The 142615-nt window shown below is 42.2% G+C and overlaps 17 protein-coding genes and 1 pseudogene across 24 annotated transcripts in view; 10 read left to right on the forward strand and 8 right to left on the reverse strand.

Moving 5' to 3' along the window:
- Positions 1-19123: 19123 nt before the first annotated feature.
- Positions 19124-31346, forward strand: TRIM38 (tripartite motif containing 38; the record flags this gene model as incomplete). The annotated part of the gene is made up of 6 exons (XM_082663740.1): positions 19124-19522; positions 22049-22144; positions 23920-24150; positions 25154-25176; positions 25272-25384; positions 30482-31346. The coding sequence occupies 6 exons, from the start codon at positions 19124-19126 to the stop codon at positions 31003-31005; spliced, it is 1386 nt and encodes a 461-aa protein (XP_082519866.1). The 3' UTR covers positions 31006-31346.
- A 12378-nt stretch (positions 31347-43724) lies between these two features.
- On the reverse strand, positions 43725-44381 carry H1-1 (H1.1 linker histone, cluster member; the record flags this gene model as incomplete). The annotated part of the gene is made up of 1 exon (XM_082662618.1): positions 43725-44381. One exon carries the CDS (start codon positions 44379-44381, stop codon positions 43725-43727), a length of 657 nt encoding a protein of 218 aa, XP_082518744.1.
- A 2587-nt stretch (positions 44382-46968) lies between these two features.
- On the forward strand, positions 46969-47379 carry H3C1 (H3 clustered histone 1; the record flags this gene model as incomplete). Its single annotated transcript, XM_082662622.1, has 1 exon — positions 46969-47379. The coding sequence occupies one exon, from the start codon at positions 46969-46971 to the stop codon at positions 47377-47379; it is 411 nt and encodes a 136-aa protein (XP_082518748.1).
- A 773-nt stretch (positions 47380-48152) lies between these two features.
- On the forward strand, positions 48153-48464 carry H4C1 (H4 clustered histone 1; the record flags this gene model as incomplete). The annotated part of the gene is made up of 1 exon (XM_082662625.1): positions 48153-48464. One exon carries the CDS (start codon positions 48153-48155, stop codon positions 48462-48464), a length of 312 nt encoding a protein of 103 aa, XP_082518751.1.
- Positions 48465-52305: 3841 nt separating this feature from the next.
- On the reverse strand, positions 52306-52617 carry H4C2 (H4 clustered histone 2; the record flags this gene model as incomplete). Its single annotated transcript, XM_082662626.1, has 1 exon — positions 52306-52617. The coding sequence occupies one exon, from the start codon at positions 52615-52617 to the stop codon at positions 52306-52308; it is 312 nt and encodes a 103-aa protein (XP_082518752.1).
- A 4417-nt stretch (positions 52618-57034) lies between these two features.
- Positions 57035-57445, reverse strand: H3C2 (H3 clustered histone 2; the record flags this gene model as incomplete). The annotated part of the gene is made up of 1 exon (XM_082662621.1): positions 57035-57445. The coding sequence occupies one exon, from the start codon at positions 57443-57445 to the stop codon at positions 57035-57037; it is 411 nt and encodes a 136-aa protein (XP_082518747.1).
- A 1188-nt stretch (positions 57446-58633) lies between these two features.
- Positions 58634-59026, reverse strand: H2AC4 (H2A clustered histone 4; the record flags this gene model as incomplete). The annotated part of the gene is made up of 1 exon (XM_082662623.1): positions 58634-59026. One exon carries the CDS (start codon positions 59024-59026, stop codon positions 58634-58636), a length of 393 nt encoding a protein of 130 aa, XP_082518749.1.
- Positions 59027-63618: 4592 nt separating this feature from the next.
- Positions 63619-64029, reverse strand: LOC309827801 (histone H2B type 1-B-like; the record flags this gene model as incomplete). The annotated part of the gene is made up of 1 exon (XM_082662624.1): positions 63619-64029. Exon 1 carries the CDS (start codon positions 63997-63999, stop codon positions 63619-63621), a length of 381 nt encoding a protein of 126 aa, XP_082518750.1. The 5' UTR covers positions 64000-64029.
- A 298-nt stretch (positions 64030-64327) lies between these two features.
- Positions 64328-64723, forward strand: LOC309829105 (histone H2A type 1-D-like; annotated as a pseudogene). Its single transcript has one exon. The product of its transcript is annotated as a histone H2A type 1-D-like (transcript).
- A 962-nt stretch (positions 64724-65685) lies between these two features.
- Positions 65686-66096, forward strand: H3C3 (H3 clustered histone 3; the record flags this gene model as incomplete). The annotated part of the gene is made up of 1 exon (XM_082662620.1): positions 65686-66096. The coding sequence occupies one exon, from the start codon at positions 65686-65688 to the stop codon at positions 66094-66096; it is 411 nt and encodes a 136-aa protein (XP_082518746.1).
- A 3727-nt stretch (positions 66097-69823) lies between these two features.
- LOC309827796 (histone H1.2-like) lies at positions 69824-71584 on the reverse strand. Its single transcript, XM_082662619.1, has one exon. The coding sequence runs from the start codon at positions 71547-71549 to the stop codon at positions 70908-70910; it is 642 nt and encodes a 213-aa protein (XP_082518745.1). The 5' UTR covers positions 71550-71584; the 3' UTR covers positions 69824-70907.
- A 10116-nt stretch (positions 71585-81700) lies between these two features.
- On the forward strand, positions 81701-88441 carry HFE (homeostatic iron regulator; the record flags this gene model as incomplete). 7 transcript variants are annotated; one of them, XM_082664022.1, is made up of 6 exons in its annotated part: positions 81701-81804; positions 85227-85490; positions 85675-85974; positions 86814-87089; positions 87222-87335; positions 88299-88441. In XM_082664022.1, 6 exons carry the CDS (start codon positions 81729-81731, stop codon positions 88337-88339), a joined length of 1071 nt encoding a protein of 356 aa, XP_082520148.1. In that variant the 3' UTR covers positions 88340-88441. The 7 variants fall into 7 exon arrangements, with proteins under 7 accessions (XP_082520148.1, XP_082520149.1, XP_082520150.1 ...); XM_082664023.1 differs by lacking the exon at positions 88299-88441 and having other exon boundaries at positions 85699-85974; positions 86856-87089; positions 87222-87369; XM_082664024.1 differs by lacking the exons at positions 85675-85974; positions 88299-88441 and having other exon boundaries at positions 87222-87369.
- A 7472-nt stretch (positions 88442-95913) lies between these two features.
- On the forward strand, positions 95914-96225 carry LOC309828616 (histone H4; the record flags this gene model as incomplete). The annotated part of the gene is made up of 1 exon (XM_082664064.1): positions 95914-96225. One exon carries the CDS (start codon positions 95914-95916, stop codon positions 96223-96225), a length of 312 nt encoding a protein of 103 aa, XP_082520190.1.
- A 2033-nt stretch (positions 96226-98258) lies between these two features.
- H1-6 (H1.6 linker histone, cluster member) lies at positions 98259-98939 on the reverse strand (the record flags this gene model as incomplete). The annotated part of the gene is made up of 1 exon (XM_082664175.1): positions 98259-98939. One exon carries the CDS (start codon positions 98937-98939, stop codon positions 98259-98261), a length of 681 nt encoding a protein of 226 aa, XP_082520301.1.
- Positions 98940-102591: 3652 nt separating this feature from the next.
- LOC309828934 (histone H2B type 1-C/E/F/G/I-like) lies at positions 102592-113321 on the reverse strand (the record flags this gene model as incomplete). The annotated part of the gene is made up of 2 exons (XM_082664604.1): positions 102592-102780; positions 112932-113321. The coding sequence occupies one exon, from the start codon at positions 113319-113321 to the stop codon at positions 112941-112943; it is 381 nt and encodes a 126-aa protein (XP_082520730.1). The 3' UTR covers positions 102592-102780; positions 112932-112940.
- Positions 113322-113616: 295 nt separating this feature from the next.
- LOC309828093 (histone H2A type 1-C) lies at positions 113617-121607 on the forward strand. The gene is made up of 2 exons (XM_082663175.1): positions 113617-114164; positions 121476-121607. The coding sequence occupies exon 1, from the start codon at positions 113657-113659 to the stop codon at positions 114047-114049; it is 393 nt and encodes a 130-aa protein (XP_082519301.1). The 5' UTR covers positions 113617-113656; the 3' UTR covers positions 114050-114164; positions 121476-121607.
- Positions 121608-139651: 18044 nt separating this feature from the next.
- H1-4 (H1.4 linker histone, cluster member) lies at positions 139652-140344 on the forward strand (the record flags this gene model as incomplete). Its single annotated transcript, XM_082664225.1, has 1 exon — positions 139652-140344. The coding sequence occupies one exon, from the start codon at positions 139652-139654 to the stop codon at positions 140309-140311; it is 660 nt and encodes a 219-aa protein (XP_082520351.1). The 3' UTR covers positions 140312-140344.
- A 1080-nt stretch (positions 140345-141424) lies between these two features.
- The window catches only part of LOC309828428 (histone H2B type 1-M), an 8931-nt gene continuing 7740 nt past the window's right edge, over positions 141425-142615 (forward strand). Inside the window, exon 1 of the mRNA XM_082663741.1 lies at positions 141425-141852. Coding sequence (XP_082519867.1) covers positions 141463-141843 — 381 coding nt within the window. The 5' untranslated portion in view covers positions 141425-141462 and the 3' untranslated portion in view covers positions 141844-141852. The remainder of the gene's footprint in view (positions 141853-142615) is intronic.

A 142615-nucleotide genomic window follows, 5' to 3' on the forward strand; every position in this document is an offset into this window, starting at 1 on the left:
TTCTAACTCTGACCCTCCTACCTCCCTCTTTATAAGGACCCTAGTAATTATATTGGGCTCACTTGGAAAATCCAGGATAATCTTCATGTCTCAAAATCCTTAATCATACACACAAAGTCCCCTTTGCCATACAAGGTAACATGTTCACAGGTTGCGGGGATTAGGATGTGAAAATCTTCAGGTGGCATTCCTCAGCCTACCACAGTCCACTTTTGAAAAGTGGAGGAGTAGCATGGAGAGCTGAAACAACAGTGTCTTCCTTCCTGTAATTGAAAATTCTGGTTATGACTTATTATAAAGTCATTCTGTACTTGGTCAGCCAATAAAAATAGTTAAAAAGAGGGCAAATGAGAACTTCTTTTGCCTAGTTTGCCCCAATGAAGGTGTGACATTTTCTAATTTGTGCAAAGGTACAGCATGACCTGGCAGCAGCCTTGGCAGAAAAAGTAGCTGAGACTGGATCCCCAAAATAGGACTAAATATAATAAGGAAAGAGTGATCAACAGTGTCCAATGCCAGAAGGTTCAAACTATATTTTTCAAGCTACATATTTTGTTTAAGTAGTGTAGTCCTATAGTTGGACTTTGCAAGCTCCCTGAAGGAATCGTGTACTTTGAGAATTTCTATATCCATAGCTCTTGGCACAGTATTTGGACTATAGAATATATTCAATAAACATTAGTTCATTGAATGGATGAATTCTTGAGTCACGCTTGCCATTAAAAATCAAGATTTCTGTAGCTGGTCCAAACCCCTTAGCCCCCATCATGATTTTCACATAACAAAGTGTCAAATCAACTCAGTGAGCTCCACACTTAATAAGTATCTATAACTTATTTACAAATATCAAGAGTAATGTAGCAGAAAAGATCAGAATCTTAAAAAGTTAAGTCTCTTTGGCCTGGCATTAGCAGCTGTTTCTAATCAGAGCAGTTGAATCCCACACTCTTTTCTGAGAATTTATTATATTCCAGACAGGATGCTAGCTTTTGAGAATATCAATTTGTTTAAGACCTGACCCATGACTCCACAGAGTTCAGAGTCCACTGAGCGAGACTATACACAAAGACAGACAACTAGGATGAAAAGTCATAAAAACTAACAATATAAGCGTGCACAAAGCACTAGGAGGGAACAAATAAGGACCCCGTCAACACAGGGGTGTCAGAGGAGGGCCTTCTGGAGAAGGCAGTCTGGTCAGTCTTCATGGGTGCCGTGAAAGAGACAGTAATATAGGGAAAGGACTTTCCAGAAAGAACACGGCCATAGAGGCAGGTGTGGGGAATTAGAATTGTTCAACATCCCTGGGGATTAAAGTACAAAGGCATGAAGGAAATTTGGTCAACTGACGGGGAACATGACAAACATTAAAAAAAAAAATCAATTGCTTTTCTCAGTAGTAGAAATAACTAGCCAAGAATGGAAATTGAAAGAAGTTTTTAATGTTCTCTAGTAACAAAAACTCTAAAATTTTTAGGAATTATTTGAACAAGAAAAGTATGACTCAAAGGAAGAAAACAATAAAATTGCATTAAAAGACATAAAACAAGATCTGGCTAAATGGAACTATATACTATATGATTGGGTGGGAGAACTTAATATCGTAAAAATATTGATCTTTTCTGAATTAATAGACAGATTCAGTAAAAATCCAACTAGAAGAAGAAAAGATGGAAGGACACACTGGAAATACCCTAAATGTTCATCAATGGGACTAACAGAATACATTGTGATACAGCCTTATCACAGAAAATTGAGCAACAGTTTAATAGAATGAGTTGCATCTATACCATTTGACTTGGATGCTTTTGTACAGTGTCATGTAATTTTTTTTTTTTTGCGGTACGCAGGCCTCTCACTGTTGTGACCCCTCCCGTTGCGGAGCACAGGCTCCGGATGCACAGGCTCAGCGGCCATGGCTCACGGGCCCAGCCGCTCCGCGGCATGTGGGATCCTCCCAGACTGGGGCACGAACCCGTGTCCCCTGCATCGGCAGGCGGATTCTCAACCACTGTGCCACCAGGGAAGCCCAATATCATGTAATTTTAAATGAGTAAAGCAGATGCAGAGTACATTGAAAGAGATCCATTTTTTTCTAAATTTTAAATTTATTTATCCAATTTCGAATTTATTTACCCAAGAAAAGCCTCTATGAGTATTTTTGTATGAGATTCTATGAGCCAGACCTGGCTGTTAACTTTGGTTATCTGATTTGGGTAACTAGTGAGATGCTAAAAGAAACCTATAAAACTAAACAAAAAGGTGACTACAGAAAAGGAACAGTTATAGCCTATGCATGTAGAATTGTGTGTGTGTGTGTGTGTGTAAGTTTACATATGCACACATTTGTCTATGTGTGTACGTACATGTACATACATATACGTATGTATGGGTTTCTTTGTTTTTCTGTTCTGCGTTCTGAACAAATCTCTCAAAATTTTCTTCCACTGCCCTAAAATAGCACTTCTTAAATTTAATGTGCATATGAATTACATAGGGAACTTATTAAAGTGTTAAATATATGGGTCTGGGTGGGCCTGAGGTTTAGCATTTGTATCAAGCTTCCAGATGGTGCAAGTTCCCATGCTGCTGGCCCATTGTTACTTTGTGTAGAAAGAAATGCTCTTATACTCTCTTCCATTGTATTTAGTCTACAATTCATTCCAGGAATAATATTTAGTCAAAAATTTATTTAGCAATAGAGGTCCTTCTTTCAATGCCCATATTTTTCCTAGGATTTCTAAATTGTAAAAATAGTCAACTTTTCTTGTTTAATTTCTACTTATTTCAGTTTCGTAATTTCCTGGTGATTTTAACTAGAAGTTAATCCTTCATTTATTTCCTTGAGCAGTCTAAACACAGTTACCTTTGTCTGACTAAAATTATTTTCTTTTAAAGTAAATTCATGTTCTGTTTGTTGAGTTTGACTGCTGTCTTTTAGGTCTATATTCATAAATTTTAAAATTTGGGGGTACAAACCAAATTAGTGTCTTTACTTATCTCTCTTTCTCAGTCTCTCTCTTCTCTCCCCTCACTGTCTCTCTCAGCGCTTACCTTACACTGTCTAGAATTTTTTGTGTCACCTTCATCTGCATTTTAAGGTTCATGTTCCAGAACCATTCCAGGGCTTACCCTAGCATTCCAGGTCTCCTGCCCTGTGACAATATTCTGGTCATCCCAAATCTGGTCTCTGATCCTGTGGGCAGCTTGATTGAGGTTCCAGTTGCCAGCCTTAGTCTGTGTTTGCCCCGCTGCCTCCTCAGGACTCTATCTTGCGAAGGCCCATAGCCCTGGATGTCATCAGTCACAGAATGACCTGCCGCCTCTTTCATCATGTGTTAGATTCTAAGATGACCTCAGTCACCCCTGTCTCCTCCATGTTCATGCCTGTGTTCATGCCTTTGAGTGTGACCTGTGATTTGCTTCCAACCAACAGAATATAACAAAAGTGAAGGAATGTCATTTCCATTATTATATTATATATTATTGTATTATATATTATTATATTATATATTATTATATTATAAATTATTATATTATATTATATATTATTATATTATATATTATTATATTATATATTATTATATTATATTATCCTCCATCTTGCTAACAGGTTTGCTCTCTTACGCTTTTGTTGGCTTGGAGGAAACAAGAGGTTGTATTAGGGAACACCCACCCAGGCAGAAACTAGGAGCCTGCAGGAGCTGCGGCAGCCTCCACCAGGAAATTTAAACCTTCAGTTCTGCAGCTGCAAGGAACTGGATTTTGCCAACAACTCGAGGGAACTTGGAAGTGGATACTTCCCCCATCATGCCTCTGATGAGACCTCAGGCTCTTCCAACACCTGGATTGCAGCCAGGTGAGACCCTGAAACAGAGAACCCAGCTAAGCCATGTCTGAACGGACCTACAGACACTGGGTAAAAATAAATATGCAGTTTTTCAAGCCACTAAGTTTCTAGTAATTCATTTTGCAGCAATAGATAGCTAATACCCATGAGCAGTAGAGTCTATCAGCACTAGATGTCAAACAGTGAGCCTGTCTCTGGTCCCATGTCCTTACAGAGACCACTCTTTATCTCTATCCTCTTGATTCTGAGAGGTCAAATTCCCAGACACCACTACCAGCTCTCAGTCCTCGGGTTCGGTAGGCCTGTGGCCTCAGCCCTGTGCAAAGATTTCTCCTTACTTTCTAGCTTACAGAGATGTTTATACTGTTTCTAAGTTTTGTTATTTCCCTCCTCTATTTATATTTTACCTATTAAATAGATAAAATATAATGAAATGAAATAAAGGAGAATGAATTTTATATTCATCTTAACCATCTTTACTCCAGTAAAGATATTTTAAAAAAGACACTTAAAAACTAAAAAAAACACCAAAAAACCCATATATTTTTACACACTGGTCTGATTATTTCCTTCAGATAATGTCCTGGAAGTAAAATAAGTGGCTCAGTTGTAACACTTACTACCAGACTGCCTTCCAGGGTGGTCATTACTGCACATTTACAACAGGCAATTCTCCAACAAGGCCCATGTCCTTGTACTTTATGCAATCCTAGTCTCCAGTTCTTCTGCTTTTATTTCTCTAATTTATGCAACACCCCAAGTCCTCAATAACCCTGCGTTGATGCTGTTGGGAGTACCAACTCTATCTCCTCCAGAACAGAGGCAGAGGTTCCTCTTAGAAAAATGTCAATCCGTCATAACCTCAAGTCTCCCCAATGTCATTTTCCACCTAATTTCTTTGTATGACTTGGGTCTCAGGATAGGCAGTTACCCCTGAAGTTTGATACCTGGATTTGTCTGAATTCTTAACCGAAACTTTAGACCACATCCAACGGAACACACTGCCTCTCAAGCCTTCAGCCGAGCTTATAGTTTTAACTACATAATTACCACCTGAGCATCTTCCAACACAAAAGCCGCGAAACGACTCGGTCTCCAAAATTCACTTAACTTGCTGCACTGTACCAAATGTTAGTCTGAATGAGATAGAAAATATTTTTCAGGATTTAAAGGCCCAAGATCTTCCAACAATCAACTTACCACTTCCCAAGTTTCATGGGGGAGATTGGCAGTGGAGACATTCCAGGGTCAGTGGCTCTAATCTAGGAGGGAGCTTCAGAATCACCGGGGGAATTTTAGGAAAACACAGGTGCCGGGCTTCTCAGGAGTGAAGCTTAAGCATGTGGATGGCAGCAAAACTTCCCCTTTAAAAAAACAGCTGCTGCATCTCTAGACAAATGAAGACTGCTTTTTAAATTCTTATTATAAAGCTTGGCCTTAACCTAGTGGTTCTCAACCTTGGATAAACATTCAAACTGCCTGGGGAGATTTACAGAGCACTAGTGCCTGAGCCAAACCCCAGAGATCCTGTTGTAATTATTCTCAAGTGTGTCCTGGGTGATGAGAATTTGAAAAGCTCCTCAGGTGATTCTAATGTTCAGGCAGACTGAACATGATTGAAATGATTCAAACCCTTCACGTGGAGATTTTATTCTGGACAGCTGAGCTAGACCATGGCTCAGTCACCGGAAATAAAAGAGAGGCCACAGACTCATTTCCCAAAGAAAGCCGTTGCCCTCTTCTAGATGTATAAAGAAGCCCTTGACACACTGTATCTAAAGCAGACCCAGGACAGATACTCCAGAAAATGCTGGATGAAGCAATAGGAGTTTTGGCTTTAGACTGTACCCTCTCCCACTCTAATACTAATTCCCAGTGAAGTGTTACCAAACTGACCACTGTGTCAATTGGCAAAGCAGGAGTGTGTGTGGGTGTGCGTGCATGACTTTCTACCCCAAACATACAGAAAAATATGATTCAACTTTCAGCATAGATCAAATTTTGTGTTCTAGTATTGTTTTATTTCAAATTATATCTTGGAGAGAATGCATGATTTTGAACTGGATAAATGCTCCCCACTGCTGAACCCCAAGTGCCTGACCCTGGGTTGACCCAGATCTCTCTCTCTGAAGGCTGAACGGAGCCATTATAACTCTAATGGGCAAAAGGCTGGTCTGGAAGTTCTCTCAGCTGCAGAAAGAGAAAAAGAACAAAACAAGCAAGCAAGCAGGCAAACAAGCCACCACAACACAAAACCGTGGAGGGGAGAGAGAGGAAGACGGGACTAAGGAGTGATAGTGTGATTTGATATTCAGAGGGGCGTGTGTGTGTGTGTGTGTGTGTGTGTGTGTGTGTGTGTTTGAGAGAGATAGAGACATACATAGACAGAGACAAAAAGAGAGATAGAGCCCCAGCCCCAGTAGGGAGGAACAAAACGGCTTATCTCTTTCCTAGGATTCCTCCATCTTGCAGCCTAAAGACACAGGGCCCCTACTTGGCTTGCACTCTTAGTGATATGGGTCAAGGGTCAATGGGACTTGTGGTTTTTAAAAACTTTTTATTTTGAAATAATTTAAGACTTACAGAAAAGTTACAAGAAGAATACAAAGAACCCTCATATATAACCTTTACCTAGATTCACCTATTGTTAATATTACTCTTCTCTCCACCTATCCATCTATTTATAGATCTGTATCTCTCTCTATACATATAATTGCTGAAGCATCTGAGAATAAGTTGTAGGTCTCAACCTCTTTTAGCTTTAATACTTTATCCCTAAATTTGAACTTTGCCAGCTGTCCCAATGTGTCTCTTATAACATTTCCCTCCCTCAATTCAGGATCACACATTGCATTTAGTTGTCATGTTTCTTTAGTCTCTTTTAATCTGGAAAAGTTCCTCAGCTTCTTTACCTTTCATGACAATGAGTTTTTAAAGATTATAGGTGAGGTGTTTTATAGATTGATTTTTTTAAACTTCCCAGCAATGTGCCCTTGAAGACCAAAGATGTATTGGCAGCAGAGTTTGAAACAAGTGGAAGGTACATAGGAACCACAGAAAAGGGTCTGATCCAAGGGCTGAAAGCCTTGTCATCCCACTACTGCTTTATCAGGTATAGGTCTAGGGACCTGGCAGCACCTTCACTGTCCTGAAGGGTGTTAGAATGTAGAGGAGTCTTCCTAGAGGTGGGAGACTTATGGGAAGGGAGGCTGAGATTGAGTTTGGCTGTGGCTAAGTGTCAGGGAAGGGTTTTTGTTCATCTCTGGATGGAATCAGGTTCTGTCTGCAGGTCAGGGGTCCTTGAGATCTAGACTTGGGCTGTCTGGGCCCCTTTGAGGGGAGGGGATTAGGTGAGAAAGAGGAAGGGCCTAGCTTGGAATGAGCAAACAAACAGCTTCATTCTCCACCTTACCCCAGCACTCTGGACCAACAGTGGTTATGAATTTTCCCAGACATGTAATCACTCCATAAAGAAAATGTGCATGGGGAAGGGGAGGAAGGAGATGTGAGCTCTGCTGGATGCCTGACTATTTCATTCCCAGATTTATTTGTTTTTGTTTTTTGTTTTTTTTGGCTGCACTGGGTCTTAGTTGTGGCATGTGGGATCTGTCCTTGCAGCGTGCAGTCTTCTCTCTGGTTGTGGCGTGTGGGTTTTTCTTTCTCTAGTTGTGGCGCGTGGGCTCTGTAGTTTGCAGCACACGGACTCTCTCACTGAGGTGCCTGCGGGCTCAGTAGTTGTGGCATGTGGGCTTAGTGGCCCCGCGGCATGTGGGATCTTAGTTCCCCGAACAGGGATCGAACCCGCGTCCCCCCTGCATTGGAAGGTGGATTCTTTACCATTGGATCACCAGGGAAGTCCCCCCAGATTTGTTTGAAATCAATCCACCTCATGTAGTCCAGGCTCTCAGTCCTGAACTTCCAAATAATATGGAATATTTTTAATGACCCTTGACATTTTTACAAGAGTCTTTCTGTAATTCCTGGACTCCCTTCTTCTCCTGGTGAACTTTTACTTCGTCTCCAGAACATAGCTCAGAGGTTATCACCTCTGCAGAAGTATCCAAGTTCTGCCAAGAGTTACTTGCTTCTTTGTTTTTCTTCCTCAGCCTCAACACTTTTTCTTACCTTGTATAACATTTAGAATATAATTAATTTTTAAAAGATATTTTAACTTTCTGGAAACTTTTAAAGGAAATACATTTTTATTTTTAGTTGATATATCCATAGGGTCCAGCCTAGTGTCTGCCATAAAAAAGCTGTTCAATAAATACTCATTGTGTGAATAAATGAATACATTTTAAATGACTGGATTTAATTGCCATTGTTAGTATGAATCACTTAAAATCATTCCTAAGAGCCAGATTAAATTTACATTTCTTCAATATTGGTCAAAGAAGTAGTTATGCTCTCATAAAGGCAAAACCATAGTACATAAGCCACCAAAAATGCAAGAGTGCCATCTACTGGTAAACATATAAACAGACAAGGCACTAAGGAGCCAGGCAAAATGTTTACTTTCAATGATGTGTCCCTTATGTAGCTTGTATAAAATGTGAAAGAAAGATGGAAGCAAAATTGACAGATGTTATATGGTATTTTCCTGGAAAATATTTTATACTAGTAATTTATGCAAAATATAATGATATTTTTTAATGAAAAAGAAATCAGTAAAACAAGAAACATTATACAAAATGATAAACTATTGAAAGTTTTTTCCACTTCTGTCCTTCCCCCCTAGATTAGGAATAAAATTAGGATGCCAATTTTTTCAATTTATGTTCAGTGTTGTATGGGATATACTAGCCAGTATAGTATGGGAAGAAAAATAAAGGTTACTGTTAAATGTTAATTGTCTAAATACTTCAATTAAAAGGCAAAGATTATTAGAATGGATTTTTAAAATGTAAGAACTGAACATATGTTAGCTAGAACAAAAACACCTGAAATATAAAAACACAGATAAGTTTAAAATAAATGTGTAGAAAAACATGTACTATGCAAACAGTAAGCATAAAAAGACTGGATTATCTATATTAAAAACAGATAAAGTAGAGTTGAAGACAGAGAACATTTTCAGAGATAAAGAGTGACATTTTATATTGGTAAAAGGGTCAGTTCACCAGGAAAGCATAATCATAAATGTGTATGAACTTAATGACAAAGTTTCAAAATACATGAAGTAAAAATGGAAAGAATTAAAGGGAAAAATAAGCAATTCTACAATCCCAGTTGGAGATTTTAATACCTTTCATACGGTAATGATTGAATAACTAGATAAAATATATGAAAAGTCATAGAAGATCTGAAAAACCCTATCCATCACCTTGAATGAATTGATATTTATAGGATATTACACTGAATATTTGCGTCCACATTCTTTTCAAGTACACATGGTTCCATTCATAATGATAGACCATATTCTGGGCCACTATACAAGTCAATAAATATAGAGGGATTTAAATCCTATAGAGTATGTTATCCGACCTCAGGAGGGATAAGTTAGAAATCAAAAAAAAATAAGATATCTAGGGGAAAACCCCCAATATTTGGAAATTAAACATACTTTTAAATAATCTACCACTTTAAAAATCATAAGAAAAATTATAAAGTATTTTGAACTACAGAATAATGAAAAATAAGGCATACAAAACTTTGTGAGAGGCAACTAAAACAGTGCCTAGAGGAAAGTTTATAGTTTAAACTGTTTACATTAGAAAACAAAGATAACCAAAAATCAAAGCTTAGATCTTGTGAAGGTGGTATATCTAAGAGAAGACACACACCTCCATCACCACCTATAAAAGTGAGATCCCAAAGGGTGATAAAGGTGAATTAGAAGTAAACAGATCTCACTTCCTGGAAACTGCAAGAATTCTGGGAACGCCGGTGCTGAGCAGAGCAGGGAACAAAGAAAAGAAAAAGAGAGAGAGAGAGAGACACTCTGGTAAGTTGTAACCACAAGCCAATTTTTATACATATTTGGGGTAAAATTTCACATCACTTGGGTTATCAAAACAACAACAACAAAAGCAAAAAACCCTCAAGCCATGAACTGAGTTTACTTCTTGACTGGTAGTATGCTAGCTGCCCGGCAAAAGCAAACACAAATCACCTCTGGAGGAAAGCACTTTCATGCCAGTCCTCAAAACCACAAATAATTTTACCAGAACAATCAAGAAAATAATAGTAAAACAACCAAGCACACAGAATGGACTGGAGGGCGAGAAGCAAGAATAGATGAATGGAGACTAGTTAGGAAGTTTCAATAAACCTGTGAAAAGTGACGGGGGATGATTTGTGTATTCCTGTTTAAAGTGAGTTTCTTGTAGACAACATATAGAGGGGGCTTGATCTGTGTGTGTGTATGTGTGTGTGTGTGTGTGTGTGTGTGTGTGTGTGTGTGTGTGTGTATTCAATCTGACAACCTCTGCCTTTGAATTCGAGTATTTAGATAATTTACGTTAAATGTGATTATTGAGGGCTTCACTGGTGGCACAGTGGTTGAGAATCCACCTGCCAATGCAGGGAACACGGGTTCGAGCCCTGGTCCGGAAAGATCCCACATGTCGCGGGGCAACTAAGCCTGTGTGGCACAACTACTGATCCTGAGCTCTAGAGCCCGCAAGCCACAACTACTGAGGCTGCATGCCACAACTACTGAAGTCCGCGCCCCTAGAGCCCGTGCTCCACAAGAGAAGCCACCGCAATGAGAAGCCCGCACACAGCAACCAGAGACAAGCCCACGCGCAGCAATAAAGACCCAACGCAGCCAAAAATAAATAAATTTATTTAAAAAAAATATGATTATGGATATGTGTAGATTTAAGTCTGTCACCTTATTATTACTTTTCCATTTGTTCCATCTATTCTTTGTTCCCTTCTTCCTCATTATTCTCTTCTATTGAACAACATAAATATTTTTTATTCTATTTTATTTCTTTTTGTGGCTTATTAGCCATAATTCTTTGTTTTGTCATTTCAGTGGTTACTTTAGACTTTATAGTGTACATCATTAATTTATCACAGTCCATTTTCAGGTGATATACCACTTATATAGAATAAGAACCTTAAAATTGTTATTCCATTTCTCTTTCTTACTTTTGTGCTGGTGTTACCTTGCATTTTACTTTTATATCTTATAAATCCCACATTACATTGTTACTATTTTTGCTAAAACAGTCAATCAATTTTTACAGAGATTTAAATAACATTAAACATTTTTAAATCTATTTTCCCGTGAAGTCACAATTGCTGGTGCTTTTTATTCTTTTGTGCAGATTGGTATTTCAATTTGGTATCTTCTGTCTAAAGAACTTCCTTTAATATTTCTTGTAGTTCTAATCTGCTGATTAGGTGTTTATTGCTTTTGGTCAGATAAAGAAAAAATATTTTACAATATTTCAGCTAAGGGCTGAGTCAGTTTTACGAAGCAAGATTACCCACTAACAAAATATTTAATTGTATAGGTGATTTTTAAAAATAAAACAGAAAACTTACATCTATGGTGTAATGAACATCATTCAATTCCTACATGTGACTAGATGAATTCCTTTATCTTTCATGTATCTGAAATAGCCCTTATTTCACCTTCATTTTTGAAAAATATTTTTGCTAGGTAAAATATTCTAGGCCTTTCATTACTTTACAGATTTTACTCCACTGTATTCTTGCTTGCATTTTTTCCAATGAGAAATCTGTGATCTATGTTTGTTCCTCTATACATAATATGACTTTTGTTCTTAGCTACTTTTAAGAATCTTCATTTGTCATTGATTTTGAGTAATTTGGTTATGTTATGTATTGGTTTAGTTTTGTTCCTGTTTCTCATGTTTATGGTTCATTGAGATTCATGCATTAGTAGGTTTATAGTTTTCACCAAATTTCAAAAAAATTCAGCCAGTATTTTTTCATATATTCTTTTTTTATCCCTTCTTCCAATTTTTTCTCTCCTTTAGGGACAGCAAGTACATATATATTTGAGACTTAAAGCTTTTCCACAGCTCATTGGTGCCGTAGTCACTTTTTATTTTTATTCTCTTTTCTCTCTGTATTTCATTTTATATAGTTTCTATTGCTATGCCTTCTAGTTTACTAATTGTTTCTTTTACAAAGTCTAATCTGTCGTTAATCCTATCCAGAGTACTTTTTATCTCATATGCCATAGTTTCCAGCTCTAGAAGTTTAATTTGTGTCTTTTAAAAATCTTTCAGGTCTCTATTTAACTTTTTGAACATATAGAATGCAGTTATGAAAACATTCGAAATGTCTTTATCTGCTAATCCCAACACCTGTGTCAGTTCTGGGTGAATTTTGATTGATTGATTCCTCTCTTATCCTAGGATATATTTTCCTTCTTGTTTGCATATTTGTTTTTTTCCAATATTAAATTTTTATCAAGATATATTTCATATACCATAAAACACACCTTTTTAAAGTGTACAATTCAGTGGTTATAGTGTATTCACAAAGGTGTACAATCATTATCACTATCTAAATTCCAGAACATTTCAAGATCTTCAACAAGAAGCCCTATATCCTTAAGTAGCAATTCCCCATTACCTCCTCTCAGCCCCTGGCAACTACTAACCTACCTTCTGCCTCTATGAGTTTGCCTATCTTAGACATGTAACATAAAAAGAATCATACAATATGTGTTATTTTTGTGTCTGGCTTCTTTCATTTAGTATGTTTTCAAGGTCCATCAGTGTTGGAACATGTATCAGTACTTCATTCTTTTTTATGGCTTAATAATATTCCACTGTATGGATTTAACACATTGTATGTGTCCATTGATCAGTAGATGGACATTTGGGTTGTTTCTACTTTGGGGGTACTGTGAATAATGCTACTATAAACAATCATGTACAAGTTTCTACATGAGTATGTTTTCAATTCTCTTAGGTATTTACATAGAAGTAGAATTGCTGGATCACATGGTAACTCTATGTTTAACTTTTTAGAGAACTACCAAACTGTTTTCCAAAAATGTTGCACCATTTTACATCCCCACAAGCAATGTATGGGGTTCCAATTTCTCCACTTGTTATTGTCTGGGTTTTTTTTATTATTATTATAGCTAACCTAGAGGATGTGAAGTGGTATCTCGTGGTTTTGTTTTACATTTACATAATGACTAATGTTGTTGAATATCTTTTCAGGTGCTTATTGGGTACTTGTATGTCTTCTCTGGAATAATGTATACTTAGATCCTTTACCCATTTTTAAGTTGGGTTATTTATCTTTTTGTTATTGGGTTGTAGGAACTTTTTATATACAAGTTATCATTCTAGATACAAGTCCCTTGTCAGATATATAATTCACAAAAATTTTCTCCCATTCTGTGGGCTGTCATCTCATTTTCTTAATGGAGTCCTATGAAGCTCAAAAGTCTTTAATTTTGATGCTCTCCAACTCAGCTAGTTTTTTCTTTTATTGCTTGTGTTTTTCGTGTCATCCAAAAAACCATTGCTAAGCTAAGATTACAAAGATTTGCCCCAAAGTTTTCTTCTCAGGGTTGTATGGAGTTTTAGTGCTTACATTTAGATCTTTGTTTCATTTTGAGTTAATTTTTGTATATGGTGGGAGGTAGGGCTCCAAATTCATTCTTTTGCATATGGATTATGCACTTGTCCCACTATTGTTTGGTAATAAGATTATTCTTTGTACATTGAACTGTTTTGGCACTCTTGTTAAAATTAATTGACCATAAATGTATGGGTTTATTTCTAGACTCTACTAAATTTTATTGCCCTATAGGTTTATCCTTATGATAGTAACACATAGCCTTGATTATTGTAGTGTTATAGTAAGTTTTGAAATTGCAAACTGCGAGTCCTGCAACTCTGATCTTTTTAAAGATTGTTTTGGTTGTTGTGGGCCTCTTGTATTTCCAGATGAATTTTAGGATAAGCTTGCCAATGTCTAAAAAAAAGCCAGCTGGAATTTTGATAGGCATGCACTGAGTCTGTAGAACAACTTGGGAAGTACTGCTAATTAATAATATGAAGCCTTTTAATCCATGAACATGCAATGTCTATTTATTTAGGTCAATTTAATTTCTTTCAATGATGTTTTACAAATTTCAGTGTACAATTTTGTTTTGCTTCTGTTCATTTTATTCCTAAGTATTTTGTTACTTTTGATGCTATTATAAATGATTATTTCCTTAATTTTATTTTCAGATTGTTCATCGCTAGTATATAGACATACAATGAAATTTTATATATTGATCTTGTATCCTGCAACCTTGCTGAACTCATTTATTAGATCTATATTTTTTGTATACGGATTCCTTAAGATTTTCTGTATACAAAATTATGTTATTGGCAGATAGAGTATTTGTCTTCTTCCTTTTAAATCTGGATGCCTTTTATTTCCTTGAACCTTCAGTACAATGTTGAATAGAAATGGTGAGAGCACACATCCTTTTCTTGTTAGGTGTGCTATTACCAGCTCTTCCTAGGGCCAGCCAAGCAAAATGCCCTCTTTTAAGTCCCAGCTCACCTCAGAGCAGGCTGCAGTGAAACAGTCATTCATATCATGAGAGATATAGGTACAAACTACTTGCAAAGGATGCTAAGACTTCTTTGGAGAGGTCTTTGTCATGCTCATCATTCTGAATAGCTCAGATAAGTCTTCTCTCAGGCTTTTTTTTTAAAACCTATAATCCTGTGTCCTCTCTTCTTACCTCTGGGTGTTGCTTCCTCTCTCCCCTTTGCTCATCTGAAAAATTTGTCCTCAAGATCACTTTTGCAGTGTGCTCTTATCAAACCTCTGCTAAGCTCTCTTTCTCAGAAGCCTAGGTCTTCTCTTTCATTTTCATTTTCTTCCGGTTCAAATCATTAATATATCCTACAGGAGAGAGAAACAGCTCTCTAGAAAACCAGTAGCCATCATGGATTCTGGTATTTTCTGGCACTATTCGCCATGTTAACTTGCCTACCACCTCCAACATGTACATACACACACTCTGCTCACACTCCACAGACATACCCCAGCGCACATATCACACAAACACAAACCATGTACCACAGTCCACACCTAGCACACACCACCACACACCCCACAACATACACTATACACACACATACACACCAGACACCATATCACACAAATCACACACATGCAAGCATGCATCACAGACTACATATAGCACAAACCATCACACATCTCACATATCACCCACGCCACACTACGTACATTACACGCATGTGTGCACACCTCCTATGATGTGTGTTTAGTGCAGCATAGAAAGTTACTCTCTTGTTTAACACATACCACTATGCCTGGAACCACTCTAGACACTCGAGATTCATCAATTAAAAACACAGACAAAACTCTCTACCGCTGTGGAATTTGCATTCTCATGCAGGAGGCAGACAATAAGCAAGATACATGAATAAAATATTCAGTAATAAGTGCCAAGGGAACAAAAGAGAGCACTGTTAGAGGGCTTGGGAGCGGGGGAGGGGTGCAGCTGTAAACTAGGTGGTCAGAGTAAGCCTGGCTGAGAAGAGACACCTGAAGGAGTTGAGGGAAGGCACCCTAGGGATATCTAAGGGATGACTGTTCCCCACAGAAGGAGCAGCCAGAGTCCAGGCCTTTTTAAGGAGACTCCAGTGGCCCACTTGCCATTCTGGGTCTTCAGCTTCCTACAGCCCAGACTCACAGGGTCAAGCCCAGCCTCACATACTGGAGGGGATGCATCCCCCATGGGGCAGCTCCGATTGGTCTCTCCCTAGGCTCACCTTTGGAGACCAAATCTCTGAAGCCTCATCTGCATCCCTCTCCCCTTTAAGACCTGCAGCTCTCTGTGTGAACCAGTCCCTCCTTCATGCAACAAGAAACAGGTGCAAGATGGGGCAGCTGTCACAAGACAGTCCCCATCATGAGGTTGAGGCTTTTGTCTTGCCTGTGTTGCCTGTAGTGGCAGTCTGTTTTCTTTTGGGCATTCACTAGCTTCCTTTTCCTGATCCTTTGACAGGACAAATTTGGGGTGAGCTGTGCCTACGTCCAGAGTCACAGCCACAACAATAAAGTCGTGGGAATCTGTAAGGGGTCATCATTAGATCAGGGATACAGGGGCTCGTTCTTTCTCTTCTGTCTGTGTGCTGGTTGCCTCAGGAGTAGATCTGTCCTGTACTGTGTGCAGGGCCTGCTACCACAGGACATGCCTGAGAACGATGATTCAGTCACCTGGTGGCAAAATGACAGAAGGCTCTGTGGACACCCAGGAGGATGCAGTGCTGAAGAGAGACTCCTGTTTGGGTGGGAAGAGAGGAACCTGTTTCACAATTTTGCCTCCAGACTGAGCTGCTGGAGCAGGACTGTGGCTGCACCCACCTCCCCCCAGGCTCCATCTGTGGGTCCGTTGCCCTGAGCACAGGCTTCCGTGAGCTTTCAAGGTCAGCAGCTGACCTGCCAAGCTAGGGGCCCAGAGTTTACCCCAGGCAGCTCTCAGAAGCCAAATTTAACTTCCCCTGCCTGTGTCCTCAGCCTTCCTTACTGGCTCCTTTGGGCCACTGCATATATTTATTTCCTAAGCAAACACTTATTGTGCACTTATCATAAATACCTCTTACACCTAAGGCTATAAATGTGGCAGGGTCTTATTTATTTATTTTTGGCCCATTAAATAATAACTCTAAATTGGGTAGGGGCAGTATTTTTGCTCTCACTTTGAACTGCAGAGGCTGGAGCTGAGGCAGCAAGTACTCAACCCCAGACCCCACAGTCTCTCCTGCACGTTGCAGGTGATGGCCCCCAGCTGAGGCCACTCACTGCTGGGCCATTAGTGGCTACCGTTTGCTGTCCTCGGTGCCTAACTCTGACTATTGATAAGTATTTGAATCTTGCGGAGGGATACCGAGGAGGAAAATGAGACACAGTATCAGGACAGAAAAGAAGGGGAGAACGGCTTGAGCAAAGTCTCTGGTACCAATGAGCCCTATTACTGTACCGCCCCTCTTTTCACCACACCCTTCAGAGCAGTTCTAAAACAATCGGCGACTAAAAATAGTAAAACATAACATCAGCCAGAAAGGCTTATAAATCCCAAGGGGGTTGGTGGCAAAAGTAGAAAGATCTCACGTCAGGGTCTGTGAACTCGGCAGACTTCCTGCTTTTAGATCCTCTGTGCTGGGGTCACAAAAGAGTTTACTGAATTATTAAGTTGTCCCTTCGTTTTATTGCTGTAAAAGAAAAATATTTTTCCTACTGTCTCCCCTCCCTTTCAGGACAAGCTGAGTGCAAAAGACACCGGCGATTTCACGAGCTTCCTCCCCGGATCTACAGGGCGCCACCTCCCACGGCAGTTTCACTTCTCAGTTTAGTCCAGTCTGAGTTAACTTCCTCACCCAGATCTCCGGAACCGGCAGCTACGGAGGGAGCTAGCAGTGCATATGTGCCTGCTGCATGGTGAAGCGAGTGGGAAGGGTCCAGGCCCAGGTTTTTTCGGTGGAGGGAAAAGAGACGTGTGTGTGTGTGTGTGTGTGTGTGTGTGTGGGTGGGTGGGTGTGTGTGTGTGTGTGTGTGTGTGTGTGTGTGTGTGTGTGTGTGTGTGTGTGTGGCACGGGGAAGGGAGTTTGTTTCCTGATAACAGCTGCTGGAACTCTGAAAATGGTCAGGACTGTGCTTCATAGCTCTCACACCCTGTCTGCTTTCTCTTTCGCCAGACTCCATGTCAGATCTCCGAAGATCCAGGATGTGAGGTGAGTGAAGGCCCAGGACAGGAACCCTGGGGCCTCAGAGGAGGGGACGTCCTTCTCCCCGGGAGCAAAGCACCCCTGGCAGAGCGGAGCCTAGTGTGTCTCTTGGGGGAGATAACCTGCCAAAGAATAGAAGTCTCCGGAAGAAATTCTCTACGGATCCAAGAGAGTGGTCCTGGTTATTAGAGGGACATAGCCTATCCAGTAACTTTAGTTGAATCCCTGCTTTTAATTCTGCCACTGTCAGTTCAAAGGAAAAGCCACTCTCTTCCTCCGTCCTCTGCTGTCCTCCCTGACAAAATCCCAGGAATGGGGAAGCAGGGAACAGGGCTAGGTTCACGAAGCAGCCGGAGCAGTGGGTGAAGGGACCGAGTCCTTTGTTCCTAGTCACCCCTCCTTTGTCTATTAGTTGTCAGGTCCTCGCTGGTGGACACTAGGTGTCCAGCACCCAGGATCCTACAGAGGCCCCACCTTCCCCATCTGCTTCCCACCTCCCCACATCCTGGGTTCTGCCAACCCCCTGTGTTCCAGTCACCCTGAACTTCTCCTGAGAGACAAGTCCTGGCCTGAAAAGATAGATAGTCACTTCCCTAGCTCTCCAGGAGCTCTGCATCCCAGGACCAACCCCTTCTCTTCCCAGCTGTTTTTCCAATTCTCTTTTCCTCAGGTCAGGGAGGGCAAAAAGAACTTGTTGGTTTTTCTGGTTGTCTTTTTTACTTTCATTATCATCCTGGTTGGGTCTCCACTGGGGACTTTATTAACCTGGTGTCTTTTGTTCTTTGTGGGGTGGGAGTGAGGATTTAATTAGAGTCAAATTTAGGGAATTCCTGGCGGTCCAGTGGTTAGGACTCCTCGCTTTCACTGCCCAGAGCTCGGGTTCAGTCCCTGGTCGGGGAACTAAGATCCCACTAGCTGAGAGGCGCGGCCAAAACAAACAAACAAACAACAACAAAAAATTAGAATCAAATGTGATTGTCTCAATGAAATCCTTCATAGACCACCCAGTTACCTGGGTTACCTGGATGTAAGTGTTACTACCAGTTACAAAGAAATAACTCTGGTACTAATTATTCTTAATATTCATTAGAGCAGGAAAGAGTTTGACAATCCCTCACTGAGTTCTCGCTCTTGCTGCAACTTTGGTGAAGAAGTCTGCCTCATCTCTCTATCTCTCTCAGTGCTTGGTCCAAGAAAACTTTTCACAATAATGGAATGTTCTCTATCTGGGCTTTCGTGTAGCCACCAATCACCTGTGCCTATTAAGCACTGAAATGTGGCTAGTGGGTGTGAGAAATGGAATTTTAAATTCTATTTAATTGTTATTAATTCAAAGTGGCCACATGTAATAGTCACTACCATATTCCACAGCACAGCTCCATTTGATGCGTCTTCTAAATTCCAATCTATTTCTTCTCTCTAGAGAGAAGACCACGTGACCTGTGGAGGCCAGTGGCAGCCAGCGCATCGGAAAGAGGCTCAGACAAGGTGAAGTTCCATCGCTGTGGGAAAGTTCTGGCTGCTTCATCTCTGCCTCTAGATCCAATATTAGAGATTTTCAGGAAAAGCCATGGCCTCAGCCCCAATCACCAAGAAGATGAGGGAGGAAGCCACCTGTTCCATCTGTCTGCAACTGATAACTGAGCCAGTGAGCATCAGCTGTGGACACAGCTACTGCCACTTGTGCATAGTGAGCTTCTGTGAGATGCAACCATGGCTGGAGATGTTCTCCTGTCCCCAGTGTCGGATGCCATTTAAAATGGCGAGCCTCCGACCCAACAGGCAGCTGGGAAACCTCATTGACGCCATCAAGGAGATGGACCAGGAAATGTCATGTGAGGAACATGGAGAGAAGCTCCATCTGTTCTGTGAAGACGAGGGCCAGCTCATCTGCTGGCGCTGTGATCGAGGATTGCAGCACAAAGGGCACACCACAGCTCTGGTGGAAGATGCATGCCAAGGTTACAAGGTGAGTGGTGGGCCAGAGGACCTTGGCGAGTACCCGGCCTCATGTTGCCCCCCAAGACCTGAAATTATTTAGCCTGAAACCCAAGATTAGGATCCTGAAATATAACTTTCATCATGTCATTCTTCTGAGTAGTTTATGATGGGTCCTCACTGAATCAAGGCCTGATGGTCACTCTTGTCCCTATCCACTCTCGATGAACTCCTCCCTGCTCTAGAATGCCATGTGCTCCAATGCACACCTGCATGTTTTATTGACTCACACCGTCTGTGTAATTTGAGAAAGCACAATGTGCAAGTCCATGGGATAGAGTCTGAAAACACAGGGGACGAAGACACACCCCCTTTTAGGTATCCTACAGTCTAGTAGGGCAGACAAACCAGCAAAAAGGCTGCCTGAAGTCCCCTGATTTGGATGGTGGAGAGGAGCACCAAGGGGTGTGGAGTGGTAACTGAGGAATCTTCCCAAAGTGACTCTTGAAGAACACGTAAAAAGTAACCAGATATAGAAGTATGGAGCAGAGAGAGGGCATTCCAGACCGAGGGGCCCACTTGTGCAAAGGCACAGCTATGAGAGCGTACCTGACTCGCTGTGACCAGGCCAGAGGGTGTGTGCAGGGAAGGCAGGTGATGTCATGGGAAAGTAAGTCAGGGCCCAGAACTTGGTATCTGCTCGGAGTCTAAGCCCTAGCCCAGAGTAGTCCTGGCCACGGGGGGATTTTCATTTGCACAGTGAAGGATCAGGTTGACATTGAAAAGAACATTCTGGTACTGATACAATGAAAGGAATACCAAAGAGTAAAATTTAGACTATTCCTATAAGAAAGGGGAAAGGGAGCAGTTCCAAGCAAGATTCAGGAAGGGGAATGAGTGGAAGGGTTTGGAAGTGATTGGTCGTGGAGTATGAAACGGAGGGAGAGGTTTTGGGCAACTCCTGTTTATCACTTAAAAGCATATTAAGGAAGGCTGACCTTTGCTATTGTGGAACGAAGGAGGGGGCATTGTCCTGCTGCCTTATTCCTTCTCTGCCCTGGCTAGATTTGAGAAAATTGTCGTCCCCAGTGTGAGCTCCTTATTCCCTCCCCTATGACGTGGAGGTGGTCTTCTATTAAGGTTCTGGGTCCTTCATCAGGACACGTCAATACTGACCACCACTCGGCACATGGCAGCTCTTCCTTAAACTCCATGGAGCAGCTAATTACTGTAATGGGGATATTCCCATTGGAATTATTTTCCCACCAAGTAGTAAAAGGAGCAGCACGGGGTGATGGTTCTAAGCCTTGAGAGTCAGACTGCTTAGTTTGAAATCTTAGTTCTGCTACTTATTAGATGGGTGACTCTGAGCAAAGTTATGTAATGTCTTCATGCCTTGGTTTCCCCGGCTATCAGTGGGGATAATAGTGGTTCCCTTTGTCTCCAACATACATGCTCAGGAGGTTGTTATAAGCTTTAGGGACATTAATACATGTAAAGCTTAGAATAGCACTTGGCACATAGTGAGGGCAATACAGTCTTTTGCTAACAAGTTCTATAGAGCCCTTTCTTGAGAGCACGTGAGAACTGAGTATACCTATTGGCTTTAGGACAAGAGCCGATTCTTTTTCTTTTCAAATCAAGATAAAATTTCTTTTTTTTTCTAATTAATTAATTAGGCTACGTCGGGTCTTGGTTTCAGCGTGCAGGCTCTAGAGTGCACAGGCTTAGTTGCTTAGTTGCCCCGCGGCATGTGGGATCTTAGTTCCACCCACCAGGAATCAAACCTGCGTCCCCTGCATTACAAGGCGGATTCTTAACCTCTGGACCACCAGGGAAGTCCCAGAGCCAATTCTTTCAGTGTTGACCACAAGTAGCAACTTGGTTTAGCTTAAACTTGCTTTCCATGAAAATGTGGGAAACTATTTTGAAAAATAACCTGAAAGCTTCATATGGATACTAACTCATTTTTAAAGGGCTTCATGATACCATTCTTCAAAAGGTCTCCAAGCTCCCCTCCTCCATTAACTGTTTCTAACAACTTCAGCTGGCATCTCAGTCTGTCTTTCCTTCCTGACTCACCATAATACATACAAAGTTCCATGTGTGCCAAACACTCTGATATTGGTTCTGTTTGGGTCAGCACATTACTTCATAAAATCTTTTTAGGTGATTTTTGTCTTGTTTTATGTGCAGAATTTCCCTGGCAAGACTGCTGGTGGTGGATAGAGCTCAGGCTCAGGGTCAGCTGGGATCACAGCCCAACCACCCACCAGTTACAGCATCTTGAGCAAGTTATTTATCCCCTTTCTAAGCTTCAGTTTCTGCGGCACAGAAATGATGTTAAAAATCCTACTAACTGCTCAGTGTTGCCAAGGGAATCAAATATGTTACTGCCTATACAGCCTTCAGCATGCTTCCTGGTAAAGTGTAAGGACTCAATACATATTCAATAGTCAGGCTATTCTAATAGTCTTGGAGGGCTGGGATGCTCCTTAGGTGCCCAATGAAGAATTGTTGAATTGAAAAGACTTTATTCACCCAATTTTTCCTTCAGGAGAAGCTCCAGGAAGCTGTGACAAAATTGAGGCAACTGGAAGAGGAATGTATGAACCTGAAGGTGTTCACGGCAAAGCAAATAACCGAATGGAATGTAAGAGTTTGGGTTTATTGATCTCAAGCTAGTTTCCATCCTAGAGCTTAGGTACAGGGGATGATTGAGCAAAGCATAGTGATGGCTTATTCTCACTAAACCAGACCAAACAGATAAAACCCAAAGAAGAAAGCACATTTGTTTTTATGTCCCTTGTTGTCTAATATCTATGAGAATTTATCTCCAACCCCTTCAACCTTTCAGTAGTAACCGGCTAGGGTCCCGAAACCTCAGTTAGGAGAAGCAGAACAGGTGTGCCCATTTACCTAGAGCCCTTCTTGACTGGGTTTCAGTTCTTAATATCTCCAAGTACCTTCTGGATTTGAAGGCCTTATTAACCGTATTGCTTTGGCACATGTACCACAGTGCAGGGTATGGCTTTCAGCCTTACAGGTTCAGAAACCACCCTTTGTGAGCACTAAGAAAACAGAATCACTCCAGGTTGAGGTTCGTATTACTCAAGCTCATTAGACTGAAGAAGGAAATCTATCTGATTTATAAGGAGGGCCAGAGTGCTCCAAGAACCTACACACTTGGCACTGTAGCCTCTAGGGTCTGAAAGACTGTTTCCATGGCTGACCAGCCTCCCCGTGATCAGAGATGCATTCCTTTATGGAAATATTTATGTAATTAATCGGCTTACAGTCAAATCCCACAGGCCAGTGAGCCATTTTGCCTCCTTCAGAGGTTTCTTCCAACCTTCCAACCTCTGCCTAATCCTTTGTGTACAGTTGTTAAACTTGAACTCCCAGAGGACAATCTTGCTTCCCTCATTTCTGGGATCTTGGGCAATGGGGAGGATCTTGATTATAACGAATACATATGGAAACCCTGTCAATGACACTCTACCACAACATCACAGTCATCAAAACACTGCGTAAATTGAAAAAGCAGTCATGGAAACTGCAATTCTCATCTCCCCAAATGAAAGCTGAGTCCGACAAGGTGTACCATTTGGTTTCTTATACGTAAGGATGAGTAGGTGGACCCGAGTTGGTGGATGACTATTTCGTAGTTAACTATGACAAATGCCTGATACCCAGACCTCCCGCTGCTGAGAATCATGGACTCTCCTAATAGCCTGGTTGTCTTAAAGTCCAGTCTTGGTGATGTTCATTACAAGCTTTTGCTTCAAGAAATTCCCTCAGACTCAGAGCTACTTTCTTATATCCTGAATAAAAACTCATTTTTATCTTTGTCACTGATAAAGTTTTTAACCTTGGCCGTAGTCCCATGATTAAATTATCTAGCACTCCTGCACCTTGGCTGAAGAAGGATATTAATAAGGTGATAACCTCTCCCACATCTGAGTACCTGCCTTTCGGGCATGACTCTGCAGCGGGCAATTTGGGACGTTCTTCCAGCTCGAATGATTCATGGGAAAATAATATTATGGTAGCCGAGCAAACGTTCTTTTGTGTATGTATGTGTTAAAATATGCATAATGAAATTTACTGTTTAACTATTTTTATGTGCACAGTTCCATTCCTTCTTCCTCGTAACTCCTGGTAACCACAATTCTACTTTCTGTCTCTATGAATTTGACTATTCTAGATACCTCATATAAGTGGAATCATAAAATATTTGTTCTTTTTTTTTTCTGGCTTATTTTACTTAGCATAATGTCTTCAAGATTCATCCATGTTTTAGCATGTATCAGAATTTCATTCATTTTTAAGGCTGAAGAGTATTCCACTATATCTATACACTGCATTTTGTTTATCAGTTCATCCAACAGTGGACATTTGGTTGGTTTCCACCTTTCTTGGCTCTAGGAGAAGATAGAAGTTCAGAAACAAAAAATCCAGTCTGACTTTAAGAATCTCCAGAGCTTCCTTCATGAGGAAGAGAAGTCTTACCTATGGAAACTGGAGAAAGAAAAAGAGCAGACTCTGAGGAGACTGAGGGACAATAAGGCCAATCTTGAACAGAAGAGCCATGAACTCGAGAGCCACATCCTGCAACTAGAGCATAAATGTCAGGGCTCAGCCCAAAATCTGCTGCAGGTAAGGCCATGCACTTGGAGAAGGGAAGGAAGGTATCTGTTCCTGAGCTTTTAGGAGGAGAATGGTGAGGAAGCATGGGAAGCTGGGCAAGGCCTGCCTGTTTCACTCAAAAATGGCACATTAGCGTAGGGAATTTAAAGTAATGTTTCTTTTGGATACACAGCAATATTTGCAAGGTGGCCTTCACTAGTCTACAGAGTGGCTTTAGGTGAATCAGAAAATATATAGATATGGTGGGTTCCTTGGACAAATGGAACCATGGGATAACTTTTGCTACCATTTGCCTCTGTCCCATGTTCACAAAACTCTGACTGTCAAACTGTCTCCTGAAATACTCCTCCAGATGACTGGTGGGTGACAAAGTGGGGCAGCCAAAAGAAGGTTATGAGTGATAACCTTCTCCCTGATTTGCTTGTAGAGCCCTCCAGAGCTCTTTCGGGGCCTTCTTTCAGCTGCATAATGGATCCAGCCCATTAAGACAAACTACGACTGGAGCTGTTTTTTCTATTGCCCACTCATAGAACTGGAGGTCACACTGTAGCCTGAGAATGTAGCATGACTGTCCCACCACCATGTGATACCTGCTGCTACCATCTTAATGGCCCATCACAGGGGCTATGCATGGATTCACCACTACGGACCTTTGCAATGAATGGTCTCTACTGTGGGCTCACTCTGAAGGAAATTAGGTCACTGAAAGCAAGTCTTTCCAGAGGCAGCATGGGCAAAGCTCCTGGCCCTCTATCCTAAGCAGCCCGCAGGTAGATGTGATTGCAGACACTGCAGCTCTCCACAGAGCACAGCAAGGAAGATAAACATTCTGATATGCTGAATATCCCAGGGGGCCGGGATGGAAATCATTCTATCTGGGTATCCATCGATATCTAAGGCCAGGGTTACTCTCTTTACTTCTTTGTAAGGAGTGTTTATAGAGAACAGCCCCACATGCCAAGTCCCATGAAATGCTGATGTTCCCACACTTACATTTTGTCTTTCTCCATAGGATGTGAAAGATACTTTGAGCAGGTGAGTCCTGGACAAATGCAGGAGGGAAGGGGTGTGGGTATATAGAGCTGAATGGAATTTACCACTGAAGAAGTCTTGGTCTCTGCTTATTCTAGGAGTTGGGCTGTGAAGCTAGAACAACCAGAGGCCCCCTCTTTGGACCTTCACACTGTGTGCAATGTTTCTGAGCTTTACTTTGATGTGAAGAAAATGTTAAGGAGCTATCAAGGTAGGTGAAGAAACCCTAAATGCTACGGACAGAGGGACCTTAAGTGGTAACCAAGTTCACCACCTATCCCTGGGCAGGCTCACAGCCAGAGGGGTCATTCAGATCTTTTCAGTTGAGCTGTCACCCTCTCCCTTGTTAGTTTGCTCCAGTGCTTAGACAGGGACATGGCATGCTGGTTACCTGTGCAGACCCTTCAAATTCCTGCTCTCTCACTTATCAGCTGTGTCATTCCAGGCAAATAACCTCCTCAGTTTCCCCATCTGAAACATGAAAATATTAACAACTCTCACTTCATTGGGTTGTTGGTAAAATTAAATATGTCAACATGTGTAAAGTGCTTAGCAGTGTCTGGGACATAGTGTTTATTGTTAATATTTTGGTCAATTCTCAGAGCAATGCAAGAAAGGGAGGTGACTATTATGACGGTGGTCCAAATGTTTTAGGGCCTTGGCCCAGATAACACAGATGGTAAATGTTAGAACCACGACAGAAACCAAGTTTACCAGTTCCAAAGCCTGAGCTTCCTGCTTCTTTGATTCTCTTCATCAGTGCTTGCTATATTTCCACCATCCCTTATCCACAATTACAAGATTCCAAAAGTTCTGATAACTGACAATTTTTTCATAACTTGTTTGGCTGCAAAATTGGACCTAGCCTAAAATGATTTGGTGGCTGTATTAATTATCTATTGCTGCAGACAAATTTAGTGGTTTAAAGCAATACACATAAATTATCTCAGGTTTTGTGAGATAAAGCTGGGCACAGCTTAGTTGGGTCCTTTGCTTAGGGTCTTACAAGGCTGCAATTAAGGTGTTAGCCTGGCTGTGTTCTTACCTGGAAGCTAGACTGGGGAAGAATCCTCTCCCAAGCTCACTCAGGTTGTTGGCAGAATTTATTTCTTTATGGTTATGGGACTTAGGGCCCTGGCTTCTTGCTGGCTGTTGGCCAGAGGCTGCCCTCAGCTTCTAGAAGCGAGCCATCAGCTGCTTGCACATGGGCCTCCCAACATGGCCAATTATTTCTTCAGAGTAAGCTCAGGAGAGAGTCCCTAGAGCAAGTCTGCCAGAAAGATGGAGACTTATAAAATGAAATATAGTCACAGGAGTCACATCCCATCATTTTTGCCATATTCTATTGGTCAGAAGCAATTCACAGGTCCTGCCCACACTCAAAGGGAAGGAACTGCATAAGGGTATGAACACCAAGAGGCAGGATCACGGAAGGCTACCCTTGTGTCTGAGTGACACGGTGGCCGAACCTGAACTGCACTGATATGAGATTATTTAAAGTCTTTATTTATCCCGCTTAGTTTGCATTTATGTTTTACTGCAGAAATATTGATGCATTAGATTACAAGAGAATGCCTTAGACCCTTCCAGGGGTGGGCACATAATTTAGAGTGTCTGTATTGTTTGCCTTTATAACATCAAAAATATTCTGAGGGCTTCCCTGGTGGTGCAGTGGTTGAGAGTCTGCCTGCCGATGCAGGGGACACGGGTTCGTGCCCCAGTCCGGGAAGATCCCACATGCCACAGAGCGGCTAGGCCCGTGAGCCATGACTGCTGAGCCTGCGCGTCCGGAGCCTGTGCTCCACAACAGGAGAGGCCACAACAGTGAGAGGCCCGCATATCGCAAAAAAAAAAAAAAAAAAATCTGAATTTCAAAACTCATTTGGCCCCAGGGGTTTTAGATAAGATTATGAACCTGTATTCAGTTTCCCCTCAAGTTAACAAGAACAAACAACAATAACAACTACCAAAAAATAGCAACTCTGTATTTGATCCTGTACAGATGCAAGGAAGGACTTTATATAAATTATGTCCAGATTTAACTGAGTTGACTTTTCTACTCTTATCTTTCACAGAAGGCATTACAACATGGTTCAAGTCTATCTGTTTCTAAAATGAGCTCATCTTTTAACTAGATAATTCTTCTTTTTGAAACCCTCATTATTAAAGCTTTTCTTATTAAAAAAAGTAATATAAATAAATTGTAATCACTCAAACAGTATAGAGAGATACGAAAAGAAGTTCAAGGTTTCTCTTACCCTTCTGCAGGTAACAAGACCTAGGTCTTTCTCTATGTTTTTACAAACATTTAATACATAGATCGTCTCTTCCTATTCACCCATTGCTTTTTAAAGCTGTCTAATATTCCATAGTACATCATAACTATACGTAACCATATTCCTACCGATGGAGCTTCAGGCTGCTTTCAGCACTTGGGTATTATAACATTTGCAGCAATAACTTTCTAGTCCATGCAACCTTATATCCTGGTGCTTTCATTCCTGTAGAGTGTATACCTAAAGCTGGGATTGTTGTTAATCTTAACGCATGTTACCAGATTACTTGTTCCAATGTAGCAACATGCGCTCTCTCACCAGCACCAATAAAAACGATTCACACATACTGAACACTCTTTCTGTGACAGATGAGAAGAGCTTCACGTGTGTTATCTTGTTTTATACCACAAGGCTCTCTGTAGGTAGCATTTTTTCCTTTATAGATAAGGAAACCCAAACACAGAGAGGTTACGTGACTGTTGTAAATTCCCACAACCAGCAGGTGGTAACTCAGGTAGTATCTCTCTAGAACTCACTCTCTTAATCACTCTGCAATGTGGCAAAAAATGAAAATGATGTATTTTTTAAATCATTGTCTTGTGGAGTGGACGCTGAAGGTATGTGTAGTTGGTTTTTGTTTGTTTGTTACTATTACACACAATACTACTGTGAACTTTCTTATCCATGCTTTCTTGTGTCCTGTGAATGATTTCCTCTGGGGATATACCTTGAATTAAAAATGCTGCTGTGTAGGGATGCACATCTAATTTTACTAGATACTACAGATCTTGAAATTGTATCACTTTATACCCTACCATCATCATAAGAGATCCCACTGTTTCACATCTCCCTCACTCTCTGCTTATAATTTTTGGCCATCTGATGGATTTGAAATGGTACCTAATTGTGGAGTTAATTTGAGTTTCTCCAATGTCACTAGTGAGGTTGAGCTTCTTTTAGTAAGTCCATTAGCCCTTCAGGCTTCTTCTGTGTTTTAAGAGTTTTTCTTTTGGGTTCTTTTCCTTATTGATTTATGGGAGCTTATTATAGCCAATATCTTCTGTTATGCGTATGGCATTTTACATTTTCATCCTATCTTTTGATGTATAGAGATTCAAACTTAGAGTAGACACATTTGTCTTCAAGGTCTATGACTTTTGTTTCCAAAGAGCTCGGGCATCAACCATCTTTCTAGTGGTATTACCAACCTGTAAACATTTTAATTTCTCAGCTTGGTTTTCCTGGATCATTCAGGGAAGACTAATGAAGCCCGAAACTTTTGTGAGTCAGGCTCATGATAAGGACTGACTGAAGAGAGTTTAATAAAGGGATTATTTACAAAGAGGAGGATTTGGGTGATCATCAAGGAACAGTGAAGCAAACCAGGGCTAGGAATAGGTAGGGAGGCATTACCTCCCCAAGGCTTCGGTAGCAGATGGAGGGAGCTGTAACCAGAGGCAGAGGAATGCAGACCCTCCAAATCATAGCTAGTGGGGAGGGACTTGGGGCACTAAATACTTCTAACTCTATTTCTTTTTGCCCTGTGGTCTCCTCTAGTGCTTCTCATTGGCTTAACCAAATAGCAGTCAGAGGGAAGGGAGCCTGGTTGATGTGTCCATAGGGGTTGGCCTTCCTGGACACAGAGCAGGCTGGAGAAAGGTGGGGAGTGATCTGGAGGGGCAAGTGGAGAACATCCAGCAGTGGAAGTGTTTCCTAATGCTTGATTTTCCGTATTGCCACAGCCCAAATGATCAGAGTTTAACCCAGTAACACAGTGGTTTGCTAACTCTCTTGCTGGACCACCCCATTACCACCTTTCATTTTTAAAATTGCATTGCTGGCCAGTATCACACTTTATCTACTTTTTTATGTCTTACTTGACTCTAGTCAGATATTTTTCATGTGTATTAGTCTCTTGTGTGTTACTTTATACTAATCCCTATAGAGCATTACCTGAAGCAAGAAAGAAGAGCTTACACTTAAAAGTCGGGGGACTAGGTGTATGTCCTGAAGCCTGGGTAAAATTTTGGGTTTTCCAATGACAAGCTGTGACATTAGTTGTGTCATTTTCCTTCTCCGATCCTCAGTGTTAATGGTAATTAAGTAGAGATGAGGAAGGTCTCATTTCTGCTCCAACATTCCATGATTCCTAAAAGTCCTACAAGGGAGAGGAAGGGCTTTGGAGAGGACAGTAACCATGTTAACCCTGGTTAGTTCTGCTCCTTGGCTTCTCTGAGTGACTAAGATGGTGATGATGTTGAAGATGATGATGATGAGATCATTATTATTACTGCCGTTTACAGGGCACTTACCAGGACTTTTACTAAGCACTAAGCATGCATTAGCTCCTTCAATCCTCCCCACCATGCTTGGTGACAGATACGATGATTTCCACTTTATATTTAACAGAACTGAGGCTTGGAGAATGATTTGCCTAAGCTCACAACAGCTAGTAAGAGACAATGTGGTACATATATACAGTGGAATATTACTCAGCCAGAAAAAAGAACGTCATGATGCCATTTGTGGCAACATGGATAGACCTAGAGATGGTCAGACAGAGAAAGACAAATATCATATGATATCGCTTATATGTGGAATCTAAAAAAATGGTACAAATGAACCTATTTACAAAATAGAAATAGAGTCACAGGCATAGAAAACAAACTTATGGTTACCAGTGGGGCAAGTGGGGGGAGGGATAAATTGGGAGATTGGAATTGACATATTTTCACTACTATATAAAAAATAGATATCTAATAAGGACCTACTGTATAGCACAGGGAACTCTACTCAATACTCTGTAATGACCTATATGGGAAAAGAATCTTAAAAAGAGTGGTTATGTGTATATGTACAACAGATTCACTTTGCTGTACACGTGAAACTAACACAACATTGTAAATCAACTATACTCCAATAAAAATAAAAATAAAAAAAGAAACAATGCTTGGATTTGAATGCAGACTGGTTTTTTTAAAAATAAACTGTGCTCTCAGCTACAAAAATCATGTCTTTTTTTCCCCCCCCAGTCAGCGTGACTCTGGATCCAGATACAGCTTATTACGAACTAATTCTGTCTGAGGATCGGAGACAAGTGACTCGTGGATGCCCCCAGGAGAATCTTGATACTTCTTCTAGGAGATTTAGTGCCTTACCCTGTATCCTGGGCTGTGAAGGCTTCACCTCAGGAAAACATTACTTTGAAGTGGATGTGGGAGAGGGAACTGGGTGGGATTTAGGAGTCTGTATGGAAACTGTGCAGAGGGACACTGTCATGGTGCAGACGCCTCAGTCTGGATTCTGGGCCATCAGACTGTGCAAAAAGAATGGCTATGTAGCGCTTACCTCTCCCCTAACTTCCCTTCAGCTAAGGGAGCAGCCCCTGGTTGTGGGGATATTTCTGGACTTCGAGGCTGGAGTTGTATCCTTTTACAACATGACCACTGGTTCCCACATCTTCACCTTCCCAAAGGCCTCCTTCTCTGACACTCTCCGGCCCTATTTCCAGGTCTATCAATATTCTCCTTTGTTCCTGCCTCCCCCAGATGAGTAAGGGAAGGAGCAAAGTCTCCTCCTTGATTTAACTAGCATAGAGAGTATAATCTGAATCCCACGAGGACAGAAATGTCGTCTCTTTTCTTCGAAGCTATTTCCTTGTACCTAAAACAGTGCTGGGTTTTTAGTGCATACTTAATAAATCTGCATTGAATAAATGACTATAATGACTGTAAAAATACCCCAAGTGGTCAGGCTGAGCTGGGAAAAAGCAAGATAATAGCGATGATTATGCTTTGTCCTCTCCATCCCTCTTCAATGGGTTCAGAGTTTCGATTTCTAAGAGTTCTTGAGTGACCCAGGAGGGTGACTCAGAGACCAGGAGGTCTGACTTCTCCCAGTTTGTTTGGTGCCATTTAAACTCATAGATGGGGGATGAGGAAAAGCTGCAATTGTCTCTGTCAACTGCAGACAGGAGCATGAAAATCAAAAATGCAATGACTCATCTAACCACTGACATGATTAATAATCTGAGCCATCAATAATCTGATGTAGTAAGTGTGGACGGCTACCAGACCTGGTGAGATCTGCTTGAGCAATAACCACCCTCCCACCCCCATCTCAGAAGCCAGTTGCAAGTCCAGGTTGTCACCTGTGCTTCTGACTGACTGGCTATAAATTGGAGGTTCCCATGATCCCCTCTTTGGGTTTGATCATTTGTTAGAATACCTCACAGAACTCTGAGAAACACTTTGTTTACTGGTCTATTATGTAATAAAAGATATGATAAAGGATACAAATAAACAACCAAATGAAAAGATGCATAGGATGAGGTCCAGAAAGGTCCCTAGCACAGGAGTGTCTGTCCCCATGGAGTTCGAGTACATCACCCTCCCAGCATGTGGATGTGTTCACCAATTCTGAAGATCTCCAAACCCTGTGCTTTGAGGATTTTTATGGCGGCTTCATCATGTGGGCATGATCAACCATCAGTTTAATTTCCAGCCCCTCCTCCGTTCCCAAAGGCTAGGGAGTGAGGCTGAAAGTTCCAAGCAACTAATCATGGCCTGGTCCTTCTGGTGATTAGTCCCCATCCTGATCTATCCAGGAGCTCACCAAGAGTTGCCTCATTAGAACAAGAGACATTCCTATCACCTAGGAAGTTCCAAGGGATTTAGGAGCTCTGTACTAGGAACCAAGGGAAGAGGCCAATGTGTGTGTGTGTGTGTATTCATATATATGTGTGTGTGTATATATATATACATACATATGTTTTATTATTATTTCACAACATGTTAATAAACTTTTGTTTTTCTCTTGTTAGTCTTATTTACAGGTCCCTGGTTGGAGAACCTAAGATGGGTAGAGGAAAATGATTGTTTCCTCCCCTATACAAGCAACCCCAATGTTATTGTTCTCTGTCCCCATAGTCCAAGCACACGTACCCACTCTGGAGCCTCAGACCCACTGGATAACTGAGAGACCCCACCTTCGTGCAGGATAAGTGAAGGCACCATCTGGATATTGCTAAGTTCATCTCTACCTCTAGGTGCCCTGCAGTCCTGTCTTATCCAAGTATAGTCCTGCCCAGTGAGGGGTGGCCTCCTTAAAACGGTGGCAGGGCCTAGAGTGCTTTGCTCAGAGAAAATTCTATGTCCTTAAACACTTAAATTGCTGACCAAGAAAAAATGATGATAAACATTCAACTAAAGAAAAATAATTTTAATTAACAAAATAAATCTTTGGAAACCATAGGATAATAAAGATAAAATTACAAGTTGATTGTGGTGCAGGCAAGTTATAGAAAGAAAAATAAGCCCTATTTGTCCTTATGGGTTAAAAATTCTACTATATTAGATAAACCATTGGCTGCTCTAATAAAGATTTTTTAAAAAGGAGAATACAGAAAAAATGGAAACATGAAAAAGCATATACTGGAGATAATTTTGAGAACAATTTGAAGAATTATGTGCATATAAAACTGAAAATCTTGACTAAGTGACTTTTTAAAAAAGAAACTAAAAGACCTAACTGACTGAAGAAGGGGAAAGAAAATCTAAACAGACTAATATATACAAATGAAATTCAGAAAGTTACAGAATTCCAATTAAATAAGGGGAAAAAAGCAAAACAAATAAAGAGCACATGGATTTATGGCTGCATTTTTTTTTTTAAGGATAGCAACTCATTGTACTGCTGAAGACTCAATTAAGTTCTATAGAATAGAAAACCCAAAAGGATAGTGGCTGAAACAAGTTCATGTCTCTCTCATGTAAAGGCCGTCCAGATGGGGAAGTGTAGGAAATCCAGAAAGTCCAGGGCTGTTATGGCAACTCCACAAAATCGCCAAGCCTTCCAGCAACCCTCCCACCATCCCTAGGTTCCAAGACAGCTTCTAAAGCTCCAGGCATCGCACCTTCATTCCAAGAGGTAAGATGGAGAAAGAGATTCAGAAGTTGAGCAAAGGGCACGTATCCAAGAGTTATCTTTTACTACCTACCCTGCAACCTTCTGCTTGCATCCCACTAGCCAGAACTTAGTCCAAAGCCACCTTCCACCTTGGTGAGGCAGTACATGAACTCGGGCAGCTTAGCTCTACATTGTTAGAATCCTGAGCAAGGTTCATCAGAGAGCTACAGGGAGTGTGGCTCCCACACCCACCCAGACCAATGTCTCACGTGTCCAGTCTGGAAAACCCTCAGCATCTGGTACATATTTAGCCAGGAAACAAAAGAAGAGGGGCCCTCTGGTGCCCCTTCCTCATACCTTTTTGACACCCCCTCCCCCTGTAATTGCATGAAGGGTCAGGTACGTGTGGGGTACGTGGTGCTACGGCAGAGGACCAGAGACACAGGCAGGGAACAGCAGGAATGACAGGATAGCAACTGAAGGAGGCAGAGGAACATAAACAGTCCAACTGACACAGAAAGAGACTCTTCTCAGGTAAAGTCCAAACTCCTCATAACGGCCTAGAAGGCAAATTCTGGCCCCGCAGACCTTGCCTTCCTGGATTAATAACCTGTTCTTCCCACTTCTCATTTTCCATATACAGTGGCCTTCTCTTCGGTCCTAGACAATGCCAAGGTCATTCTGGTCCAAGAGGCTTTGAGCATAATGTGTTCTAGGTTGAGAGTAGTCTTCCCCAGCTTCTTCTGAAGCCGGGTGAGCTCATTTTGATCACCAGCTTGGCAGACACGAAGTGTTAGGGAATTAACATCCCAGGAGTAAAATGTCAACTGAAGAGGGAATGGTGTGGATGGATAAAACTTCAACCAAATGAGCTTCAGACGAACAATTCTGAGACGCCATCTACACAGTGCCTCCGAGGACATCCAGGGAAATGAAAGCAAGTGCTCAAAGTGGGAACCAGGTCAGGAATGCACCTGTGACTGCCTTTCCACCTTTCCTGTGCTGGTACCCTGCATTCTGGGGTCACACCTTAGTTACCACCTTCACCCACAACCAGATCTGAGCTCAACTTTGCAGAGACAGCAACCACTGCTACCTCCCCCACTCTTGTCCTCTTTCTATATATAAATATATGTATAGAAAGATATAGATATTAAATGCTTAAATTAACAGATATTTATTACGGAATACTGTAAAATACAACAAATTATACTCTCAGTTCTAAGGAATGAACACTCGTACTGTGGTGGTAATCACCTTCCCCATACATATATTTGATCTTGCATGTTTTTCTCAGTGTGAGCATTCCCCCATGGCATTACACATGCTAATATGTGGTTTTAAATGACTGTAGCGATCTCATAATAGCACATACGCAATTATAACTTATGTTGTTTCTTGCAATTATAACTTATGTTCAAATGAACATCATTGTATGTAAGTAGGTTTTCACTTCTCTTGTTTACCTCAGGTGGGTTTTTGAAAGAAAGTTTCCGAGTTACAGTATATGGACATTTATTTAAAATACTATTGATATATTCTTATCTCCCTCTTTCCCTTTCCCCCACTTCCCCTACCCACCTCTTCTGTTTCCATAACTCTCACTGTCATCAGCCAACCCCTCCAGGAGCTGGGAACCTGGAGGGGCTTTGATAATGTGGAAAACTATGGGCTGGTGAGTCAGATGGGAGAACCTTTCCGAGGAGATGGGAATGGAGAATGCTAAAGTTTGCAGGTGAAAACATCACTGGAGCCTAGACCACTTCATTAATCCCCACTTCTGTTTCCTAACGTAGGAAAGGGAGGGATATAAAAATGAAAAAAAAAAAAAAGGAGGGGGGAGGGGAGAGAACAAGGAGCTGGATACATCTGGGATTTGCTGCAGAAGCGTGGTTCCTTCTCCTGAAGGACAGGCAAAGCTGTCACTGTCCTAGAAGACTAATTCATGGCCATTCACTAAGCACGTGACAAACCACCCCAAAACTTATTTGCTTAAAACTACTACCACTTATTCACTTACAATTCTGTAGGTCAGCTGGTGGTTCTTGTAGTCAGGGTTGAATCCTGCTGGTTCTTCTCCTGCGTCTCTATCAGCTGGAGAGTCAGCTGGCGTTGGGTAATATAGGATGGCCTCACCTGCAAGTCTGGCAGTTGGTAGGCTGTTGACTGGGTGCTTCATTCTCCAGCAGACGAGCTCAGTCTCTTTCGTAACATGGGTGTTTCAGGGCTGTGGGAGAACCAAGACGGGGACAAGCTGCAATGTGCCAGGCTCTTTTCAAGCATCTTCTCAGGTCACATTTGTTAGATCACTCGGCCAAGCCCAGATTCAAGGGAGAGATATAAACTCCACCTCTTTTTTTTTTTTTTTTTGTGGTACACGGGCCTCTCACTGTTGTGGCCTCTCCCGTTGCGGAGCACAGGCTCCGGACGCGCAGGCTTAGCGGCCATGGCTCACGGGCCCAGCCGCTCCGCGGCACGTGGGATCTTCCCGGACCGGGGCACGAACCTGTGTCCCCTGCATCGGCAGGCGGACTCTCAACCACTGCGCCACCAGGGAAGCCCTAAACTCCACCTCTTGATGAGAGGAGCGACAATGTCACATTGTAATGAGCAATAAGATGAGATAAATTTAGGGCAATTTTTGCAATCTATCATAAGACATTTGCTGCATACAGTCTCAAAATCTAAATTAAGGAGGGACAGAGATGCAGAGGCATTCTGAGTGCCTAGTCCTCAGTAGATTCGGCACCAGTTTCTCCCCAAAGACAAGGTCTATTAGAGCTCTCAGCACCATCAATAATTCCACTTTCTTCCTCCACACAAACAGCCTCAGTGCCTGGGATTCTGTGCGAATGGCTCCTCACATCCTCCTCTCTCAGCCTTGCCTCTCACACCCACTCACACCAACAGCCTGAAGTGGAGTCTGTGCACCGGTTCTCTGGGACTCGCAGTGAGGGAACGGCGTTATCAGGCAGCTGGGATTGGAAATGCAGGAAGCTCTGCACATAGGCTCTTCACCCCTAAAAAGTCCCTTCTTCACCAGGAATAAGGAAGACAGCGATCGTTGTTCAAGATGGTGCTTGATTAGCATATTAATTAGCTTGTGGCCAAGAGACTATGCTAATCTCCTTGAGTTTATCCTGATGCCCCTGGACAAGTAAAAATGATCCAATCTGTCATATTCCAGGAACTGGGTGTCCGCTCATCACTCCAATTCATGGGCAGGACCTCTAGTCTTCAGATCTCCTCCTTCCCACATCTTGTATCTCAGCCATCAGTCTCCCTGTGTCTCTTTTCTCTAGGTTCTCTGAGGATGGGACTGGTTGTTTTCCTTTTTTCAATCTTGATGCCACTCCTCAGTTCCTGTTTTAGTTCTCTGGACATCCTGCGATCCATTAAAGATATTAGGTAAAGTTTAAAAATAAAAATTTCCACCTTTCTATGATCCAGCCAGATCTATGTCCAATTTCTGATTTTACTTTACAAGTAGACAAGTGACACCACCCCTCTGTACCTCCATCCGCTTCCTCAAGTGTAATAGTGGGGCAATAACCCCAGTTTGTAGTGAGAAGTGCTCAGGCACAAAGCACTAGGTATACAACACAATAAACAAGATTTTTGTTAATTTATATAATGATTGCAAAACACTTTTATACTTCTGACCTGCTGAAGAGGAATTCTTGGGCCACCATCACTTAATCTTTGTGGAATCCTGGGTAATTCAATTCTTTCTCTGGGCCTACCATTACTCCAGAAAAATATTAACTCAGTTTTAGAGATCGAGGAAGAAACAACATTCACTACTGTGAGGGGCTCCGCCCAGATCAGTAGTTCTCAACCCTTGAAGCAAATTCCGGTACCTAGAGAGCTTTTAAATAACTTACTGAAGACTGGCCTGCTCCAGACAAATTAAAAAGGGATGTGGACGTGAGGGAGGGGAGCTCAGGCAGAGGACTGACATCCTGCGGTTCTGTAGGTGGCACTGAAGGGTCTTCTCCCCCAGGGGTGTCGCCGGGTGTCACTTCTTTGGCCTTACGCAGGCCCACCACACCCCAGACGAACCACAAGATAACTTCAGCACCCCCCCCACCATGGGGCACTCTCACTTCTCTCCAGATGCGGGTCCTGGGGGCGTTCAAGGTCCCACCCCCACCAGGGCAGGCGGCAGTATCCCTAGGGGCTGCCCTTGGGCTGCGGCCTCCCTTCCACATTGGCAGGCAGGTGGCAGGTGGGACGGGCAGCCGCAGGTTGGAGTCGAGGCCTCCGCCCATTCTGCGAACTGGCGGAAGCTGGTCTACGAGGAATTGCCAATCAGAGGGGCCCTTTCTATTCAACCGTGGCCTCATTTTAACTGAATTACATTTGCAACCACCCTATTTCCAAATAAGGTTACATTCTGAAGCAATGGGGGTTATGATTTAAACATAACTTTTGGGGGAAGGGGGGGTGGGTGGGACATAATTCAACCTACACATTGTCTAGGCTTGCACACTTGGACCTTGCCCTCTCTCTGAAGAGTCAACAAATAAGTGAATGAGCCTTTAAAAAACAGAAACATGCAGAAGTGTGGCAGAGAGTGGCTGTTTACCAAACCTATATCATCTTCGTAGGCACTGGAATGAGAATATTTCACCTACTTCCTTACATCTCCCTTTGTAGTTAGGAGTTCCCATGTGGAAAGGGAAGCATCGTGACCCTCCAGAGAGTTTAGAGGAAGAAGTGATAAATTAGTTCAAAGAGAGCACCCACAAATTATAAAACGTACTCCCCTTTCTTCTCACATTTTTGCATTGACCCTGGCTCAGTATAGATTCGACGTAAACGCGTACTACCCTTAAGATATTATTGGCCTTTAACAGCTGGTAAGGAGCTGCTGTGGGGTGGAGTTCAGAGAGCACGTTAGTTCCTACAGAATTTTCCCTGGCAGAAACAAAAACTAAATGACTTCCAAGGCTTTTCTAGCTCTAAGAATTCCACAGTTCTTTGAAAAGCTGGAATTGTCCTACAATTGCCCTATAATTGAAAAATAAGAACAGGAAGAGTGGATGATCTTATTCATATTTTATAAAGGATCATCAATCCTCAATTAAAACAATGTGGTATTAGTGCTTAACAGAAAGACTGACGCAACAGAATAGAAAGTCTAGAAATAGACAAGTAATACAGGAATTTTGTATCCAATGAAGAAAGCATTTCTAATCACTAGTAGTAAAGATGGACTTTTTTAATAGTGCTGAGACAACTAGATAGCCATTTGTAAAACACCAGAAGGAACTTCAAGTAGATCAAAGATTGAAACATACAAGCGAAACAAAACAAAAAGCCAGAAGTACTTAAAGAAAATATAGGCGAATTCCTTTGATTCTTGAAGTGGGAAAGACCTTTCTAAATATTACTCAAAATCCAAAAGCCATGAAAGAAAATATTGGTAAATTCAATTACATAAAAATAAAAAGGCTGCATAACAAATTTTATCATAATCAAAGTTAAACGACAAATGACTGTCTGAAAAAAATATTTTGCAACTCTTATTATGAAGGGCTAATCTCGCTAATATATAGAGATCCTGAAAGCAGAATAAACCGTTGTTCCTTTACACAATATCATGTACCCATGGAAAGAATAAGGAAGACCTCTGTTTCCTGTTGTAGACACAGCTCCAGGACATACTGCTAAGCGAACAATGGTAGAGAACATGTATATATTATCCTATGAAAGGGTGAGAAAGAAGAGTATATATATTTTTCATTTCTATTTGCATAAAGAAACAGTGGAAGGGGAACTGTGTCGTCAGGGACAGTGGTGTGGAACTTGACTTCTGGGTACATATTTTTTCATACGGTTTTGATTTTTGAATCAAATTATTTATTAAAAAATAAAATTAAAAAAGATGTGACCCATGATAGTTGAAATCTAGTAATATTTTTGTCTTTAGGTATTTGTATTTGTTTTTAAGCTTCCATTGTTATACTTTTACCATGCCCTGTTATTTGCAATGTTACTTTTCACCCTTTGAAATAGATATCCCACTTCTGGCGACCTACTTTTGAGACACACTTGAAAATGATTATGTAATTGTTGTTAACTAAATTTTTAAGAATCCAGCAATAGGTGACTGGTGAAATAAACTATGTAGCATCGCGCAATGGAATACTGTGGCCTTTGCAAGGCCGCCATTTTACTATTTAGGAGTTAGTACTTCTTTTTTAATCCAGTTCTGTTTTTATATGCAGAATAATTATATTTTTCTACATGGGCACATTGTTGAAGAGCTGAAAAATATGTTATGGTATAAAGAAAAGAAGAAATTCCCTTCTCCTCCTCCAATATTCCCCGTTTTTACTTTGGCCACATAGGATACAATAAAACTTGTAGCATCAGGATGAGAGAGTTCTCCCCTCATCTTATTTTTTTTCTTTTTTCTTTTACGTGTTATTATTGTACATCTTACACAGCAAAACCCCTTATTTATGGTTTATATCTTCTTAAGGAGGCCCCACTGGTCTTCAATTGTTCTGGCAGTCATATAACCTTCTGTTCTTTTCTCTGTCCCTCTCTTTTTTCTTTTCTTTCAAAAAACCCCATAGGCAGGGATAATCAAACCAATTATTAGTAAAGAATATAATTTCTGTGTCACCATTCTTACCTACTGGTCTCAGAAGATCTCTCAGACAATCAGTGAGATTGATTTCAAGTCTGTCTCCTCTTACGTGGATGTTAGAGCTGATATAATTCTGTGGTCAGAACATCAAAACGATAGACTCCTGGAATTGTAAAAGACCATAAGGAGCATGTTAACCACTGGGTTTCAGACTTCTTTGACTGTAACCCCAATAAGATATGCTTTCTTCTTTATGACCCAGAACGTACACGCATATGCCTAACAACATAAGTGTCTGAAGCCTAAATTCCAGGAAGCCGTATTTATCCTTACAATGTGCACACTCTAATATGTTCTAGTCTATTCTATTCCTAACAGGCCATGAAAAACACTATTCTAATCTAACCGTTTTGCTTTTAAATAAGCAAATGGAAGCACAAAGAGGTAGAATAATGATTCAGATTTATGTATGTATGATAAATGATCAGGGCCAGGTCTCCTCTGTCCTTTCCCCTTTCTTTATATTCTTCTCTACCTCAGTCGCCCCCTTGGTGACCTCACCAAGTCTCATGACTTTAAAAGCCATCCATAGACCAATAACTCCATCTTAATTCAACTCCATCCTCCCCAAAACTACTCTTGTCACAACTACTGACCTCCATACTGCTAAACCAAGGAACTATTCTCAGGCTTCTAATCGCTTCAGTCTATCATCAACATTTGAACCCAGTTGATTACTCCCTTATCCACTTGGTAATCTCTTGGACTCTGCAAATTTCACAACAGAATTTCTGATTCACCCTCCCCCAACTCCACCACACACTTGCTTCTCTCTTATAGATGACCGTCTTAGGAAAACTCATCTCATTCTTTCAGCCACATTGAGTTTGAGGGCTTAACATCTAAGAAAGCACTGAACAAATTAAAAGAGAAAAACCATATGATGATATCAACACATGAAGTACGGCAGCCATTTAAATTTTTTTTAAAGTAAAATAGGAATTGAAGGTAACCATTTAAATATAATGGAGATACAAAAAGTTAATAACAGATATTATTATAAAGGACAACACTTAATACCATGCTAATTAAAACGAAGAACTAAAAAGGGATGCCTCCTAAAAATATTATTCAACTTTATTTTGGAAATTCTTAGCAAATGCTACACAAAAAGAAAATTAAATGCTTGGTATTCACATTTAAGGAAAACAAAAAAAGTTAAAATTATTTTGCTAATGACTAGGAAAAACTCCTTAGTTTAAGGAGTAAAGGAAGTAGAATTATAGAAATCAGTAAGTTTGCTGCATACAACATATCAATACATTTCTTCCTTCCTAGCAGTAAGACCTAAAAATAGGAAATGAGTATTCCATTCACAATAGAAACAAGGAAATAAATTAATTAGGAATAGAATTGAGAAGGACACATGACTCATACAGAGAGAACAGTAGAAAAGAATGAGAATACAGAAATAGATCTCATTATATAAGAATTTAATAAATAACAAAAATGATATATTTCAGTTCAGTGTGAGAAGTGAATGGATTATTTAACAAATGGTGTTAAAACAACTGGCCATCCATCTGGAAGGATGTAAACTTGGATTCTACCTTAAACTACGTAAAACACATTCTAGATGGATTAGAAACTAAACATTTTTTAAGAAGCAAAAATTTTTAGAAGACAAGCTAGGAGGTGAATAAATAATGGAGGGGTGGGATTCAGTTTCTAAACCAAGAGTGGAAATCTAGAAGCTATAAAAGATACATTTGTGATTAAAATGTCTAATATTCAAATTTTATATATATCTAATAAATTTTATATAACACATATAAATGGAAAATACACCATAAACAAAGGAAATATAGAGATAAAAGCCAAGAGTAGAAAACTATCTGCAACACAGGTGATAAGTATAAGGTTCATTTTTTTTTCTTTTTTTTTTTTCATTTTTCTATCATATAAAAAACACAATTGGGCAGGAAAAAGACAAACTGCCTAATGAAAAATTAGCAGAGATATAAATGGAAATTCTCTGAAAAGCTTATTCAAATGGCCAATAAACCTAAAGAAAGGATGCACTGGTGGTCATGGTAACGCAAATCAAAGTGACAATGTGAAATAATTTTACCCCCTTTAGACTGGCAGAAATTAATGATATCACGCCCTGATGGTTGGAATGCAGGAGGGGGAGCCATTTTCAGGCTACGTCAGGGCCAACTGAAATTTAAAATACACTCTAACTAATCTAGCAATTTCAGCTTTGGAGTTCTATTGTTTATTGCACTATTTGTAAATAGAGATGTCAATACTTATCAATATGAAATGGATGAATAAATTATTCTACTCCACATGCAGGACATTAAAAAAAAAAGATTTGACTTGAAAGGATTTCTTTTACGGTTAAGAGAAAAGCAGAGAAGCGTATATATCGCCATTTTGTAAATAATAAAACACTACCAGAAAAAGAAAACAGTCATGCCTGTTTATGGATAAGTGTATGTAAAAGACTGAATTCGAAGGAAAACATGAATAGCTACATACCTGTTTGGGGAAGGGGAGTAGGGATGTGAAGTGACAGTAAGGCAGACATTAAGGGGATGCAAGGAGCCATGCAAAACAATGGGGGGAAAGACAAAACATAAAACAACTGACTATTAAAGAATTTGTATGCACATATGTAAAAGTGTTACAACTAATTGAGCTTCGCTAAGTAAAAGTGAGTAAACCTGGCTCAACATATGGTACTTTTTTTTCTCGAATGTGAAAAAAGACGTTATTAAAATGAATCCCAGAATTAAAGTTTCAAAAGCTTAAAGGGGCAATTCTATGAAAGTGTCCCCGAGTATTTAACGTGGTGCAGCGCACCAGGGTTGAAAACCCTGCAGGCAGAGAAATACGATCTAGTTAGGCACAGAGTGGGAGTTTCAAATATTATCCAATCAGGGCAGTTCTGTTTCTATAAAGAGAAACCGGGACTAGCTGACAACCTGCAAATGGACCCAGGGTAAGTCGCCGAGCATGAACGATCTGCAAGTCAGAGCTCGACTGTGATGTCGCTGCAGGAGGCGTGTGAGGCCTACCTGGTAAACTCAAGGACACCAGTCTGAGTGCCAAGTAAGCTAGAGGATCACCGTCATTCCCAACGTCAGACAGCTCTTGAGCCACATCTCCTCAAAAGCATTTTTCAGGGCCACCCAATTTTGGAAAAAGCCGATTTAGCAATATTGCCCAAGAACATAATGTCCCCACTTTGGTCTCGCAGAGAACGCCAAGGAAATGTTGAGTTGACAAACGAGCACATAGTACACGTACCCAGCCTCAGCCACAGGTTCAATCGCAGCTACAGGCAGTTACCACTGAGGACGAGTGTTTGGAGTGTGGGACTTCAGGATCGGTTCAAAAAGCTCCCCCAGGTATTTCTAACGTACAGGTAGAGATGTAAGCTTCTGGTTAAAATGAGACTAGGGAAATAGTTCCTGAGCGTTGAAGTTTAAATCACTTGGGAGACCAAAATCAAAACAACAAAAAAAAACCCACCAGCTTCCTCAGGAATCAATTTACAAATCCCACAGCGAGAATTTAATCTCAAAAGAATTCTGACGTGGAGCAAGGATTGGCTTAAACACACTGCATTTGCATGGGGCTGAAATTTATGAAACTTGTAAGACAGGAGAGCTTGCGTACTTAAAGCCCTTTCCCTGAAATAAGTAGGTGGCTCTTAAAAGAGCCGTTGGGTTATTGGAAGCAGCTTCCAACCAGAACTTTTACTTTTTCTTCGGTGCTGCCTTCTTGGGCTTGGCAGCAGTCTTTGGCTTGGTCACCTTTGCTTTGGCCGCTTTGGGTTTCACAGCCCTGGCTTTAGCAGGACTCTTACCTATTTTCTTAGGCTTCACAACCCTGGACTTCTTGGGACTCTTGGAGGACTTCTTTGTCGCCGCAGACTTTTTAGCCTTCTTCGGAGTCTTGACACCTTTTTTACCAGCAGCCGCCCCGGTGGCCTTCTTGGGCTTCTTAGAAGAACTTGTTACCTTCGCTTTCACTGCTACCTTTGTGCCGCTGGGCTTGCTATCCACCGAAGCTACTTTCTTGTTGAACTTGAAAGAGCCCGAGGCGCCGGTGCCCTTGGTCTGCACCAGAGTGCCTTTGCTCACCAGGCTCCTAAGGCCTAGCTTGATGCGGCTGTTGTTCTTCTCCACGTCGTAGCCAGCGGCCGCCAGCGCCTTCTTGAGCGCAGCCAAGGACACGCCGCTGCGCTCCTTAGAAGAAGAAACGGCCTGCACAATCAGCTCCGAGACTGACGGACCCGCGGGTTTCTTCTTGGCAGTTGCTGCAGCCTTCGCAGGCTTCTTCGCTTTCCTGCCAGCTGAAGGCTTCTCGGGGGGAGTGGAAGCAGCTGGGACGGGCGGTGCGGTCTCGGACATGACGGAAGCAAGGAAGAACTAAGAAAACTACTAGGACCTGACAAGGCAGTAAAACTCGAGCGGCTCGAGCGCGCGGTATTTATAGGGCGAGGCTTCGCTGTGATTGGTGCGCGCTGGCGCCCGCCCCCGGCACCCTAGCGGTCCCTGCGCGCCCCTCCGGGTCTCCGAAGGCCAATGCCGGCCGCTGGGGCCTATAGGCCTTCTTCCCTGCCGCTTGCACTGAGGCACCCAGACAGCACCCTGCCCCCCTCCTCCCCCATCCCCCCCGCTGGTCGCCTAATGGAGACAGAAATACTAGGCAGGAAAGGGTACGACTCTGCCGCCCATTACCATCAGAGGGTGCTACTTCTCTTTAAAAAAGCAGGGTTTTATCCTAGGGGGAGGTGGGGTGGGAAAGAGCTGTAAAGAAGGCAATCACGTAAGAACCCAAGGAGTTTCACGTGAAACCTCGCCTCTAGGAAGCAATGTCAAAAGGACATTTGTTTCTAATCTGCAATAAATGCAAAACGTTGTGTCTTGAGTGACTGGGGAGGGACAGCAGAAAGCGAGGGGATGTAGGCCTGGTCTGCAGGTTTGGGACAAGTTTTCATCGATGCCATTGCCTTTCCTGGCAGCGCTGAGTGATGTGTGGTAGACCCGAGACGCCGGTGCCCTTGGTCTGAACCAGCGTGCATCTATTTGGGGCAAAGAATAGTAGAAAGCAAAAGAACTGGCTAACACTGCAATTAACAAGCTGCACAGGTGGAAAACAGCACGCAAACAGCATGCAACTTGCTTCTACAGTTTAATGCCCTTAACGAACTTTTGACCCCTTTTCAACCTCACAACATATCCCAAGCTCAAAACCTAGCACAAGAGAAATATCAAGTAAGCACTGGGTGGACTAAACTGTTCCGGGAAAGGCATTGCACGCGGGGAAGTGTGTGGGTGTGGGTGTCGGGGCGAGGGTGGGGGATACGTTGCTTTAGTGTGAAAGCACAGCCCGGGGATAACATTTTAGGGCAGTCTCGCTTTAACTTGTTTTTGGTTGTACAAGCGTCAACAATGCTAAAACGACTTCAGACTGCGAATCAGGCCAACTACTAAGAGAATAAAAGGCCCCTCTCACAGCCCTGTTCTGGATGACATCCCCTCACAATTCTGCCCTGGGATCGCCTAGCAGCAGGGAGAATGCAGTGACGAGTCATTCCCGCGCGCGCAACTGCAGTTTTCAAACAAGTCCGCACGGGCCTCAGTAACCGGAGCTTCCCTGGTAGCCCTCAAACAACGTAAGAGCTTGTTTCCGGCTTGTGGCCAATAATGTAAGGGTTCCAGACGCACGATTCGTCCAGCTTCTTTACCACCCTTTGTTACTTGTTTTCTTGAGAGTCTGTATTTACAAAATACATTACGTAACTTCTAAGAATTTGAAAAAGGACAGTTGGAACTATGCGTCTTAGTTAGAAGGATAGTCATTTATAACAGGTATACAATCTTTCTCCAAGGTGAAGTTTTCGTAAGTGAAAATTTCTGGAAAGACATAAACTTTTCTTAGAGTAATAAACGTGACTTCTAATCAAACAAAGCTTTTAAAAGAGAAAATATGCATGCAGAATTTTCTTGTTTAGATAATTTGTACCTCCCGTGTCTAATGGGTTAAACTGCTTCAAATGCAATAGAAACGCTCCATGCAAATGAAGGATGCTAGATCTCCTTTCTTAATGGCTACCCAGTATAACAAACTTAGCCAATGAGAAGGTAGAGTCTGGGTTACCGCCTCTTCGTCTAAAAGGTCCTCATTCGGTGTTCTTAAAGTCGACTATTTTACGTGACATATAGGAACAGTCGTTGGCAATATTAAGCTGTCCTCGTTTTGGTCCGTAATCCATTCATAGGCCCTAGTCCCTCGCCTGCTCCTCATAGGTAAACTCTGAGACGTTGTGCATGGCGTGATTGTGTGTCCGGCGTTGTACCTGGCTAAATGTATTCTAAACTTTAGAAAACTTAAGTTTCAGGAAGTTCCAAGTGTAAAGTCAGAGCATAAACAACACTTAACAAAGAAGTACCTTGTTACAGGAGATATTTCTGGAAACGCTAGTTTGATTTTACTATGCTTGAATTTACATCTTGTAGGTTTCAGAGAAGTTTCTCAGTCAGTTTAAGCGTTACAGAGGGATTTCTTTTTTTGTGAAATGGTTTTGGAAATTTATAATCCGTTATCGGGTTATCGAGCAGGGAATGTAGAGTACATTAGGGCAATATTCTCTCACTCTCCCCTCCCCTCCAGAACCTAAATAAATATACAGTTCCAATGAAGTTAAGGTCTGTTTTTTCGAAAAAGTAACGCTCAAGGCATTGCATTCTCATGAAAATCGTGGGCGGAAAAGAACAAAAAAACAATTTGAAAAGAGCCGAGGATATAACGTAGTGGCCAACGAAACTGCACGGTTTCTGGAAAGTTTAAATGTAGACCAATCAGAGCTTGTAACGTAATACTTAAACATTTTTCTCGCCCAATCACTTCACCTTAGGTACTATAAATACTAGCAAACTGCTGGGCAATGTTTCTGCGCCAATATTCGGGACGTCTGTGTATGTGTCACTTGTCATGGCTCGCACTAAGCAAACTGCTCGTAAGTCCACTGGCGGCAAAGCGCCTCGCAAGCAGCTGGCCACCAAGGCGGCTCGCAAGAGTGCGCCGGCTACCGGCGGCGTGAAAAAACCCCACCGCTACCGACCCGGCACGGTGGCCTTGCGCGAGATCCGCCGCTACCAAAAGTCCACGGAGCTTCTTATCCGTAAACTACCTTTTCAGCGCCTTGTGCGTGAGATTGCCCAGGACTTCAAGACCGACCTGCGCTTCCAGAGTTCGGCGGTGATGGCACTGCAGGAGGCATGCGAAGCCTATCTGGTGGGGCTTTTCGAGGACACCAATCTGTGTGCCATCCACGCTAAGCGTGTTACCATCATGCCCAAGGACATCCAGTTAGCCCGCCGGATCCGCGGGGAGCGGGCATAATTACAGCTTTTCTCTGAAATTTCAACCAAAGGCTCTTTTCAGAGCCACCCAAGTTTTCAGGTAAGGGCTGTAAGAAACTAACTTTCCAACTCAAGTTGTTCAGTATAACTTTGCATCTGCTTGGGAATGAATAGACATGCATCAACACTTGTCGGATTATGTATAATTTTTGTCTAAATATCTACTACGTATGCGAACACACTGGCCCTTTTTAAGTTTACGTAAATAATACTGTTTTCTCTTACCTTAGTAAAGAGCCAGAGTTTCAGAGGCACGCGAAATGATTGGCATTTGCAGAGCATTTTAAAAACATGGCCTTGTATTAGTTGTGAAACACAGGAATAGTATGAGTATAAACATTTTTACGTTTCTAACTTTGATCTTGATATTTTTACGATTATCAAAATTTATTGATAATAAATTTTCGCCTTTTTAAGTATTTCTTCTACTTAGGATATTTGGAATCATGTTTCCTCTTAAGCCTAATTCCTCCAAGTACTGTAGTTACAACAGTAGCCCAGTCAAGGAAGCAAAGACTATTGGTCAAACTGACCGCTTCCCACCTGCCCCACCCGCCCCGCCCTTCCCGCCCTTTCGCGTAAATTCCCGGGGCTTGGAGGCGGGATTAAGGGAGGGGACTGTTGGCGTCACACTTCCGGTTTGCGCGCTTTCCATTCTCTCTGGGGGAGTTGGGCGGGGGAGAGGTGGTAGGTATATAAGGATCGGCTCTCCCTTCTTTTGTCAGTTGCTGTTGGTTTGCTTCTCTCGAAACCATGTCTGGACGCGGCAAAGGCGGCAAGGGTCTGGGTAAGGGAGGCGCTAAGCGCCACCGCAAGGTTCTGCGCGACAATATCCAGGGCATCACCAAACCCGCCATCCGCCGTCTGGCCCGGCGTGGCGGTGTGAAGCGCATCTCCGGCCTCATCTACGAGGAGACCCGCGGGGTGCTGAAAGTGTTCCTGGAGAACGTGATCCGGGACGCCGTCACCTACACCGAGCACGCCAAGCGCAAGACTGTCACCGCCATGGACGTGGTCTATGCGCTTAAGCGCCAGGGACGTACTCTCTACGGCTTCGGCGGTTAATTAAGCTTTCCGATTTCGCCATCAAGAGTTAGCATTTCTCAACCAAAGGCCCTTTTCAGGGCCACCCAACTACTCATAAAAGAAAGCTGTAACCATTAGCCAAGACACAGGAGTCTGCAGCTCAATGGTGTGGTTAAAATGAAAACTACTGAGTCAGAAAACATTGCGGAGATTAATGTCTATATATCCATGTAACTCCCACTCTCGCCTCCATTCACTGGACACAGGTAGGGGGGAAAGGTGATACTCCCAACTTACTAAAGAAAAGTGGAAAAGAACCAAGTATGGCGAGAAACTTGAATCGGTTTGCAGGAACAAAGAGAAGCACTGCCCAATCAGCAAGCCCCATTCATGGATTTCAACCAATCAGAACTGATGATCTCATGTGGTTCCCCGCGGCGACCCAAATTTGGGGGATGGGAAATCGGGCGAGAAACGCCAAAGCCCTTATTTAGAGAATTTTTTAAATTTGTTTTTACGGGTTATGAAATAGACTCCGACGAGACAGCTGAATGGCTCTCAGTCATGTCCTGAGAACAGTACTGAAATTACCGCCTCTAATAGGATGATTTGTCTCGATTAAAAAAATAATCTCTAGGGCTTCCCTGGTGGCGCAGTGGTTGAGAGTCCGTCTGCCTAATGCAGGGGACACGGGTTCGTGCCCCGGTCCGAGAGGATCCCACGTGCCGCGGAGCGGCTGGGCCCGTGAGCCATGGCCGCTGAGCCTGCACGTCCGGAGCCTGTGCTCCGCAACGGGAGGGGCCGCGGCAGTGAGAGGCCCGCGTACCGCAGGAAAAAAAAAAAAATTCAGACTGCCAGCAAACCCAGGGCATTGAATTCAGGCGAAATTAAAATCTCGTTTACGAAGAAAACGCACTTCCTTCTCTTTCGGTGTCAACACAGCCCTCAGCAGTTAGCTGTACTTTTTTCCTTACTTCACAGAGGAATGGAAATAAGGGTGATGGAAATGTTCTAAAATTAAATAGACTGTAGTGATGGTTGTACAACTAAGTAAATATACTAAAATCCATTGAGTTGTACACTTAAAGTGGGTGAATTTTATGGTATGTAAGTTATATCTCAATAAAGCTGTTTTACATATATGTATATGTATGTGTGTGTGTATATACACACACACATATATAATCACCAGGCAGGGTAGCAGGAGATTGTTTGTAGGGTAGACACTGTTGGTCTGTGAAGAGGTTCTCTTGCTAAAGTTGAAAGTATGGCCTGCTTGGTCTAGTCTGTCATTATAGCCACAGGAGGTTTTAAGCAAGAATGTCCCTAGTCCAATTATATATTCCAGTAGCATACCAGACTTTAGAACTCAGCTGGAGAAAGGATGTGAATTCACTTGAAGTTGGCTAAAAGGAAAACAGCTTATCCTCATCTAAAAAGATATTCACAAATGCCTCTGTCATTGGGTTCCTTTTTGTATCATTTTTATAGAAGGCTGATTTCAGCCTCAGTGTGTTAGTTTCAGTCAATAATTCTAGCTTTTTTGGTCCCATTTCCCACCTGATAACTGTCCTCCAAGATTTTGGGGGGGAATGATAAAAGTACAGAGCCTGGCTTAATTTAAACTGACAATGGGGAGAGTTCAAGTCTGCATTCTAGATGACCAGAGGAGCAAAAATGGGCCTGGTTGGGATAGTGGTCACTTTATGTTTTCCTTAGCTGGTGCCCTGGTGTCTGTCAGGAGATATGTATTGATTTCACGTAATGTGCCTGATACTGTTGTAGGCATTGGGGTACACCAGTAAGCAAATTAGAATTTCCTGTCCTCCATTCAGAGCGTATGTAATGAAGTATGTGGATAGTTTTCCTGCACTGGAGGGAGGTGTGGTTGCTCCATAGACCAGTTTCTGTTTTGGTTGGCCTGTTTTTTTTTAGTTCATAAGCCGTGTAGATAGTATCACACTCATTTTAGTCACACCCACTACCTGAGTGAAAAACCTGTGAGCCTTCCTCAGGCCTAACAGTCATGAAGTCCTTGTTCAGAACAAAGATAATGCTGCCTGATTTGCCACTCCTGCATCATTCCTAAGAGCCAGAGAAAACCTGGCATGCTGACTGATTCAGACAGTGCCAAGTCAAGGAATTGTAGATGGGGGATCAATTATGGCAGCCCTCTGGTGGGCTAGGGGGGTGGGAGAGGGCCTGAATGCTTGTGTAGAAAATTCATGCATGCATTCATTCAACTCTGCCATAAAAGGACACAAGGGAAGACAGCAGTCTATGAAGCAGGAAATGGGTCATCAGACACCAGATCTGTCTGAATCTGTCCAGTGCCTTGATCTTGGACTTCAGTCTCCAGAACTGTGAGAAATGTTTGTTGTTAAAGCACACAGTCTATGGTGTTTTTATTATAGCAGCCTGAACCAAAACACCATTTTATGGATATAGATAATATTTTATCTGGTCCCTTCTCATGACAATTTACATTGTTTCCACTCTTTTACTATTACAAACAATGTGCTGCATTAAACCATGTTTAAGTTCTTAGTGATCTCATCCAGTCTCACCGTTTGTATGTTGATGAGTCCCAAAATTTGTATCTAGTCCAGACCTCTCACCTGAACTTTAGAATCTCGCTTTCCCAACCACCTAGTCAGGTGTCAAGAGAGAGACATTAGCAGAGTAACCAGGCAGCAAAGTGTTTTCTAAAGTAGCCATCAGTACACCCTTTTCAAACATTAAATCAAAGACGCTGATTATTCAGTTAGCTGGCTTATCAATTTGAGGACATACTTTAAAAAACCTTTTATAATAACCGTATTGTCATGTTTGAAAGTTTCATTAAAAAAATACAGTTTACTGCAGACAGAGGAAAGAGATGAGCTGGAAGGAAGGTGAAGGTGCAAGAGAGCCACTTAACCACAAAGGAGGGAGCTTCTCCCTTACAAGCTCAAAGGCCCTGACAGAGGCCTAGGGGTTCAGAAGACTCCCTTAGTCTAGTAAACGGGAATTTACAAACTCTGCTTAGCTAGAGGCTTAGGGAGGGCCCCCAGCCTGAGGATGAAAATCAGCAATGCCGAGGCATTTTTAAACCCGAGATCACTGGCTTTACGGGGGGTGACGACACTCAGCATGATGCCTGGCTCAAAGTCTAGAGGTACCTGAGGCCAAGGTCTGGGGCGCGACGCAGCGGAGGACGGGGAGGTGCTGGGAATGGAGAGATCATAGAAGGCAGATCTTTCCTGACATTGCTAAAGGCAAATACACTAGGAACTACCAGCTGGCGTCTTGCTCGCAATGTATTTTAATTGATCCGGCTTCTGACTTCTTGTGAGCGAAGCAGCACCCTCGCAGGTTCTGGCAATTTGTACAAATATCTACTGGTCCCTCCCAGGACCAAAAACAAGATCGGCGGCGGGCGATTCAGTAATGCCCGCTTCCCAAGAAACTGCCTCCTCGACGAAACTCCGGCTGGCAGTTGTCGCTCCTTTTACAGACGATGTGGGGTAGGCAGGATCCCTCCCACTAGAAAAAGCCGGGAACGCCGGGCCATAAGTCCTTCATTGCGGTTACCGAGACTTTCAAATCCCTCTCATTAGCTTTCCTTAGTCCAGTGTTAGCCCCACCCACAAGCGAGCACTTGCGGCCTGATTAGGCGAAGGTACCCCTACTCTTAGCAGGTGCCCAAAGATTGGCTGATGGAGACCGGCAGTGAAAGCGAACAGTTTGGCCTGTAGATAAGGCCACGTTAGCCTTAAAACAGAACCACTTTTTTTTCCAACAGATACGTTTTGAACACGGAAGTCGCGTACAGCTCTTCCTGAGCGGAGGTGGGCGGCCCTGAAAAGGGCCTTTAAAAAAAAATGTATAGAATGAGCCTTTAGCCGCCGAAGCCGTAGAGAGTGCGTCCCTGGCGCTTGAGCGCATAGACCACGTCCATGGCGGTGACAGTCTTGCGCTTGGCGTGCTCGGTGTAGGTGACGGCGTCCCGGATCACGTTCTCCAGGAATACCTTCAACACCCCGCGGGTCTCTTCGTAGATGAGGCCGGAGATGCGCTTCACACCGCCACGCCGAGCCAGGCGACGGATAGCTGGTTTGGTAATGCCCTGGATGTTGTCGCGCAGAACCTTGCGGTGGCGTTTAGCGCCTCCCTTACCCAGACCCTTGCCGCCTTTGCCGCGTCCAGACATGATTGTCTAAATTCTCGCAAACGTACAGGATGCAACAGGTTACTGCTTGGTCAAGAGTAATTATAAGCTAGAGTCGGACCTCGTTGAGAACTGAAAGCGCAGGCGGGAAAAGAGGCACTGACCGCGCCCCTTTGGCTCCGCCCCTCTCGGCAGTGATCCAATGACTGTGGGAGAGAGAAGCTAGTAAAGAGGTTCACTTTTAAACTCTGGATTGTTTTGCTCCCTTTGCTCTGCATCTGAGGCTGTTTATTTCTTCGGCTGAGAATTCTAGTGGAGGCTTATACAGTATTTTATGGCAAATACTGTACTTTCTCATTCAGGAGGAAGTGATTGTTAGTTGCTAAGGGTAGCAGAATATGACTCCCCATTCCCCCGCTCCCATATGCTTCTTTGGCAGAAGGAGTATTTTTGAGCTGATTATTTTTTTAAAAACACCATACACAAAAACATTTCTAAAAACAGAGTAGAATTTACTCTTTTGTGAGGGACATTTACATTTATAAAGGGAATTTTAAATTGTGTCTTTTTCTCTGTACCAGGAAGAGAAGGATGACTAAATCACCAGAGAATCTCATCAATGAGGAGGCACTAGAATTAATTCTGTATAACAACCTTACCCTCGTTGTTCCTTTTCCTGGTAACCTCTCATAACTGGCTCCCACTCACTTCTTAGCCGAAGATGGTATTTAAGGTGGTGGCTTGGGTCAGTATTGGGAGTTTACTCAGTTTTTCTAGGTATTTCTCAAGCCTACGTGAGGTATACACGTTATTAAGCTTCTGTTTGCTTTTCTTTTGTTAATCTACCTTTTATACAGTGGTTCTCAGCCAAGAACTTAGAAGGGTAGAAGGAAAGTTATTTTCCCTCCCTTATAGGTATGTTGATTATTTTGAGCTGTAGCAGAACAGCAAATGCAGAGGGAAGATTTCTCTGAACTCCCATTATCTGCCTAAAGACAGATCCTCCAAAAGGAACTCAGTTGTCATAAATCCCTTCCCAAGGAGTTTCATTAACTAGGGAAGAGTGACACTTATCTGAGGAAAGGACACTAAAAATTGACACCACATGCAGACAAACCTTGGCACAAACTATTGTCCACAAAAATTAATTGTCAATCTAAGAAAGAAATAGAGGATTTTATTAGAGCCAACCTGAGGATTATAACCTGGGAGACAGTCTTCCAGAAAACTCTGAGGACCGTTCTGCTTGTCAGAGGTCAAAGCACAGTTATATAAGTTTTTGAGACAAAGAATCGTATATCAAAGTTACATATTGAGTCTACATAGTCCAGACCTTTGTGAGTAGTGGGGCATCACAATCCCTTACAGGATTGAGAAAGGAATGTTATCCCCTAAGGAGTTACCTTGCTGGAACCAGGAGAAAATTGCTCTTTTCAATGAAGCAGGCATTCCTGTGTCTTCTAAGGAAGTCTGGTCAATCTGTAATGTGCACATTGCACACTAAAGAGGGGTAGTGGCCCAAATGAGCAGAGAGAAAATTTTATGTTTAGAAATTTTCTTGTCCTGCCTTAAACATAATTTTATTTTATCCTGTCATACCTCTCCCATCTATTCTTCTAAGGGCCCAATCATCTTTCCTAAAAATTATTTACTCTCCCCTAAGAGGCCTACATACATACCACCCCCCAACCCCTCTTCCCTATTAAGATGGTGTTTAAGTCTGAATTTTAAGCCACCTTGAGGAGTTACTCATTTTTCCCTGGGTATCTCCCACATATACATGAGGGCTTCTGTTTTGTTTTTGTCTTGTTAATCTGTCTTTTATTTCAGAGGTCTCATAGAGGGAAAATTATTTTTCCTTCCCTACAGCTGTGTGACCTTTAACCTTGCCTTTGTTTTCTTTATCTGTAAAACTGGGTAATGATAACACTGATGGAACTCTAGTGAAGATTTAATTTAGCTATTGTAAGCAAAGCATTGGAACAGAGATTGGCCCATGAAGTCCTATATAAATGTGACTTGTTTTCAGTTGGTATTATTTCTTAAAGAATCTTCCTGGACTTGAGATATTGCCCTGAGGTCTCATCTTTACTCCTAACACAGTATCAATCACACAAATATGCATTTACTCATGAGGATTGTTTTTTTTAAATCACAGCATCTAATAAAGCACAAAGTATCACAGCATTGTTTTGTTTTTCATACGACATGTTAAACATGGTGGGTCCAAATATGTTCCTTTGGGCCCTCTCCCAAGGTGCACTGACAATCTCAGGCTTCTAGCTTTCCTGCAGTCAAGCCTGGGGTGCTGTTCAAATCTCCATACCAGTTTCCCACTGTTGTGTTAAATCTCTTGAAAACACTCATTGAGCAGTAACTCACTTCTACTGGGACAACTGGAAAGGCTACTACTAAATTTTTAAGTCTGAAAAATTTACCCTGACCTTGACTTCCTCCTCCTTTCCTTTGAGAGACTTTATAACAAACCAAAACTCATTCTAGACTCCAACAGCATTAGCTGTAAACTTCAACCTGTGGTGTAACATCAGTCTGTGGGCCTGGGTAAGAAAAACCCTTTCTGACTGAAGACCTTGCAGCAGCCATTTAAAAGATACAATCTGTACAGTAAACACCCCCCTTTGTCTTCAGCCTGACCTTAGTCACTCCCCTAATATAAAATAATAGATGCTTAATGCAATGATATTAAAATGCTGGTACCATCCCCCTGCTCAAAGTGTTCAGTAAATTTTCTTTCACAAATTTGATTTTCTTCCACGTTTGATTTTAAAATGTCTGAATTTTATTTCTAAACTGAGCAGAATCTATGCAAGTAAGTAATGCCAAGTAAAAAGGAAATTTAGAAGCTAAAGTTTGTCTTTATTTCAAATTTTGAAAAATCCTAGAGTATGAGAGAAAATGATACACAGTTCAGGAAAATTAATAGCATTTATATGATGCTATGTGTCCCAAACTTGATGCATATTATTCTAATAACAACCCTACGAAGTGGGTAGTGTTACCCCCATTTTTCTGATGATGGGGAAATTGATTTGTCTAAGATGACACATTAAGTAGTAAAGCTGGGATATGAACCCGGGTAAGCTAGCATCCAGATGCTGCCAGCTTGCAGAGTATACCCTAGAAAAATTAACAAGGTTATGAATTGTAAGACTGTGTTAACCTTTTTTACCCTAGATACTGCACAGTTGTTCTGTTGAGGGGCTCAAGTAAATGAAGACTTAAAGCCAAATCCATGTTCCTTGGCTGGGGAGGGGAAGGATCAGCCAGTCCCAGCCATTGTCCCCTGCCTATCTGATCCTCAGACAGCAATGGGCACTTTTACTTTTTAAAAGCTATCCTATCAGGCCCTGTACATAAAACTTTTTTCCCAAGATACATAAAATATTAAAGGAAAAAGTCAAACAGTGTACATAAGAGCCAGCACAGCAATAAACAAGAAAAACCAAGATACCTGGACTTCAGCAGGGGCCAAAAGCTGAGGGGCAAAATCACCTTGGTTTAAGCCAAGGGCATTGGTGCCTCTGACAGACCTCTTATACGGGTAACAAAGGTCTGTGCCAGGCAGAGGCTTATACTAGTCTGGAAAAAATAAAATGTTAAAATAAAACAACATACACAGAGAGAAATATCTTTGTCATTAAAAAACATTATTTTGTAAACCAAAAGTTTTTATTGAAACCCTGAAATGTAAATAAATCCAAGTGAACAACACAACACCCATTACTGTGTATTTTGTGGGTTTTGTTTTAGGTGGGAGTTGGGCAAATTATTTTAGCAAGGTGAATCAATTCTCATCTCAGAGGTAGGCAGACTACTAGGAATAGGGTATGGAAAAAACTGAAGCAAAGCCTTCAGAATTGGTGGCGGTCATGTTTTTCAGCATTCTGTATTTTATAGTTTGTAAAATATAGTGTAAAAGCTACACAATAAAAAGGTTATTTTTCTTCTTACATTTGGTCACTATCCCATGTGTCACTTTTCACCCAGTGCTGAATCCCCAAACCGAAAAAACGTAAAAGCAAGATCACTTAGTCAAATGGCTAAAGTCCTATATTTGAGTAACAACTACAGCAAAGAACTGTGAAAAAATTGTACAGCATAGCATACCATGGTACATAGCCCTAGAAGAGACAAAAGCAATGTGAGATAAAGCAATACAATCAACTGGACTATTTCCAAGCAGGGCTATAATTAAATAAGGTTTGATAAACTATGCTTAGATGGCTACCTGTTAAGGAAATATGGTTAGACCTTCGCCTCACTTACAACTCCAGGAATGTCTGGCTGCGGCGGAAGGAGTTGGGACGGGAAGAATTCTACCCTTACCCACCCTTAAGAGGATTTTACTTCCTTACGGTACAGCTCTTCAAGATGAAGTTGTAGGTGGCTCTGAAAAGAGCCTTTGGGTCTAAGATTGGCACTTAATGGAAAAACAAGTTTACGCCCTTTCACCACGGATGCGGCGGGCAAGCTGGATGTCCTTGGGCATGATAGTAACGCGCTTAGCGTGGATAGCACACAGGTTGGTGTCCTCGAAGAGCCCCACCAGATAGGCCTCGCACGCCTCCTGCAGCGCCATCACGGCCGAGCTCTGGAAACGCAGGTCGGTCTTGAAGTCCTGCGCGATCTCGCGCACCAGGCGCTGGAACGGCAGCTTGCGAATCAGCAGCTCCGTGGACTTCTGGTAGCGGCGGATTTCGCGCAGGGCCACCGTACCGGGCCGGTAGCGGTGCGGCTTCTTCACGCCGCCCGTGGCCGGCGCGCTCTTGCGGGCCGCCTTGGTGGCCAACTGTTTGCGCGGCGCCTTGCCGCCGGTGGACTTGCGAGCGGTCTGCTTGGTGCGAGCCATTACAAAACCCCACGATGGGTGTTCTCCCAAATGCCAGGGAAAAGCATTCAGCCGTCCTTCTTTTATACAGCCAGGCCACCAACTATTGGACCCAAGAACATTCGAAAGTACCCGCGCCCTCCTCTGATTGGTCCATTTCTGTGCCTGGCCCCGGAAGAATTAAGAGCTGCTTTCGGGTTGGTGAATGAATCTTAAACCCTGCCCTTTAACAATAGCGACTCCGACGCCCTGACGTCATTTTATTACGCTTTCGCTTCCAAAACGTACAGCAAAATTACACAAAGCAACGCGGGCACCGCCAACGGATTGATTTTTTGTGTAATTTTTTTTTTTTTCCGGTACGCGAGCTTCTCACTGTTGTGGCCTCTCCCGTTGCGGAGCACAGACTCCGGACGCGCAGGCTCAGCGGCCATGGCTCACGGGCCCAGCCGCTCCGCGGCATGTGGGCTCTTCCCGGACCGGGGCACGCACCCGTGTCCCCTGCATCGGCAGGCAGACTCTCAACCACTGCGCCACCAGGGAAACCCTCTTTTTCGTTTTTTTTAAGTACAACCACCAAAGATATTTTGGAAGTGCTTAGAAAAATTAGATGGGCTGCCATCTAAAATGATACTGAGATTTTCCTGAGTCTGGCACAAACATTGTGGAGTCAGGAAGATGTTTCTGACACGAGGGCGAAGTACCAAGGATCTAGTAATTTACTCAATCCCTTCAGGAAATGTGTAATGTTTTTATAAAGTTGAATAGATGCAGAGGTTTTGGGTGTTCCTTTAAGTCAACAAAAAATGTTGAAGGTTAACTTTAAATACAGTGCTTTTCACTATACTGAAAGTGAGTATACTTTCCTCACTCCAGTGCGAAAAACTTTACAAAAGTCACCGCTGGAACAAAGAGGAAAGTAGTTTGACTATAAACTGATTCACCTGTAGTTAATCCGGTCAATTTAAACTCGTGTGGCTTTCCTCACAGTCATTTCGCACATACTCTTTACTGACTTCCCTCGGGACACTCACTTATGAGCTGTGATTTTTCACCTGATGTCACAACCCTCATATGGGCAGAACTGAAAAGCATGACAGCTCTTTAAACGAAAAAGGTGGGTGGCTCTGATAAGAGCCTTTGTAAGTTACCTTTTTTTTTCTTTTGGATAATGGATAACAAAATTGCCGTGCAAAAGTAATAAACACTTTACTTGCCCTTGGCCTTGTGGTGGCTCTCAGTCTTCTTGGGGAGCAGTACCGCCTGGATGTTGGGCAGGACACCGCCCTGAGCGATGGTCACGCGCCCCAGCAACTTGTTAAGCTCCTCGTCGTTGCGGATGGCCAGCTGCAGGTGGCGCGGAATGATGCGCGTCTTCTTGTTATCGCGGGCCGCGTTGCCCGCCAGCTCCAGGATCTCAGCCGTTAGGTACTCCAGCACCGCCGCCAGGTACACCGGCGCCCCGGCACCGACACGCTCGGAGTAGTTACCCTTGCGGAGCAGGCGGTGCACCCGGCCTACGGGGAACTGGAGCCCAGCTCGCGAGGAGCGGGTCTTAGCCTTAGCACGAGCCTTGCCACCCTGTTTACCACGACCAGACATAACAGACCACAACTCAAAAACCTTCAAAATAAAAAGCAAACAATAAACAACACAGCGGTGAGAGAAATATTTATATTAACCAGAGGTAGGCTTGTGCTATTGTCCCATTGGCTACTATTTAAGAACCAATAGGAAATCAGAACCTGCATCCTTCATTTGCATACAAGACTTCCGTCTAGTGTGAGTTTCCTGTTTGCTCCAATCTCATACAGTCTGGTGGGCTTTTAATACTGTTAATAATGGAGTCTATTTGGTTTTTTCAAAGCACTGTTCTTAAATGCAATCAGAAGCAGGAGTGATTATTCTTATTGTTCTGACTTTTTGCTATTGAAATTGTGACTCATGATTTTTGGAAAGGAATAAACGCAGCACAATTTAGAAACAATATTTAAGAGGTAGGTACTTCTATGCCCAGTGTTACTTTAACTCTTCTAACTCTTTAACTCTTTTGACAGGAAAGAGGGAGAAGAGGAAACAAAAAATTTTTTGTCCCGGCCCAAGTCTTAAACTATCTGAACAATGAAAACTGAAGGCAAGAACTGGATGATCCAGCAAGTCTTCCGTTTCATTCACAGCTTACCTATGAAGCCTTCCAGGGTCACCTGGGAGGTATGTAGAGTGAGTACTGTCCTCATTTTAGAGATTGCGAAACTGAGAGAGACCCAGTTTGTTTGCCTTTGCCAAGGTTAATGGGACCAAGGACAACAAAATCCTGTCTGAAAAACTTTGTCGTCGTTCCCCAGTGCCACTCTCAACCTTCCTACCCTCCCTCTTTTCTCACTTGGCTGCCACACACAGGATTCTAATTACTTTAGAAAACTCCTCCATCATTCTCCATATCGTACTGAACTTCTTGCAGTTAGAGTGAAAATTTTGCAGCACATAAGGACTCCTAAGAATGAGAGAACAAACACCCTACAGCACATAAATACTCAAAATGAGATTACAGTATACGACTATAAAACATATATTAATATTACTACAGGGTGTTTGGTCTTACGCTCTCATGTTGAGGAACATAAAATTAAGATAAATTACCGAGGGAGATCTTGCCGTTTTTTCTTTTAATGGTCCATGAAATAGAAATAGATGGGGCCCAGATGGAGGCGGATTACTATTACAGGAATTTTTGAGGACTCCAGCCTAAAAGTCTACTAACTAACAGGATGGTAAAAGGAACAAGAGCCTGGGTGTGAGAAAATTACTTCTAAACCAACTCGGTCAGAGAACTATATTTTGATCCAGGCAACCAAGCAGGAGAGTAAAGATGCTCATTTCCTGTTTCTTTTTTACCTTCTCTCAAGTCTTTTGACTCCTATGACGTTTTCTCTTAACAATATTCACTTCCTTTTTATTATTTATTATTATCTTCACCATGGACAACAGCAGTATACATCAACACTGGCTCAGTGTCTGAAATGTTTCAAAACCCGTGATGCAGATGTAAAAAGGTATCTCAGATGCTGCCTTGAAGACTTCATACTCTCTTGTGAAAAGGGCAGGGGGCGGGGAGCTGGGGGGGTTGTATACCTGAAGTTTAAATAGTACAGCATTTTTTGCATCCAAAACTGAAGGTTTTAAGCAATAAATATTATAAGAGCACATGGAGAAGAGTAATCACTGTGAATTAGAAGGGTTAACAACTCGAAAAAGATGTACATTTAGCATTTATTCAACATAAATAAATAGTGCCAGAGTGTTCTAGGTGATGGCATGGTGTGCCCTTGGGGTCGCTGGGGAGGAAAAAATTTTCCTCTACCCTTCTAGGTTCTTCTGGCTGGTCTAAGAATTAAATTGACATGAGACAAATTAACAGGAAAAAATTAAATTTCATTTCATTTGTGGGTCGGACACAATAAGAAAAATGAGACCCAAGGACAAGTTAGGCAGTTGAGGCTTATGCCATCTGAGAGAAGAGGTTATGGGCTTGGGACTTCAAAGGGTAGGAAGGCAATTCACAAGAAGATGAAAAAAAGAAAATGTTTTGTGAACAAATGTTTGCTGGGCCAAACAGAAACAATGGCACCCAGAAAAAAATTTTAATGAACAGTCTTTCCTAGGTTCCCCCCTGTCTGCACACCTCGTTCAAATTATACTGTAGTTATCTAGGGTGAGACCTGCCTTCCTGGAACAGGTTCTCTATCTAAAATTCTTTTAGACATTTAGGGGGAAGGTCAGAGTTTCTTCCTGCATCTTTTGGGCCTTGATTGCTTTCAGCTCTAAATTCTCTGCATGCCAAAGTGGCACATCTTGGGAAGGCCTGCCCTGAAACCCATCACTGCCGTATCAGTTTAATTATTACACCAACCGAAGAAAATTGTTCCCCCTCCTACAGAGGCCACATGGGGATCCTGGACTTCCACCCCCTACACAGCAATAATGAGGCACCTCTTCCCTGTCAATGTCAAACAGGCTGAGCAAGAAACTTGGACGCCACTCCCACCTGACAATGAGGCAGTGCCCCTCCTACCCCAGGCGGGAAGGGGGCTGGGAAGGGGGGGAGGTCTCTTAAAACCATAAATTTAAATAAGATCTAGAGTCTCATAACAATACCCAAAATGCCCAGGATAAGTTTATTTTAAAAAAAGATCACTGTCATACCAAAGTCTCCATTTGAGTGAATAAAGATAATCAACATATATTAAGACCAAGAGACACATATGTTAGAATTCTCAACTAGGATTCTAAACCAGCCGTCATAAAAACACATAAATGAGCAAAGTTGGTGCCTCATCAGAATCAGCTGGGGAGATGTATGAATTTTATTTCTGGCTTCTCACAATTCCCCACATAGTTTTGGAGTCTAGCCCTGAGTCCAGGAATCTGATTTTTAATTTCCTTTTTGCTTGTTAAAGACCAGCCAGGTATCAGTATAGATGTCAAAAGGGCCTAGCTTTGAGTTTAGGGGACCCAGGTTTTGGTTTTGGCTTCTTATTTAAGGGTATAGTTTTAGGTAAAATATCAACTATTAGGAAGAAGCGGGAGAGAGGAGAGAAGAAAGATAGAAGCAAGCAAGTAGGCAAATATTATGAAAGACAAGATGGGGAAAAAAATAATTCTTATCTCAGGAGATCATTTTGAAGAGGCTGAGATATTATTTCCCAGATCTCACTCCTCCAGGGGGTGATTCTTAAATTGCAGCTTGAGTTCAATATTTTTTTTTTACGGGATGGGGGGGTAGTTATAATCTAAAAAGCAAAAATTTTAACTTCTAAGAAAAGCTTCTCTTTCACAACTATGTTTTCTGTACGCTGAGATAAATGCTTCTCATATAGCGGTCAGCTGATTTGTGTGGGAGCTGGGAAAAGATCATTTAAATTTAAATTTTCTTTTAAAAGTGGTCCTTTTTGAGAAATTCTACTTCAAGTTTTACTTCTTCATCCAGACACACTGTTGTATGTCACCTACATACGGTGCTCATAAACCAAAGGAAAAGACTTTTCCCAACCTTTTTAATAGGCAGTCAACTGCTGCCCCTTTTCCCGGCTTTTTCCCCTCCCCCAGCCCCAGGCCTAGCCCAGCCGTAACTGACTCCTTTTCCTCAACCAAGGCCCTTCCCATCGGGATTATTTTTGGAGTCGCGGGTATTTTGAAAAAGGTTCCCAAGAAAAATCAGCACATTTTCCTCTCCAACTGGGGCCCTCCCGGTCTGCGACGAGGTGACACCAGATGGGGAGGGCGGGAAATTCAAATCCTTTGTCCCTCCTCGAGCTGGAGTGCCACCCTTTCAAGCTCTTCTAGTGGCATCCCTGAACAGTAAGTGACCCAAGAAACGGGAGCCCAGATTTCAGGAATGAAAGATTGCAACGGCTTTAGATTGGCTGTTGCCATCAGTAAACAATTCTAACGCGAAATTAGAAAATCTCACTTCAACCATGTGAAGAGAGCTTGAGGTAGTACCCTATAGAAGTGCCCACAGCTTGTTAAAGGAACAACAATTTTGCTTACTGTTTCTACAATCCCAGGGGAGTTCAGGCTGCCGGAGAAAATGCAACTACCTGCCCTCTGTTCCGTCGGGACCCCTCCTCTCCCCTCCCCCTCCTCCTCCCCACACCCCGTCCCCTCCCCCACATCCCCTCCCCGTCGCCCCCCTCACACCTCCCCCCGTCCCCCTCGCTCCCCACCCCTCCCCCTCGCCCCCCACCCCCTCACCCCCCGCCCCCACCCCTGAAAAGACAGCCTGGATAATCATCTCCTCAGGGTCTCTACTCTGAAATCCCCTAACCGCTTCCTTACCAAGGAGGGACATTCCCATCACCATTAGAAATTTCAGAAGGCTTTGTAGAAAGGAGTGAACTTAATAAGCTTAATAAGCATCTGGAAGTTTAATCCTTGGGGAAAAGATGAGGTTTTTTTTTTGGGTAATGCGACACAGTAACTCATGTGTTTTAAAGCCGGTAAACCTTCCAAGTCGCTTGGGGCTCTGGCTCCAAAACTGCTTCAACTATCAACACCACGGGAAAAAACACCTGAAAGTAAATGTAACCAGTAGAAAATTGCATTCATCATCAAAAAAACGGAAGTTTCAGCTCTTCTTCGACAAAGTGGGTGGCTCTGAAAAGAGCCTTTGGATTAAGTGCCTACACAAGCACTTACTTGGAGCTGGTGTACTTGGTAACGGCCTTAGTGCCCTCAGAAACAGCATGCTTGGCCAGCTCCCCAGGGAGCAGTAGGCGCACAGCCGTCTGGATCTCCCTAGATGTGATCGTGGAGCGCTTGTTGTAATGCGCCAAGCGCGACGCCTCACCCGCGATGCGCTCAAAGATGTCGTTGACGAACGAGTTCATGATACCCATGGCCTTGGATGAGATGCCGGTGTCTGGGTGGACCTGCTTCAAAACTTTGTATACGTAAATGGAGTAGCTCTCTTTACGACTACGCTTGCGTTTCTTCCCGTCTTTCTTCTGCGCCTTAGTGATGGTCTTCTTAGAACCCTTTTTAGGGGCCGGAGCAGATTTAGATGGTTCTGGCATAGTTCTTCCGAAGAGCTGTAGTAAACGTTAAATCGCCTTCTCCACAACTAGAACTAGTAGTGTGAAGAGTTCAGAACCCATATATTTATAGTCGTTCAACGCAAATGAACAATCAAGAGGTCTCACTTTTGATTGGATAAGAGTAGTACAGGTTCAGTAAGGGCGGGAGGGGCGTGGTTTATGCAAATAAAGGATACACAATTTGTTTTTCTATTGGATAGAAAAACAGCATACTTTTGACCAATCGGATAGCTTGCTGGGGCATCCCTGTACTGTCTGTAAAATGATTTGTTCATATGTCATCCAGCGTTTATTCCTTTTGCTCACAATGTTTGTTGTTAAATTGTATAAGGTAATTACGTCTGGCCGTGGTGAATAAGTAGGCAAGATTCGAGCTAAAGCTAAAACTCGATCTTCTCCAGCTGGTTTGCAGTTCCCAGTAGGCCGCGTACACTGGTTGCTCCGTAAGGGCAACTACTCCAAACGGGTCGGTGTCGGGGCCCCCGTGTACCTGACGGCCGAGATTTTGGAGCTGGCGGGCAGCCCGACCCGCGACAAGACGCGGGTCATTCCGCGCCACCTGCAGCTGGCCATCTATAATGAGGAGGAGTTCAACAAGCTGCTCGGTAAAGTCACCATCGCTCAGGGCGGCGTTCTGCCCAACATCCAGGCTGTGCTGCTGCCCAAGAAGACTGAGAGTCACCGCAAGACCAAGGGCAAGTAAAGCCTAGACAAAATACGAAATTCTTTTTTATAAACTGTCTAGTGGTTCTTTTCAGAGCCATCTACATTTTCATTTAAAAAGCTGGTAGCCAGGTATCTATCTCTGTTTTGTAAAAGACAAAGTGACGTCAAGACGCTGACTTCCAGGGAAACTGGACTTCCCACAAGCATTGTTTTAGTGCGTACCGGGTGAAACTTCCGTAGTCAACAAAAGCGTTTCTAAAGAGGAGGCAGAAGCATCGCTCGAGCTTGAGAATAACAAAAAGCAAAGAAATTTTCCTTTTGCCAGTAGTAAACCTGTTCGGGCTTTCAAGGTTGTAAATTTAAGCAAAATCTATTTTTTTCTGACGAAAGTTTGGTTGCAGTCCAGTGTGTATCTGTCATCAATTTTACACGTGATTTTTTGAATCATCCACCCAGTGACACTGCCATGTAGTTTCACAAAAGAAAAACTCAGGGTTAGGGGAGCTGTGATGACCAGAGAAAGTGGCAGTCCTGGCGGTTCGAGATTTATTTAAACCTAACCCAGCTGTCTGGGGGAGAAAAAACAATTGTACTCAGTTTAGTGTGTGGACCAGCTGTATTGACAACCCGCGAGCGTGTCAATATTGACACGCTGAGAATATTGAGAATATCAGGGGAACTCATCAACTGAATCGGAAGTTAACATGGTCCTTAAGTGTCTCGTTATGCACGCTGTAGTTGGCGGCAGGATGAAATAGAACGTAGGAAATTTCCTTCAGATCCCAGAGGCAAAAAAGGCACCGGGAATGGGTGGTAAAGTGATTCATCCAATCAGATTCTCTAGTAATTAATTCTCCTTCCCGGTCACCTTTCAGCCAATGGTTTTATCGCGCGGTACTTTTGAAAAACTACAAGACCAATCAGAATGCTTCTAACTATATTTAAAGACAACTGCCTAAGCCTGCAACAGGCCTGTGGGTGTGTGGTCAATCGCTCGTTATGGCTCGCACTAAGCAGACCGCTCGCAAGTCCACCGGCGGCAAGGCCCCGCGCAAGCAGCTGGCCACCAAGGCGGCCCGCAAGAGCGCACCGGCCACGGGCGGCGTGAAGAAGCCGCACCGCTACCGGCCCGGCACGGTGGCCCTGCGCGAGATCCGCCGCTACCAGAAGTCCACGGAGCTGCTGATCCGCAAGCTGCCGTTCCAGCGCCTGGTGCGCGAGATCGCGCAGGACTTCAAGACCGACCTGCGCTTCCAGAGCTCGGCCGTGATGGCGCTGCAGGAGGCGTGCGAGGCCTACCTGGTGGGACTCTTCGAGGACACCAACCTGTGTGCCATCCACGCCAAGCGCGTCACCATCATGCCCAAGGACATCCAGCTTGCCCGCCGCATCCGCGGAGAGAGAGCCTAAAGAAAATTATCTTCCTAATTGAAAAAAGGCTCTTTTAAGAGCCACCCACAATTTTACTTAAAGGCGGTTGTGACATGATTGCTGAGGCGTTAGAAATCACTAATGGTGGAAAGCGTATAGTAAAAACTCAAGTAAGGGACTTTAGTATACATAAAACCAAAGTAAGCCTTTATTCGGGTTAGAGTTATTCAGGGAATTATCTCTCATAATTAAAATACTGTCTTCAGGTCAGTTGGTCTACCCAAACTGGAATTGTAGCTCAGGCAATAGGAACTGACCTCAGTACTCACCAGCAGAGATCCACTAAATTTATGTAACCTTTAAGATTTGCCTATGCATCTGAAAATCAAGGGGGTTTGAGATACTGAAGGGTACCAACTGTAGAGCTTTTTTTACTCATGCCTCCTTGTAATACAAAGAACATTTACTTAAATGTTAATTTTTTTAAAAAAGTTTCCACATATTGATGCACAATGTAACTGATGGAGCAGATGATTTTCTGAGGCTTAACGCTTACACAACGCGGTGACTTAAAACTACAAACAAAATTACAAAGTAGATACTGAATATTTATAATGAGAACATTAACAAATTCCAATTTTACGAAAAAACAAAACCATAGCTATCACAAAATTCAGAAAAATAGCACATTAAGTTGAATACACACTGCAATGCTTTATTTTCCTATATTTTTGACAGCATACTCTGATTCCCTCTTTAAAGGAAAATTGTTTAGTAATATTTTCTATAGAGTGTAGACAGTGGGAAGAGAATTCAGTATTCCCTCTAGGGTGGTTGATCACAATTTGTTTTATTCCATTGATAACTTAGAATTTCAGCTTCAAAGCACTGTAGGTGATGTCAAGTTTTTAGGATTGTTTTCAAATTTGGAAAATCCTCTGTCAAGCTTCTTTCATATGTGAATTGTAAAATTTGGAAGAATTCTTCACAGACTAGCTTCTGGTTCTATACATTTCAAATCTCAATTCTCCCCTATGCATTCACTCCCAGTGCTGGGTACATGGATATATGACATGTAGTCCCATATTTTCTTGCCATTAATCCAGGTGAGTTTATCAGTGGGCAGTAGGAGTATTCCTTGAAGCCACTCTTAGATCAGACTGGCTAGCAACAACTGAACTATCAATATATATAAGCACATCTGCACATCACTTTATATATGTCATTAACCCCAAACAAAATATAGATGCAAGTAAATTTTCTCAAGTCCCAAATATTCTCATCAACATCCCAGCATAATCAGACAAAAGGTGAATTGTAACAGAAGAGAAGATTGAATGGAAAGAAATGGTTTTTACCAGCTGTGATTAAAATCTGTCAACATTGCAATTTAAAAAAAAAAAGTATTCTTTAAATGAGGACAAGTGAACATACTATACTCCCAGGGGCCCCTCCCAGGACCTTGGAAGTACAGGGTCTGACACTTGAGTTTCATTAACTTCAGGGTAAATCTGCTTCTCAGCACAAGCAATGCTTTTCCAAATTACACATGGCCTTCCTTGCCCTCCTACCACTCTGTTATACCACACCTCAGCAAGTGCCCTGTTGAGAAACACTGGTCTCGGATGACTCAGGACTCTGAGATAGAGTCAGCATAATTATAGGATCAGGTCAGCATAATTATTTCCTTGGAAACATCTAGATTCTACTCCAGAGCAAGTATTCTCTTGTGTGTTCCTTTCAGCGTTTACATAGATCTTTATTGTTCAAGACGGTAGCCAATAGCCATATGCGGCTATTGAGCGCTTGAAACACGGCTAGTCCAAATTGAGATGAGCTTAAGTGTAAAAATACATACCAAATTTCAAAGAGTTAGTATGAAAAATAGAACTTAAAATCTCCTTAATATTTTTACCTTAGATGACTTGTTGAAATATTTTTATTTTAGTGGGTTAAAATATTATTAAAATAGATGTTACTTGCTTTGCTTTTCTAAAATGTGGCTACTAGAAAATTTTTGATTACTTACGTGGCTCATACATGGAGGATAATTATACTGGCTCACTGATCAGATATTAACTCATTATGTCCTTAATGTGGCCAAGCCTCAGTAATAATGGCACCTACCTCAAGGTGCTGTGACAAGAATGTGTTTGAAAATAAATGAAGAGTTTTCAGCAATAGTACTTGGCACCCTCGTAAATTAGTGCTCAAGAAATGCTAGCTGTCAACGCTATTGCTGTTACCACTGTGCCCTATATCCCTGTTCCCTTCTGAAATTCTCGATGTAATCACGTCTTGTACTGGACCTGTCCCTCTCTGGCATGGATTTCAACCACAAAGTTACCTTTTATATCTCCCTCAGGCTTAGAAGAAATGATATCTAGAGCACTGCCTAGGGGAAGTAATGGGATATTTAATTTTTCAGCCATGAGAGCACTGTGTATGTACAGAAAAAAATTTTTTTTACAATAATGCATTTACAAGGAGCCTTTAATTTCTGCGTACACTTCCAACGTACACGAACATTTCATGAGTTTTCATCATTATCAGTCAGCAGTTTAGTTTATGCAGTATTCATATTCTTTGCCACTTTTGGCTAATCCAGCCATGTTTGGCCAATTATTTGAGTATATTATTGCTGTTGCCAATATTATTTTATAATAATAAGTGAATACTGAAAATAATATTAATAATGTCAAAATAAAATATAGGTTTTATAAACTAAACAAAATCGTGACAAAGACCTTTTCGTTAAACTAGCTAATTTTTAGAATTGAATGAATGTCTTATTAGACCCAAGCCGGTAAACTATGTGAACAGTTGTGAGGGAATGGAACAAAATTAAAGAACACGGACAAAATTGAGGAAACATTGTTGAAGACTATCTAAAGACTAGGTAAAATTAGAAATTTTAAACAATAACTTAGCTCTCTGTGAATTAACTCTTCCTGAAGCCTTACTAAAGAATGGTTATATTTGTTTTTGAGGAATATGTTTTACTTGAAAGTAAAGGACATGTTTCAACTATGCAAATACATTTGCAGGAAACATTCAATGATAGGATCAACTGTATATAAACCCAATAAATTTACACCCCAAAGGGCATTCACAAGAGGTTTGAAGAAAAATTAGAGAATCAACTCTCTTTGCTTAGGTTGATTCCTTCCCTGCCTCTTAGAGCTGATGTGAAAATCAAGCAAATGGGTGGAACTGAAATTATTTGAAGGAGAAAGGGAACATAGAAGTACATGGTGCTATTACTATAAGCCCTATCTGTGATTATATTTGGAGTGTCTTTATTAGGTCTCCTGGTTGTTGCAACTTGACCCAACCTGAATTAAGTGGAGAAGCCCCGGTGGCAGGAGTTCAGGTGGCTCAAAGAACCAGGAACTCAGGAGGTGTCAGGAACCCAGATCTTGCAGCACTCTCTGTACACCTCTCATCTCTGCTTTTCTACACACTTTGGCTCCATTCTACTCTTTTTATCCACTAGATCTCTTGGTTTCTCCTACACAGTGACTAAGACGAGGAATGAACTCCATGGCCACTACCACTAATGCAGGAAATAACTCAACTCACAGATTCGTCCTTGTGGCAATGGTTGAAGAACTGAGCTGCAGGTCTGCAGAAGCCCCTGACCCGGGAAATTGTCTTGAGAAATTCTCTGCCCACCAGAATAGAAATAGGACGCTGGACTTTCTCTACCCAGGAGGAATGCCATGAATATGAAAGAATCTACATATAATACCGTTAATGAAAACTAAAGCCCTTTATTAGAGACATCACCTCCCCCCCCAATACACACACAATTTCCAAAACTTTACCAATATATTTTTTCTCCTTCGCGTAGAAAATGTTGGGTGTTACAAATGTTACAAAAATGCGTTTAAAGCATCTTCGATTTTTTGATGTTAAAGTCCACCTAAAATGAGGATCCTTGACTGGCCGGCCAGGACAAAATGGCCGACTAAAAGTTGTTTTTCATGCGCCCAAATCCATCACACATTTGTTGAAAGTTACACGATGCGAGGAACAGAAAGATCCCTGGTCCAGCCTTGCCCTGGGTGGAAGAGTCATTGCCACCGCTGTAGCAGTTTTTCAGATGTTCCTTTGCTGCCACAGCCCACAGGAATTAACAAAAGAATGCGAGGCAAGAGAGCCTGCACCCACCCTCCTCCCAGGATCGGATGATACCAACGCCCCCGAGAGCCAACAACTTGACTTTCGAAACATGGAAAATGTCCGAAATACCAGATACATTTCTGTATTAAGCGAATAGTGCTAACCCAACGGAAGGAAAACAAACATTGGAGACTAAGGATGGAGGCCGGCCACCATCCAATTAAATACAGGGTGAAAATTACGGGCTGGAGAAGTGAGCCAACCCGCGAGCAGGGCGGGACTTTTGAATGAGTTCTTAGCCCAATCGGAATATCCCGTTAAGACTAAGAAACTGACTGGATTTCTTTGTGGTTGTATTTGCTGTCCACAGGAGTGGAGCGGGGCAGGCGGATAGCCCAAGTACGCAAGCCTCCGGACAGCACTTGTAATTGCTGACCAGGAGACTAACCAAAAGCACCGCAGAGCAAAGAGCAACCCACAGGGATGGGTCTATGCCCTGCAACCTCACAGCAGTCACCCTGCCAAGCCCTCGCTGCCCATCTTAGGGTAGCGTGAGCAGCCTTCTGCAACGACTCCTGCGCAACCTTGATTTAGATTAAAAGGCGAAAGGGGATATAGGTATACAGAAACAGCAAGTACGGAAGGAGTATACAGGTCTTTTTTTTGAGATCAGTGGTGGCTCTGAAAAGAGCCTTTTTGGGTTTTAGAAGCAGACGATTAACAACCTACTTCTTTTTCGGTGCAGCCTTCTTGGGCTTGGCAACCTTGGGCTTGGCGGCTTTGGTCTTCGCTGCCTTAGCTGCGCTCTTGGCGGCCTTCTTGGGTTTCGCAGCTTTAGCTTTCCTTGGGCTCTTGGCAACTTTCTTGGTCACAGTAGCTGCGGCTGGCTTCTTCGCCTTCTTCGGGGTCTTCTTGGCGGCTTTTTTCGGGGTGGCCGCACCCGTGGCTTTCTTGGGCCTCTTAGCTGCCCCAGCGGCCTTCTTGGGCTTGGCCGCACCTGCCTTCTTAGCCTTGGGCTTGGCTTCCCCAGTGGCCCCTTTCCTGTTGAGCTTAAAGGAGCCGGAAGCACCGGTGCCCTTGGTCTGCACCAGAGTGCCCTTACTCACCAGGCTCCTAAGACCCAGTTTGATGCGGCTATTATTCTTCTCCACATCGTAGCCCGCGGCTGCCAACGCCTTCTTGAGCGCAGCCAAAGACACACCGCTCCGCTCTTTGGAAGCGGCGACAGCCTTCGTGATGAGCTCGGACACCGGCGGCCCAGACGCCTTCCGGCGCGCCCCAGCCGGCTTCTTGGCCGCCTTTTTCTTAACCGGGGTCTTCTCCGCAGGAGGCGCGGCGGCGGGAGCGGCAGGAGCGGTCTCCGACATGCTGAGTGCTGAAGATCTAGAACTCGGGTACAAGTGGCAAGTCGCCGATGGAACTACGCTTGGGCCGGGCCGCCGTATATATAGAGCGCAGGCGCGCGCTGATTGGTGCTCCGGTCGCCCGCCTGGCTGGCAGGCTCTGAGCCGCCGCGGTGCGCCCAAGTTGTGTTTGTTCCACTTCACAAAAGGGGGAAAATATTAAAATACGCAGCACCAAATCACCCGAATTTGGTCGGGAAAGGATCCGAGAAGCCTCAGGCTTCGTGCTCTCCATTTATTTTTTCCGCAACCACAAAGACTACTCGTCCAGTCCTCCCCAATTCCCCCAACTCCTAGGGAAGTCCTGGGCAATCGGAGACCACTTTCTGTTTTTCTTCTAAATTACCTGTTCGCTCCTTTGCCCCTGAAAGTTCTTTTTCTCAGGGGTGGTTGGGCACATGCTTCCCTTCTTTTGGAGCCAAAAATGAAATGGTTTCCACCTAAATTTTCACCATAATTCTGTTTCTTCGCAAGGGAAGTAACACAGGTCCTCTGTGAATTCTGCGTACAGACCCACAGGAACTGTGGACTGGGACCAGGATTCTGGGGCCAGTCCAAAGCAGTTAGGGCGGGATGGGAGGGGGTTCGTAAGCCTTGGGGGGGTCCTGGATGATGGGGGGTTAGAGACTTAAATCTTTGATTTGAAGACATTGAAACTCTATCAAATCCCTCTTTTCATAGATGGGGGCGGGGCACTCTTCTCACTTCTCCAAAGACGAGAAATTGGGCTGTTTTTTAAAAGCTCTCGGGTTTCCCTCTGGGTTGTGCAAGGCAGGGGGTCTGGCCCTCAAGGATAGGGATAATGAGGGAAGAAAGGAGACCCCCTAAGCCTGCAAATAACCCCCAAATAGACTTGGCAGCTAGGGACGTTTAGATGATCTGTTTTCAAAGAAAACAAGCATTTATTTATTTATTTTTGCATGCTGCAATAAAGAGATGAATTTCAGCACATGAAAATTCTAGGTTACTTCCAGTAACAATATCTAACACACGTCGTGGTACAGGACACTCTCTAACTGGGAACCCAAAGATACAGATGGAAATAAAGCAACTGGCTTCAACAAGATACACTTTTGACTTTTAAGATGAACTATAGATTTGAAACAGAAATGAAACGGCAAAATTTTAACAGAAATAGAGGAAAATTACTGGAACAAATAAATTATTATGCCACTTTTTGCTGATAAGCTCACCTCTTGTCCCCTCTAAAGCCGGCCATATGTATTCTATTCTAAAGCCCCCTTTACTACTACTACATCTAGATGAAAATATGTACTAAAGATGTCAGTCTTAGATGTGATAGTCAAAAGGGGTTATACAAATTAAGTTCAGTGATGAATGAAAAATGAGGTATCTTCTTTTAGACCAAGGATAACCCCATGGTTTCACTGAATAACATTCATTCAACATTTGGAAACTATGTCTACTACTGGTCATGTCCTCTGGGAATTAACAGCCTAATAAGATTAGTGATGGATGAATTAGCAACCACAGAAAATCGCTTTAGACCTGTCATCCATCAGTGTGACTTTGGGCATAGGAATTGTAAGAAATCATTGAAAGTGTACGAACAACTAAAGTACCTTCATCATGCTAATATGTTTTGGTAAAAACATAAAATAAGAACATGCCATTTTGTTCTGATTCTATGTGCAATGAGCCCCCTCTTCATCTGAAACTCAGCTAAGTATGCATAACCACCAGGAAAAGAGCTGTGTGGAGTCTTGATTACCAGGTCACTGAACCTCCCTTCACTATAAAATGGTGTACCTGGGCTTCCCTGGTGGCGCAGTGGTTGGGAATGCACCTGCCGATGCCGGGGACACGGGTTCGGGCCCCGGTCCGGGAAGATCCCACATGCCGCGGAGCGGCTGGGCCCGTGAGCCACGGCCACTGAGCCACGGCCGCTGAGCCTGCGCGTCTGGAGCCTGTGCGTCTGGAGCCTGTGCTCCGCAACGGTAGAGGCCACAGCAGTGAGAGGCCCGTGTACTGCAAACAAACAAACAAAATTGCAAATAAGCAGCATGTAAATTTGATTACTGTAATTCAGTTTTCTAATATGACCACTCAGTTTAAATCACTCAAATCACATCTCTCCATATGCAAATCTGAAGTCCAGAACCAGACACCAGCCACTCAAATTCTTGCTCTCAACCTCCTGGCCACATAATAGAGATCAGAAGGCAGAAAAACAAGTAGCCCTTCTCTAGATCCCTGTAACTTGTGTTGAGAAAAGTCAAAAACAAAGCAAAGATATTTCTTCATGTCTTTTCAAGCTGTAGTAGAGAATTCTCCACGAGTCCACTTGTGGTTCATCTAATGCTCTAAGGCCATGCTATACAGTAAAATGGAATGTGAGTCATACACGTAATTTTAAGCTTTCTAGTAGTCACAATGAAGAAATAAGAAGAAATAGGTGAATCTAATTTTAATAATATATTTTACTTAACTCAGTATATCCAAACTACTATCACTTCAACATGTAATCGATATTTAAAAATATAAGACAGTTTCTGTTCTTTTTTTCATATGGTAAGTCTTCAAAGTCTGGTGTGAATTTGTAAAATTTCAGACTAGCCACATTACAAGTGCTCAATGACCACATGTGACTAATAGCTGTCATACTGGACAGCATGCTGTCCAGTATGACTTAATATTTCCTTTTCGATTGGGCTCAGAGTATGCAAAATTATACGTTTACTTGTAGAAGGTTGATACATTAATAAAGGTCTTGTTCGGTAGAGATGCAAGTGAATTCTTTCTAGTAGAAAAGATAACCCTAAAAGTTATGATTGTATTGCCTAATAGGACATTAAACAATTTTGTATCTGATTTTTCAGCCTTCCAGCATTCTTTCTTGCCCTGACTGAACACATATTTCATTCTCCTGTATCCTGCTTTGACCTAACTTTTTCATTCTGCTTGCTCCATCATTAATACTGAAATCATTCTCTGACCCATGCACAAGCTCACTATACACAGTACTTGTATGAGAGTCATGTTTTGAAAATTATACTTTTACACTTGGTTATTCAGTTTGTCCTACAAGCTCTGAATCAGAATCTTTAAAAACCATTCTAAAAAATTGGAAGATACAAGATTTTTTGACCATGAGCTATAAAGCCACCTTAGATCTTGTAGATGTCCCATGAAGTCTTAGGTTTTGAAATAAGATTGAACAAACCTGTGAGCAACAAAAGACCTACTAAAATTAACTCCAGGGAAGATTCAGATTAAGGTTGTTGTCTGCCCACTCAAAATTGATGGTCTCAAGATAGCCAGCAATAAACTGAGGACAAAGGTAAATGTTGCCATGCAATAAATTGTGTATTCTTGTATTTACACACATCCTAAATATTACGGGTTGGCTAATTTTGTTTCATATTCTTCGGGTCGGGAAAGCTGTTGGACAAAGTTAAAGATGCAGAGCAGAATGTCAAGCCCAAATGGAGCTGGAGCGAGAGAGAGAGACTCAAACAGCAAGACACACTCAAAGGAGAGTGAGAGGAGTTGTTGGGACAGGTGTATGGATCAGGGGCTGACAACTGATTATTCTTTCACTTCCTCCTTCTACCATGCCAGGAGAGTGTTCTGTCCGTTTGTTATAGGCCCCAACTGGAAGTTATTAAAACCTGATTTTTGCTGACTCGCCAAGGAAACTTTCAGTTGAGACTAAAGTTTCTGTATCTTATTCCCTGACACACTTTCAAAATACACTGCGGAAACCAACAGAGAATATAGTAGTAAAGCACGTAGTGGGAGCTCAGTGAATACATAGAGAGTATTACAAAAGGAACAATACATTGCAAAGCATTTGGAACTGCTATTAGAATCACATCAGTGACACAAGAAACTAGGGCATTAATAGCCACCTGATTTTTCAAGCTTGTTTTCAAATGACTTTAAATGGTTTCAAAAGTGAAACCCACCCTCAAAAGAAAAGGATTTGTCAATAGCGAGAAGATATACATTTTTACACTTTCTCAGTTTAGGCTGCTAATGAAGGCAATTATAAAGCACAAGATGAAAACATATATTAGGCAATAGCCTTAATCAGAATAAATACATGGCTTTACACGATGACTATTTTGGAGGAAACGGGGCATACAAATTTTGGTAGATTTGTTAGGACATGTTATTGCTTTTTATTTCCTAGCTCATCACTATGCCATGCATAAGATTTTCACATATGCTTACTGAGCACTTGTTAAGCAAAGGACACCAGGAGGGAACAAAAGCAAAGATAAGCCAAGCAAAGGGTCTCCTCTTAAGGAATTATACGTTTTGAGACTGACACAGACAAGTATAATTATCATACAGTGTGATAAATCTGATAAGAAAGACACAAACCACTGAGAGAACAAAAGTATAAAAACCAAAAATGTTCGTGTGCTGCTTAAACGTTTGCCTTCAAGTACTTACTAATCCAATTGGGAAATTAAGACATCAGAGAACAGGCTAGAACAGTGGTTCTCAAAATTTAGATTTCAGGACCCCTTCACATTTCTAAAAATTAGTAGCCCCCCGGTAAGTTTTGTTAATGTAAGTTACATATATATGTAGATATTTACTACTTTAGAAATTAAAACTGAGTATTCAATTTAATAATCACATGTATATGATGTTTACTACCTATAAAATGAATTATATCTATTCATAATTATATATAACAAACAGCATATAATATATTCATTTACATTATGTACTATAGATTTTGTACATAAAATGTATAGCACATAATACTATATATACTATATAGAGATTTATATGTAAAATATATAGTAGTATAAATATATAATATTAAATACATACTACTATATATCTTACATATAAATCTCTACATAGTATGTATATTTTATATATACTATATATAGACGTGGATATGAAAACTATAATATGTAATACTATATATATAATATTATATATTATAAATGTAAATGATAGAAGGTCAAGTCAGGCAAGTTCCTCACTCCCTGGCCCATTCAAAATCCTGGCAGCCCCAGGCTAATCTGAGACTTGTAAGGCTGCCTGAAGGTTGGGAGCACAGCTGAGTTGTTAGTGCAAAAGAGCGGAAGTCAAGACAGCAGCCTTGGAGCCAGCACACTCATTTCCTCTTCCGTAACACTCCCCACTGCTCCCTCGTCCCAGGAATATAGTGAAGATTGAATTAGATAATGTGCGTACAGTTCCTGGGATTGGACAGAGCACACAGTAGCCTCTTATTTAAGGTTTATTTCCATTACATCCTTGTACCATGGGAGCCTCCTGTCTTGGGGTGACCCTGAGACAGTTGATACTCTCCTTCATTTGGAGGAGTGGGTAAGCGTAGACCAAGTCCAACAAGCTGGTTCATTCTTTCCAATTATGTATGCTTCCCCTGGCAGCTTCTGAAAGGTCACCAGACCTAGGAACTAACCCAAGGAAGACCTCAAGAAGAGATTCTAATAAGAAGAGAAGAAGCTTGCCCATTAGAGAAGGGAGATGTGTGTGTGTATGTGTACCGGGGAGTGAGAGGAGAGAACATAATCAATAATCCTGACGTCACCCTGCATTTTTTACTACTGAACTCACCTAAACCTTCTTAAGTTAAACACAATTTCTGGTTGGGACCAAATTCTTACAATGTTAGCTTACCTAAGAATTTGTAGCTATGCTTCAGTTAATACATAGATTTCTTATACTTTTCATGGTTAATGATAGTAGCACTTATATTTACCTCTTAATTTTATAAAATAGTCCAGGAAAAATACAGATGTGGCATAGTATGTTTATCAAAAGGACTGGCTCAGAAGCTGGAATGCCTGAGTTCAAACTCAACTTTGCCATTAGATAATTTTATTACCTCCTCTATGCCTCAGTTTTCTCATCTATAAAGTGGCAATAGTTGTACTTGTTTTACAGGTTGCTATGAGAATTAATGAGTTAATGTTTATATAGTTCTAAGAATAGTACCTGCCATGTTGTAAGTACAAATTTTTATATACATATTTTAAAAATTATTTTTAAAGTTATACATACATTCTTATAAACACAACACCATTCTGTAATTGTTGGTTTAAGAGTGTCAATAATACTAATAAAGATAACAGTTAACTGAACACTTTCTATGCACCAGGCATTATATGCACTATTTTCATTCTGTCTTCACCACCATCCTATGACTACCATCACAAGCATTAGTACTTCACCAATAAGGAAATGAGATTGAGAATTCAGATTTCTCCTAGGAGAGCCCTGCAGACTGATTACAATTCATGTACCCTGAACACACACACACACACACACACGCGCACACACACACACACACACACACATATCAACTGAACTAAAGTCAAAGACCTTTGTTTTTCAATTATAAAATTAAAATACTCCCATAACTATTAATTACTTACTAGTCTGTTTAATGAGTTGTTGGCAGAAAGCGTTTTCACCCCTGCAAACAATTCTGCATGAATATCATACCCTTCCGGCAGAATCAAAGGTGTTTACAACACATCTTGCTGTCTGTTCTGATGGACACTAGATGGCGAGCCCAACCAACCAAAGCTCATTTTGGCGGCTGGCATGTTACAGGCTCTCCAGGCCCTTATGTAATTTTTAACCTTTAGTTATAATTTAACACTTTTCTGTTTCTTTTGGTGAACAGAAATTTTTATTCCCGTTTGACAGATGGTGATCCTGACACCACTGTGAAGCCCTGAGAGTTCAGCAAGTCTATAGGCAGGCAAGAGCAAGGGAGGAACAGATTAAGTGGCTTGGACTGACAGTTGTCTAAGTAGTCCAGAAATATCATGCTGGATAATTATTTCATTCCACAAAAAAATTAATCTGCACCTTCGATAATCTCCTCTGGGTTTAGGGAATAAGGAAGCAAATAAGACAGGCTCTACCCTTATGGTGGAATTTGGAGGATGGGGACCTAGAAAAAGATATGGAATAATGGCTGTGGAAAAGGTCAGAGTGGACATGAAAAGGAGGAAACAGTCGACTTTCCCCAGGCGTGGAGGTTAGCCATAGTCTTACAAAGGCAACTTTTAAAATACTAAATTATTTTTCTTTCCTTTCTTAAAGTAAAAATGACCACAGTGAGGCGGAAGATGATAGAAGAAAACACTATTGTGCAATATAACAACACTGGTACTATCTTGGTTAAGGTATATCAATTATGAAAATGGTGATAGCAATAGCAAATCTATTACACACTATGTGCTAATAAGGATGAAAAGATTTAAAGGGTTTGTGACTTTGCAATGTGCCTAAGATCAACCCAGCACCTTCATTGTAACACACACGCTCCAAACAAAGCCTCAAGAAGTAGACTGCACTGAAGTGTAGGTTGTGTAAAAGTCCAATTAACAATTTAATAAATGGGTTTGTTTTGGCTTCAACCCTTCCCTGCCCAAAGGCATTTACAACGTAGGCTGTCGTTGGCACCAATAGGCACTAGATGGCGCTCCAAATTAACACTGTCCTTGTGGCCGGGCTAAGTCATCAATCATTAACTCTGGGTTGACATATTACCCAGAAGATTTCAAAACTCATTCATATATAGTCTTTTGATGGACAGAAATGATAATTACCTACAGTTGACAGTGACAGTATTGAGAAGCTGTGAGACTGGAATAAAGGCCCAGAGCAGTCAAGTACCAAGCTGGCTACCAGGACCTTTAGAGTCAATAATCTTTATAAAGAGAAATAAATTGTCAAATGGACAAGAAACCCATGGTTGATTCATTCACCTCCTCAAGCAATTCATAAGGAGGAGAAGCACAGATAACTACCCTCGAACTGCATACAGTTTAGAGTAAGGGGAAAAGGCATGGAAAGAGAATGGACAGAAATGGTTTACAGCTGGCAGTATAGTGTGGCGTAGAGACTAAAGGAGAATATGGCCAATTTTACAAAATCATGGGGGTAGAAACAGTCTCGTGCAGAAGCCACTTCAACTGTGTCTTAAATGTGAGTAGCAAATTAGGCATAAGAGCCCCAAAGACCTAAAGAGACTGCATATGTTTTATCTTTTTAAATTATTATTATTTTGATAGTGAGATAACCACAATACAGAGAGTCTGTTAGAGGATGCTGACCTATCACCTGGTAGGGAGCAGCATCCTCAGATAAAAAATATCATTGATAATATTAGTATGATATTAGAATATGTACTACTAATAAACATGGTTTAGCCTTGTTTACTTGCCAGGCACTTGTTGAAGGCTTCATTTATCCATTTTTATTCTTTTTCACTTAATTCTAAAAATCATTTTATGAAGTAGCTGTTATTATCACCTCTTTACAAATGAGAAAGCTGAGACGGAGAGTTTCAGTGGCTTTGCAGAATAACTTTCCCTTGAAGATTGATTATAATTCATGTGCCTTTAAAGCACACGTATATACTCATCAGAAATGAGATACAATAGGGTAGTTTACAAAAACTCTGATTATACTAAAGTGAGCAAGAGTAGACTTTGCTGTTCTTCTCATCGGTAATGAAAAATACATATACGACAGTTTTCATTAGAAGATATTAAATATCGAGGACGTTTTCTCCCTTAAAATTTCTAAGGCTTTTGGAAGAGCTGAAAGATAACAATTGACAAAAATAGTCATCGCAATGGTCCCAAACTCTTCCCAAATGAAAGAGACATTTATACCATGGTATCTCGTTAGTTCTGATGGCACTCTAAACAAAAACGTACAACATACAGTTTATTCCTAACCTGCCAGTCTGTAATTATTACCTTCTAGGGGTGTCCATATCTGTTAACAGCTGCAAGAGGTCATTCACATAGAGTATGATTTGGTGATCAGAAATTATTATCCCCATTTCACAGATGAGCAAACTGAGGTTCAGAGAAACTGGAGTAAAGCCATAGTACCGTTAAATCTTTCCCTTTTTGTAGCTCTTTGGAGCTCTCCTCTGCTTGCTAGATGGTATGCTGCCTGACTCATGAATCATTCAATAAAACCAATTCAATCTTTAAAATTTACTTTGCTGAATTATGTTTTTTAGCAGCAGCTTAGTGACTGAGTAAGGGGAGAGGGAGGGAGGATGGTGGAATTTGGAAATGATGACTAAACGGTACTAAAATGTTTCATTGTGGAGGGGATGACAAATGTTCTAAAATTGATTGTGGTATAATTGCTCACCTTTATGAATATACTAAAGCCGTGGAATTTTATACTTTAAATGGGTGAATTGTATGTACGTGAATCATATCTCCATAAAGCTGTTACCAAGAAAAAAAAAAAGTAATTGTACAATCAACCCCCATGTGCTCATCAGCAGTAGTCAACATTTTCCCCACCCGATTTCATATCCCCACACAGTTAAGAGGCCTTCATTTCCAACTCTGATTTTTTCTGAGATGGCCAAAATTTGCATACATGCTTTAAAAGGTATCACTTATTATATTTATTAGGCACTTAAAGGTTTCAGGAAAATCAGACACTAATATCCTTTTGAAATTTCTCAGAGAGTAGTTCTCAAACTTTGTTGTGTGTGTTGGGGGGAAGAGGGGTATTTAAAATCCCGTTGCTCTGGTGGCACCATACAGCAATTAAATCAGTGTCTGGGGGCTATAGCAGGGCATCAATAAGTTTAACGATTCTCCGGGTGATTCCAATGTGCAGTAGTTTGTGAAATATAATTTAACTACATAAATTGTGAAAGATGTTTCGGTAGATAGGATCTAATCTGTTAATCTTATGATTTAACTAATTCTGATCAAAGAATAAAATAAATTTTTTATGCAAAAACATCAGGATTGGAAAGTTGAACTTAAAATTTTTCAAAATGTATAATTAAATTTTCAAGTTATTCAATATTTAAATATTTAGATCAGAAAATCGTTAAATATACTTTCCCCAGTCAGCAACATCCTCCCTGGGTTTAAAAACCAGAAGGACAGCTGGGTCACCGAGTGTTTCCCAAGCAGGTACTCTGGATTGCAGGAGAGCTCAAGTGCAGGAGACCCATTTCTTTTCGCCAGTGGTCACGGAAAAGGATCCCACTGGCCAGGAAGTTTCATCTGGGATCCCCGGAGCCTCGGCAATGGCTCCAGGGTGACTTCTTGGGCCACCCCCGTTCCCCCGCCCTACCCAAGCGGCTGAAAAGCGCCAGGACGGACGGTCGGAGCCGGCGAAATGGGCCCGCGAGCCCGGCCGGCGCTTCTCCTCCTGATTCTCCTGCGGACGGTGGCCACGCAGGGGCGACCGCCGCGTGAGTCCGGGGGCTGCAGGCCAGAGAGGGGAGCGGGGGGTGGGGGGAGGAAAAATCGAAACTAGCTTTTCTTAGCGATTGGGAGTTCACTAAGCTCGGAACGACTGCTGTGCGCCTGTGCGCCGTCCCCTCCCCCAACTTCCCCGGAGGGGACGTGGGTCACTGGGGTGCAGATGGGGTTACGGGGCCTCTCGCCCTAAGACCTCCACGGCCACCCCCGGCCCGCTCGCTGTCCCTGCTGCTATGGAGTTACACTCGGAACCACCCACTCCCTCCTCCGAGCGTGACGTTTCTAGGTATAAACCTTGTGTCATCGAGGCCAAGCTCTCGGATTAGGGGTCCTTGGACTCGGATCTCGGTATTCTTGTTTCTACTGGTGGTTGTGTCGTTTTACCCCCGATCATCCCCAAACAGGAAGTTCTTTTCACCAAGGGCGACCTCGGCCGGAGCGCCCCCTCGGTGTTTCCTTTCCCGGGCGCTCTAAGGGTTGGGAGACTTTGGGACGAGCGAACGCACGGCGGACCCAGCTGGGTTTCCATTTCAGAACCACTGGCGCTGTGGGTGGGAGGTTCTTGACAGAGGTCGGCCTAGGGACTGACTGACTCTTGGTGATTGTTCTTTTGCCTGGAAAAATAACATATCTGCTGTTTTTGAACTTTTGAACTGAATCGCACAGTTCTCCTTTTCAGCCCGGAGTTGTTGATTTGCAGTGTTAATAGTATTGTATAATTAACCGGCCTTTACTAAAGGATGCCAAAGGGATGGTAATTAACATGTAAGTAATGACCTGTTTTAAATCGCCTTCAGATCTGTGATCCTGTTTGACTCTACTATGCATTTGGGAGGTAGGAGCTATTCGTATGTTGATTTTACTCGTGGTTAACGATCTCAGGTTAAATCCTTTCCCCAGGTTACAAAGAATTCAGGCAATCTGGTTTTCTGACACTGAATGAAGTACCACTGGTTCTAATCTTAGCTGACAGTGTTCGCCCTTACTGTTGTCTGGCACAGCTCTGGACACTTCATACTTTGTCATGTAGCCTCAGAACCACACTTGGAGGGTAGCTAGTATGTGTATCCACACTTTATAGATGACGAGAATAAGATAAGACTTGCTCACAGGTGGTGACTTTGTTCAATGTTACTCAGGGCTTTTGAGGCAGAGCCCGTGTCTCCGCTTCATAGCTGCAATCCTTAAAAGTCACACTGCGTTAGAGGTTGAATCATAACATTTGTTGGACACAAGTCTTCACTGTTCACAAGTATTGAAGCAACATCACCCATGTGTTACGCTGTTCTAGACCCAGGAGAGAGCAGGGAGCCTAGTCCTCTGGTGCTTTGTATTCAAGTAGACGGGGATGACAATACACAAAAGGATAGAGAGCATCAGGTAATGGGTGCCCTGAAGGCATGTGAAGCACAGAGATCAGGGCAGGCCACTCTCCCTGGCTGGGTTTGAACAGATACCTGAAGGAAATAGAGGTGATGCTGCCTGGGAGTAGCGCTTCCCGGACAGGCTGGGGAGACATGGCAAGGATTTGCAACCTCAGCACTACTGACATTTTTTTTGTTGTGGGGACTGTCGTGTGCACTGTAGTATGTTTAGCAGCATCCCTGTCCTTTACTCACTGGATGTTAGTACACTCCCCAGTTGTGACAACAGAAAGTGTGCCCAGACATTGCCAAATGTCCCTTAAGAGACGAAATGTCCTGGTTGAAGAAAGAGCAAGGGCACCGCTGCAGCAGGAGCGCAGGGGCCGGAGGCCTAGAATAGGCAATGGGCTCAGCAGAGGAGCCGCGGGCGAGTCTCCTGGGGCCTCACAGGCTACAGTGTGGATTCCAGCCCAGCAGTGATGTGATCAAGCACAGCTGTTGAAAAGATTGCTCCAGCTGCTCCGTGGAACGCATAGTGAAGGGCAAGCAGACAGGCGGGAGTTGATGGACTGGGCCGGTGGGAGCAGAAGTCGTGGTGAGAAACGGTTGTATTCTGGATCTATTTTGAAGGAAGTTGCTGAGGGATCTATGAAGGATCACATGACAGACAGAGTCGAAGGTGCCTCTGTTATTGTTTTATTTTATTTTTATTTTATCGGCCTGAGCAACAGGGGGATAGGTGATGCCATTTCTGAGATGGTGAAGGCGGAAGAAAGAGCAGTTTGGGGGAAACCAGGAGCCTGGTTTTGGACTTGTTCAAGTTTGAGATCCCAGTGAGTCATCCAACTGGTGGTATCACGTAGGCAGTTGGAGTGTAAGAGTCTAGAGTTCACGGCCAGAGACAAAAATCTAGAAGTCAGCATTTAGTCACCCAACAAGTGTGTATTAAGCACGTACTACATGCCAGACACTGTTCTAGGCATTGCGGATACATCCCTGAACTCCCTCATTCTAGAATTGAGGAGAGGTGTAAGGAAGCTCTCACCTGCCCATAAGTCTGTCCTCTTGGGCTTACTGGAGTTTTTCTATATTTGCATTTGATTGGGAACAGTTTTGCTGCTGAAAAGCTGCCCTGAGCTGTTTATCAGCACATCTTCCAGCATTTGACAGCAAACATTTACAGGCAGACCTCAGAGATATTGTGGGTTCGGTTTCAGACCACCACAATAAAGGGAATGTCACAGTAAAGCTACTCACATGAAGTTTTTGGTTTCCCAGTACATATTCAAATTATGTTTACTACACTGTATTCTATTAAGTGTGCAATAGCATTGTCTTAAAGAAACAACATACATACCTTAATTTAAAAGTACTTTATTGCTGAGAAACGTTAACCATCATGTGAGCCTTCAGAGAGGCAAAATCTTTTTATAATAGTAACATCAAAGATCACTGATCACAGATCACCAGAACAAATATAATAATAATGAAAAAGCTGGAAATCTTGCGAGAATTACCAAAATGTGACGCAGAGACATAAAGTGAGCAAAGGCTGTTGGAAAAGTGGTGCTGATAGACTTGCTTGACACGGGGTTGCCACAAACCTTCAATTTGTAAAAAACACATTAGCTGCAAAGTGCAGTAAAACGAAGTCTGTCTGTACACTGTAAAGCATTTAGAGATGGAAGTAGTGAAAAAAAACAATAACTCCTCTGGACTTGGATCTAATTGGCTCTGAGCACTAACTCTCGAGCTCAACTGCCCTAGCTAGGCACACCTTGGGATTTTCTAGAGTCTGTTGGATCCAAGGGAGGCTGCTGTAACTGTGACTACTGGGGCAGAGGCTGGGGCCTGCGATGGGGTGGCAGGCACACGTGGCAGAGGGGCACAAGGGGAGAGCAGACGGGAGGGACACGCGGAGGGAAGGCAGGCACCGCATGTCACTTTCACGGGGTGGGGCCAGACACAGCTGGTACCAGTTGATTCAGAAGGCCTGCCTCCCAGTTCCCCAGGCAGCTCACAGAGAAGGCCTGTCGCCCTCTCCCCAGGGTCACACTCCCTGCGCTTCCTCTTCATGGGTGCCTCCGAGCCAGACCTTGGGCTGCCCCTGTTTGAGGCCTTGGGCTACGTGGACGACCAGCTGTTCGTGTCCTACGATCACGAGAGTCGCCGTGCAGAGCCTCGTGCCCCGTGGCTCTGGGGCAGGGCCACCAGCCAGCTGTGGCTGCAGCTGAGCCAGAGCCTGAAAGGCTGGGATCACATGTTCATCGTGGATTTCTGGACCATCATGGACAACCACAACCAGAGCAAGGGTATGTGGCGAGCACGCCTCGCCTTCCCGAGGTGGGCGGAGTGTGTCCCCGCCTCAGGGATGCATCTTGAGGGAGACGACTGGCTATTTGAGATCGGGGGGCAGGGAAGAGGGCAGGAGTTTGATTCCTGAGGTCACTGGGTCCCCGTAATGGCGAAAACAGGGGCCTGCTCCTTTGGTTTCAGTAACGAAGATGGGAGTGCTGCCAGAGTCCCACACCCTGCAGGTGATCCTGGGCTGTGAAGTGCAAGAGGACAACAGCACCAGAGGGTTCTGGAAGTACGGGTACGATGGGCAGGACCATCTTGAGTTCCGTCCTGAGACGCTGGATTGGAGAGCAGCAGAGCCCAGGGCTCGGACTACCAAGCTGGAGTGGGAAGTGAACAAGATTCGGGCCAAGCAGAACAGGGCCTACCTCGAGAGGGGCTGCCCTGAGCAGCTGCAGCGCTTGCTGGAGCTGGGGAGAGGGGCCCTGGACCGGCAAGGTATGGCGGGAGCACCCTCTGCCCCTCTCTTGACGGACGGACAGGAGGGGGATGCAGGGCATGGGATCCCCGGCTGGGTTTTCAGAGATGGTCCAGGTTGTGTAACTCTCTGCGAAGGTAACGAGGTCTGAGTTTTCCACCCTGAGGTCTCCAGCTCTGAGGTCTCCACCTTACAATTGAGATGTATCATCCAGCCATGAGTCATGGTTTTCATTTTTTTTCCATGCACGTAGCTAAAGAGGAAGTAACTGTGATTTTTCTCTTGATTTAACCAAGAACGCTATGTATATTTATAACTCTTAGGAATTCAGAGATGCCACTTATCACATGAATACCAAGACAAGAAATGAATACCACGGAGGCAACCGGTCAGAGTAGCAGAATCTTGGAGGGTAAAGGTTACGTTCACAGAACATGGTAGTAGTCACGTAGGCTGCCTATCTTACAAGGCCCCTTTTTACAAGAATAATTATTGGGTTGAACCAGGTGAAATTACCAGTAGTACATATTCAATCACTTTTGAGTCTCATGGGGCAATTTCACCTGATTCAACTTAATATCTTAACAAAGAACATAAGACATGTGCAACAAGTATGCATACTTACCTGTGGGGCCGGAGAACAGGCTGATATGACTGTGACTCTTCTCCATGTGACACCACGTCAGAACCCAATCTTGGAACATGTGTTGGGGCACAAAATGGGTGTCTCTCCTACAACTTGCTCTGTCTGCACAGGGAAACTCCTTCCTCCAACCCATAGAGAAAGTGAAGTGAAAGTTCTGGTCTTCCTGGCATGGGTAGGAATCCCCCCTCCAGATCCTCCCTCCTTCCTGTTCAGCGCTTCCTTTGGTGAAAGTGACTCATCACGTGGCCTCTGCAGTGACCACTCTACGGTGTCAGGCTCTGAACTTCTACCCCCAGGACATCACCATGAGGTGGTTGAAGGACAGGCAGCCACTGGATGCCAAGGACGTTGAGCCTGAGGACGTGCTGCCCAACGGGGATGGAACCTACCAGGGCTGGGTGGCTTTGGCTGTGCTCCCTGGGGAAGAGCAGAGATACAGCTGCCAGGTGCAGCACCCAGGCCTGGATCAGCCCCTCACTGCCACCTGGGGTATGGATGAGAGCCAGGGGCTGAGAAAACCTGGTGTGGGTGGGATGGGAGTGGTCAACAGGGCAGTGAGGGGAGGGTTGGCTCTGGGATGGGGCAGTGATCATGGGCTTTCACTTGCTTTTGCTATTTTAGAGCCCTCGCTGTCTGGCACCCTGGTCACTGGAATCATCAGTGGAATTGCTGTCTGTATCATCCTCTTCCTTATTGGAATTTTGTTCAGAATCTTGAGGAGAAGGCAGGCTTCCAGTGAGTAGGAAGAAGGAGGAAGCCTCTTAGCATCTCTGCCCCCAGGACACACTAACCCTCCTGCAGGAAGTGGGGCAGGGGGAGGGCAAAGGGGAGCTGGCATCCACGAGAAGCCTTCTCATCTGTCTTTCTCTGGGAGCCCTGGCATGTCCCTGGGAGCAGGAATTAATGATTTCCCTCAGAATGAAAGCTCCTAATTCAACAGACATCTTTTGAATGCCTGTTATTTTGCAAGGTGCTGTTTTAAGTAGTGCGGGTGCTTTGAGGTTAAGTCGCCTTTGCTATCTCAGAACCCAGGTCTAGTAAGGAATGAAATCCATGACAGGTAAATGCAGTTAAAGACCCCCAAAGATCCTAAGGCAGATAAGAAGCACATGCTCCGGGGTGTCAAGGGAAGGGATGACCACATTCATCTGGGGATCAAGAAAGGCTTCTGGATCTTGAAGAAGTAGGATTTCTTTAGGTGAGGTTGAGGACTAGGGGAAGTCAATGCAGATGTAGCAACTGTGCAAGTGGGAGAGTGTGAGGCATGCTGGGAGGTGAGAAATTATTATCAGTTGGACCCTTGACTTTAGGTACTTTTCAGTCTGCATTTCTACTCCCTGAACATTGGTGGTGCAGGGGAAAGAGGGGCAGACAGAAGCCAACTCCTGTAGAGCCCTGGGGGCCTTTGGGATGTTATGTTATGAGCACTGGAGGGGCGGCGATCAATGCAGGGACTTAAATAAGGAAGGAGGAACCCAGTCTCCTCGATATGGAGAGTGAGTTGTTAGGAGGTGAGATGGGAGACAAGGAGACCAGTTAGGAAGCTATTCAGCAACTCCAGATGAGAGATAACGGTGCCTGAAATCCAGGAGTTCCTTGGGAAGGGGGTGACAAGAGTTGACATGCGTGGCCGGGGAGGGGAGGAGGCAAGAGGATCGTAGGTCTGTGATGCCTCTTTCCTGGATCTTGTCTTTACAGGAGGAGCCGCAGGGGACTATGTCTTAGCCGAATGTGAATGAAGTGCAGCCTGCAGACTCCTTGTGGGGAAAGAGAGGGTGCACTTGAGGCGTTCTTCATGTTTCCGGACAGCTGGACCTAAGAAATAGAAACTGTCTCAGGAACTCTCTGCTCTTAGCCTTCCCCGTTCACTGTCCAAAAGTTCCCCATCTAGGTTTCTGAGTTCCTGCTTCTTAAAGGGCCCTAGTTGTGACCTCTCCCCGAGAACTGGCTCTCCTGAATCCCAAGCTGCGTGTAGAGCCTGCCTCCATTTCCTGCATCACCTCAGACTCCATACACCTACGTCATCTCATCTCCTAACGGTGGAATGAGTCTCCTTAAATTTGGGGGGACCTGTGATTCCTTTAAACATCTGAGAATAGCTTTGAACCTTCTCCTCGGGACATACACTCTAATACCCCTACCAGCATTTGACACACACATCCAGGCGTTTCCTGGACCCACTCAAGTTTCCTTTTAACCCTCTCTCTATTATACAAGAACTCACCTGTTTCCAAGCCCCGTGGTCTCTTCCATCAGAGGGAGACCTGGACAGTTGTACAGTGTGAAGGTTGTGCACTGCACAACCCGAGGAGGCACCTTTCCCAGAAGAGGCATCATGGATGTCTGTGCGTTTTATGATAGTCTTCCCGAAAATGGGTGGGAAGTGTCTTGAGGAGGGAATGTCTTTTTCTAATTTGCACATAGGTGCCATGTAGGTTTCCTTAGGTTAATGATACCCGCACTTACAATGCCAGACTTGAAGTAGCACAGGATTTGATCTCTGCTCACACCCTCTCCTTGTTCTGACAATGAAAATGATAATTAAGATGATGATGATAACGAAAAGGTGGCTGACACTTATTTATAAAGCTCTTCCTTGGTGCCAGACTTAGTTCTGAGTGCCTACTTACATACATTATCTCAATAGTCCTTTGATGTAAGTACCATTATCCTCTTTTTTTTTTTTAAGATGAAGAAAGTGAAATATAAAATAGAGTCTCACAGCTTACCAGGGACAGAGACAGGTCTCAAACTCAATCAATCTGGCTCTTTTTTTTTTTTTTTTTACGGTACGCGGGCCTCTCAGTCTTGTGGCCTCTCCCGTCGCGGAGCACAGGCTCCGGATGCGCAGGCTCCGGACGCGTAGGCTTAACGGCCGTGGCGCACGGGCCCAGCCACTCCGCGGCATGTGGGATCTTCCCGGACCGGGCCACGAACCCGTGTCCCCTGCCTCGGCAGGCGGACTCTCAACCACTGCACCACCAGAGAAGCCCCAACCTGGCTCTTTGATCCAGCCCTTGGCCCTGCATTCAGATGGTTAGATGCCTGGAGTAAATGGGGAAGGAAGGAGATGGCTGTGGAGATCGCTCTTCTCTTGTCTCATTGTCTGTATTCTCAGTGAGTTTGACCCAAATGAAGGGAAAAAACAGCAGAAAACAATATCAGCCATGTTTCCTTTCAAAGTCCCTGAGGGAAGAACCCTGGAATGTGACCCCTGTTGCCACCACTGGCCAGCTCTATCTGGCATCACTCATGGGACTGTGATTGGGGGTGTCAGTTAGTTACTGTGTTGGACCTCACAGTGTCCTGCTCCAATCAGGACCACCAGGGTGGAGGCGTTTCCCTTCAAAAACTGGAGCAACTTCTCTCATATTAAAGATGGAAAACTAGAAGCCACTGAGTGGCCTTGGTCAGCACCAAGATGCTGACCCCAGCATCTTCCTGGGGTCCGTGAGAGTCTGGTTCTCATCCCCACCCGTGCACATTCAAAAAAATTAACCAGGTCACTCAGGAATTAGTCGATTCTGGGAAAATAATTTGTCTGACCGTATTCAAAAGGGTACTAATATATACACGCAGAAAACTTGTGTTTACTTTGTGCTGCCACGTGTATTTGGCAGCATAACTGTGAACAAGGCTTTCTGTCCTGGAGGGCAGCTGCCTCAGATCAAATACAGCTCGAAAGTTTGTTTGGTAGATATTGAACTTGGGCAAAGAGATCTCAACTATTTTTTAAACTTTTCTTTTTTTGCAGTTCCCAAAGTTAAGTGGATAAAAGTATATAGGATTTGTGCTTACTACAGAAAAGTTGAAAATGAATTAAATTGAAACTATTATTCCGTTCGCCAGTAATAAAGTCTATTAAAAATTTGCATATTTCCTCTCACTATTATTGCTATATTAAAATATATAAAATTAGTAGATACATATATTTTAATAAATGCATAATTCATTGTGTTGTGTACTGCATGGTTTTCCTGATGTATTTGTCCATCTTATGTATAGACTTAATCGACTTAATCATTATGTTATTTTGGGGACATTTATACTGCTTCTAATTTTTTAATGTTTTGTTTCATGAAATATTTTCATTAAACCACGGTATCTGAATTAATTGTTTTTCTTCACACTAGACACATTACCATCTAAGCTGTAACACATTGGTCATTTCACCTCCAAACCATGGTGGAAGCACACTGATAAATTCTTTCTCCTTAAACATCATCCTATAGTCACAGCAGACTGCCAAGAAGCTTCCTGGCTCATACTAAGCTTCCTACCTCATTAAGGATATGTTACAATTAATTAGGCAACATTTGTCTTATATTGGTTTGTTTCACACAGGCCAAAATTTCAAGAAACATTCTACTCTTCACAGTAATACACAATTATTAACAGTCGGCAACTGCGGCCTGCTAATTTTTTTTAATAACCGTAGTTATAAATCTCCATTTTCTTTCAGTGTTTCTTAGCTTAATTTTTCTAGCCTTGTTCATCAATTCTTAAGGTCAACTACATTTGAAAAGTCAGATTTAAAAATCTGTACATTTAAAAATCTGTATCTTATTTTGCCTCTGGCAAAACCACTTACAAGAAAAGAAAAAAAAAAACCACTTACAAGGGTGGTAGTAAGGAGAAGCGCGCCATCTGGTGGCCAAAAATGTCACAGTGGTCTTTCGACTATGGGGTGGGGGGAGGGGGTTCCTCAGGGGAAAAGAGTAAACAAGGGGTGGGGCGCTGGGGATCACTTTTGGAGAAAAGCCCCTGAAAATTTGAGAGCAAAGCTGAAACTATTCACCAGCTATTTGAATCTCTGGAATCGCAGGGCACTGTTGAGCTACCTGAACTGGGAACAGAACAGAAGGAAAACGAACAAACCTGCTGATCTTTGAGGCAACCTGCCAGCAGTTGGTTAAGGCTGCTGGGCGGTACAGGCAAAACTTCGGCTTCAGTTATAATAATATAGTCTTAGAGTACCGTGTACTTGATACATTCTTCAGGTACACACACACACTTAAAAACAAAAGACCTTCTCTAAAATGCTGCAAGTTTCTTATAAGTTACACACTCTAATAATAACTAGAATTTTAAAATGCATGACTTTAATCATGGAAGATTTTCACATGCGTGGAGTGATATTTTTAATTTTGATTTCTTTCTGTGGACTTTGGGTCATCATATTTTCTTCTCCCTTTTGGAATCAGTGATTAACATGTAGAATATTAATACAATATTAAATCATTTCATGTGACAATTTGATTAAAAAGCCTGGGTTGCCTTGACATCCTGCGTGCATTTGTTACTTGGCCTGGCATGCATGCTGGTATCTCACATATGCTGATTCTGAGTAATTCTCTAAGGTGTTTACTCATGTGTGAGAGATACATATGATGTGTTTTAAGCAGATGCTTCTGTAGCTTCTATTTCTTGGCTGAATGAATTTTCATTCTCAGAAAAGTCTTCTTAGGCTTAAATATTTTCTAAAACTAATTTTTTTCAGCTAATAATTATCAAGTACTTACTAGATGCCAGGCCCTGCTCTAAATATTAATTTAATTCTTCGGAAGAATCCTGTGAGGTAGAAACTCTTGTTATTCTGCTACCCTTATTTTGCTGTATGGAAACCAAGGCACAGAGAGGTTGGTTAACTTGCTGAAGGTTACACAGCTGGAAAATGATTGTATTGATTTTTTTCCCAGCTAGCCTGGCTCATCTTCATAGCCACTACACAATCCCTCTCTCTGAATCAAGAAAACGTGTGGTTGGCATTGTTCCATCTTTTTAGGATGCTCCTTTGAGTATCCATTCTGCTGCCTAGTGGCAGCACCTCTGATTATTTCCTGAGTGAGGAGAGAACCTGTTTTAACATTTCAGAATATACTCTATAGTTATTTCATAAATATTTGAAACATTTGGGAATTCTTTTTTCTGTTCACACACAAAATTCTAACTATCAAATTCACATTTTTATTAATTCTATTTATCATTCAGGGAGGTATTATGGGATAGGTAGCATTGAAGCGCCTGTGAATCATTTTTCACCAGATTTGCATAGAAAGTATTGTAAATAAAGTAATTAAGTAAAAAAAAAAAATTCTGGCTTTTGACCCAAAGATTCTAAAATAGAATTTTGGAGCTTTCAGTGCATTTGTGTGTGGAGGGGGAGGTGAGGATAATACCAATATTTGCATAAACTTCAGTGAAAGTCTTGTCAGTTAACGTTACCCTATGAGTTGATGAAATATCCTGGATCTTATTCTGTAAACAGAGTGACCACAATGGCATTTTCATAAGATAGTCAGAAAGCAACTTGGATACTGCCAAAGGAGCCTCGCTATGTGTGCAAGAAAGCACCTGTTTTAAACATGGATGTAACAGTTAATGATCTTTGCTTTGCGTACTTTTGTGTTCAGTTTTCACCATTAAAACAAATGCAAAATCCTTTCTTTGGGCTTTGTGTGTGTGATTAAGGAAGTATTCAATGGAACTTTGAGAATCAAATTTAACTACAAACGTGTTTATAAAAATTTTGAAGCAAATGTTTAAGAAAGGATACTGTTAGAAATTCTCTTTCCAAATAACATTTTCTTTAGTAGGTCAAAATATATTACGAATATTTAAGGGAGAAAACCCACACAAGGACAGCAGGCCTAGAAAGTGCAAGTGCCAAAAACTTTTAGTAAAAGAGTTTGAACTAAAGAGAAAAAGCAGGGAGTTCCCTGGTGGCCTAGTGGTCAGGATTCAGCACTTTCACTGCTGTGGCCCGGGTTCAATCCCTGGATGGGGAACTGAGATCGCGCAAGCTGCATGGCACAGCCAAAATTAAAAAATAAAATAAAATAAGGAGAAAAAGCAGGAACGTTTTCCTAGAAGGATAAGGAGAGGAAATGAGAAAAATATGGAGAGACACAGTATATGTATGTTATGGAAGCAAAAACATGCCAGTGGGAATGACAGTTTAATTCAGGAAAAATGAATAAGAAAATAGATCATACCAAAGTAAAGATTAGGTGGCTGAAAAAGAGAAATGCATTTAAGACTTAGATGGGAAGGAGATAAATCAGCCAGGGGTCAGAAGAGCTGTCTGCCCCAGACCAGGATTGGTGTCCCCAAATGCCCAGAGTAACTACTGTCATGTTATAAATCCCTGTCAGGCTAAGTGGGGCGAGATTGTACTTATGTATTTCTGCAACTATAATATTGCTCAAAAGTATTTCTACCCTGGGATTTCTTTTTCCTAAAGTACAACTGTACCCTGAAAAGTGTTGGTATATTCTGGTAGTTTTCAACCCTGGCTAAGTATCGGAATTGTCTTTTGAATACATATATATTCCATGGGATGATATGTGTACATATATTCTATATATATATATATATATATATATTCCTCAACGGTGATATTCTGATTGAGTTAGTTTGTGGAGAGTGGTTCTGGGCATTTTATATTTTTAGAAGACTTTTGTTTAACATCACAGTTTTATTTGTGTGAATATTTCATGTGTCCATTTAGCCACAACTTGTTTGCAGGGTTTTTATTTGAAGAGCCTCACTCACATGAATGGGGCTCTGTGAAGCCAGGTTCACTCTGAGAATGAGAGTTCTAGGGTGACCCACCCTTTCCCAAGCTACAGGACCAAGGAATACCTGAACTCTTCCTAGAGTGGAAGAATCCATTTTTAATATAAATCTATAATTGTATACCTCTTAAATATTCCTGTTTTGACATTCATGATTTTTGAGTCAATGTCATTGAGAAAAAATTAGAAAAGAAGAAATTAGGAGAAGGGAATAAGAAAGAAAGAACCATGTCATACACATTATTTTAAATTTATTTTCATGAATTAAAAAGCATGTTGAGATTTCATGTTTACCTGTGAACGCTGACCTTGCACTTTTCCTCTGTAATGAATGGCATTTCTTCCTAGCTAAGTCTCTGCTTATAAGGTGCATGTTTGTGGTGGGAAAGGGTAGTGAAAGTCAGGAGCCTAAAAACACTCACTTTGGGGCAGAAGAATATAACCATCTAATTATTTCAGAAGTGATACAAACCATATGTCATCCAGAGCTTTCCTGCCCTCTCCTGGGTCTTTTGTCTCCATCTTTGGGTCTCTTCTCCCTTTTTACCTAAGTCTGAGGTTATTATATGAGGTCTCTCTCAGACCATAATCTCATCCTAAATCTCTCCAACAGACATTTATTTATTAACCAGGATGGGGGGGAGGGGTGTCTTTTTTTTTTTTTTTTCAATTTAACTAGAGTGACTCTTACTGTGGAAATTTTTTAAAGTTGTCAGGAAGCCAGAGAAACTTTTTGATTTGAGAAATCCTTCTCTTCAAACCATATTCAGATCCAGTTCTGTTCTATTCGGCTTTTTTTTAAAAAAAGAATGAAAACAAAAATGGGATTAACCTGTTCAAAACACCCATAATCTCATCATAGGCCTCCCAGGGGAGGGCCCTGTAGGCTTTGTAATGACCTTAATCAAGTATTAGCCCTATCTTACTATTAATCCTGGACTCTACAAAACAAACGTATGTTCTTGTCTCTAAAACTAGAGAAGGTTGAGAAAGGATTAATGAAAGAAGGAAAGGAGCTTTTAGGAAATGCAGGCCAATCAGGCGCAGGCCAGGAAGAGGGTCCAGAGGTAACTGATTACCCAAGCCTAGTTTTAAATTCCTTCTCTCACGTGCATTTGCAGAAAAAGGAGTCACCCAGTACATGTTTGAATTGAGGAAGAGAAGAAAAGGAAGAAGTTTTAATTTGCAGTCGTTTGTCTACCTTTTTGTCTTTCCAAACACAGGTCTTTTAGGACGAGAGCCTCTTCATGGCCAGGCTTATATTTCGCCCCATCAAAATGCGTCCTTTAAAACTGAAACATTAAAAGGACTGAAAGGGAAAGTCCCTTGACCTATAACTCTATCTTCCTTTACACATTATTTTTACCTTCCCCAAGGAACCATGATCTAACATTAGTTACCAAGTTACCAAAAGGAAATGTGGAGTGAAGCTCTTTGCTCCGTGTCCTTGAGCTGAATATACTCAACTTGCAAACGCGCACGGAAGAAAAATAGTGCAGGGCAAAAGAAACTAAAGCTCTTCAGCTGATTGAAGGCCACCTCACATTACGGCCCGCCAGACGAAGAGCTAGGTATTCCGACCAATCAAAACATTGAAATGTTACTAAGCCCCTCCTTGCCCCACCCCTTGATGACCTAATGTGGAAAAGCCACCAGGGCTCTCGTTTTCAATCAGGTCCGCAAGAATGCTATTTAAAGAGCAGTGCTAAGTTCAAAAAGTTACTGTGACAGCAGCCATGTCTGGTCGCGGAAAGGGTGGTAAGGGCCTCGGCAAAGGCGGCGCTAAGCGTCACCGCAAGGTCTTACGGGACAACATCCAGGGCATCACCAAGCCAGCTATTCGTCGCCTGGCCCGCCGTGGTGGTGTCAAGCGCATTTCTGGGCTAATTTACGAGGAGACTCGCGGGGTGTTGAAAGTGTTTTTGGAGAACGTGATTCGGGACGCTGTTACCTACACCGAGCACGCCAAGCGGAAGACTGTCACCGCCATGGACGTGGTTTACGCACTCAAACGCCAGGGCCGCACCCTTTACGGCTTCGGTGGTTGATCACGGTATCGGCCGAGACAGACTTCGACATCTTCTAAAAAAACCAAAAAGGCCCTTTTCAGGGCCGCCCACAAACTCGCTGAAGGGCTGTTGAACGTTGCGGAGGTGTGTGAAAGCCAAATGTCAGAGCTAATTTAACATGCGAAGTATGGTCGGAAGCTACATTAACACGGCAGTTATGTAACTAAATACTTAGGGCCTTGCGCTTCACTAAGGTGTTAAACTTGGGTCTTTATGAAGAAAGTAGGCTTTCACAAACGGTGAAACGCGAAGTGATGTATAAGATTGGACCCATGAGAGAAATGTGCCTATTTTATGCATCTGGAAATATTAGAACTGTCCTTAAGTGGACGGCTGGAGGCATCCATGGCACAAAAGTTCACAGTATCACCCACACAACAGAGAGCTATGCAAATGAAGGCTCTTTGGGGACAAGCTTTCATTGGCTGGTTCTCAGTGTGGCGAAGAAACCACTGTTTAATTGCGGAGGGTGGTGTTACAAGGCTGTTTTCCTATTGGCCAAAACAAGTGGTTTCATACCGGTACCCGGAACTTAAGGGAAAACCTTCATTGGTTAACTTTTTAATCCGATGCAATCCAGGCGCTAATGGGCCCGAGGAACAAAGGCGCAGAGTGGCCGAGCCGCTTCTACACAGGTTGGAGTAGTGCCGGGAGGTCGGCTGGCTTCTGGACGGGATGAAGCCAGTTGTTCCTCCTTTCTCTTTGCGGTGATAGTCTGGGGTCAGTCCACTGCTGGACACAGAGAAGTAGCTCACTGCCTTGTCCAGCAAGTGAAGAATTTTCCTGCACTATCCCAACTCCAGCCTCAGAGGGAAACAGTGGCCACCTTATCCAAGCAAAGCAGGGCTGTGGCTGATTCTGTACAAATTGAAACCATTGTATTTAGTCGTTTTCCATATAGGATACAATTAATTTTTTTTTCTGTGGCCCGATTATACAAATGAATTCAGACAGGATATAGAACATGTTTGTATGTGTGACTGCATTAATTACGTAGTTTTGCAATGGGCTTTGTTCGAAGTCGCCCCCAATACCAAGGCCCAAAATAAGATTAACAGTATAAATTTATTTTATGAGGATCTTTAAGAACGCTAAATTACAAACTAAGTGAAAACAAACAACTGTTTAAAGCGGAAAAGATGCTTTAACTCCGACCCTAAGCGTTTCCTAGTACAAGCAGGTTTGTGATTTAAAGGTCACACCCTAATATTTGAACCTCCAACATCTCCACACGTTTTAGAGTTAACGTTTTTCAGCCTGTGTAGCACAATCTGAACAAGCCTATCATTCTCTTCATAAATAGAGAACAATTATATCAAGACTAATGATATTATCAAACCAAATTTTAATGTAACAGTATGTGCTTAATATATAGTCATCTGGTAACCACTTGCAAACTAATGAAGGTGAAAGGCATTTCAATATTCTTGCAAACGTAAAACGGAAACATCTGTGATTTATGCAACTAATCACTCATAGTGGAAAGAAATCTGTTTAACGAGAGGTAAACTTCTCACTAATCCAAACTGAGACCTTGGTTTCTGTATATTAACCCCTGTAAAGTCCATGGAGACTGAGTTCAGAAATCTTACATGGAAAGGCACATTAAGTCATATACTAGAGTATCATTAGGTGAAAAAACATGGTCAGGTATGGTTGGGCACGGAGCTGATCTCCTCTCCTCTCTCGGCTTAAAATCCAGCACTTTTCTAAGCATTTAGGAACTTACATACAAGGAATGTGCCTTATTTTTATTAGGATGGACAACCTAACTTTCTGGAACTGGGCAGTCAGCATACCATTAAGTATCCAAAGCTCTTCAGAGTCTGTACCGTTTGTCTGACAAGACACTTATCACCACATCACAATCTTGCTTATTGTCAAGTGATAAAGTTGACGAATAGTCTTTTCTTCCGGGGTCTTCTGAAAATGCAATGTCACACCCTCAAAATCATTTGAGTGGCTCTTAAAAGAGCCGTTGGGTTCTATGAAAACTGGCCGTTGCCAAAATGTTACTTCTTGGTTGTTGCTTTCCTAGGATTAGTCTTCAGCTGGATCAGTTTAGAATTCCCAGCCTTGGGCTTCCCTGCTCTGGCCTTCGCCGGACTTTGCCGTTGTTGTTTGCCCTTGGCGCCTTTAGCTTTTCTGCCACTCGAACCTGCTTTCTCAGCCATTGTTTTCCTCGGCGTCCTTGCTTTTTTGTTGGTCTTAGCTTTCTGCGGAGATTTGGAGTCTCCGGCCAAGACCTGCTTCTTCGTCTTGGTAGAAACAGGCTTCTTGACCTTTCCCTTGGTGGGCTCAGCAGCAACCTTCTTGCTGAGCTTGAAAGAGCCGGAAGCACCGGTACCCCTGGTCTGCACCAGAATTCCTTTGCTAACCAGGCTCCTGAGACCCAGCTTGATGCGGCTGTTGTTCTTCTCCACGTCATAGCCCACGGCTGCTAGCGCCTTTTTCAGTGCTACCACAGACATGCCAGCTCTGTCTTGAGAAATGGAAAGGGCCTCGATGATCAACTTGGACAATGAGGCGCTTGTGGTCTTGCGACTTTCACCCGTCAAACCAACCGGCTTCTTGCCCCTTTTTTGGGGGGGAGGTTTTTCCATGGACGGTGGAACCTGGTCCGCTAGAGCGACGGGCACCATCTCAGACATTACATTAGAGTAGAGCAATACGTACCACCTAGCAAATAGCATAAACTACTGCACGGGCCTCAGGGCCTTATATAGGGCAGGGCGCGCTGTGATTGGTGCGTCGCTCAGGCACCGCCCCCGCCCTTGGGGAAGGAGCATTTGTGTTTGTTTCACGGCCAAAAGTTGAATGCCTCGAATACCCTCTGCACGGAATCGCCCAGGTTCCACTGCTGAATAAACCATAGAGATACAGATTTCAGATGCCTTTTTGCCTTTTAATGAAAAATGACCCTGCATGCCAAAACTGTTCAATAAAGCCCTCGATTTTCAACAAAATTCAAAGGGAAGCACAAAACTTCCTCTTTTCCGTGTAAATATAAAAGTAATTTTTAACGAATGACTTATCTCATCTCTTCTAACTGGTCTTCCAAATGGTTGGCTTTCAGTTGGTGGAGAAAATAAATTATTCACGCCCTGATTTTTATTGAAAATTATTTATGTATATGAGGGAAGTAACACAGATATCTTAGATGTCTCACTGCAGAGTTGGAAGATGCTTTTAGAATTGTCAAAAAACTTCAGGATAACACCTTATTTGGGCAAACAATCTAATAAACAATGATCTACAGGCATGTGGATTGCTTGTGACTAAAACCACTTCTCAGTCCCTAAGGCTTGATAGCAGACCCTCAAGCATGGAGTAAATTACCTGGATTTCACACATGATATCTGCTTGGCCAAAATCAGGTCCCCCTTGTAGAGGGCATCTTGAACTGAGTTTTGCTTCTGGTTTCATTAGTTCAAACCTTACCCCTATACCCACACCCACCCCCTTCACCCTCCACCCTCAAAAAGAATACGTAAGGAAACAGATACAATCCCTGCACTTAATTAACTATAAAATATGAGGCAGGAACCCTGGTCTGAAGAGCTCAGTGGAAACGACAGACCCAGATCTCTAACAGGACTGGGCTGGCAGGTGTCCTGCAGAGCTGTGGGAAAAGAGTTATTGGAATAATGTCTAGGATGTTTCTCTGGGCTTGTTCTAGGACTCAGCTTTCTCAGAGGTGTATAAGAGTTTCAAGGCCTGGCCTTCCAGGAGGATGTTGAGGGAACGGTGTAATATGACCAGAGTCCAGGGTTCAGCAAAGGAAAATCCCATAAGGACCATCTTGCAAAGATCCGCAAATGCCTGCGTGAGAAATTTGGTGACATTCTACAGACTGGGCAACCACTGGAGGCTTTTAAGGAGAGAGCTTGTGTATTTTTGTAGTAGTTGTCTTCTTGTATGGTGGTTGTAGTTGCCTTGATTTTCGATTTTTCACATAAACAATTATTGTGGAAAGCCTAATGTCAGAGGTTGGTATCTGTTGTAATAGTCTCAGAAGAAAGACAAGAGCTTCATTTGAGGAGAGAGTGTGGGAAAAGAGAGAGTCTACATTTGAATACTTCTGAAGAGGAAATGAGATGATGAGACTTTCAAACTTCTGATTGCAAAGTGAGGTAGAAAAGTCTCTTTCACTCTCTCTGTCTCACATACATGCTCACATGTGCACTTACACACACATTTGAAACATAAATTCTGAAAACAATAGTACCTTAAGTGCATTCTGATATATTTTCATCTAGTTTATTTTGTTTTTTAAAAAATGCTGGTTGCAAATCATGAGATTGATTTCAGAGCCTACTAATACATTGTGACCCTCAGTTTGAAAATTCTTTTCTCCTTAGAGAGATTACAGGTGCATCTTACCAAGGGCTCTGTTTTAACGTGTATTTGGTTTCTCTGAACCTCGGTGATCCTGAGAGGTCGTACCATTAAACGTCAGTGGCTTAGGGTCGGGTATGAGTGGATTGATACTTATATTTACAGGTTGACAGAACATATCACTCATTGCTGTAAAAGTAACAGAGAATTGGCTAGTTTTCTAAAATTGTTAGATTCCATAATTTAAGATCCAGAGAAAACACCATGATTCATATTTTGCATTATAATTCGAAAAGATACCATAAAAACAAGCTCACACACATATACACCATATATATGTGCCAGTCATTGTCCCAAGTATTTTCCTCTCAAAAATTTTTTTAAAAAAATGTATGAGGGCTTCCCTGGTGGCGCAGTGGTTGGGAGTCCGCCTGCTGATGCAGGGGACGCGGGTTCGTGCCCCAGTCCGGGAAAATCCCACATGCCGCGGAGCGGCTGGGCCCGTGAGCCATGGGCGCTGAGCCTGCGCGTCTGGAGCCTGTGCTCCGCAACGCGAGAGGCCACAACAGTGAGAGGCCCGCATACCGCAAAAAAAAAAAAAAAAAAAAAAAAAAGTATGAAATCATTTTATAGATGAGGAAACTGAGTCACAGAAAAGTCACACAACTTGCCCAAAGTCTTAGAGCTAGTGAGCAGGAAGGCTGGGATTTGATTTCAAGAAGTCTGGCTTCAAAAGGCTCTCCTTCTCCCATCTCACACTTAGTCTGCTCAGGCAACTCAAACAAAATACTCTAGAGTGCATGGCTTAAACAATAGAAATTTATTTCCTCAAAGCTCTGGAGTCTAGAAATCCGAGGTCAGGGTGCCAGCATGGTCAGGTTCTGGTGAGACCTCTTTTCCTACCCTATAGACGGCTGCCTTCTTGCTGTGTCCTTACATGGCCTTTCATGAGTGCATGCACACCAGGAGAGTGATGGCTCTCTCTTTCTCTTCTTATAAGGCCATGAATCCTATTGGATTAGGGCCCCACCTCTATGACCTCTGTAGCCTAAATTACCTCCAAAAAGCCCTGTCTCCAAATATAGTCACGTTGGGGGTTAGGGCTTCAGCATATGAATTTTGGAGGAGGGGTGGGCATAAATCAATCCATAGCAGATACTTTTCTCATGGAATGATTAGGAGGCTTATTAGAGACAACCTAGATAAAAGTAGTTTTAGTTACACATAGCCAGACATGGTTCATTATTCCAACACAGTCCTGGGCAAAGGAGGCACCTGATAAATATTCCCTTTTTTGGTCTTAACCTAAGATCTTACTTATTCTTTACAGAGTGCTTTCCCGTGGAACTGTTGCAATCCTGTTCATTGTTTTGCAGCAGTTTATTTCTTATGGGATCATGGCTAATAAAAATATGGGGAAAAAACTACCTTCACGCATAATGAAGGAAATTACATTTCAATATTTTTTGGTCTCTCTGATTAAGTGTTTTAAAAATATTCTCAGTAAATATGACTGCCGTAAAATAGGAATTATTGTATTATGTTGGTGTTATAAGTTGGCATGGTCCTTCTGAATAGCAATTTGATGAACGTATACATTAAGGGCCTTAAAAAATGGTTTTACCCTGTGATTTAGGATTTCTACTTCTAGAAGTCCGTCCCAAGGAAATAATCAAATATTTAAACAAAGATTTATGTAAAAAGAAGTGTGATCTGTATGATTTATAATGCATAAAAATGGAACTCCTTCTAAATAGCCAGTAACAGAGGACTAATTAATAAGTAATCATACATCTATAAAAAAATGTGCGTTTCTAGGCACATTACCTAGAAAATTAGCTGTGTATATGTAGCATGATACCTAAATTTGCTTTATATATGATATATACTTATTAGAGATGGATCTCATATATATGTTCATATTCATATATACATATAGAAAAGAGATACTAAGATTTATTTTAATTTTCTTTGTTATATATTTCTCTTCTTACAAATTTCTGCAATTATCATTTAATATTTTTATACTCAAAATAAATGTTTTAGCCAAGTTCTTATTGATCCTTCCGTGATTGTTAAAAATACCTCTTTTTATCTTCTTCTAGTATCATTTTCATTGACTTATTTGTGAGATGCAACAGTGTCCAGCAGTGACCAGTGGTGAGAAAATACATTTCTAAAGCCCATTTGCTCCTCCTGTAAAAAGAGAGATTGATTGATTAATTCACTTCTATAATTCATCAAATATCTGAAATTGTACTTGATTCTGAGAACAGTAATAATGGTGATGGCTAATGTTCATTGGTGTTTGTTCTGTGCCAGGCAGTGCTCTAAGCACTTTAGATACCAATGCATTTAATCTTGCAACAACCTTCTGAGGTACGTAAGATGGTCCTCCTTGCTTTATACATGAGGAAATTAAGGCTCAGAGAGACTGAGTTTCCCAGATGGCACAGCTGTTGGATGGTGAACCATCCTCTACAGTAAAACCACACCCTCTAGCATTTGAGTCTACGTGCACTTGTAAATAAAAGATGAGCATGATCTAGTCAGTGTCCTATAAATTACATTTGAGCTATGTCTTGAAGGGCGGGTAGGAATTTGTCAGGTGAGGAAAGGGTATTAGGGCTTTTCACAAAGGAGACATAGTGACAAAGGCCAGGTGGTGGTGATTGTCTAGGGTGAGGTGCTTGGGGGTGAGTCTTGTAGAACCGGTTGTGAAGGATGAGGAAGGCCCTTGCATGACGACAGGTTGAAGAGTTCAAGCTTGTTATTCCCACATGAAGCAGTTTTAACAGATCCCAGAAGCCTCCCTTCTCTTACATGCTCATCTCTCTGGGCTGCTGGCAGATGAAATCATTCCCCACTTTCAAATAAACCAAATCAAACATCTAATGGAAATGTACCCAAATAAATGCTTAGTCTCTTTCCTGGGTTGTTTTGAAATGCATTTTTCCAACCCTTCTTCACAGGTAGGCAGAGGCAAACCTAATTTTATGCTCTCTTGGTGTCCAGATTCAGTGCAAGGAAATAGGGTTTGCTTACTAAGGAGTCCTCTTTACTACCTGTGGGCTGACACATTAGTGGGGCGGGGACATATGGGTTTCTGTGAAAATTGGTCGCACGTTTGGGTAATATGAATACTCGTAATTATAAGCCACGCTTGACACAGCTTACACTCAGGCCGTCACTCCACTTTACAGAGAGAGGTTCTTGCTACATGGTTTGCGTGTGCTTGTAAAAATGTAGTCACATTACATAGTTATTTAAGTTTTGAGAAAGCTCTGCCTGGAAGCAGATTCTGGTGGTAGTGGCGGGTGGGCAAGGGGAAAGCAGTCCTCTCTTTAGCTGGTGAAGGCCACAGTCTCCCACACAAACCATTGACCACCTCTGCTGACTCATGGTGTGATCTCTGATGTTCCAGTAGTTTAACAAACTCACTGTTGCTTCAGATGTAGCAGCCTTAACAATTGCAAGTGGCACGTGTTATCTTAAACACTGTTGAAAATGCACCAGATTGAAGGACTGTGCTGGAGGGAAGCACAGCTCTTCTCACCAGCTCACGCCCAGAATGAGGGCAGTGATGGTGGTGCTAGAAAAAGAGGGACAGGTACTCAAGGTAGAACCAATAGGGCTTTGATTTCTCTTCTTTTCTTCATTGCTGGGTCTTCCTCCAAGAGTTTTGTATGTGCTTTCCAACTAACATTTTATTGTCTGAGAATAAATTGAGTTAATAGTGTAAAGCACTCAGAACAGTACCTGGCCCATACTAAGTGCTACACTAGTGTTAGCTACTCTTGTTATATTAAGCATTTTAATTAGTGCTAATGTGCAAATTATATCTACCACTCCTCTTGATCCCCCCCTTTCCTGTTTTCCATTTTCCCTTTCCATAGCATTTATTCCTTTCTCATATTCTATGTAATTACTCATAGTAACGATTGTTTGTTGTCTCTCTTCCCCAGCTGAGATGTAAGCTCCAAGAGGATAGTGACTTTGTCCTTTTCCAAGGAGACAGTCACTGAAGATAGCTGGAGGAACAAGAACCAGAAGGTGGTCCTTAGGACCAGAGGAGAAAGGGCAGAAATCCCCTCCTTAGACCATCCCAAAACTCTGTCTTCATTCCCTCTGTGGTGAAAATATCAAAGACGAGGTCCAGCATATATGGGAGGATGAAAACCAGGAAAAGCAGAGTGTGTGCAAATCTGGCTGCAGTACAGAACATGAGAGAAAGAGGCCGCAGACAGTGGGCAGGGGAAGAGTCCGTCAAACCGTGTTTCAGGTCTTTGGAGTATCCTAAAGGAAGATACAGCTCTTTCAGACCCATTCCAGACCATCCATGATGCCCCAGCTCACATGCGAGAAGGATAAAGACCCCACAGCCCCTTCCCCTCATTTCCAGCTTATTAAAATTTCCGATCATTTTAGGATAGTAAAAAATTCTGTATGATATTATAACAATGAATATAAGTCATTATACATTTGACCAAACTCATAGAATGTACAACATCAAGAATGAACCCTAAGGTCAACTATGGACTTTGGGTGATTATGCTGTGTCAATATAGGTTCATCCTTGGTTTAAAAAAAAAAAAAAAAAGTACCATTCTGGTGAGTGATGCTGGTAATGCGAAAGGCTATGCATGTGTGGGTGTGTGGGTGTAGGGAGTAATTGAGGAATCTCCGTACCTCCCTCTCAATTTTGTTGTAAACCTAAAACTGCTCTAAAAAAAAAAAAACTTATAAAAAATGTATATAGGAAAAACAATTCCAATCCACTTAGCATTATTTATGTCTAGAATCGATGCAGCCAGGCTCAGTCTCTGATGCTTAGAGTCAGGGAGGCCAAGCGCTTTCCAAAACCTCCAAAAAGCTCTTACCCTGGTGCTTGCTGAGTATCCTTGACCCACCTTTGAGGCTAGCAGCCTTTCTTCCATTCAAGATCTCAGAACTTGCATCTTCTCTGTAGAATTCTTAAACACACAATCATATTTGTTTGTTTATTTCAATTTTAAAAAATATATGTATTTCAGTGCATTAAAGCCCAAATGCATGTGTTTAAAAATCTAGTGACCAGCATCTAACACCTCAATTGTTTAAGTAAATCTAACAATAAAAGGGGCACATTTTTTTTTTAATGTGGACCATTTTTTAAAGTCTTTATTGAATTTGTTACAATATTGCTTCTGTCTCTTGTTTTGTTTTTTTGGCCACGAGGCATGTGGGATCTTAGCTCCCTGACCAGGGATCGAACCAACACCCCCTGCATTGGAAGGCAAAGTCTTAACCACTGGACCACCAGGGGAGTCCCAAAACAGGCACATTTTAATCTTTGATATTTTTATATCCTGTCCTACAGCTGAGTTTGGGCCAATTATAGTAGGGAAAAAAAAGTGAAAAGAAAATAAAGGAAAAAAAGAAAAGAAAAGAAGGGAGGAGGGGAGGAGAGGAGAGAGAAAAGAAAATGAGAACAAAGTTTCTTCCTTATTGCTTTTGAAGCCAATTCTTTTACTGTTGGAGAACTCGATCTTGTCAGAAGACAAGTTTAGAGCTATAAGTGATGAAGTCAAGATTTTACCCCAGTGTTGCCTCCTCTAAGTATATCAGTCTCCTCATAGAATGAGACAAGTCCCATCATTTCTGTTCCTTCATCCCTTGGAGCCTGCAGCTGGGGAGATCTAATACCATGAATACCCATAGCAAGATGAAGCCAGCTCTTTCCATTAATTACTATACAAATTGCTTATTGGATGATAAGGTTATGTAAGTCTTTAAATGAGCAAACCAAAGCTTCATTTTCCTTCCTCAGAACTGAGGTGGGACAATAAGAAAGTGGTTGATTCTCTAAATTTACTCTAAATTTATAAATTCCTAATTTATAATAAACCCATAGTACTTGAAGATATGTCAAGCTGATTTTCAGAGTCCAAAGAGTTTAGTCAGAGCCTAGAACGTCTTGCTGGCAAGGTCAAAGGCAACTGTGTATTTGGCCCAATTAATTTTACGCTTAGTCATCCAGGATTGCACAGGGTGAAATTTTGGAAAAGCTAAATAATTTTTAATACCTTTTAAATTTAGGACTGTTGGACTGCAAAGTACTGAATCTACACACCCTTCGAAATCTGGACGCTTCAAGACAAGTGATAGCTATCATGTCCTTAGGTATACGCCTAGAGAGCTAATTAAGTACAAGTATGGGAAAAATAATGCACTTTCTGTCAACCTGTTGGACCAATGTAAATGCAAAGGAATCCGTTGGCAATCTTTTTATATCACTTGTGAAATTCCTATCATTTAAGAAAGACCAGCTCCTACCGAATGAGGTCTTCAGTCACAAGCTGCCTTAGTTCCCTTTAGGGCATAAAGAAGGTTATAAATGAAACTTGTCAAACATCACACAAAAACTGAATACCTACCATGTACCAGGCACCCTTCAAAGTGTGTTCTATGCATTAAAGGTCTTTGATCATCACAAACATCTAGAAGGTAGGTGCTATTACCATCATCCTCAAGATATAGAAGAGGCACAGAGAGATTAATGACTTGCATCAGTCTCACAGCTAATAGGTGGCAAGCTGAGCGTCAAACCGGGAGGTTTTATCTCCAGGGGCTCCACTTCTGTCAACAGGGAGCAATGCTGTGCAGCCATTTTACTGGCATCCATACCATTTCTAGGACATTATTTTATATTTTCTATTTCATTTAATCCTCACCCCATCTTCTCAAGTAGGTAATTACTATCACCCCACAGGCTCAGAGTACTACGTTTGTCAAACAGTAACTCAAAGACATTTAGTTAATTATTAGCACACTGTTAACTTGTGTATAAGGTATGCCAAGCAATAGATTGATTTCATCCAAGTCAAAAAAGATGACTATGAAAGAGAAAGAGGGGAGGAAATACCTTTGGACTGTCTAGGAACAGGATATCATGTTTGTACATTATTTTCAGTAGGAAAGAGTTCAGTGTGGACAATCTGTTCTTACACAGATCAAAGAGGATTAAAAAAAAAAGAAAAATAGTGATTGTCTAAAAACTCTCAAGATTGGCTGTGAAGAATATGTGACAGGCTGCCTCTCTATAATATGGTCCACTGACTCTCAGTCAGCATTTCCATCTTAGGTAGGTCATATCTTCACCATTTCTGGCATCAGAGTCTCTCAACTTCGCCACTTTGGTCAAGACTCTCATAATAGAGTAGCAGGTTTTAGTCTCCTGTTTGTAACACTTAGTCATCTGCATATTAGACAGAGGAGGAAGACAAAAACGTTATGAGGACAATCACAAACATAATAAGAAATATTTGAAACCTCTATTATCTTCAAGTACTTAATTGGCATGTCTTAATTAGAAGAACAGGCCTCAAAGATTACCTTGATGGATTTAAGTTAAATAAGTGTCATTTTTCCTAACCATAGTTGTAACTCTAATTTGAGCCATACTCAGAAAAAAATTATGTAGTACACATTCTTTTGTTCAGGAACTTTTAGTCAAGGTATAGATAGAGGGCTAGGCTCTGAGGATTTTTAATTTTTTTCTAATACTTGAGAAGAACAAATCTGAGATCTAATCATTGGAAAAACTGATAATGGAGAAAAGGACAAAGAATAACACAACGGGAAGGAGAAGGAAAAAGCTATCTATTCTAGATCTCATCTTGATCTGTAGAATCTTAGGAGGAAGCTTCCTACTTCCAAAATTCTGGAAATCTTTTAATGTGTCACGATTGGCTTTCCAATGAGAGTGTATATCCAAGTGGTAGGATTCTAAACATGTTTATGCTGTGAAAAAAAAGAAAAAATCCATTTGTCCTGAACTACAACCTTTGTAGTTAAAAATACTGGAAATGGCCTTTTCTAGCATTGTTAAAAGTTGACACTTTGGGGAGTCTCTTTTAATACAATCTTTAATTGTATATTATGTAGAGGTGTGTCTGTTGAAGTCTTTTTTTGAAATGTAGATTGCATTTGTTGTATATATGACAGTGTAGCCTACATTAGTTTTAGATAATATCTGACACCTGAAAATGTCAAAAGAGAAGAAAAGTCACATGGATCTTGTGGTACAATTTCAAATGATGAGAATTTATGGGAATATTTAGATGTAGGTCATATTATCATTATTATTAAGGTTAGAAGTAAAATTTTTGCACAGTAAGTTTATGTTCTTTTGGGAATTTTACTTTAAATTATTTGTATTATCTTCTCAGCAGTTAGGGGGTGATATAGATTGATATGTTTTGATAAGAATAGTTTTATATTTTATCCATGATCTCATTTTTTATTATTTAAAACTATTACAAGTATTCCCAGGTGGCAAAAAAGATCCATATATTTCAAAACAATAACATGAAATTGATTTGTTAATGCTGTGGTTTTTGAGATATGGTTGAAGCACTGTCCCACCTTTATTATTTTTCAATTTGTACTAATTGGATATATAGCAAGATTCAATCACTTGCCAAGTTTTTGAGATAATCATCTTTGTAAAACTTGAACTAGTTTGTGCTTATGTTGGAGTTATTTTTTGTTACATGACCATTAAGTCTGGAGGTGGTTGGGCTACAGAGAGATGAGAGATTTGGATAGTCAATTTTTATTGAGGGGTGGTTGATAAATTAATATAGTTATAAATTCAGACTTTAATGGCAGCTCTAAAGTATTATTACCTTGTCAGCATAAATAAGACAATACATATAAAATTGAATTTACTACATTAATGAACAGTAACAACTTTCTAATAAATAAACAGACCAAACATAGCCATTGCTTGTGTACATATTTGTGTTTCTCTGCAGCTATAGTACTTGGTAGAGTCAGAGCCGTTTGTATTAACGACAGCCCTTGAGAAAAACAGGCAACTGTGTTCCCTCATAGGCATAAGGAAACCAGGAGGCTGTCCAAAACCTGCCTTGTCCTCTGGGCCCACATATACACTTTACATATCCCTTCTACATATATAAAGTAGCAAAAACAAGCATAGCTATTTCTATTCTCCTACGGCATCTATATGTTTTCTAACCTGTTAATCTATGGTCATTCTCAACTGTGTGAAAATAAAAGACTTGCATAGATCTGTTTTTAGTGATGTGTATTTTGTACCCTCCAACTTATTTAATTTACCCAATTTAATATTTATCTAAATTTTTAAAGTTATCTATAGACTTTGAACTCAGTATTTAAGCTGACACAATGAGTCCTTATGATTTGTAACATTAGAAAAATTAATTCCATTTTAAAAATGACATTACCTATCTACCTTATCACTATTTTGTGATAATTTAGTTCAATGCATAATTTACGTAATGTAAAATTTTAAATAAAGTGATGATAACTCATCTAATCAGTAGAGTTAAAGAAATTTTGTAATTTTAACTTAGTTTTTTTTTTAAAGAAAATAACTTGTGTAAACTAGAATACTATACTAACATTATTCTTACATTATAACAATAATAAAGAAAAAGATGTAGAGCCAGTTTGTAAGGCAGAATTGTTAAGCCAGCAAATTTATCCAAAGGGTTAACTTGATTAGAAATATGTGATTTTTAAATTTCCTATAGAATTACATGCCGTGTATTAAAATATTTAAGTTGTTCAAAAATAATGGAGTAGTTCTGTTTTGTTTCTTATCTTGTAATGTGTTAACTAAGACCACTAATTAAATTCAGTTAAACTTTCTTTTCTGTCTGAGTTACAACTTAAAGAGGTAGCACGTTTAAAGCATCTGGAGAATTTGATTTTGCTCTTATTTTAAATTGATGTATGTTTTTTAGTCTTTATATAAGCTATTTAAGTTTACATTATAACTTTTAAAATTTTCTGCTGAGGTAGATAATTTGCTCAAAATTATTTGTATTCATAAAGCAGAAAACATTCTCAATTATTTTACAAGTTAGAGGAGCTAATTGTGAAACTGGAACAAAACTTAAAGAGATTTAATTTAAAAGCAACCAAGATTTAAGTATGTTGATCAGTTAAAGAAACAAATGTGATTAAGATCAGAGATCCCTCAGGGTACACCACTGCTGGGAATATGAGTAAATTCTCTGATATCCTTCTAAGTTTGGTAGGAAATTCTAGTTTCCAGTGCCATATCCCTCACAATGAACTCATTAAGGTTAATAAACTATTTAACGTTTGTTCTATACAGGTATTGGAAGCCCTCTCTTTTTTCTGACTCAATAGCTTTATTTATAATGACATATTTCTTCTCTCTCCTCTCTGACCTTACTTAAAGAGCAAGAAGGGACAATATTTTTTTGGAATTATTGAATAATAAACTTTAGAGGCTTCGGCATAGCAAGAGACAGGCCAATTGTAGGCTGGAGATGCTGTTTCCTTGTTTTCTTTCTTGTCTTAAGTCTCCTGTTAGGTCTAACGCTTTATTAAAGTTAAAAGTTTTAGGCGGCCATTTTATATTCATTTATCTTTGAAGCAGGAATGTTATTTTTGCAGATACTGACAATTATTTGGACTTATACTGAGTAATCACGATAACAGACAGTTTTGAAAGGAAGAAAGAAACTCTGATTTTTAGTTAAAAGAACCCACAGTATACAAACACAAACAACAAACACAGTGGATCCCATCAAAGGCCAGAAAGAAAAACACCAACTTCCTCGTCCTGTGTTCTCAAATGCCAGAGATGACCAGAATCCTCAGACAAACACAAACAACCCAAAAAAGATGAACAAATGAACAGATTCCAGATACCCTGTCCTCTGCCACCAACTAATTAATGATCTAGCGATAAAACCACTAATGTGTATCCAATCGACAAAGTACAATCTAAGAACCAAAATAAGAAGCAGACTTGGGCAAAAATAAATTTTAGCATACAAGAGCCAAGGGAAGATGAACAGAAAACTCAAAGTGCCCAGGGCTAGACAAGGTACATTTTCAGTTCACTTTTCTATTGATTCCTAAGGTAGGGCTCGGGTAAACAATGTCTTGGTGGAATCTTCAGAAATAAATGGTCCAAGGTGTTAATGATTAGGCAGCCTGCTCTTGTATTGAAGAGAAATCAAGCAATAGTTGTTATTTCATCCAACAAAGGCAAACCAGAATTTATATGTGAGGAAAAGAGGGGAAGAGAAGGAGAAAACAAAAACAAAACAAAACCTTGTAGTCAGCCTGGGATAGTGAATGTTTGCACATTTTTGGAGTAAACTGATCAGTTGGCAGTGAGGAGAGGTTAGTCTGCTTTGGATCATCAGTCCTTGCGCAGGCTCACTAGGGGTATAGAAAAAAATCCAATTTCAGTTGTTGAAGGACTTGGGAAACTTTATAGTTTGGCTGAAGAGCTTGTGTGATAAGCATGTGCCATTGTCCTATATTTGCACTTCTACCTTAATTAAGCCAGGGCTGCACCTCATTTCTCAGGTAACTTCCAGGTTAGGCAGCCAGTAACTGTGGAGCCGTGTTCCAATGGACGCCTGTCTAGCGCCAGACAGGCCGTAGTATTTTTCCCAGGAGCAAAGAAAACTGCACATTTCGAATCACGGGGTCTTAATGTTAAGTAATCTAAATCACATTGTATCTTACCTCAAGTCGTTAAACAACAACAAAAAAACCTGTTTTCCTTGTAACATAAATTTTATTCCTGTAGTCTCCCACTTTTTTACAGAGAAAGCAAAGTTTACTCCTAGGTACTGAAAATGTGTTCTAGACTTGGATAAATTAAATGGAAAATGCGTTTCTTTCACCCTAAAATCTCCCCCTGGGACAAAGATTAAACTGCTTAAGGGAAGGTGGAACTTGCCAGCTCCCCCCACCCCTTCCCCGCCGCGCGACTACCTGGTTTGGGAAGGTTCTCTCCTAGAGACTCTGTATGCCAAGTTCAATAGCCTCCTTTCTCTTCCCGCCTAGTTTCCCCGCCTTTCGGTGCCAGCCCTCGGTTCAACCTCCATGGAAACTTGCCAAGTTGCAAGCATCTCTTAAAGCAGTTCGTCAACCCCGACTACGTATTACAAACCACCAGCCGCCTACGCAGTTAATTTTCATGTTCAGATAGCTGTAGGTCAATTACAGTACATTGATCACTGGGACTCAAAAAATAGCTGACTTTATACTTGCGGTGACCCCCTAATTGCAACGGGCAATGGATAACATTTGACACAACAATGCCAAAACCCAACAACCTGGCAATGCTTTTAACAGCTTCACTTGTCATTCCTTAGACCCATTAATAGGACTTACAAATTTTTCTACCTTTGTCTTCTAATTAATGCACAGTACTTTTGGCCAAACTTCAACTTATAGAAAATAAGCAGCAGGTTACAACTCTCTTTGTGGACATGTGGGTGGCTCTTAAAAGAGCCTTTGGGGTTAGGTGTAAAGACGCTTACTTGGCAAGTTTACTTGGAGCTAGTGTACTTGGTGACAGCCTTGGTGCCCTCAGACACAGCGTGCTTGGCCAGCTCCCCGGGCAGCAGCAGGCGCACGGCCGTTTGGATCTCCCTGGACGTGATGGTCGAGCGCTTGTTATAATGCGCCAGGCGCGACGCCTCGCCCGCAATGCGCTCGAAGATGTCGTTGACGAACGAGTTCATGATGCCCATGGCCTTGGACGAGATGCCGGTGTCCGGGTGGACCTGCTTCAGCACCTTGTACACGTACACAGAATAACTCTCTTTGCGGCTGCGCTTGCGCTTCTTGCCATCCTTCTTCTGCGCCTTGGTCACTGCCTTCTTAGAGCCCTTCTTCGGGGCAGGAACGGACTTGGCTGACTCTGGCATTTTAAAACCTCAAAACACGAAAAATAAAATGAAAGTACAAAGAGGATTTCTGCTATTTATAGGGCCTTTATGCTAATGAAGGATGCAGACTGCGTCTTAGTTAATTGGAAGACAAACAGCAAGGCTGTCATCTATGGGCAGAACTATGTAAATGAGGTATGGAAACAAAGCTTTTCTATTGGCTACTTAGGTGAATCTTGGTACTAACCAATCAGACAATCGGATTTACTCCCCAGGAAATGCCTATAAAAGCCGCAGTGTTCTATCTGCTTTCAGACTTGGTTTGTTTTGAGAAGTACTCTTTTTTTGTTTGTTTCTTTTCTGTTTATTTTGCGATGTCTGGACGTGGCAAGCAAGGTGGAAAGGCTCGGGCTAAAGCGAAGTCTCGCTCCTCGCGGGCCGGTCTCCAGTTTCCCGTGGGCAGAGTGCATCGCCTACTTCGTAAGGGCAACTACGCTGAGCGAGTCGGGGCTGGCGCGCCGGTGTATTTGGCAGCGGTATTGGAGTACTTGACGGCTGAGATACTGGAGTTGGCTGGTAATGCGGCCCGCGACAACAAGAAGACTCGCATCATCCCACGCCACCTGCAGCTGGCCATCCGCAACGATGAGGAGCTTAACAAACTGTTGGGCCGCGTGACCATCGCTCAGGGCGGGGTCTTGCCGAACATCCAGGCGGTGCTGTTGCCTAAGAAGACCGAGAGCCATCACAAGGCCAAGGGCAAGTGATTTGACAGGGATTTGAGTTTCCGGAAGTGCTTTCAAACCCAAAGGCTCTTTTCAGAGCCCCCCACTGTTTCAAAGGAAGAGCTAACACCACTTGGAATATTAAAGAAAAAGGAAGGTAAGTGAATTTTTATCCAAGATAACAAGAAATGGAAGAAAAATCTCCCTAGATATTTAGAAAAGGCTCTTATTGTTACTAGAAATCTGCCTCTCTGCAGAACGCGGTAAATCGGTTAAGGTCTAATGATCCACGAAGTGGTTAGGCATTTCAGACAGTCGAGTGATCTGCCTTTAGTCAGTAAAGCCTAAGCACGGTTTAACTGCAGGGGTGGATATACGGTGGTCTCAAATGAACATGCCGAGTGAAATAGCCAGAACCGCTTAGACGCCTCGTTCTAGGCTGCAGACAACTCGTCTTTCCTAATCCCGCAAGGGAGTTAGACTCTGCTCCCGCTAACTTTCAACGTATCATCTGAAATTTACCACGTACTGAAAGGGGCTTTTGAAAAATTGATTACCTGGAGTTAACATAATGGTAGCTTAGAACAGACTGAATCTAGACTCTAATTGTGGCTTCTCCCCACATTTACAAATTGTGAGATTTGGGGCCAATTTCTAACCTGGTAGTTTTGTTGTATGTAAATTGGGGATAGAGTGATGGTGTTTCCATTGATTTTTTTTTTTCTTTTGACAAACCGCTTAACACCCGTAACCTAGATTAGTGCCTGACATTCAACGAACTATAGTTAATAGAGGTTCAAACGCCTAGGTCCCTAACGCAGCCCCAAAAGGGATAGAGTAGGGCTGCAGGCCTCCCTAAAATAGTTAACTACTAGGGATCTGGTAAATTAGCTGTTCCAACCCAAAAGTGTCGATCTGGTACTGTGCAAAAATTCCTAGGATCCTATTTTCCGAGACTGAGTCTCATCAAGTAAGCATTTCTTCTGCATGACTCAGTTTGTCCTTGGATGAGTAGGCAAGGAGGCTGAGTAGGCCAAAACTTGGGACCTGTGCGGCCCAGGGAGACGCACCCTCATTCAAACATCTCTGGAGCTTCACTGAAGCATTTTGCGTGGCATCAGTTCTTTTGGAGCATTCAGATCCGAGTGTGTGGGGAAAGAGAATCTAAACAGAAGCTGGTTCCCGTGAACGCACTTTTCTCATTCTCATGTTGGCACAGACACTTTGCGGTCTTGAGGCAGCCTCCATCCCTCTCTTGCCCTCCTCCCGCGCATCCCCCTACCCTCCACCCCCACCCCGGCCTTGAAACTACCAGCCAAAGAACCGGGGCTAGAGGGTCTGGGTGTTTGGTGAAGGCAAATAGGCGGAAAAAGAAGTGAGCACCTTGATGGCCGCACGTTAGAATTTCCTTAATTTTTAAGGATAGCCGGAATGAAAATCAGTTTGGGGAAGGTCCGGCCTCACAGCATTTCAGGTAGGGGTCCACTGAGAGGACCGGGTTCTTTACGCCCAGCATTTCTTGTATGTTGGAGAACTTGGATCCTTAGGTTGCAATTGCTTTATATAAGCCTTGGGATACTTTTCATTGACTTTCCAGGTTGCCTTTGAACCCAGCTCCAACACTTAACTAGGTGGGTGACCTTGGGCTAGGTGCTTAACTTCTCCCTGCGTCCATTTCTTCCTGTATGCCTTTGCTTGTCTTGTGATGAAAAGAGTGGATTCAGCAGTGTGGGTTCTGAAATTAGAACGCGGGGTGCTCGAGTAATGGCCAACACTTAGTAAGCACTTACTGTGTGTCAACATGCTTCCAGCATATTAATTTAACCCAACAATCTTAGAGATAAGTACTATTCCTATCCCAATTTTAAAGATGAAGAGACAGGAAGACAGCATAAAAAACTTGTCTAAGCCCCAAGGTCAGGAAGTCAGTACTTCTAACCACTGGCAATTTTATAACCAACTGCTCCCTAAGAGGTTGTCAGAATAATGAAAGGAGTAAAAATTCAATACATAATGGATTTAACCTTGCCCACATACCAGAATGTTACTAATTGTATCCTAAACTCTGAAAAATTTAAGAGAAGGAGGAGAGGTAATCTCCCTGGAATCTACATAAGGGAGGGAGGTAAATCCTGACAGTGTGCTAGCCACATATTTTTGTGTTAACCAATACACTTTTGATTTAGTATGTGACAAGTGAAACAAGGCGACAAGTGGGGAGATGGTTCAGTAAAGAACCAAAGGAAAAAAAAGAAAGAACCAAAGGACTTGATAAACTAATTTATTGTGGTAGGTGAAGAAAGGAGTTAGCGAGGACTTGAATTCTCCCCTCTGGGCTCCAATAACAAAACTTTGTATTGGATTACTTAAGAGTGAATGATACATCGTGTTAATTTCGTGTGTTTCACTGAGACCTCCTTAAAGTCAAGGACCACATCTTGTTAAATTGTTGATAGTCAGCATAGACCCTGGCATACAATAAACACTTGATAATCAGACATTGAGTAAATGTTGAGCTGAGTCAGTGGCTGGGCCATCAGGAAGTACTTTGTTCTAGAGGGTCAGTTTATTACCAGAGGAGACATTAATTACATGCCAGACTAAAGGCTGCTAATAATATCTTCTCTTACCAGTAGAAAATCCCTTCTGAAAAATCCAATTTGCATTGGCAACTTATTTTGGGAGCTTCAAAGAAACACAGAAGGTGCCAATTGATAACCTCTTACCTAAGAGGTACTGCTAAGAGGCTATTCCCCAAGCAGAGGACATTCCTCACAGCTCTGGCCTAGCTTCCCCTCTCCAACATAGTTCTTCACCTCCTACTTTGAAATGTCACTGTTTATATCCAAAAGCCCTAGTTACCACTTGGGAAAATTCTCTAGTGGGCAATAAACTCTCAGTAGCTTTAGTTGGTTTCCAGCCCTTGAGTAGGTCTCCATCTACCATGCCTCAAGGGTCCTGGAGAGAACCATTTAAATTGGGGCAAGTTGATGTGAATCGTAAACCCTGGGCTTCCAGTTACTGAAGACACCTGGCCACCAGGGACAAGATATGTGTTAAAGGGATTTATTGAGATGTGAGGCTGAGACAGAATCATCATTCAATTATATAGCATATTTCAAACAACACAGATCACTTTGATACAGCATCGCCAAATATAAAATCTTCTTTAAAATTTCCAAATAATCTATGCAGCAATATCCTTTCCTTTACTCCATCCATTATCCATTCACATTCTATTTTTTAAATGTATCACTTGAACTCTTTTTTACAAGTGTGATACATTTTATAACCAGTTGTAAAAAAAAAATTGTATATTTTAAGGTTAGAAGTAGGTTACCTTCTAGGGGTTTGTCACCTGTTGAGCCTGAATTATAATTATAAATGTAAATATTCCTGTTAAGTATAATGCATGTGGGTTACTAGGAAACATTAGGAATTTAATTGAGGAATCCCCAAACATACCAAAATTGAGAATAAGGGCTCACATGTAGCCCCAGTATTCTTCCCTCTCTATTTTATTTCAGTACCTTGATCTTGTAGCAAAATAAGATTAGCATCACCAGGAGATCTACCAAAAGGCAGATTATAGTCTATATTTATACCCATAAAACTGTATCATTAATAAGTAGACAAATTTATGAAAAAACTCAATAAGTATAATCATTATAACACCAAAAGAATTTGGAACGTAACATGTATACTTTAAAATAAAACGAATTCTAGGACATGGAATTAATGTAGTCATATTGAAAAAATATCAGAAATTCATTGGACTTAATTAGATTACAGTTGTTAGTTAAGTTGTAGTTTAGGCAGGGTGATAGAACAAGCATCTGTTAAGACTTAGACTTACACGTGTTACTTATAGTTGAGGTTCTTTCTGAAAGAAGCAAGTGTGTAAGTTTCGGGGTCTCTGCTGTATGTTGCTTGTCTGCCAGTTGGAGCTTAAACTTTTACCACATTCCTCACTCTCGGAGCACCAGGCAGCAGCAGCTGAGCATGTCTATTCTTTCCTGTACTCAGTGATAGCCTGAGCTGAAAGTACAGGCCCTGACTTTACGCCATGACAAATTGCCCTTGCATTCAAAATCTATCTCAAAATGGCTCTATCTGAAAATGCTCTAAATTTTAGAACCTTGGAGCTCAGTACTAGCCCCTGTTCACTCTGTCTCCTTGATGATTTTATCAGTACTGTAGTTTCAAAGTCTGTCTATATGCAATAAACTTCCAATTTTACATCTCCAGTCCTGCTGTCTTCCCTGAAATGCAAATGTGTGCATACAAATTTCTACTTGACACCTTCACCTGAAGCCCTAACAGACCTCTCAGTCTAAATACATTCAAGACACAAGAGTTTACATTATGCTTCCTAAGCCTGTTATGCCCTCCAATCCTCCCCAGCTCAGTAAATGACATTACTGTAAGTCCATTTACTCGAGCGAAAATTCTAGGAATGAGCCTTGCTCCCTTTCCTTCATCTCCACGAATCCAAACTATCTGTAAGTCACTTCACCTATACCTTTAATACATATCTTAATTTATTTACCATACTCCTTACCATGACCTGAAGAGCCATCCATGACCACCCTGGCCTCTGCCCACCTCCCTGACTTCATCTCCATCTCCCTGTCCAGCTACACTGATCTCTCTTCCACCTGCCAAGCCCTTTGCTGCTTCAAGACATTTGTACTGTTGGTCTCTTTCTCTGCAGTGCCCATCCTCTGATTTTTCTTCTGGCGAGCGTGTTCTCAGCTCTTCTCCAGACAGGCCTATCTGAAATAGACCTACCCAGATGGATTAAAGAGCTAAGTATAAAATACAAATACTAGATGAAATTTTAGGGACACACTTTGTATAACTTCAGTTTTGTATGTGTATATTTTAAGGGGGAGGTGTCATTATTAAGCCAGGCAGTAAACACAAATGCCATATAGGAAGGGACACAGACCACATAGGACAAAAATAAACTTAAGATGCAATATTCCATAAAAAGAGTAGAAAACAAGCAGTAAATTGGGATAAAGGATTTGTAAAACATTATACACAAAAGGTTAATGACTTTAATTTACAAGGAAGACCTGCAAGCTGCTAAGAAAAGGGCAAACAATAATAGAAAAAAATTACTGAACAGGATATTTTATACCTTTTATGAAATTCAAATAGACAGTGCATATGAGAAAAAACAAACCAAAATACATAGAACTGTTCACCTTCCTAAAAGTTAGGTTATGCATATCATAGCAACAAATGAATAGCATTTCTCACCTATGGATAGACAACCACTAAAACCAATAATACTTAGGATGCTGAGGATGAGGAAGGAGTGCCACAGTCATATTATCTTTTGAGAAAATTTCCTGGCAATATATATTAAAATTTATTAAGAGACACTTAACCTTTTGTAAAGCAAAGCAATATCAGATAGATAGATAGATAGATAGACAGATAGTAGAAACTAGGGAAGAGAGGGTGTCTACCATCTAGAAATAAAAGCCCCATTATGTGAGGTTATATGAGGAGAGATTGTTAACCTGTATAAACATGTGTGTAAAGTGTTAAAAGGAGCATGAATTAAGTTTGTAACTTCAAGTATAGAAAGTAAAATAAAAAAGTAATCTCCCGGGCTTCCCTGGTGGCGCAGTGGTTGAGACTCCGCCTGCCGATGCAGGGGACACGGGTTCGTGCCCCGGTCCGGGAAGATCCCACATACCGCGGAGCGGCTGGGCCCGTGAGCCAGGGCCACTGAGCCTGCACGTCCGGAGCCTGTGCTCCGCAACGGGAGAGGACACGACAGTGAGAGGCCCGCGTACCGCAAAAAAAAACAAAAATAAAAAAAATAAGTAACCTCCCTCTGCTCACGTCTCACTCCAAGTTACTTTCTATCAATCATCTTGTTGAGATTCTTTAAAATACATTCTAAGATTTTATTTATCAGCTCCCTTGTTGTTTGCCTCTCCCCATTATACTCTCTGTTTCATGAAGTGGGACCTGGTCTGTGACATCCTAACATCTAACAGAAGGCCTGGGACTCAACTCGCTGGTGAATGAACCAGGGAATGGATATTGTAGCCCCAAAAGCCCTCTCAGAGCCCAGAAAGCACATGGTTATCTGAATTTCTGTATAAAAATGCCCACTAACCATTGTTAATGCACTGCCTACTGCCCTATGCAGCTACCAGGACCGCAGTGAAATTTGGAAGTACCATATACACCATTTGTTTTCCACAGTCTACCTTTTGCCAGGTTTCTGCACTAACCTCACCAGACTTAATGTCTTCTGATAAGCCTCAGTGACCCAGGAAGCTCAGTTTCCTTTAAGGGCCTGTCTTCTCTGCTGGCTGATACCGTGTATAAAAGAATCCTCCTTAACACCCTACTGGGTCTGTGGTTACTAATGCTTGCTTAGAGTCATGGAAGGAAAAGGGTCACACAGCTGATGTGTGTGACCAAATCAATGCTGTTTCATCCCCTTACAATGCCTGCTCTGCACATAGGGCACCTTGGTGGCTTTTACAGTCTAATGCTGGATTATACAGTTAACACGATCATCTGCAGGGTAAGTTTGTTGAAAAATTCTATCATACATCTCCACTCCCTGGCATGTCACATCCTCAGTAAATACTCAGAATGAATACTCAGAATTAATGTGTTGGCAACAGAACTTATATCTGCACGGAAACGGAATAATCACTAAGCTGCAGGGATTTGTGGGTTTATTTCCGGGTGATGTACCTTTTTAGCCACCATTCGGTTTTAAATTCCAGTTGCTACATTTGGAGGGAGATACGTGACTGGTACTTGAGCTACTTTGTCCAAGATAGGCCACTGGCCACATGTGACATTTTAAATTTAAATAAAATAATGAAATTAAAAATTCAGGTACTCAGTTGCACTAACCATATTTCAAGTTGCTGGTGGCTTCTACATTGGACAGATAGATGTAGAACATGTCTGTCAATGCAGAAAGTTCTATTGGTAGCACACCGGGCTAGGTACTTTTTGTCCCTCTGGGCTAACATGTTCAAGTGCACTTAACCAGCTCCCTCCAGGTAGCATCTGAGGATACAGTTGCCTGATAAAATATAGGATGCTCAGTTAAATTTGAATTTCAGTTAAGTGACAAGTAATTGTTTTAGTATAAGTATGCCCCCAAATATGGCATGAGACATGCTGTAATTCAACAAAAGATGTTGTTTATCTGAAATTCAGATTTAACTAGGCATCTTGTATTTTTATTTGTCAAATCTGGCAACCCTATCTGAAGAGCGAAATTAGAGCATTTCCCGGGGAGGCTGAGTCCTCTTACCATGGGGAGTGTGTATATGAGGAAATGAAAAGGGCTGATACACAGAATGAACCAAACTCATTCTGAGGGAAGAGGTTTGTAAGTTCTTCTGCATATATTGAGGAAGGTTAAGAAAGAAGTTCCCAAATACATTTACTTTGGTTTCTTCTCTCCCCTTAGGTTTCAAAAGCTTCTCACTACAAAGAGATGCCTAGATCCAGAGTGTCTGTCAAACTCATCAATTCTCAGAAATAAATGGATTGGCATCTGTGTTCTGACATCATTGATTGATTCTGTACCTGCCAATTTTTTCCTATTAAAAACTTACTTGGGTTTCTTTCTTCGTGTGCACTGTGTGTCTTCAGGATAAGGAGAGTAAAAGGGAAGGGGTGGTAAATATTATTGTGGAGAAGCTCTCTTTAGTACCAAATGTACCTAATTTCTTGAATAAGTAATACATTCACAGGGTTCAACCAAATCAAAATCACAAGGTATATGCTGAGAATCCACTCCTCACTGGTTTACCCCACTCTCCCTAGGTAACATTATTTTCCTTGTGTATTTGCCTATTGTTAATTCATGCTGATGTGAGTCAAGAATGAACGCATGTTTTATCTCCCCCAGTTTTCATTCTTAAAAGATAGCAGACTGTATACACTTACTCTTTTCTATAACAGTATATCTTGGAAAACTTTCCAGATATGAACATAGGGGACATCCTGTACACTGTCTCATGGTATTGTACTGTGAACGCATCACAAGTACATCACAGTTCATGTAACCTGTCTCCTGTTGGTAGGCACATAAAGCAATTCCAGAATAACAAACCCTGATGTACAGCAAAATGGAAATTGTTCTCATATTCCTCTGGGATGGTGGAAAATGAACAGAAATTCAAGTCACCCTTGGCTTGGACTCAAGGTTCTTCTCCTTAAAAACTGTGGCTTGGGGCTTCCCTGGTGGCGCAGTGGTTGAGAGTCCGCCTGCCGATGCAGGGGACACGGGTTCATGCCCCGGTCCGGGAAGATCCCACATGCCGCGGAGCGGCTGGGCCCGTGAGCCATGGCCGCTGGGCCTGCGTGTCCGGAGCCTGTGCTCCGCGACAGGAGAGGCCACAACAGTGAGAGGCCCGCGTACCGCAAAAAAGAAAACTGTGGCTTTAGCCAAGCTCATTTTGAACTCCAGTTTCTTCATCTGTATAATGGAGGTAATACGTACCTTAATTAACTACAAAAATGGAAAAAAAAAAGTTTGGAATTCTAAAGAACAGCACAAACAAAATTATTTAATTTTTCAACACTACTTCTTTTCTGAGAGTTATATATAATAAATTGTAATAGGATCAGGCTCCCCAAATTCCAGCCTGGCATGAAGAAATGAAATATGGTACCAAGACAGAGGAAGATAGTTTCATTAATTACCTGGTTAAATGGCCATTTCCTCACACAGGAGTTAGAAGGCACACCCTCCCAATCTGCCTGCCACTTTGCCCCTTCTGCTCTTTCCTCTTAAGTTAAGGTCAGGTTTTAAGAATGTTTCTGCTACTCTAGTGTCTGTGTGTTGGGGACTGGGGGTCTGGATGGTCCACTGCTGTATTGCCAGCTCTCAGCTGGTGTCTGATATTGCCTGGCATGTACTAATCACTCAGGAAATAGCTGATAAATTCCTAAGGCTGGGTTGTAAGAAGGACACACCCAACTTAGTCTTAAAAAATACCTATATAAGTCTATACAAAGTGGTTTGTGTGTGTACACACGTACATATACATATGCATGTACACACAGCACAGACATGCAGTGAAATATTCTGGAAAGACGTGCGAATCTGGAATGAAAATACTTGGGTCTGTATTCCAGCTCTGCCATTTACCAAGTGTCTGACTGGGGGTGAGTCACCTGCCATCCCTGAAAAATCAGGCTTTTCATCTGTAAAATGGGATAATAGCACATCCCAGAGTTTTGAAAAACCAGTCAAATGAGAGCACGTGAGAAAGCACCTTGTTCCTTGTAAAACCTAACATAAACATGTGCAAGCTTATATAAAGATAGAAGTAGAGATAGAAATGATCTCTCACCTGTTGATCCATTCACAAATGTGGGCAGTTGAAGAGGATGTTGGGATTTCCAAGTTGGGATTTGCCAGCTTCCACCTGCAGAGATTGAGATGACTTAGGTTGTGATAAGCCAGATCACTGCCTGCTTCGGGCAGCCACTCCCCCATGGCCGGAGGAAGCTTCCAGAGGAGTGGGCCTGGCAGACATGTGGTGTTGAAATGGCAGTGGACGCACCCACTCACCTGCCACCAGGTCTCTTCCAGGTGCAGAAGCAGCAGCCCCAGTGGACTGGGTGGGCATTTCGAACTCAGCTGAGCCACCTTTCCAAGAGCAAAGACGCCTAAGACAGGGACGCTGCAAGTTGTGCCTACTCCATTTGGGGCTCAGCTTGACTCCCTGGATATGGAGAATCACCCCTACTGGGTACCTGTGCAACTTTGGCAGAGAAAAGAAATATGTGGAAGGCCGTTAAGGAAAGGGGCCCTAGATACAGTGGCTCTTTGGGAGGAAAGAATAAAGGAAGGGGAGAGCACAGAAGGAAACTTCGATTTCCTTTAGCTCAGTCCTTCAGGCTGGGGATGAAGAGACTGGGGCCCTGAGCAGCTGGTCTCTGTGTGGTCACAGAGCAGATCAGTGGCTTGTGCACATCGCCCACAGAGTTATATTTCTGCCCTCGCCGTCTTCATCCTCTCAGGCCTCCACTGGAAAATCTACATGTCATTTTGAACCTTCCTTGCGTTCTGTTCCGTGTTCAGGGTAACATCGGTAGCCTGGAATTGGCCATAGCGGCAGTATTTACACAACAAGAACTGGCTACAAATCAGTATTTGGGGAGTTTTCCTGGAGAATCAGTTGTTAAACATTTACCAGCACACCACTACCTTAAACGTCCTTTGTTTCTACCCCATAAAGATACTCTCATACCGCTCATGACTCTCTCTGTCTCTGTCTCTCTCTCATGCACACACATTGGCTCACGCTATTGTGCTGTTTTCCTACCTAAAAGGGTTCTCTCTCACCTCCCAAATGAGCCCCATGTCTCTGGGCTGATTTAATTCCCACAGTCCTATGATCCACACCTATTGTGGATTCTTCTGCATTGTTTCCCATCTGCTGGGTTCTCATATCGACTTTCCAAATTTTATGAGAAACCCTGACACACTCTTCTCACACATCCTCACCTGCCTCACCCCTCACTTCCTTCAAGCTTTTGCTCAAATGTCACCTTCTCAGTGAGATCCTCCCTAGCCTTCCTCCTACTCCCAGAGGGGAGAGATCCCTGCTGGGAGGGTGGCCAAGGTCTGGCAGAGAGTGATGCTGGGAGTGTGGACCGTCAGTACAGCGTGGCTAGGAATGCCATGAGCAAAGGCACTGCTAGGACACAAGCAGGGCTGTTTAACCAGTGACCCCAGGGATTTCCTCTGGGTTGCCTGGCAATGAACTGGGAACAATGGCTGCTTCTCTCCCTGTGGGAGAATCAGCCAATGTTCTCAGGTGCTGGGAGGCTGGTGCTCCCAGCTGAAACCCACACAGAAAAGGTTTCTTCTCCTATTCAAGTCTGGTCTCATGCTTTCTCTATGAAAAGGAACAGCACAGGCACTGGGTCCCCTTCTGGAGCACAGCCCCTCTGTGCATCAGGCTGTCCCCTTCGCTGGCACGTGACTCAGAGCTGCAGGAGAGCAGGCACTGCGCATCTGCCGACTTCTGCCCACGAGTTCCAGCAGACACAACAGATACTGTGCCTGCCAACCAGACAGAAGCCCAAAGTACGAAGACCTGTTAGGAGGAGTTAATGACCTCTAGAAGAGGGAGTCGGTGGGAAGGAGTGGCTATAAACAGCTTTCATTATGGGCTGAGATCGAACTTTTTTTTAATCATTATTCTAATCACCTTGTGTCTCATCTTCTCAAATGTTCTTCATGAACGCTACAAACCAACAGCTCTTTCTGAAATTTCTTATTTATCCCTTTGTATTCCTCCCCCACCCCACCCCCACCCCCGCCACCCTTTCTTTTGCCCAATGTTTTCCCGCTCTCTTTCCTCTCCATTTAGCATCAGCTATTTTTTAAGGAGCACTTTTTAAAAGTACCTTGTTTTCACACTAGGTGGTCAGTGTTGAAATACGTGGAGACTCTGCCACCGCTGCACTCCGCGGATGCCCCAGTGGGACCCAGTCACCCCGGAACTAAGGGCTCAGCTCGGACTTCCGGTGCCGGTCCCGGCATCTGTGTTATGGAGCCGCAGAACGGTCCTCTGGCTCCATCAGTAAGAACCACGACGCTCGGATCTCACCTGTGACCCAGAAGCTGTGCCTCAGAATCAGACAAATATTCCTTGTTATCCAAATTTACTGCTATCTAAACTAGAGTTGGGGGCTTCCCTGGTGGTGCAGTGGTTGAGAGTCCGCCTGCTGATGTGGGGGACGCGGGTTCGCGTCCCGGTCCGGGAGGATACCACATGCCGCGGAGCGGCTGGGCCCGTGAGCCATGGCCACTGAGCTTGCGCGTCCGGAGCCTGTGCTCCGCAACGGGAGAGGCCACAACAGTGAGAGGCCCACATGCCTCAAATAAATAAATAAATAAATAAATAAATAAATAAATAAATAAATAAATAAACTAGAGTTGGATTGGGAGGAATGTGGTTCTTACCTCACTTCATTAGATTATAATGCTCACTCAAGCACTAACTTATTTTATTTAATTTTCATAATGTCATGAGGTAGGTGCTATTATTGTCCCATTTTGTAGATTGGGAGACCAAGGCACAGAGAGATGACCTAACTTGCCCAGGTCATGTACCTGGTAAAAAGGACGGATGGGGGAAGTGTGCAGATGAGAATAAGACACACACAGGGAATCAGCTTCATAGTGTTATTGGGAAGGCAAATCAGGTAATACAGGTAAAGACCTCAGAAGAGCGCCCAATCCGAAGGGAACCCTCGACAAATGCGAGTTGCTGTTTGCTGCTATTACCATAAAAGTAATTATCTAATTACACAATGCAACCAGTGGTCTAATAGCCCAAAGAGCTAAAAACTGCCTGTCTCTTTGGAGGCTTTGTTTGCTTTAATTTGGTTATTTGTTACACGAATTTTATATTGTTCTCTGGACTTTAGTCTTTAAGAAATACCCTGGCCTCATCAACCTGTTCCACCGGGGCCTCCCATTGGTCAAATCTACTGGAAGCCAGAGAGCAAGGGAGCCTGGGAATTGTAGTTTCCAGTGACAGCGGCTTCGGAGAGTAAACAGGCAAATGAGGGAAACAATCAGAAATTCAAACAAATATTTCTGCAAATCTGATGCCTGGGCATGAGACCTTTTATCTGCACTCAACCAGAGGTACACTTCCATCTTTAAGTGCAGAAAGGAGCAGAAATAAGGCCTTGCTCCTTTTTTTTAAATTTTTAGGTGAGTTATGATATTCTGTGAGAGAAAGAAGTGGGTATACAATTTTCAGAAAGCAAGAAGGCATTTGACTTTAAACAATTTACTCTTTTTATTTGTACTCAATCCAAATGAAGTGACTGCAACTTTGAAGGCTGGTTGTTTTGAGTTCTGGAACAATGTGAAATAATGAAAATAAAAACCCAGATATGGCCATCCATCAGACCCTACTTTGCAACCCTACAATTGCAACCCTACAATGCGACTTTGAGCAAATTATTTTCCCTTTTCATCTTCAGTTTCCTTGTCTGGAAAATGGAACCGATGATGATCACCCACCTCAGAGGATAGATGCAAAGATTAAGTGGGGATAATGTGCTTGGTACATAATAGACACTGAAAACCATGCCCTCTCTTCCCTTTATTTCCCCTTGTATGTCTTTGGCTCATCTCTGGATGTATCCGTTATCTATTGCTGCACCACAAATTATCCTCAAACTTAGCAGCTTCAGGATCTGAGCGTGGCTGAGCTGGGTTCTCTGGGTCTCTCACAAGGCTGCATTTAGGATGTGGCCAGGACTGCCATCATCTCAAAGCTCAGTTTGGGACTGATCCGCTTCCAAACCCGTGCACATGGTTGTTGGAGGGACTCAGTTCCTCAAGGGCTGTTTGTTAGACTGAAGTCCTCAAGTCCTTGTTTCTTGTCATGTCGGTGGCTTACTGACTTTCTTCTGAGGAAATGAGCAAGTGAGAGAGTGCAAGTGGGGGCCCAAGATAGAAGCTACAACCTTTTGTAAACTAATCTCAAAAACGACACACCATAGCTTTTGACATATTCTCTCTTTTTTTTTTTTAAGAGTCTGTGCTTTTTTAAATTTTTTATTTATTATTTTTGGCTGCGTTGGGTCTTCGTTGCTGTGCGCGGGCTTTCTTTAGTTGCGGCAGCGGTGGTTACTCTTCCTTGTGGTGCTCCGGCTTCTCATTGCAGTGGCTTCATCTTGTTCCGGAGCACAGGCTCTAGGTGCGTGGGCTTCATTAGTTGCAGCACGCGGGCTCAAGCTGCTCCGTGGCACGTGGGATCTTCCAGGTGCAGGGCTCAAACCCGTGTCCCCTGCATCGGCAGGCAGAGTCTTAACCACTGCGCCACCAGGAAAGTCCCGACATATTCTCTTTGTTAGAAGCAAGTCACCAGGTGCAGCACACACTCAAGAAAAGGGGATAACTTAGGGATATGAACCCTCAGAGTCAGGGATCGTTTTGATTCTGTAGAGGATCCCCACCACACTGGATATATCACAACCTGATTAAAAGAAGGTGAAACTGTCTTCTTGATCCCGCGTCTTTAAAGATGGAAGTGTACCTCTGGTTGAGTTCAGATACAAGGACTCATGCTCAGGCATCAGATTCGCAGAAATATTTGAATTTCTGATTGTTTCGGTCATTTGCCTGTTTATTCTCTGAAGCTGCTGTATGTCACTGGAAACTACAATTCCCAGGCTCCCTTGCTCTCTGGCTTCCAGTAGATATGACCAATGGGAGGCCCCAGTGGAACATGTTGGTGAGACCAAGTTATTTTTGCCCTTCCTGCCTTTGCTTCCTGGGGTTTCTCCAGCCTCACTGGCACTCTTTGGCTCCAGTCCCACCAGATAGCTGGTCTCTTGGTGGTCTCCACTCCTGTCTTACCAGCCTGTGTTGCTCCAGCTTCACTGGAGACTGGATCTCCAGTTGGGGCTGGCCCCAACTCCTAAATGATAGCAGCACCTCTTTTTCCTTTGTCCTAGCTCTTGGAGAAGTGGCAACTTCTTGCTGCTGCTTATCTTTGGTTACTCCTCCTCTCTCTTTTGGTTTCTTAACTCTTTCATGATCTGTTTCACTGATTACCTCTATTAAATTCATCCTATATAAAATCCCTGGAGCAGTTTTTAATACACTGACAAACAGTGGGACTGAACCCAACTGATAAACATTGGTCTTCCCTGAGCAACTCATGTACAGAGCAGTGTTTGCAGCAAAAGTTTTCTAAAGCATTTGCGATGTGAAATATCTGCCCTAGTCCTCATGCTGCTGGAAGTCCAGAGGGTGATTGCTTATTCAGGATGTAACTTCACCACTCTGGGCTTAAGTTTCCTATTTTACAAAGTGGGAGGCTGTGTGACATCTGTGGTCTCTTAAATCCCTGAATATTAGGGGCTGCAGAATTTCTCCACAGGGAAAGTTTAGGAACCATATTTTGGGAAGTGGGTGGAGGCACTTTATATGAGACCAAAGTTGGGGTGAAGGGGAAGAAAAGAAAACAAACAAAAACCCAAAAGCCTAAGTTGTCCGTGTCACAGAAGAGGGGCGTCACTGGTGGAGACTGTGGGGGAAGTTAATGAGGATTGTACTACGACTTCATAAACTAAGTATGTTGTCCTACAAATTGCTTCCTATTTCCTACTCCAGCCCCTGCTTTCTACCCCACCCCAAATCAAAGAATAGTGCTTAGAAATAAAGTTTCAGGGCTTCCATGGTGGTGCAGTGGTTAAGAATCCGCCTGCCAATGCAGGGAACATGGGTTACGAGCCCTGGTCCAGGAAGATCCCACATGTCACGGAGCAACTAAGCCCGTGCTCCACAACTACTGAGCCTGCACTCTAGACCCCGCGAGCCACAACTACTGAGTCCACGAGCCACAGCTACTGAGCCCACGTGCCACAACTACTGAAGCCCTCAGGCCTAGAGTCCGTGCTCTGCAACAAGAGAAGCCACCGCAATGAGAAGCCCGCGCACCGCAACGAAGAGGAGACCCCGCTCGCCGCAACTGGAGAAAGCCCGTGTGCAGCAACGAAGACCCAACACAGCCGAAATAAATTAATTAATTAAATAAATCTATTTAAAAAAAAAAAGAAATAAAGTTTCAAAACATGAGAATAAAATTTTACTGTACTTGGTATAACAATAATTTATAAAGGATGGCAGAATTAGTCACTGTTACAAGGCGGAGAGACAGTACAGGAAAGCTCTCTTAGTTTAAGTCCTTGGGCAAGTTACTTAACATCTTTGGATGCAGTTTTGTCTTTTGGAAAATGGTGTAATGATAGCACCATTGTGCCAGTGACTTGTAATAATCCTTGTTATTACAAGGATTAAGTGAGTAAGTATTTGAAAAGTGCTTAGAACATATTGTATTTACTGGCATATTGTATTTACTCTATGGTAAACTTTATAAATATATTGCAATATTCTAAATTGTAACTGACTGTATTTGTACTGTAACTGATATAAATTATATTGGAGTATCATGGTTACTGTAAGTCTGGAGAATTCATATAAGAGCAACTGTGAGAAAAGGGAGGTTGGTGATCACCTAGAAAAAGAAGAGTTTGTAGAATGGTAACTTGTTCAGAGTGTCTTTTCCACAAAACAAAACACTGTACACAGGTGTCCTCAGGGTGGAGGAGCTGATTGATTGGGTAACCACTTCTTGATAAAAATATCCCTTATTCGAACTATAGGCTCAAAAAACATCCTCTAATCTTTATCTTGGTCTCCTGACCAGAAAGTATGTACACCTCTGATACTTATTTTCAATATCAAGTACATCTCTTATTATAAATTAATTAATGGCATTGCTTATTAACTCATTTCATGTGAATTTAGGTTTGTATAATCATAGTAATAGGTAATAGATAACATGCAGGGTTGTTTACTATGTCTCAGTATTATAAGCACTTCAAAAATATTTTATCAAATCTCAGCATACTCCTAGTGAGTAGATAATAGCTGTATCCGTTAGATTTTGCTAAATTATATAACAAAAACCCCCAAAATCTAAGTGGATGACAATGGCAAGGGTTATTTCAGGCTCACATTGCATTTTTTTATAGATCGGTTGTGGTTCTGCTCCACATTTTCTTCATGGAGGGACCCAGACTAAAGGAACATGACATGAAAAGATCTCATTGCTCCTAACGATTCTACTGGAAAGTGAGTACACCTCACTTCTACTCACATTTGATCTACCAAAGCAACTCCCATGGCAGGGACTGATATCAAGTTGGAGTGGAAGTGTACTCCTCACATAGGTAGGCATGTCATAAATCGATATTAGTGGGCAGGGATGTATAATTCTCCCAAAAAGGGCAGCAAAAAATTGGGAGTAAAAGTGAAATCTACCTCACTATCCTCATTCAAATTTTAGACATGAGAAACTTGAGAAATAGAGTTTAGTAAATTTCTTAAAGTTGCAAACCTGGTAAGTGATAGGATTGGGATCTGAAATAGAGCTGTTCATCTCCAGAACTGTGATAGCCAGACTCCAACATGGCCCTGGTAATTCTCATCCTCTGACATGCACGCACATGTGCAGACTCCCAAACTAAATAGGACTGATCTATGGAACTAATAGAATATTGTGATTTCTGAAGTTATGTCATAAAGGATATTGTGACTCCTGTTTTGCGCTCTCTTGGATCACTCATTCTTGGGGAAGCCAGCTGTGATGGAGTGAGCTCTCAAGCAGCCCGATGAACAGGTACACATGCCAAGGAACTGAGGCTTTCTGCCAATAGCCAACACTGACTTGCCAGCCATGTGAGCCATATGAGACATCTGGGATTGGATCTTCTATTCTCAGTCAAGTTTTCAGATGACTGCAGCCAGAGTAACATCTTGACTGCAATCTTATCAGAGATCCCAAGTCAAAACCACCCAGTTAAGTCACCCCCAAATTCCTGACCCATGGAAACTGTGTGAGATAATAAATGCTCATTACTATTGTAAGCCGCTAAATTCTGGGATAATTTGTTACACAGCAATGGATAACTATGCCAAACTGCCACTGCCAGGTATGAATTAACAATATTGTGTAAGTGGATGGAACTTACATTTACAAACCAGCAAATTCATATAATTTAGGGGGAACAGAGAGGGAAATGTAAAGGGATGCTGAGGGAATAATAGGAAGTAGGATAGACAAAGAGAGAAAAGTCAAGAACAGAGAAAATATACACAGGCTCAAATGCAATCTATTCTTGTTCATTGCACCATCTCTTTTGAAGACACCAGCAACATCTTTGAATAAATTGATGTTGAAGAGATTGATTCGGAAAATGATTATGAGTTCAATATTAAGGTTAATGGAAAGGTAGTTAATATCTCTGAAGTCATTCTTTCTCACAGGGTCCACTTACTAGACAGAAGAGAATACTTCTCAAGCTCTTGCCAGAATTAAGGGATCTGTGTTTTGACTCTTAAGAGTATATATGTAGACACTTATGTTTTATATTCTTAAGCTCTTCTGGGCCAAGAAAGGATACCCAATCCTCCAACCCAACCCCAGATCTAAACTACTCGCCACCTGCACCTTCTGCAAGGACCCTTCCTCCTTCCAGATGCCACAGGATTCCCTTCCTGACAGCCCAGGGGACAAATCACTAACCTCTCTCAGGCTTTCATTTTGAAACAATAATGGGTTCTTGGAGTTTCCATATACTTCAACATCGAAATTAAGTTTAGAATCATTTATTAGATTCACTCTTTTCATATTTTTTTGTTTCGGTTTTATTGATTTATTTAGACTTAGGCCAGTGAACAATTTAACTGTGAGTTTAGAGCGTAAAATGTGCATGAGCTTGTGTATAGTGCAAAATACATAAGATATCAAAATATATACATACTCTGCAAGATATAAAGATAAAGAGATTAAGATCACCTCTTAAACTATACCTTCAATCTGCTGATGAAGACTATTATTTATTAAATCAATTTATTTGGTTGTGATAAGAAATCAATAGATTTCTCTACTGAAATTAAAGAGAAAAGAGGAGAGGGAAGAGATGAGAAGAAGAAATAACAGAGCAAATTGCATTGAAAAGGAAGATCTATTACTTCCTCAAAATTTTGTTTCAGTAAGGGCAAGCATGAGCGCACGTGAGTGTGAGCGTATGATGTAAAATGTGTTTCCTAGTGTAGGTTACAGTCAAAAAGAGTTCTTAAAAAAATAAATAACTGGCCAGCTAATGACCATTTGAAAATAAACTGAAACCATTACTGTTTAGGCTACAAAGCACCCAACACTTAGTGGCTTAAAACAACTATTTTATTATACCCACAGATTCTTCAAATCAGGATTTCTGATAGAGCAGAGTGGAGTTGGTTTGTCTCTTTGCCAGGATGTTTGGGACTTCACCTGAAAAGACTTGACCACTGGAAGCTGGAATCAGCTGGAGAGTCCTTCTCTCACATTGCTGGTCCTTGTATTAGGATGGTTCAAAAACTGCTATGACTAACCAGAGTGCCCAAACGTGGTCTCCACAGGCAGCTTGACTTTCTCACAACGTGGTCTCAGAACTACCGAAATTCTTATGAGATAGATAGTTCAGCAACAGAAGCCTAAGTGTTCCAGCAAATAAGGCAGAAGCACCATTGCTTTCTAAGACCTAGCGGTGGAGGTCACACAGCCTCCCTTCCTTCACATTCTATTGGTGCAAGCTGTCACAAGGTCACTCAGATTCAAGGGGACCAGAATTAGACTTGATGCGGGAGTGACAAGACACATTGGAGAAGGGAATGTGGGTCAGGAGAAATAGTTGCCACCATTTTTGAGAAGCTAAATTTGCCATATTATATAACCACGAGAATGTCCAGGACCGGTAGACTAGATAAGTAAATACATTGGGCCACATGTATAAAAGAAATATTGAACTGCAGTGCAAATCACCAAACTAGAGCTCTCTGCACCAGTATAATACAGAGGGATGGATCTTGTTCAGGGGAAAAAAAACAAGACATGAAAGATTAAATACATTGTGATTTTCCACATATACATAACAAAATCAGGCCAAACTAAAGCATTGTTTATGGATACACAGATAAATGATGAATCTGTAAATGAAAAAACACGTATATAATTTCTGTGAAAGTCCAGATAAAGAGCAGAAAGAGGAGACAGATAGTACCTGAATGTCTGACAAACTCAGCACCCATATATTTTTTTAATAAGCTTCATCATATTTTAAAGAGAAACATGTTGTTTACTAATAATAAAGTAATTGTGCTTATGGTAGAAGCTTTGAAAACTATTAAAGTTTGGACACAAGAATAAAAATCACCTACATTTCGGCCACTTTGGCAAACCTATGTCACATTTAGGTATATTTCCCCCTTCTATGAAAAGTGGTATAACACGGTGAGATATGAAGAGAAACTTTTTTTTTAGGAAACTTTTTATTTTGAACTAATTTTATATTTACAAGAAAGTTGCAAAAACAGTACAAAAAGTTTCTTTATATCCCTCAACTGGCTTCCCCTAATGTTAATGTCTTACATAACCATTGTACACTTATGGAGAACAAGAAATGGACGTTGGTGCAATATTGTTAACTAAACTTTATTTATTTTTCAATTCTTTTTTAAAATTTAATTCAAGGGGCTTCCCTGGTGGCGCAGTGGTTGAGTCTGCCTGCCAACGCAGGGGATACAGGTTCGTGCCCTGGTCTGGGAAGATCCCACATGCCGCGGAGCGACTGGGCCCATGAGCCACAATTACTGAGCCTGCGCGTCTGGAGCCTGTGCTCCGCAACAAGAGAGGCCGCGATAGTGAGAGGCCCGCGCATCGCAATGAAGAGTGGCCTCCGCTTGCCACAACTAGAGAAAGCCCTCGCAAAGAAACGAAGACCCAACACAGTCATAACTAAATAAATTTTTTTAAAAATTTAATTCAATTTTTTTATACAGCAGGGTCTTATTAGTTATCTATCTTATACATATTAGTGTATATATGTCAATCCCAATCTCCCAGTTCATCCCACCACCACCCACCCACCCCATCCCCACCCCCATGTTAACTAAACTTTAGACTTTATTCAAATTTCACAAACTTTTCCACCAAGTCCTTTTTCTTTTCCAGGATCTTATTCAGGATCGCACATTGATTTTACTTAATGCTTTTCCTTAGTCTCCTCCAGTCTGTAACAATTCCTTAGTCTGTCTTTCCTTTCATGGCCTTCACATTTTTGGAGTATTGATCAGTTATTTTTTTAAATGTTCCTTGGGTGGAATTTGTCTGATGTTTTCTCATCCCTGGAATGAGTTTATGCCTTTTGCCAGGAAATAGCACAAAAACGATGAAGTATCCTTCTCAATACAAGGAGTTCATGATGTTGATATGTCTTACTATTTGTGGGGTTTACCCTGCTCACTTAGTTAAGGTGGTGTCTGGGTTTCTCCACTGTAAATTCATTACCTTTCTCTTTGTAGTAGATAGATATCTTGGGGAAGATACTTTGAGACTATGCAAATCCTGATTGTCCTTCAAATTTCACTCAGTGATTTTAGTATCCACCTGTGGATTTCATCTGCAACAAGGAAAAGTTGTCCATTTTCCTTATGTATGTATGTATTTATTTACGGGTATATATTTTATCTATGAGTTAAAATCCAGTATTATCTATTTTTATTTTGTTGCTCAAATGGTACCAGCTTTAGCAATTAGTAGCTCCTTGAGAGTGGCTTGCATGGTGTTTCAACAAATTTTCATTTTATTTTAAGCATCTTCCTTTTCTGGCACCACAAGATATTCCAGGCTCACCCTGTATTATCCCTGCTCCAGCCTTGGAGCCACTCACTTCTCCAGGTGGTCCTGGTTCCTTTGATTAGAGAATGATGCTTAAAAACCAAAGATTGTTTTCCAGGTGTGCTAATTGCTACTAGGGTGTCACTGCTTTTAGGTCCGCTCTGCTGACAGAGCAAGGAAGTATATTTGTATGTTAACCCAATCACATACACACACTTCTAGGTGTCTATATCTATTAAACTGGAGATGTATTTTAAAATATGAGTTTATATTAATACTTCTGATTCTAATCCAGCACAAGTTTCATTTTAGCCAAATACTTCTTTTTGCACTAGTGAGAACACTGGATCTCATTTTCTACACCGTGTTTACTTCTTTGTTCAATTCTAAACACATAAGTAGTTTCAGAATTGTTAACCCATAACCCTGAGAAAAACACTTTTATTAGATTACAACCTTTATGTGTAGTTGCTTTTGTCTTTAGCCTTATAGTATCCAATCAAGATACTGTTTTCTACAGTTACTTAAGTTAATTTTTATCTTCCCCAATCCCTTTAGTGTTATTATGTAATAACTGTAACTTAATATAGTTTGGTTAATTTGTTAGTGCTTGTATTCCAATCTGAGTTCCCCCATCTCTACTGCTTTTAATAGTGTGACTATTTTGCTGGTATATGAAGCATTACTATAGTTTTAAGAGTCAGAGTTATACAAAAAGACATACTCAGAAAACTGTCACTCCCTTCTCATCCCTGCAACTCTGTTCCCATTCCTTCCTTCTTTCCATTCCTTTCTAATCCCCACCCCCACAGATAACAAATCCCTTTCATTTTTGGTTTATTCTTCCTGTGTATCTTTTGCACAAATGAGGAAAAAAATGTATTTTCTTATATCTTCATCTTTCTCTTACAGAGGGTATCATACTATAGATACTCTTCTGCACTTGGCTTTTTCACTTAACCATCTATCCTGGAATTCATTCCTTAATAACTCATAGAGATCTTCCTCATTCATTTTTGTAGCTATATATTACCCAATTGTACATATGTGTTCTAGTTTATTCAATCGCTTTTATACATGGATATTAAAGTTTGCTCCAATATTTTACAGTTCCAAAGAGTGCTGCAATTAATAACCTTGAGTATGCACCATGCCCCAGCTTTATTTGTTGAATTAAATAAAAATAATAACAATTTCTGAAATAATATATAGCCCATTTTAAGAAGTTTTCCAGAAATGCTCTACACCAAAAGCCAAGATAGAGTGCCTCTTAAAAGAGCCTACAAAGGGGAGGCTGTTCCAACAGATAGAGATCTACAGGTGGTCTTCATAGCGTCACCATGGCTGCGATCATACAACACGCCTGCTATGAGGAAGCTGGAGAAGGGCTAATTTGTTTAGCAAAAAAGCGCCTCTTCCCCAAACTCTGTCTTGACTTTTCTACTGAAATAGAAAAGTCCAGAATCAAGTGCTTGATTCTGGAGCCCAGAATTTTGGAGTAAAAGGAACTAAGTATAAGCCTCACTTTCCTTTCAGCTTTTCCACAAATCTCATCATTACTCTTAGCACAGTTGCTATCGTGTTCAAAATGGAAATGTTTGCAGAGTGCGCCCCATTTTTTATGACTTGGGGTTTCTTAGAGGCTTAAAAACGCCAATAATAGGAAATTTCTTTTTGTAGATCATTAGCGATTAACACACTTGAGAATATTTCATGGCTATAAAAGTTCAAGAAATGCATGAGGAAGACTCCTCCCACTCTGGCCATATGAGATTGTACTGTAAGAAATACATTTTACACGGTGGCACCCAGCACACCATCAAAAAGCTACGCAGAAAACTGAAACTACCTGCTTTGGGCTCTGATACTTTGTATTCTATTCTAGTTCATTAAAAAGGAAACATTTTGGCCTTGTACTACAAAATTGATTTTGCAACCTTTAATGATTGTTCAGACCTGCAGCCTGAAAAACACTGAGCAAATGCTTTGAAGTCAAACAGATGTGAGCTGGAATCCTGGATGCACCTCTTACCAGCAGTCTTCTTGGGAGAATTCAGAATTATCTGGGGCAAGACTTTGGAATCTATATTTAAAGCACAGGTACAACACACACATATACACACACACACATACAAACACCCTAGGTAGTTCTGATATAACTGACAGATCAATAGGAAAATAGAGCCTTTGGTGTTACTTCTATTTCAAATAAATGCTTGATGTAACAGTGGCAGATCCTCTACGTCTTCTTTAAGTCTGTCAAATAGTTTTATTTATAGAAAACACACTGCAACATAGGAGATGAGCATAGATGAGTTAAAAGATCCCAGAATTTGAAGAATTTAAGTACCTCCAAATCAGAAGTCGTTAGGAATACATAGAAAAAAGTGAGGTATTTGAGAGAAAATTCCAGTGTGCTCTGCAAATTTCAACTACGTAGGGGAGTGGTTTTGTTTGTCATTGCAAATGAGCATAACCCCACTGCCCTGGGATTAAAGTGCCCATAAAATCAATTTCTGTAGTAACCGTCAAGTGGTCTGTTTTGGAGCCTAATCCCCTCCCTTTTTATTTTAATATATAACAAAGCGCATATTTATGTTTCACTAGCATGCACAAATTACATTGAAAATGTTTACATATTAAGGCTTTAAAAAATATTGATAATTTATATGTCTTTTATACCAGATTCAGCATTAATTTAAACAAGATTCTTTTGAGACATTTCATTAAAGATCTGTATTCTTTAAAATTAAAGATCTGCATTCTTTTATTTCAGTAGTAGAGTCTGTTGTGTGTGGAGAAAATTGGGGGAATGGAACTAAAAATTAATGTGATGTCAAATGCCATGTTACAACCAGCTACACCCACAGAATTGTATCCTATCACCTTATAGCACTGGCCAAAATTTCAAGTCTTTCAAGTACATGGCTTGCAGTTTTTAAAGACAATTCCGTCCAGATCATTTTCCAGGAATAATTCCTTTAGTTGGGTTTTCATTGCCAACGTGTACACTTTGGTGATTGCCAATATGTACTACCTAAATAAAACCACTTTTTCAAAGACCTTGCAAAGGGTGTCTTCAGAGGACAAAAACTTAACGTGGATGGTCCCTCAAAGCTCTGCTTCCGAGCTGGAAATCTGAACTTGTCATTCGATCCTACACGGAACTTATTTTCTTTTTGATGGAGCTCCGGGAAGCATAGGACCATAATCTTCATGAGTGAAGCCATATTTGCTGTGTGGACTAGTCATTCATCAGTTATTCAGTGATAACAGGGTCTGGGTTTCTCCGGTAAAGGGAATAGATATGTTATAATCTACAGTTTCCATTTAGTTCCCCTTATGATCAACGCTTGAATTCCAACTCTAAAGAGTATATTTCTATTTGATCCTGAAGCATATGCCAAAAGAACTCACCAAGACTGCAAACAAATTCTTCCAAGTGCGCCTCCGCTTCCAGTGACTTCATAGAAAACATCTGCGTGTTATTTGAAAATTAATCCTTTTCCATCTGTGTATCCTGTGTTTTGGACTCCCTTTCCTTCCCAAATATCCTGAATTCAAGGTATCTAAACTCATGGAGCAGTTGTCCAGAGGAGGAGAAGCAACCGCCCCTCCCCCAACCCCTGGGAGCAGACAGGAAAAGAATTATCCTAAGGAATTGTTTAAAAACCCAGACGCAACAGAAAGAAATAAAACCATGGCTGCATACGTTGATGTCCCAGGGGTCCAACATTTAACCTCATATGGGCAATAATTTGTTTAGCATTAAACTAAACCAGTTTGATGAACTCAAATGCCCTCGGCTCAATAGACAGGACTCTCAGAGGAGCCTGTGTTACTTCCCTCACTTAAGTGCAGATTTGTAATAAAAATCCTAATGCCAGTTACATGCTTTTTGGACCTATAAGAACCTAACCACTTGGAGAATCATATTTGAGAGGTCAGAAAACTCCACAGTTAAAGATCGGTTTATAATTTACGAAGAAAATAGAAAGTTTTGTTTCTCTGAGTTGAAATTTGACAAGCACGGCGGGAAATATTGCTGGGTTTTGGCATAAGGTTTTGTGCTTTCCTCATAATTTGAGACCTGAGTGAAGCCTGAGACTTCGGGGATCATTTTCTGGGAAAAATCGGGCAATTCAGTGCAGAGAATTTTGATATTTTTGGCATTTTTTGAGGTGTAACAAACACAACTCGGGATCCGAGAGGACACTCTGAGGCTGCCAGCGAGGCGGGCTGGACAGCGCACCAATCACGGCGCAGCTCCGCCCTATATAAACGGGCGGGCGCAGCGGCGCGGCCCGAGTCCCGGCCAGTGCCTCTGCTTCCGGCTCGAATTGCTTTCCCAACAGTCGCCTTCAACATGTCCGAGACTGCGCCCGCCGCGCCTGCTGCACCGGCCCCTGCCGAAAAGACGCCGGTGAAAAAGAAGGCCCGTAAGGCTGCAGGTGCCGCAAAGCGCAAAGCGTCTGGGCCCCCGGTGTCCGAGCTCATCACCAAGGCTGTCGCCGCCTCCAAGGAGCGCAGCGGCGTGTCTCTGGCTGCGCTCAAGAAGGCGCTGGCGGCCGCGGGCTACGATGTAGAGAAGAATAACAGTCGGATCAAGCTGGGTCTCAAGAGCTTGGTGAGCAAGGGCACTCTGGTACAGACCAAGGGCACCGGCGCCTCGGGTTCTTTCAAGCTGAACAGGAAGGCGGCCACCGGGGAGGCTAAGCCCAAAGCCAAGAAGGCGGGCGCGGCCAAGCCCAAGAAGCCCGCAGGAGGGGCTAAGAAGCCCAAGAAGGCGACGGGGGCGGCCACCCCCAAGAAGAGCGCCAAGAAGACCCCAAAGAAGGCGAAGAAGCCTGCCGCGGCTGCAGGAGCCAAAAAAGCAAAGAGTCCGAAAAAAGCGAAAGCAGCCAAGCCGAAGAAGGCGCCCAAGAGCCCAGCGAAAGCTAAGGCGGTGAAGCCCAAGGCGGCTAAACCAAAGACCGCCAAACCTAAGGCAGCCAAGCCAAAGAAGGCGGCAGCCAAGAAGAAATAGGAAGTTGCTTTGGCCTAAGGCTTAGAAGCTCGACACAACCCAAAGGCTCTTTTCAGAGCCACCCAAAGATATCAGGAAAAGAGCTGTTGGCACGTTTTAAGGGGGCGTGGTTAGGAAGTGAAAGGCTGCAAGTGAGGGGCGGCCCTCCCTGGGGTGGGTATTGATGGCCTCGGCTGTAGTACAATGTGACAGTCCCTTTAGGAAACTGGTAAGAGTGCGGTTAGACTGACCAGGGAACAGGCCTGAGCGTAAGCTTGTTTTAGGCTCCAGTGTGCGGAGAGTGGAGACCGCTGGTTGAAAGTCCCCACTTCGCCCCAAAGGGCGCGGTAAGGGAGAGCACAAACTCAGGGGCAGGAAGTCTCCCCCCACCGTATCAGGCACTACGTTCTGTAGGTGTCTGGAGACCACTAAAGTGAAATTTAAATGTTTACCCCATTGCACGAAAGATGGTTTATCATTTAATGAGCCACTTGCATTTTCTTTGCTTAACAAGGGCATGCCGACAGGCAAAACTGGCAAGTTTGCGGGAAAAATACTCCCAAGTATTTTAAACATCATGGTTAATAAGTAACAAAAATAATCAGGACTTCTGATAGAGGACGAAGAGGTTAAGAATTGTGAACTTTTAAGAGGGTGACCCAGCCCAGCACGTTAGGTGCAGGTAGTGGCTACTTATTGGTTAGCTGCCCAGGGCGCGGAGTAATGCGTTTACGAGTTTGTCCACCAGCTCCAGCTGGACATTAACACGGTGACTAGTTGCGGGGCCCGAACCAATGCACGAAGTTATCCAAAGGAACAGAGAAGTTGCTTTCAGTTACTAACTTAAAGCTAGCATGTTATCATTTCCTTTCATCTGCTTGCTGTGAAATACACAGTGCAGGTGCTTCAAAAGGCTATTTGTACTAGCTATGGGTAGTCTAGTCTAGGCCCGTCTGATTGGGTCAAAGCACACTAACTAAACAGCCAATGAAAAGGTAGACCTGCTAGTATCATTTACATTCCTGTTTGTGACGCCACAATAAAATTAATCCAATCATGAGCGAAATCTTACTAACCTAATTTGAATACCGCATCTATAAGTAAATGTGGCCTCAGCGGGGGCGACTCTTTTCCCAGGTGTTAGCGTTAGTGTTCGAATTTTTAACGCTACAATGCCTGAACCCACCAAGTCTGCTCCGGCCCCGAAGAAGGGCTCCAAGAAGGCGGTGACCAAGGCGCAGAAGAAGGATGGCAAGAAGCGCAAGCGCAGTCGCAAGGAGAGTTACTCCGTATACGTGTACAAGGTGCTGAAGCAGGTCCACCCGGACACCGGCATCTCGTCCAAGGCCATGGGCATCATGAACTCGTTCGTCAACGACATCTTCGAGCGCATTGCGGGCGAGGCGTCGCGCCTGGCGCATTATAACAAGCGCTCGACCATCACTTCCAGAGAGATCCAGACGGCCGTGCGCCTGCTGCTGCCCGGGGAGCTGGCCAAGCACGCCGTGTCCGAGGGCACCAAGGCTGTCACCAAGTACACCAGCTCCAAGTAAACTTGCCAAGTAAGCGTCTTTACACCTAACCCCAAAGGCTCTTTTAAGAGCCACGCATGCTTTCAGCAGATGAGTTGTAATCCTTTCATTCCAAAGGCTATTTCCGGATGTCTCCTGCCAAATTTAAAGCTTCACTACTGTTCTTTAACTAATAACAGCCGCGTAGAAAATACTTATGAGGAACTTAGAAAATAACAATATGTGCTGTTAATTGCGCGCTCACTATGGGCAAGTACACTTCCATAGAGCCATGATACCACATAACCAGATACCAATTTGCACTGAAAATGCCATTTCAAGTGTGCAGCTTTCCTCTTCGTGTGTAGGTCTCCAAGTTGATCCTAAGGTTGATCCGGAATTTGGCGATGACCCCTTGCCCAGAGCACGAAGGCGCATGCTCTGACTTCATTCTGCTCGGAGCTTTTCCATTTCTTTCCTTTTAAAAAAAAATATATATATATATATAGACATGTATTTCTGGAAAAAATGCTGAAGGAAATGGGAGTTTTCACTGAAATGTTACACAGGTTTTTCTGGTTTTCTTGCTTTGTAATTGGTGCAGTTTCTGCTTGAAGCTCTGAGCAGCGGGTGGGGGAGGGAGAGGAGGAGCCTAGGCACCGAGGAAAGGGAAAGGGAAGCCTTCAAACCCTGTCAGCTACTGTATCTTCTTTCCCAGAAAGTCATATTTAATTTATAGTCCTTTGGGAGCAGCATTCAGCTTTAAAGTCCTCTGGGTCACAAGAGGGAAGCACAGTACTCAATCAGTTAAGGC

The sequence above is a fragment of the Grampus griseus genome, assembly GCF_964374135.1.
Source record: "Grampus griseus genome assembly, chromosome: 10".
In the NCBI taxonomy this organism is placed as follows: domain Eukaryota; kingdom Metazoa; phylum Chordata; class Mammalia; order Artiodactyla; family Delphinidae; genus Grampus; species Grampus griseus.

Coding starts and splice junctions, on each gene's coding strand:
- LOC309827796 (XM_082662619.1), bottom strand. CDS start 71,549: ATGTCGGAGACCGCTCCTGCCGCTCCCGCCGCCGCGCCTCCTGCGGAG.
- LOC309828093 (XM_082663175.1), top strand. CDS start 113,657: ATGTCTGGACGTGGCAAGCAAGGTGGAAAGGCTCGGGCTAAAGCGAAG.